Genomic DNA, 144179 nt, shown 5'->3' with positions numbered 1-144179 from the left:
CACATATATACATTAAAAAAAATATTTTTGAAGTAATGCATAGAATTCTCTCCATACAAATTTTCCCTTGTTTTTTAATATATTGAATATATTTAATTATCATTTTTTATGTGTGTATTTTAGTGTGTTTCATGTGAACATTTCTAACTGCCGTTTTATTTACCTTCTATTGCTCCTTACCGGTGCATGACATCACTATTGATCTTTGACCTGTACAGAGTTGGCGGTTTTTTTTCAGCTTTTTTGCATAGTCATCCTATTGTATTTTAGGTGTAAAATACACCTTGTGTAAAATTGTCTGTTTTATTATGGCCTGATGAAGACATCGGTTCGATGTCATAACGCGTATCCTTTATAATAAATTATTTCTTATTACCTTGCTGATCCTTAATTCAGTTTAGCAGCGCCGTTTTGTTGGTCGAATTTTGTTCACTTTTTTTCCTCCCAATAATCATGTCATGCTGAGAAACAAGTAATGTTTGTAGCCGTGATCTCAACTGATGGAGGTGAGAAGATAGGCCTGGAGAGGGGTCCACTTTACTTTTCGCATCAGTATCAGCTATTTTTGTATGTAGCTCTCTAATCTTAATAAACATGCCCCGCATGAAAGCCTTATGGGCATTCCACAAGACATGAGGATCCCGTACTGAGCCCATGTTATTGGAAGGAGAGATGTTCCATTGTTGCAGTCTTCCACCATGGACACAACAAGCGTAGCTCCCTTATGAGAAATTAGAAGAGTAGCCGGGAATCCCCATCTATATTTGATATTAAGATCCCTAAGGCTGGATTCACACGAGCAAGTCCCGGACCGAACACACTGCAGGGAGCCGGGCTCCTAGCATCATAGTTATGTACGACGCTAGGAGTCCCTGCCTCTCCGTGGAACTACTGTCCCGTACTGAAAACATGATTACAGTACGGGACAGTTGTCCGGCAGCGAGGCAGGGACTCCTAGCATCGTACATAACTATGATGATAGGAGCCCGGCTCCCTGAAGTGTGTTCGGTCCGGGACTTGCGGCCGAAATACGTTCCGTCCATTACGGACGGAACATGCTCGTGTGAATCAAGCCTTAAGGCTTTGGTAACCGGGAATAGATCTATATGAGCTTGCAATGTTGCTGCAGACAGATCCGTAAAAATAGAGATTGAGTTGAAAGGGACAGGAAAGCATCCGCATTTCCTGGATGGGAATATAACGTGTTCTTTTACGTGACAAAAATGCACCCGTACCAGAGAGTCTCTAGGCGATTTTTCAGGAGCTTGTTTTGATTTAGCAATCCTGTGGGCTCTATCAACAGTTAGTTCCATCCCTCTCTGAGCTGGACCTATCATCAGGTATAATTGTTTTATAAATTTAGGTAGGTCTGGCGGCAGTACGTCTTCCAGAATGCCTCTGATTTTGTTGTTGTTCCTCCGTGACCTATCCTCCGCATCCGTGAGTTTTCCGCCAACGTATGTGTTCTTCCTAGCACAGAATATGCATCTACCATCTTATTGTGAGTAGGCCTCCATTTTCCTCTCCAAGTGGTCTGTGCGATCTCCAATGGCATTGATATTAGTTTGTAGCTTATGGACCAGTGAGGCCATGCTGGTATTTAAGCCATTTTGAAGAACGACAAGCATGTCCTTTAGGGTATCCACAGTGATCGGGTCCACGGAAGAGGGCAGATTCTAGCTTTTCTACTGCCTGAGGCGAAAATTTAAATGGTGCCCCCCATCCGCAAAAAAATCATAAGAAATACAAGTAGCCAACCTCTATTGGATAATTCACACTTGTAAATTGAAACCAAAAAAATAAAACTATGTAAAAAAAACAAAAAAAAAAACAACTTCATACTGCTAACTTTTATTTTTTTGATAGGTTCCGCTCAACCGTTTGGACTAAGTCGTAGATTCGTTGGACTACTTCGATCTACGTTTTTTTTAAATAAAATGGTGAAAGAGGGTTGCATGAGGGAGTTTTTATTTCAATAAAAAATGTTTTCTTAGGTGTCTGTGTATTTTTTTATATTTTATTAGCGCCTTAGTAATGACAGTTGTCTAATTGACAGAGTTCAATTACTAAGGCAGGGCTTAGTGTTGGCAAGTAAAAAGGCCAGCACTACCCCACCACCCTTAGTACCCTGGTACCCATCGCCACCAGGGGTACCGTGAAGAGCCGAATACGATCCAGTACCCGACCATCTGAAGTGATAGTCGTGCACTGGGGCGGGCACAGGCTGGTATTATCAGGCTAGGAAGGGACAAAACCCGTGTGCCTTCCAACCCTGGTAATGCTAGGCTGCAGCTCTTTTATTGTATCTGGCGGGTTATGAAAAATGGGGGGGGGACCCAATGACGTGGGGCCCCCCATTTTTCATAAACAGCCAGATACAATAAAGCAGCCTGGTGGTGGTGGGTTCCAGGGTAATAATGGGGGGGGGGGGTAGTGCTAGCCTTTTTGCTCGTTAATGCTAAGCCCACAGGATGGGGGATACATGTGTGATCGCTGGCAGCGATGGGAAAAACAGGGGACCGAAAGTCCCCCGAAGTTTTCCATGACTAACCTCTGACTTCCGGCGTCTGCGCAGCTCAATAAAAATGAAAATAGCGCTGGTCACGCATGCGCACAAGCGCGACCGGCGCTCCATTCATTTCTACGGAGCTGCCGACACAGACCCCGGAAGTCCGAGGTTTGTGATGGAGAACTTCAGGGGACTTTCAGTCCCCCGTTCTCCCTATCAATGCCAGTGATCACACATGTATCCCTTATCCTGTGGATAGGGGATACATATCTTTTGTAGGAACAACCCCTTTAATTTCAGAGCGGGGAGATACCTCCCTGCTCTGCCATAGTGTTTAGTGGCGTCGCGCTGTAGTAGCCACAGTGGCAGCTAGCGGAGCCTCCGGCCGTTTTTATGTTCGCCCGGATATGTTATGATCTGTGTCTTTGTGTAACAGTGTTCTGGGTGTGTGTGTTCCGCCCGTGATGTGATTTCTGCTTGCGTGTGTGAGTTGGTGTGCGTGTATGTTTACCTTTGTCTTGCAGGCAATAACCCATGTATGGTGTGGATTATGGGGCATTCGTATGTGTACTGGGGTGCCATTCGGGAAGTTGTACGGCCGGACGGTCGACAGCTCCGGATTCCTCAGGGCACAGCGGTCCTTCATTGGATGGGTTTCCGTGGAATGACCTGGAGTCGGGTGTTGCCTGAGTTCCATAATTACGTGCTTTTAGATAGGGCCCCAGACGTGCTGGTACTGCATGTCGGGGGCAACGATTTGGGCTTACGCCCATTTCGGGAACTGGTGCGGGACATCAGGCATGACCTGCTTTGCTTGTGGTCATTACATCCCAAGCTGGTGACTGTTTGGTCGGAAATGGTCCCGAGGAAGAGTTGGCGTATCGCTGGCTCCGTTGAAAGGGTCAATAAGGCCAACAGGACTATATATGGCTTTGTAGCACGCAACGTTGTTGTTGCGATGCGACATTGAGACCTGGAGTCTGGGACAGGAACTTTTTGGAGGGAGGATGGAGTGCAACTGAATGATGTGGGAATGGATATGTGGAGTCTGGCTTTAATGGATGGAATTGAATGAGTGGTGGGTGTGTGGAGGAGCTCACAGGCTTGAGGCGGACAAGGCCTGTTTTGCTTTGGCGGGGGTCCTTGAAGTAGGTCGTAAAAAGTGGTGGGGGGAAAGCATCACGGGATGCACCCCCCAATTAGTTGGAAGACGGCTTATCAGGGTGTTACACCTTTTAAAGGCTGGGAAATATATGGTGGAGGTCATCTGCAAAAAGGTAATCGGTGCCCCCGAGCTGGGTTACGGCTGGGGGTAAGGTATTGGTGGGCAGATAACCAGTAAATAAAATATGGGTGGCTTCAAGGACTTGCCCCTGTCATTCTGTTTGTTAAAATGTTAATGTTATGACCCTTATAGGGTCGCGGTTTGTTATTTATTTATATGAATAATTCCTTGTTATTAAAATAATAAACGGCTGCTGTAGCCATTAAATTCCAACTCTGTTTCGGTGTCTGCTTTACTAAAAGGTAGGATGCATATAAGGGTTCACGACTCGACTTATTTGAGTCATGAAGACAGTGCTCAAAATGCTGCCCCCCCCCCCTTTACCCAGCAGCAAGGAAAATAACAGCTGAGAGACTGACACATGGAAAACCATAATGGTACACATGGGAAGTTTTGGCCGGTTTGTCCCTTTAACCCCTTCCCGCTATTGGGCGTTAAGGTACGCCCGGAAACCAAGTGAGTTCCCGCAGACGGGCGTACAGTTACACCCTGCAGATAAAGCGAGCACAGGAGCTGTGCGCGCTTTATCTTCAGCAGCTGTCAGCTGTTATACACAGCTGAGATGCCGCTGCAATGGCTGCGATGGCTGTTACCGCCGATTGCAGCCATTTAACCCCTTCAATGTGGCTGTCAATGACGTCTGCCGCATTGAAGTGGTTGACAGAGGGAGGGAGCTCCCTCTGTAACACCCGGGCCCCCCCACGATGGATCGCGGGTGGCGATTGTTGCTATGGCAACCAGGAAGCCGTTACTAGGCTTCCTGGTTGTCCAGGTACGGTAGCCTATTAGGTCCTGCCCTGCTAATATGCTAACTGTCACATGAAGAATGACAGTTGCGATGCACTGCACTACATAAGTACATACATAAGTAGTGCAGTGCATCGTAGCGGGGATCAGAAGACCAGATCTTCAAGTCCCCAGGTCAGTCTAACAGAAAAAGTAAAAAAAAAATGTGAAAGAAAAATAAATAAATAAAAGTTAATAAATAATAAATAAATAATAAAAACAACACTTGCCCTGTTTCCCTGATCGACTCCTTTATTATTAGAAAAAAATGAAAATATGAAAAAAAACTATAGGTATCGCCGCGTTCGGAACGGCTTGATCTATAAAAATATCACATTATTTTTACCGCACTGTGAACACCGTAAAAAATTTTAATAAAAAACAATGACAGCATTTTTTTTTTTGGTCATCTTGTCTCAAAAAAAATGTCATAAAAAGTGATCAAAAAGTTGCAAGCAAGGCAAAATGGTACCAATAGAAACTACAGTTCGTCACGCATAAAACAAGCCGTACCGCAGCGATATCAACGAAAAGATAAAAAAGTTATGGCTGTTAGAAAATGGCGACACTAAACCATGATTTTTTTAGAAAAGAGTATTTTTACTGTGGGAACGTAAAAAAACTATATAAATTTGTTGTCGCTGTAATCGTATCGCCCCGCAGAATAAAGTTAACATGTTGTTTATACTGCACGGTGAACACTGTAAAAAAAAACAAAAAAGAAACGTGCTGGAATGGCTGTTTTTTGGTTTCCTCATCTCCCAAAAAATTTAATAAATAGTGATAAAAAAATCGCATGTACCCCAAAATGGAACCAATAAAAATTACAGCTGGTTCCACAAAATTGCGCCCTCACATAGCTCCGTCACCGGAAAAATAACACGTTATGACTCTCAAAGCGCAATGATGCAAAATGATTCTAAATGACGGGCCAGACTCATTTTTAGGTCCAGTAGAATTTCACTAAATACCCCACATCATCATTTGCTGGACCCCACAGGTGGACCCTGTAGATGCAGCGGAGATGAGGAAACTTTAGGGCCTTGTGCGGCTTATAGGGCTAGTGAAGAAGTCAAATATAAGGCAACACTGGAGCGCAGATATTTTGTATAATACCCAATAAACCCGCCCTGTGTATAAAGGATTGGTTCAAAGCGTACCACACCAATCCATGGATTATTCATTCACCCCATTATTACATCATCCTATTATGTATGACCTGTTGCACTCCGCCCAGCTTATATATACCCTGATGTACTCCGCCCAGCTTACATATACCCTGATGTACTCCACCCAGCTTACATATACCCTGATGTACTCCGCCCAGCTTACATATACCCTGATGTACTCCGCCCAGCTTACATATACCCTGATGTACTCCGCACAGCTTACATATACCCTGATGTACTCCGCACAGCTTACATATACCCTGATGTACTCCGCCCAGCTTACATATACCCTGATGTACTCCGCACAGCTTACATATACCCTGATGTACCCCTCACATATTGCATATACCCTGATGTACTCCGCCCAGCTTACATATACCCTAATGTACTCCTCACATATTACATATACCCTGATGTACTCCGCCCAGATTACATATACCCTGATGTACTCCGCACAGCTTACATATAGCCTGATGTACCCACACATATTACATATATCCTGATGTACTCCACAGTTTACATATATCCTGATGTACTACGCACAGCTTACATATATCCTGATGTACTCCGCGCATATTACATATACCCTGATGTACTCCGCACAGCTTACATATATCCTGATTTACTCCTCACAGCTGTGACAACTTGGGGACCACTTAGCTCATGGGATCGCCATCTCCCGGGTGAGGTGGTTGGCACACATAGAAAGTTCACTCCAAAAAGGTTTAAACCAGCCGCAGCTAGCTTTATTGTCTTCACAACAGCAGTCAGTGGTACAACAATAAACATACAAAATAAACCCTAGGCCGTCCAGCCTCTAACTAACACATTCAGTGTCCCTCACTACGTGACACTGAGCCTTGTGCCCAGCACCTCAAAACCTTCACAGCTATACCTCACACGGTGGTGACTCTCACAGGCTAGCATGCCTGTCTTCCCCAGACTGAGAGCCCTGTGTGGACTGCACACACCTGATATAAAGAGCCGTCTCAGGTGGAGCCTAACTAGGCTCATCAGACAGCCCAAGCACCAGCAGAGAAAACCCTCTCTGCTGTACATGCTCCCTGGTTGCTTAAAACCTGAGTTTATGCACCGTCCAGTAGCTGCACTGCTACACAGCTTACATATGCCCTGATGTACTCCGCCCAGCTTACATATACCCTGATGTACTCCCCCCAGCTTACATATACCCTGATGTACTCCGCCCAGATTACATATACCCTGATGTACTCCGCCTAGCTCACATATGCCCCCACATTATAAGCTGAAATACCACTAATACACCAAGCAAAATCTGCGCTTCAAAAGTCAAATGGAAGTCCAACTGAGCCTGGCGGCGTACCCAAATGGCAATTTATGACCACATATGAGGTATTCTGGAGAACCTGCTTAACAATTTATGGGATGTGTGTCTACGGTGGTACAAGCTGGGCACAACACATTGGGCACTGAAATGGCATATCTGTGGAAAACAGCAATTTTCAATCTGCAACATCTATTGTTTACTCATTTTTGCAAAACACATGTGCGGTCAAAATGCTCACTACACCCCTAGATCAATTCTTTGTGGGATCTAGTTTCCAAAATGGGGTAATTTTTCGGGGGGTACCACTGTACTGGTACTATAGCTCAATGCAACATGGTGTCAAAAAACAAATCTTATAAAATCTCCACTCCAAATACTAAATGGCGCTCCTTCCCTTTAGAGCCTTGCTGTGTGTCCAAATAGCAGTTTATGACCACATGTGGGGTATTTCCCTACTCTGAAGAAGTTGCTTTACAAATGTTACGGTGCTTTTTCTCCTTTATTTGTTGAGAAAATGAAAAATGTTTAACTAATGCTGAGTCTTATTTGAAAATAATGTAATTTTTCATTTTCACTGCCCATTTCTAATAAAATATATGAGACACCTGTGGGGTCAAAATGCTCACTACACGCCTAGATGAATTCCTCAATAAGTGTAGTTTGCCAAATGGAGTCACCTTTGGGTAGTTTCCACTGTACTGGTACCCAAGGGGCTTTGCAAAAGCGACATGGCGCAGAAAAACCAATCCAGCAAAATCTGCTCTCCAAAAGCCAAATGGCGCTCCTTCCCTTCTGAGCCCTGATGTGTATTCATACAGTACTTTATTACCACATATGGGGTATTTCCGTACTCTGGAGAAGTTGCTTTACAAATTTTACGGTGATTTTTCTCCTTTATTTGATGAGAAAATGAAACTTTTTTACCTAAAGCTACGTCTTAGTGGAAAAAAATGCAATTTTTCATGTTTGCTGCCCAATTCTAATGAAATATATGAAACACCTGGCGGGTCAAAATGCTCACTACACCCCTAGTTGAATTCCTCTAGGGGTGTAGTTTCCCAAATGGAGTCACTTTTGGGGGGTTTCCACTGCTCTGGTACCTTGGGAGCTTTACAAATGAGACATGGTGCAGAGAAATCAAACGAGCAAAATCTGTACTTCAAAAGCTAAATGGCGTGCCTTCCCTTCTGAGTCCTGCCGCTTCCCCAAACAGCCGTTTATGACCACATGTTGGGTATTTCCGTACTCTGGAAAAGTTGCTTTACAAATGTTGGGGTGCTTTTCATCATTTATTTGTTGAAAAAAATAAAAATTTTGAGGTAAAGCTACATCTTATTGGAAAATAATGTAATTTTTCATTTTCACTGCCCAATTCTAATGAAATCTATGAAACACCTGTGGGGTCAAAATGCTCACTACACCCCTAGATAAATTCCTCAAGCGGTGTAGTTTCCAAAATGGGGTCTTTTTTGGGGTGTTTCCTTTTATTTTTTCATCACAAGACCTCTTCTAACCTGACATGGTGCCTGAAATATAATTTAAGAAAAGGAAGGCCCAAAAATCCTCTAGGTACTCCTTTGCTTCTGAGGCCGGTGTTTCAGTCCTGTAGCGCACTAGGGCCACATGTGGGATATTTCTAAAAACTGCACAATCAGGGCAATAAATATTCAGTTGTGTTTCTCTGGTAAAAACCTTCAGTATTACAGGAAAAATGGATTAAAATGGAATTTCCCTTCCTTTCCCTTTCCCTTTGCTTTAATTCCTGTGAAACGCATAAAGGGTTAAGAAACTTTCTAAATGCTGTTTTGAATACTTTAAGGGGTGCAGTTTTTAAAATGGGGTGATTTATGGGGGTTCCTAATTTATAAGGTCCTCAAAGCCACTTCAGAACTAAACTGGTCCCTAAAAAAATAGGCTTTTGAAATTTTCTTGAAAATTTGAGAAATTGCTGCTAAACTTATAAGCCTTGTAACGTCCTAGAAAAATAAAAGGATGTTCAAAAAATGATGCCGATCTAAAGTAGACATATGGGAAATGTTACCTAGTAACTATTTTGTGTGGTATAACTATCTGTCTTACAAGCAGATACATTTGAATTAAAAAAATGCTAATTTTTTGCAAATTTTCTCTAAATTTTGGTGTTTTTCACACAAAAATATTGAATATATTGACCAAATATTTTCACTAACTTAAAGTACAATATGTCACGAGAAAACAATCTCAGAATCGCTTGGATAGGTAAAAGCATTCCCAAGTTATTACCACATAAAGTAACACATGTCAGATTTAAAAAACGAGGCTGTGTCATTTGGTCCAAAAGTGGCTGCGTCTTTAAGGGGTTAATTAGAGCAACAGCACAAATCTTCCTCTTGTCCTGATCTTAGGCTGATAGCTTTTACCTACACTGTTACCTATACAAACGTATGAATAGCGAAGACCTTTTTTTTTTTCTGTTTTCAAAACCCCCATCCACATGTAGTTGAATAAAATCTGCACAGTCTTCAGGGTATGCTGCATATTTTTTAATTCACAACATTTCAAGTCTATCACGGATTTTCACCGTTGCAGATTTTTGCATTGAGAAGGGTGAGATCTGCAACAAAATCTGCAACATGTAAACAATGCTTGTTTCTATTATTTCACAAATAGAGGTTTTAAAAATGATAACACATTAAAACACAAAGTATATTTGAATCACTCAATTCCACAAGAAGCACAAGCTCACCAAAGAAGGGTCAGCGGGGGCAAACAAGCACAAGGCCCATGGTTCTGACATGTGGCGTAGGGGATGCCCTTTTCTGATTATTTGCTATGGGACCCCTCTTCTTTATGTACAACTCTATACTAAGTCAGCTATATAAGGGCCTGTTCACATCACCGTTCGCTTTCCATTCCGGGGTTCCGTCGGAGGTTTCCGTCGGTGAACCCCACAACGGAAAGTCAAACTGAAACGACCGCTTCCGTTTCCGTCACCATTGATATTAATGGTGACGGAAACATTGCTAATGGTTTCTGCTCATCACCGTTCCGGCAGGTTTCCGTTCTTCCGACGGAATCAATAGCGCAGTCGACTCCGCTATTGATTCCGTCGTTAAAATGGAAACCTGACGGAATGGTGACGATCGGAAACCATTAGCAATGTTTCCGTCACCATTAATATCAATGGTGACTGAAATGGAAGCTGTGGTTTCAGTTTGTTTTTCCGTTGCGGGGTTCCCCCGACGGAAACCTCCGACAGAACCCCGGTACAGAAAGCCAACGCTGATGTGATCAGGCCCTAACACGTGTACAGTAGCATCTGGTAAATAATCATATTAACTGTAAAACTATATATTATGTAACATTTACAGGCAGAAGCACAAAGCAGCAGGAATCTACACCCACTGCGATTCCTTAAAGTTTGGTTCCTGAGAACAATAGCTCATTATAATTGATTACTTGGGAACATTAAACAGGAAATTTCATTATTTTTTCAAGAAAACATGGAAAAGTTATTCTTCTAAAGTTAAATTTTTACCATTTATGTATTTATGTATCTGTGCCAAAACACTGCATCTGCAATAGAAAACACTAACTATTGCTAGTTATATTCTTGTATATGGGGGCAGTTTTGTAGTAGTTATATTCTTGTACATAGGGGGCAATATTATGTGGAAGATTTACCTTAAATTTTAATTTCCTGGAGTCCGTAGGCAGCACACTTAAGGGTTAAGATACTTCATCTGACCCGATAGAAGAGACATATTGCTCAGCAGTAATCAATTAAACAATTAGGAGGTCCCAGGTAGCCTTAAAGAGGCTCTGTCACCAGATTTTGCAACCCCTATCTGCTATTGCAGCAGATCGGCGCTGCAATGTAGATTACAGTAACGTTTTTATTTTTAAAAAACGAGCATTTTTGGCCAAGTTATGACCATTTTCGTATTTATGCAAATGAGGCTTGCAAAAGTACAACTGGGCGTGTTGAAAAGTAAAAGTACAAGTGGGCGTGTATTATGTGCGTACATCGGGGCGTGTTTACTACTTTTACTAGCTGGGCGCTCTGATGAGAAGTATCATCCACTTCTCTTCACAACGCCCAGCTTCTGGCAGTGCAGATCTGTGACGTCACTCACAGGTCCTGCATCGTGTCGGCACCAGAGGCTACAGTTGATTCTGCAAAACCACAAAAAAAAGGCCATACTCACTAGGTAGGTGGGTGGGTGAAAACCCGTTCCCATCAGGACGCAGACGGGTCAAAGAATGCTGCAGAAGGTGTGTGCATTAAATAGTGATATCCCCTCCCACTAGTCTTGAGGGGAGTGGCGGACTAAGTGCTCAAAGGTGTGCGATAAATGAGTGTTAGTGTAGTGCTAGGGTGTGAATGGATGGTAAAAAATAAATATGTATGTATGAAAGTGTCAGAACTGTGTAATAATGTAATAAAAATAAATAAAATAAATGTGATGAATAGGGGTCAGTGCTGTGGTTTTCACCCACCCACCTACCTAGTGAGTATGGCCTTTTTTTTGTGGTTTTGATATTTATGTCCCATTTTTTCTGTTTGTGTTTTTAAATTAGGAACGAAAAGTTCTGGTTAGGGACTCGCAAGGCACTGGGGACCCTTGACGTTGGGTTGCGAGCTTTGCGTATTTTGGCCAAAATAACAACTAATACCCCATGTTTCATGGATATTTCTTACTACGTATACTACACTTTTTTTCAGGACGCAGCCGGGTCTTATATGCTGGGAGGGCATGATGTGCTGGCGTTTGGTTTGGAATGCAGAGCAGCCCGCTTTAGCTAACACTAGCGGCGTTACAAATAGGCTGTTATTCGGCAAGATACGCCATGCCTGACGACCAGCACATTATCCCTCCACGTATTACACATAGTACTGACACCCCATGTACTATTCACAGCACTGACCCCTATTCATCACATTTATTTTATTTATTTTTATTACATTATTACACAGTTCTGACACTTTCATACATACATATTTATTTTTTACCATCCATTCACACCCTAGCACTACACTAACACTCATTTATCGCACACCTTTGAGCACTTAGTCCGCCACTCCCCTCAAGACTAGTGGGAGGGGCTATCACTATTTAATGCACACACCTTCTGCAGCATTCTTTGACCCGTCTGCGTCCTGATGGGAACGGGTTTTCACCCACCCACCTACCTAGTGAGTATGGCCTTTTTTTTGTGGTTTTGATATTTATGTCCCATTTTTTCTGTTTGAGTTGATTCTGCAGCAGCATCAGCGTTTGCAGGTAAGTAGCTATATCGACTTACCTGCAAACGTCGATGCTGCTGCAGAATCATCTGTAGCCTCTGGTGTCGATGTGTCCTCGCTCGTCTGACACGATGCAGGACCTGTGAGTGACGACACAGCGTGATCTCTGGAGAACACGGCTGTGTCTGCACTTCCAGAAGCTGGGCGTTGTGAAGAGAAGTGGATGATACTTCTATGCACAACGCCCAGCTAGTAAAAGTAGTAAACACGCCCCGATGTACGCACATAATACACGCCCACTTGGACTTTTACTTTTAAACACGCCCAGTTGTACTTTTGCAAGCCTCATTTGTCTATGGCATATGGGAGCAGAACTTCCTTAATTTGGTATTCTTTGCGGTCGCCATGACGTCTACAGATGGTTTGCCAATCTTCCTGGTGATTTGAAGAAAGACATCCAGATTCAAGCTCCACTCTCCTGGGTGAATCCGTTTCCTGCTCAGCCAATCCGCTTTCCGATTCAACATTCCTCGAATGTGGACTGCGGAGACTGATCTCAGATTGTGTTCTGCCAACCGCGTGATCTGACTGCATTCCTTTTTGAGGGAATTGCTTCTGGTGCCCCCCTGCTTCTTTACATAAAACACTGCGGGGAGGTTGTCCGACTGAATTTGGACATCGTGACTATGGAGTACAGTCTGAAAGTGTAATAGGGCTAGTTTGATCACCCTGAGCTCTTTCATGTTGGATGAAAGGTAGCTGTCGTTTCTTTTGCACCCATGATGTTCCCACACGCGCACCCCAGCCTGAGCCTGAGGCATTCGTAGTAAGGAGTATCCGATGAACTGGTCTCAGAGACCTGCCTCGATCGAGATGGTAGGGTACCAGCCACCACTGGAGGTCTCGTCTCAATTCCGGAGACATTAACATTAGGGTGTCGAGAGACACTGTTCTCTTATCCCAACTTTTTAGTATGTTGGATTGTAACATTCGGATGTGTGCCCTTGCCCAGGGTACCGCCTCGATAGCAGATGTTAGAAGGACTAACACTCTTATGGCCTGACAGATGGAGCAGTGACTCAGTGATATTAGTTATTGAACTCCTTGATGGATAAAATATATCCCATCGCTGGACAATGTCAGCGCCATTTTCTGTGTGTCTACCATGAAACCTAAGTATTTCAACCTGGTGCATGGTGTTATGAGACTTTTGGAGGTTTATCATGAAACGCGAGATGAGCATGTCTAGAGTGACTTTTAAGTGCTGTGTAAGGATGTCTTCTGACGGGGCTCTCACCTGCGAATCGTCCAGGTAAGGACATACGAAGATCCCTTTCATGCGTAGTACTGCAGACAGTACCACCGCTACCTTCGTAAACACTCGGGGCGCTGATGTTTTCCCAAAGGGCAGGTAGGTGAACTGAAGATGTAAGACTTGATGATGAAGAAGAAATTTTCTGTGTTTCTTCAAGACCGGGATATGAAGGTATGCATCTTGCAGATCGATAGTGGCTAGAAAATCTCCTTCTTGGATAATATTTATGACCGATTGTATAGATTCGGTTTTGAACTTTTTCTTTACAAAAAATTGGTTCAGGTATATCAAATCTATCACTAACCACCACTTGTCTTCCTTTTTTGGAATGGCAAAGATAGGGGAGTACACTCCCCGACCCCGCTGATGATACAGGACTTCTTCCAATGCTCCCTTCCTTATGAAGTCTTGAATGAGACTGAGAACCACCGGATTTCTTCCTCTGTTTATACAGAATTTGTTTTTTGGAATGGTGTTTAGTTCCAACGAGTAGCCATTCTGGATGGTGGATCTGACCCAGGCGTCTGTGGACGTTTTTACCCATAGGTGAACAAACTTTCCTAGCCTTCCACCTACTGGACAGTCCTCTCTCTTGGCGTCATAAGTTAGGATATATTTGAAAGGGGGGTTTCTTCCTGAAGGGGGGTTACCCTCTTGCTTGCTTTGAACCTACGCTGCCGGCCACCCCCATGAAAATATTTTTGACCCTTAGGGGACCTTTTGGAACAGTTTTGAAAGGATTTAAATGGCGGCCTCTTTGGAGGGCGTGGGAAAGAAATCCCTCTTTAATCATTTATCAACTTAAGGATGTCTTCCAGCTGAGCGCCGAAGAGAGAAGAGGGATGAAATGGTAGGGAACAGAAATGATTCTTGGATGACACGTCCCCTGTCCATTGCTTGATCCAAAGGGTTCTACATGCCATATTAGAGAGAGCCAGGGATCTAGAAGAAAACTTCAAGACATCCAGCGGTTCGTCACACAAAAACTCTGCAGCTGCTTTCATGATAGGGGCCCAGTGTATTTTTTCTTTCTCTCTTAGGTTAGTACAGAGACAGTACCCTATCCTTCTAACAGAGGAAAAGATTATTCCAGGCTGCATACAGGGCTGCGCCTCTGACCCTCAGCCGCGAAAGTGTACCAAGATGGCGGTCAACGTCTTGGTACACGGCAACGGTGCACCTTACCTTATCCTGGTAACGGTAGCAGGGGAGGAGGACCCCCTGTTGGAGCATCCCCTGTTCGTCTAGGTCCGAGGTGGATTTCCGGACTGACCTCCCGCGCTCTCCCGCATGGATGGAGGCGGAAGTGATGTCATCATTGGCCCCGCCCCCGCATGTGATGCGCTGACGCATCTGGCTCATAATGCCGACGTCTCATTTAAACATGGCGCGTTCTGCCTCTGGACAGCCCTCTGCTTGCTAAGGTCAGTATGGCTGTTTACATTGATGGGTCCTGATGTGTCTTGATGCTGATGGCTATGCACATTTTCCTACCATGCATTTCTTTCTGCCTCTTCTCTAGATGTCTGCCAGAAGAGAAGGTAGGAAAATGACCCACAAATCCAGGCACAGGCTTTGCAGGGAATGCCTCCAGCCTCTGCCTGATGACACTGTGTTAGATCTGTGTATCCCATGCTCCACCCCAGTCGCCTCCCCTCCCAGGGAGGATTCTAGGGGATTCATGCAATGGTTCAGACAACAGTTATATGTAGTTTTTGAGGATATAAAATCATCACACCGTGCTAAAAAGGCCAGGCGCTCTTCCTCTCCACCTCCTCAATACCAGGAGGATTCCTCCTCAGCAGGAGGTTCAGATCCAGAGGTGGTCTCTGATACTCCAGATTCTGACGACCCTGAAGACTGTTATATCCTAAGTAAGGATAAGCTCCATGATCTCCTCAGAGCGGTGAAGGATACATTGGAGACGGGGGAAAGAGGTTGAGCATAAGCCTAAAAAGGACAGACTGTTCTATTTTCCCATTACCAAAGGGAAAAATTTTCCTAGCCATCCTGTCCCAATGGAAGGGATGAAACGGGATTGGGATGAGCCCGAGGCGGAAGACAGAACTGGGTTCTCGGTTCAAAAACCTCTACAGACTGGAAAAAACTGACTCCAAAGATTGGGAGAATATTCCAAAACTGGACTTGCCAGTGGTTAAAATGGCAAAGAAAGCCGTTTTTCCCCCCGATGAATCAGCCCTGCTGAAAGACCCCATGGATCGCAAGGGGGATTCCCTTTTGAAGAAGGTGTATACTTCAGCAGTGGGCTCGTGTAAAGCCTCCTTGTCTTCAGTACCGGTGGCTAGAGCACTCAGGGTCTGGCTAAGCCACCTGTCAAGGGATCTAGAAGATCTAGAAGATGGAGTCCCAAGGGCAGAAATTCTCCAGTCCCTCCCAGTAATGAAGTCCGCTTCGGAGTTCCTCTGTGACTCCCAGCTGGATAACATCAAGTATTCATCCAGGGCAGGGAAAAAGCAGAGAACAAATCCTGCGACGTACGGTGAGTAAAAGGAAATCCTGGTTTCCACTTTATTGAACAGTCCAATAGACATATAACACACCGGAGGGAGAACGCAATGTGGGTGGTCTATAAGGCAAGTAATGGAAGCCTACGCGTTTCGAATACAAATGGTATTCTTAGTCATGGCTGATATCGAATGCGGCCAGAAGGGCTCATTGGCTTAAGTTATGGTCTGAGGATAATCTCTCCAAAAATAATTTTTGTAGCCTCCCTTTTCAGTCAGAATCTCTGTTTGATCCCCAATTAACGAATATTTTGAATTCCTTAGGGGAAGGCAAAGGGGCTAGGTTTCCTGAACCTAAAAGGAAGGATACCAGGCGTTACTTTCGGGATCAGAGAAGAAAATCCCTGAAGTTCAAAAGAAGGTTTCCAGACCATCAGCACACGTTTAAAACGAAGCGGGAAAACCCTTCCTCCTTTCGGAAGAAAAAACCCGCTCAAAATCCAAACAGTTTATGATGCCCAGCCAATCCTACAAGTAGGAGCAAAGCTTTAGAGATTCTCCTCTCGGTGGTCGGTGACATCATCCGACGACTGTGTGACGGCAATCATCAGGAGAGGATACTCCTTGGAGTTCAGAACTCTCCCACCAGACCACTTTTTCCTCAACAGGCATCACAACCTGATAGTCCATCAGCTTCTGCAGGTCTTTCTTCCAGAAAGCTACAGCTACCTCATGGGCAGAAGTCGGGCATATCCCCCTGGACCAAATCTGCAGAGCGGCTACGTGGGCATCCGCATCAACCTTTGTCAAGCACTACAGGCTTGACTCACTGGCATCAGAAGGTTCTCTATTTGGCAAAAGAGTGCTTGAAATGGCGTCTGCTATCCCGCCCATATAGCTATTGCTTGGCAAGTCCCGTATGTGTTGTGCTGCCAAGGACGATCAGGAAAACGAAAATTTACTCACCAAAATTTTTATTTCCTGTAGTCCTTGGGCAGCACAAGCTTCCCCCCTGGCAGGACTTATGACTATTGTTTCGTAAAAATACGCTGGGGCCCGGTTTTCGGTACATACTTATAGGGGAAGTCCTTAATTGTTTATTTCTAATTAACCTGTCTCTGCTTGATTGTACCTAGGGGACTAAAATCCATATCTGTTGTGCTGCCTGCGGACTCCAGGAAATAAAAATTCCGGTGAGTACATTTTCGTTATTCTTGTACATAGGGGGCAGTATTATAATAGTTGTACATAGGGAGCAGTATTATAGTAGTTATATTCTTGTACATAGGGGGCAGTAATATAGTAGTTATATTCTTGTACATAGGAGGTAGTATTATAGTAGTTATATTCTTGTACATAGAAGCAGTATTATAGTAGTTATATTCTTGTATATAGGGGGCAGTATTATAGTAGTTATATTCTTGTACATAGGGAGCAGTATTATAGTAGTTATATTCTTGTACATAGGGGGCAGTATTATAGGAGTTATATTCTTGTATATAGGGGGCAGTATTATAGTAGTTATATTCTTGTACATAGAGGCAGTATTATGGTAGTTATATTCTTGTACTTAGGGGCAGTATTATAGTAGTTATATTCTTGTACATAGGGGGCAGTATTATAGTAGTTATATTCTTGTATATACGGATGTAGCCATATTTAACTTGACTCTGATAATTTGCTGCAGCGTGATATCACACAACAAGATAAGGGATCTAGCCATTGTTTATTTAATGCGTTAAAAGTCAAGGTAAAGACGGCTACATCTGTTGGAGGCAGTATTATAGTAGTTATATTCTTGTACATAGGAGCAGTATTATAGTAGTTATATTCTTGTATACAGGATGCAGTATTATAGTAGTTATATTCTTGTACATAGGGGGCAGAATTATAGTAGTTATATTCTTGTACATAGGGGGCAGTATTATAGTAGTACGATTCTTGTACATAGGGGGCAGTATTATAGTAGTAAGATTCTTTATATAGAGGCAGTATTATATTGGTTATGTTCTTGACAATAGGGAGCAGTATTTTAGTAGTTACATTCTTATATATATATAAGGGGCAGTATTATAGTAGTTACATTCTTATCTATAGAGGGCACTATTATAGTAGTTATATTTTTGTACATAGGGGGCAGCCGTCTGTGGTGCATTAGTCATGATCGAGCCCTATATGCACAATAGTGACCTTGTCATGTTGAGTATGCCATCTGTTTTGTAGGCAGCATGTTAGGGTTTATACCACCACATCAACTTATCACCTATCCACAGGACCGTTCGGGGTCCAAGTGGTGGGACCTCCAGCGGTCACAACACTTATCCTGTGGATAGGTGATAAGTTGATGTGGCGGGACAACCCCTTTAAACTCAGTATTAGCAGGGATTTAAATCAAGAAATTACAGGTTATATTTTCTCACAAAACTTGATATCAATCTGCTCAGCTCGTGCTACTCTATAACATGTTACTCGCAGGTCAGACATCATGTTCAATGATTATTTTTCTAAATATTGTCATTTATGTCATTATGACTCCACCTCTATTTACTTTGTATAAATATGTGAAACTTCCGTCAATATTTCGAAGAGGACATTGTGATTTGTGTGTGAATATGTGGTAAAGGTCTGGTCAATATTTTAGATATCCCTGGTTATGACTGGAACTCTATGATGATCTGTTCTGAAGTGCAATTCTACATGTGCTTCCAATATTTAAAGAAGGATCCGTCTTTTTGAAGGTTAAAAAAAAATATTTGAATTGCAATGTTGTATAACATTGCAATCTTATAATATCACATGTAATTTTAATAGAACCCTGTAGGGAATAATTTGATGCGACATCTAACAGCAATTTCAAGTAACCCTATAGCAATACATTAGCCGCAATCCCGCACTGCAATCTAACTCGATCACATTAATGTTACTTGTCAGGCTGTTTAGTTCCCATCCATGGTCTAAAGCTGTCTTCTTGCTTTCGGAGGATCTATGTGAACCTCAATAATAATAATAATAATAATAATAATAATGCATAAATAGTAATACCCTAATATATACATATTTTCAGGATCACTGTCTTTACAAGGAAAAGTGACCCCATAATAGACTCAGGGGTCTGGCGTGGCCATTCTCATGTCCAGACTTTGCCCTGTGACTCTGTCAACAGAATGCAGCTGCTGTTTATGGCATCCTGTATTCTGTCTACAAGAAGTAGACAGTCTGTTACAAAATTTCTAATGGGAAGAAATCGAAGCTGTGATTGCCGTGGTCGTTCAGCTTTTCCTATTGCACAGAACTTTGCAGAAGATGATGACTCAAGGAATTTTTAAAGGAGTAATGCTCTATAAATCTCAAGAACATTTCTGCCCCCTCAGCCTGTAGACTTCTTGCATTCTGCATCTCCCCTTGTGTGACAGTGACCAGGAGATCATTGTTGTTTGCTCCCTGCTCCTCCTCTCGTTGCGTGGAGTCCACTCTCCTGCTCCACCTCCCTGTTACTAGTTTCTAACCATCCCTAACAACACACAATACTCAGCCTTGCACTCACTGACACAAACACCCGCACAGACAACAGGGGAGCAGATCCCAAGAGAGGACCCCGGGCAGCATGGCAGCCACCTTCCCCCCAAAAATCAGCCCCATGCTGATGACACCTGAACCCCATTATATCCCAGGGTAAGTCCAACTCCAGAGCACAATGGGGCAGATTTGTTAATAATGGCTTAAAGATAGGTAGCCTAAAGTTAGAGGTATTAAGTTAAAGATGCGCCAAATTTATCAACGACTCTGTCTGATAGATTTTGGCACATGTTAGACTCCTTTCCCTCCTTTACACCACCTATTGCTTGGTATACTTTATACCAGTATTTAGCTCCACAAAACTGGCGAACGCCAGCGATAAATCTTGGGCACTTCACGACTCGTCTAATCTACGGCCATGTTAAGTATGAGACGACGTGGCTCGCATTTCGCAAATCAATATTTTTTTGGGCGCACGCATTAATAAATTTAGCCAACAAAATTTTCGCCAAGAAAATAGGCGCACAAAACTCCAGAACCGGGGCGCAAACTCAATAATAAATCTGCCCCAATTTACTCTCATATCCTTTTGATGCACTTATCAGACAGAGTGACATAGTGATATAGAAACTGTAATATACAAAGGATTTCTGGCTAAAAAAAAAAAAATCTTTCTAAATTCCAGACTGACTGACACGTTACCCTCACTGATACATTGGAGCAAACAAGAGAGACATTTGTGCTGCTGATATTTAGGATTGTCTAGACTGGATTCACTTGTGAGAAGTATTAGGGTATGTTCACACGGCGGGGGTCCGTAACGGCTGAAATTACGGGGATGTTTCAGCCTGAAAACATCCCCGTAATTTCAGCCGTAACGGCATGTGCAGGCGCTTGAACGCCGCGTCCATTACGGGCGTAATTAGCGCTGCTATTCATTGGAGTCAATGAATAACGGCTCTAATTACGGCCAAAGAAGTGACAGGTCACTTCTTTGACGCGGGCGTCTATTTACGCGCCGTCTTTTGACAGCGGCGCGTAAATATACGCCTCGTGTGAACAGACAAACGTCTGCCCATTGCTTTCAATGGGCAGATGTTTGTCAGCGCTATGGAGGCGCTATTTTCGGGCGTAATTCGGGTCAAAAACGCCCGATTTACGTCCGTAAATAGGCCGTGTGAACATACCCTTAGGGCACATTCACACGTGGCGGAATTACTGTTGAATTCTGCTATGGACAGTCCGCAGTGGAATTCTGCAGCAGCCGTTTTTTACATTGGTTTCTATACATTTTGAGGAAACTTAGGTCAGACGTTGCAGAAAATAACTGTGCGGAAATCGGGCTGCGGGGCAGAATTTTCCCTCCGCAGCATGCACAGTACATTGCGTAGAAGAAGCGGATTTTCACTGCGGATTTCAGCCTTTGCAATGTAAAAAACTGAAAACGTCTGAATTACCTGTCAAATATGCAAATGTTGGTGCAGATTCGTTGCGTAATTGCCCCGAATCTGCACCAACATTTTCAGCTGAAGAATACCTCCACATCTGAACATGGCCTTAGAGTTGTACAGGTTTCAGCCTCTGGATATAAACAAAACCAGTTCCATTCACTGACTGCAAGTAGAGATCTTGAAAATTGTAAGAAATTGGAACACAAAGTATATCAAGTATATGTAACGTTATCAAGGCGTCATAAATAGGCTTCTACCTGGCTATACACGTTGTGCCTCATGACGTACACACTATCCCTCCATGTTTCACTCACTTGCACCCCATTATCCATTTATTTCTATTGAGGCACTTCATTTATTACTGCCCCCTATATTTCACTTATAGTATTACACTTGCACACACACTATTCATTTATTATTTCTTACTACACATCCCATGCACCACACACCACTCCCCTCAAGACCATTGGGAGTGGCTATTATTATTTAAAGCACCTGCTCGCCCTTTCATCAGCATTTCTGGCCTGGCTGTGTCCATTTGTAAGTATGGCCTTTTTCGGTGTTTGTGTATTATGTGCGTACATCGGGGCGTGTTTACTACTTTTACTAGCTGGGCGTTGTGTATAGAAGTGTCATCCACTTCTCTTCACAACGCCCAGCTTCTGGCAGTGCAGACACAGCCGTGTTCTCCAGAGATCACGCTGTGACGTCACTCGCAGGTCCTGCATCGTGTCGGCACCAGAGGCTACAGATGATTCTGCAGCAGCATCGGCGTTTGCAGGTAAGTCGATGTAGCTACTTACCTGCAAATGCTGATGCTGCTGCAGAATCAACTGTAGCCTCTGGTGCCGACACGATGCAGGACCTGTGAGTGACGTCACAGATCTGCACTGCCAGAAGCTGGGCGTTCTGAAGAGAAGTGGATGATACTTCTCATCAGAAAGCCCAGCTAGTAAAAGTAGTAAACACGCCCCGATGTACGCACATAATACACGCCCAGTTGTACTTTTACTTTTCAACACGCCCAGTTGTACTTTTGCAAGCCTCATTTGCATAAATACGAAAATGGTCATAACTTGGCCAAAAATGCTCGTTTTTTAAAAATAAAAACGTTACTGTAATCTACATTGCAGCGCCGATCTGCTGCAATAGCAGATAGGGGCTGCAAAATCTGGTGACATAGCCTCTTTAAGTAGATAAAAACTTTCAACATAATACACGCACATAATACACGCCCAGTTGTACTTTTACTTTTCAACACGCCCAGTTGTACTTTTGCAAGCCTCATTTGCATAAATACGAAAATGGTCATAACTTGGCCAAAAATGCTCGTTTTTTAAAAATAAAAACGTTACTGTAATCTACATTGCAGCGCCGATCTGCTGCAATAACAGATAGGGGTTGCAAAATCTGGTGACAGAGCCTCTTTAAAGCCAGAAACCCCTTTAAAGTGGGTACTGTGGTACTTTTTTTTCATGCCATCCTGACCTCTGCTGTTCAGAATGCATTTTATCAGGAGATACAGATACATATTCAGGGCCGCGGTCACAGATTCAGTCAGATTTGAGGAAGGAGAATAGCGCTTCATGCAACGCGATTCATCCCATCAAAACTATGGACATCACGACTTAACCTGAAGGGCCCCATTATAAGTGAATATGGTCCGTCAGTCCCTGGTGATATTCGTTGTACAACAGATCCAGCATTACGATGAGTCTAATCCGGTGGGATACTTTGGGAGACATTACCACAATGTATCTAAGCCTGTGGAATACTCAGGGAATACTGTACCACATTTGTGATACTGAAGATCCATTCTGCTACAATGTTTCTAAGCCTATGTGATACCTAGAGTACTTTGTTGCAGTTTATATAAACGTATTCAATAGACAGGGACACTTACAAATGTATCTCAACTAATGCGATACCAGCCATGCCCTGCTCACCCACCCAAACCCCACCCATCCTTTAGCAAAGCAAATGCTTGGAAAAAGGGTAGTGTTGCTCATAGCAACCAATCAGATGATTAGAAATCCGAATAAGAGTCTGGTTACTATTGGTAATCACAACATGTTTTCCAGAAATGATAATCTATTCAATCATTTAAAGAGGAAACACAGTATAAAATCCTGAGATCTGGAAATCTTGGGCGTAGTCCTATGTGTACAGTAACATTGAGTGATTTATAGAAGACTGGTGGCCATTGCCTTCATTGGGTCACCACAGTCCAGAAATACTGGTGATAAATATCCCTATGTGTTTCCAGGCCTTTATGGACACCTGCAAGTGGCATACATACCATAGAGGCAGAACAGGCAATGCTATTGGGCCCCTGGTGCGGTGGTACTAAATTGCTTCCCCTGCTTGCTGTGACACTGTCATGGAGCCACTAGGTGGAGCTGACTGCAAACAGATGTATACAGATGGCATTGAGCTCAGTATTAGCAATCTAAATCCATGTGCGGTTAGCTCCTCCTAGTGGTGGCTATATGCAGCCAGAATTATGTCATTTATCAATCTCTGTACAACACTGCAGAATATGTTGGCACTATGTAATTGATAAGAAATAAAAAGGAATAAGTCCGAAAAATAGACATATTGGGAAATTACTCAGCTCAGAATTTTGGACCTTAAAACGGAATGATCGACAATAATTTTAGTAAAGACATTGACAGAGCTCTCCGTGGGGAGTGGGACCTAAATCTGAGTTTAGTCCAACAAATAGTATCACACATGCACATGGGCCCTGTATCTAAGCCTCTGTTCACATCACCGCAGCCCTTCTGTTGAGGGGTTCTGTCGGAGGTTTCCATCGGGTCAACCTCTCAATGGTGATGGAAACTTTGCTAATGGTTTCCGTTTGTCACCGTTGTTTTGGTGGAATCAATAGCGCAATCGACAATGCAAAACAACTGAATCCTGTCACAGCGGTGACAAACGGAAACCTTTAGCAACGTTTCCGTCACCATTGAGATCAATGGTGAGGGCAACGGAAGCTGAGGTTTCAGTTTGCCTTTCTGTTGAGGGGTTACCCGAAGGAACCCCTCATCGGAAGGGCAGCGGTGATGTGAATAGGCCCTTACTAAGGTGTGTTTTTTTACAGGTTCGGTAGTTGGACTACGTCAGATTCGAGGACTACTTCGATGACGGCTTTTTTATTCTCAATAAAATGGTTAATGAGGGTTGTGTGGGTTTTTTTATTTCAATAAATCAATTTTTTCTATGTCTTTGTATTTTTTTAAACTTTATAGCTACCGCCTTACTAATGGCCGCTGACTGATGGACAGCATCCATTACTAAGGCGGGGCTTAGTGTTAGTCGGTGCAGAGGCTAACACTAACCCCCATTATTACCCTAGTACCCACCGCCACCAGGGGTGCCAGGAAGAGCCGGGTACGATCCAGTACCTGACCATCTGTAGTGATGGCCAGGCACTGGGGCGGCCGCGGGCTGGTATTATTAGGCTGGGAAAGGCCAAAAACAGAGGCCCTTCCCACCCTGGTAATGCCAGACTGCTGCTGCTGCATTGTATCTAGTTGGTTATGAAAAATGGGGGGACCCCACGTCATTTAAAAAAAAAAGAAAAATTATAATTGGAAAGCACGACGTGGGGTTCCCCCATTTTTATAACCAGCCAGATACAACACAGCAGCAGCAGGCTAGCATTACCAGGGTGGGAAGGCCCACTGTTTTTGGGCTTTCCCAGCCTAATATTACAAGCCTGCGGCCGCCCCAGTGCTTCACCTACACTACAGATGGTCGGGTACTGGATCGTACCTGGCTCTTCCTGGTACCACAGGTGGCGGTGGGTACCGGGGTAATAATGGAGGTTAGTGTTAGCCTCTTCATGTCTAACATTAAGACCCGCCTTAGTAATGGGCGTTGTCAATCAGCCAGCGGCCATTACTAAGGTGGTAGTAATAAAATTTAAACAAATGCAAAGATCTAGATAAAATATTTTATTGAAATAAAAATCCCACATACAACCGTCGTTATCCATTTTATTGAGAATAAAAAAAACGCAGTTATCGAAGTAGTCCTCGAATCCGACGTAGCCCAACAACCGAACCTGTAAAAAAAACACAAACACACAAAAATAATTAGTAACACATAAAAAAGAAAAACAATTCTTACACTTACCTGAAGCCGCAATGTCAGCGAGCTGGGCCCTATATCTAGTCCTATCATTTGTGATACTGTCTGCTGAGCCACTGTATCTAAGCCTATCATGTGTGATACTGTCTGCTGAGCTACTGTATCTAATCCCATCATGTGTCATACTTATTGCTGACCCACTGTATATAATCCTATCATGTGTGATACTGTCTGCTGAGCCACTGTATCTAATACTATAATGTGTGATACTGTCTGCTGAGCCGCTGTATCTAATCCTATCATGTGTGATACTGTCTGCTGAGCCACTGTATCTAATCCTGTGATGTGTGATACTGTCTGCTGAGCCACTGTATCTAATCCTATCATGTGTGATACTGTCTACTCAGCCATTATCTAATCCTATCATGTGTGATATCGTCTGCTGAGCTACTGTATCTAATCCTATCATGTGTGATACTGTCTGCTGAGCCAAGTTTGAGTGGGGGGGGGGGGGGCTAGAAAAACCTTTGCATTGGGGCCCATGAGCCTTTAGCTACGCCCCTGGCTACTCAGCTCTATATTATACAATAATTGTCCTTTTCCTGCTGGTCGCTGGTTTCAGATGATGACAGACTTTAGTGCAGCGTACAGTAATTGATCTCTTTGTTACACTAAGTCTCAGCACTGGATACAATGACGACTACACAATGGTTTCCTCTCATCATTGTGTGTTGTTGCCTCTCATTGCTTCAGGCTCGTACCTTGTGTGTACGTATCTCCATGGCGGCAACTGGGCTTGGATACCACAGGGCCTGGGACACTAGAGACCTGTGACAACACAGCAGCACCATTAACCCCCTAGTGGCCTAAGTCATTTAATCAATTCTTCGCTGGATGCAAAACAATGCAAATAATTTAACCACTTTATGACCAGGATTCTGGGCTATTGCACTCTATAGGACTATGTGATATAATACATCTGTGTTGCAATGGAAATTTAAACTCATGCGACTACTGTTTTACAGCAGCGCAAATTTACCATTGACTTTTATGGGAAGAAAAATATATTGGGGCATATAGATCAAATCAAATGCACCAGAATGTATGTAAATAGCACCTTTTTAAAAAAAATAAAAAATAATTAGTCTTGTTTAACCCTTGTAAAATGTCTTTCCTATGGGGCTATTGACAAATGTGTCGCATTGTGTGAATTGCAAAGAATTAAAGTTGCACACAAAGCAGTTACTACCACCAACTATAAAGGGGGGTGAATACAAATTCCTGATTGAAACGTGCTGCACAAATGTATATAAATAAAGGTGGAATTTTAGTATTATTTGTATTAGTATTATTAATTGTAGTTATATTATTATCCCATATATTATTAAAGTCTCATATTGTTATGTACCAGCAGAGGGCGCTGTCAAGTAACAAAAATTCCCCTGTAGTTACCAACCATGACATTTTTTTTTCTTATTTACCTATAAATGAATATCACAAATTTGGCTGATTGGGGGGAGTGGGAACGATTTTCCCCAAACAAAACCTCATGAAACTTCAGATTATGTCTGTCAAGCTGCAGTGTTCCTGCTTGTTCAGCACTTTTTAAAGGGACTTAGTGAGTTTACAGACACAAAACAGGCAAATATTGGGTAAAAGATGGACAAAGGAATCAGGGTCAAATAAATAGACTGTTGCTGTAATGGATGTATATCTTGTAGACATGAAATCAGAGAAACCCATTTTCACCATTGAACCGATTAACAGTTTATCTATTGGCATAGACTACATAAGAAGTTGAATTACAGCCTGTATTATACTCTAGAGCTGCATTCACAATTCTGCATGATCCAAAGCTGAAATCTCCTAATTTTCCAAGCTTGTTCAGTGTCTCGTTAAAGTTTTCTCTAGTGATTTTCATTCTGGGATATGTCGTAAGAACATACATACCGGTCAAAAGTTTGGGGTCACCCAGACAATTTTGTGTTTTCCATGAAAACTCACACTTATATTTATCAAATGAGTTGCAAAATGACTAGAAAATATAGTCAAGACATTGACAAGGTTAGAAATAATGATTTTTATTTGAAATACTAATTTTCTCCTTCAAACTTTTCTTTCGTCCAAGAATGCTCCATTTGCAGCAATTACAGCATTGCAGACCTTTGGCATTCTAGCTGTTAATTTGCTGAGGTAATCGGGAGAAATTTCACCCCATGCTTCCAGAAGGCCCTCCCACAAGTTGGATTGGCTTGATGGGCACTTCTTGCGTACCATACGGTCATGCTGCTCCCACAACAGCTCTATGGGGTTGAGATCTGGTGACTGAGCTGGCCACTCCATTACAGATAGAATACCAGCTGCCTGCTTCTTCCATAAATAGTTCTTGCATAATTTGGAGGTGTGCTTTGGGTCATTGTCCTGTTGTAGGATGAAATTGGCTCCAATTAAGCGCTGTCCACAGGGTATGGCATGGCGTTGCCAAATGGAGTGATAGCCTTCCTTATTCAAAATCCCTTTTACCTTGTACAAATCTCCCACTTTACCAGCACCAAAGCAACCCCAGGACATCACATTACCTCCACCATGCTTGACAGATGGCGTCAGGCACTCTTCCAGCATCTTTTCAGTTGTTCTGCATCTCACAAATGTTCTTCTGTGTGATCCAAACACCTCAAACTTCAATTCGTCTGTCCATAACACTTTTTTCCAATCTTCAACTGTCCAATGTCTGTGTGCTTTTGCCCATATTAATCTTTTCCTTTGATTAGCCAGTCTCAGATATGGCTTTTTCTTATCGTTTTGCGGGTACTATTTAATGAAGCTGCCAGTTGAGGACCTGTGAGGCGTCTATTTCTCAAACTAGAGACTCTAATGTACTTGTCTTGTTGCTCAGTTGTGCAGCGGGGCCTCCCACTTCTCTTTCTACTCTGGTTAGAGCCTGTGTGTGCTGTCCTCTGAAGGGAGTAATACACACCGTTGTAGGAAATCTTCAGTTTCTTGGCAATTTCTCGCATGGAATAGCCTTCATTTCTAAGAACAAGAATAGACTGTCGAGTTTCACATGAAAGCTCTCTTTTTCTAGCCATTTTGAGAGTTTAATCGAACCCACAAATGTAATGCTCCAGATTCTCAACTAGCTCAAAGGAAGGTCAGTTTTATAGCTCCTCTAAACAGCAAAACTGTTTACAGCGGTGCTAACATAATTGCACAAGGGTTTTCAAGTGTTTTCTAATCATCCATTAGCCTTCTAACACAGTTAGCAAACACAACGTACCATTAGAACACTGGAGTGATGGTTGCTGGAAATGGGCCTCTATACACCTATGTAGATATTGCATTAAAAACCAGACGTTTGCAGCTAGAATAGTCATATAGCACATTAACAATGTATAGAGTGTATTTCTGATTAATTTAATGTTATCTTCATTGAAAAAAACTGTGTTTTTATTTCAAAAATAAGGAAATTTCTAAGTGACCCTAAATTTTTGAACGGTAGTGTACTTCATCTTAAGCACTTTTAAGTCATCTGAAAAGTAATACCAAACTGCCCATCTTCATTGTAGGGGTTTAGCTGAGCTATTTGGGATGTGTCGGGTGACAAGCTTGCTGACTGTTTCCAACGATAATTAGTAGAATTGTGAATTCTTCTATTGTAATATTTGTAACTGTAAATAATTGCTCAATAGTGAAAATTTGCTTTATTATAGTTCAATTATGTAATATTAAAGGTAAAAACTAGAGTTTCTCATCGTAGTTATTGATTAAGCAATCTGAAGAACTAAATGAGTTTGGGTGACTGTACAACCCCTCTCCAAGAACTAGGGGAGACCAGCGCTGTCGCCTTTTCTACTTCAGACAGTGTTGTAGCATATTGCGGGTAGGTAGTTTTATAATTTTTGCAGGAAATGGGAATGTTAGACTAGTACATATATATATGTGTCATATTTTTTTTACAAATGCAGTGTGAAGATAGAGGAGATATGCAAAAGATAAACTATATCCTTGCAGGACGTTTAATGTAATGTCTCCTTGTGTGTCTGTTTCAGGTATGGTGGCTTCTGTCCCCAATACAAGTATAACCTGGGTAAAACATACGGGAGTCTGACCGGCCAACTGTTGACCAGTCCTGATATCCGGCACTCAGGACAGCTGGTGCTCCAGTCCTGTCCATTCCCTCCTCCTCCTCGTAATACAGGTGCCCTGGGCATATCAAACAGGAGGAAACCATGTCTGGGAGACAAGAAACTCTCTTGGAGTATGATTCCAGGATATACCGGTAATGTGGCTCTGAGGGGCCAATGTGTTTTGCCTTTTTTTTGCTATATCTGTGTTTTAGCTGAATTCATTCATATCTTCATCCATGTACAAGTTCTTAACACCCATCAGAATTCCCTCTTTTGGAAGAATATGCTTTCATTTACATCGGAATCCCTCTTTTCTTGGACTTATTAATACATCTGTATTAATAAACTTACTTTATTGAGCCCAAAACAACATCTAAGGACCTATCAAGTGTAATATTTTATAATAGGACTGTCTATAAAGGCCCCTGAGCAAGACATTGTGTAGGGGCCATCAACCGTTTTCTTGGAAGGAGAGAAACCGAATAGCTAAAAAAAATAATCGACGTCAAAGTACAATACTGTGTCTAAATAATATTGTAATTATTGTTATATAATGTCCACATAAATGTGTTATACAGTGCTCATATAACAGTCCTGTGCCCAAATAATAGTACAGTGTCTAAATATCTCAGTATAGTGCTCAAATATCAGTTCAATATAATGCCCAAATAATGCCAACATATAGTGCTCAAATAGTACTGCCATATAGTGCCCTTATCACAGTACCATACAATGCCCAATTAAAAGTAATAAACAGTGACTAAATAATAACACCAAATAACAATGGCAATGACCAAATAGAATCATTATGTAGCACAGTGCCAAAATAATACTGTTGTATAATGCCCTCATAAAAATGCCATACAGTGCCCAATAACAGTACCATCCAGTAACTTTAACAAAAGTACCATACAATCCTTAAAGGGGTTTTCCTAAGTTCTGACAACTGATGATCTATCCACCGGATAGGTCATCAGTATATGACCGGTGCGAGTCCAACAGTCATATACTGATGACCTATCTAGTTCCCAAATAACAGTGCTATACAGTACCTTAATATTACTGCCCGCTGGGCCTCCTATAATACCAGAGTGATCTAGATCCGTTGTATGCTTCTACCCCCTTTCCTCTGTCTGATGGTTAAGGCATATGTTCCTTGACAGTCTCCATGTTTTATACGCTACTTTGGTATGGAGGTGTGGAGTATACATTGAAACTTCAGTTTTTTTCCCAAAATAGTATAAAATTATTTTATACATACTAGTTATTCTCAATGAATTAGAATATCATCAAAAAGTTTACTTATTTCAGTAATTCAATTCAAAAAGTGAAACTCATATATTCTATATATTCATTACACGCAGCGTGATCTATATCCAGCATTTTTTTCCTTTAATGTTGAGGATTATGGTAACAATTAATGAAAATCCAAAATTTAGTGTCTCAGAAAATTTTAATATAAGTCCAATTTCAAAAATGATTTTTAATGCCGAAATGTTGTCCTACTGAAAAGTATGTACCGTAAAGGCCCTCAATAATTCGTCAGGCTCCTTTTACATGAATTACTGCATCAATGCGGCGTGGCATGGAGGCGTTCAGCCTGTGGCACTGCTGAGGTGTTATCAATGCGGCGTGGCATGGAGGTGATCAACCTGTGCCACTGCGGAGGTGTTATGGAAGCCCAGGTTGCTTTGATAGTGGCCTTCAGCTCGTCTGCATTGTTGGGTCTGGTGTCCCTCATCTTCCTCTTGACAATACCCTATAGATTCTGTATGGGGTTTAGGCCAGGCGAGTTTGCTGGCCAATCAAGCACAGTGATACTGTGATTATTAAACCAGGTATTGGCACTTTTGGCAGTGTGGGCAGATGCCAAGTTCTGCTGGAAAATGAAATCCGCATCTTCATAAAGCTTGTCAGCAGAGGGAAGCATGAAGTGCTCTAAAATTTCCTGCTAGACGTTGCGCTGACTCTGGACTTGATATAACACAGTGGGCCAACACCAGCAGATGACATGGCCCCCAAACCATCATCGACTGTGGAAACTTCACACTGGACCGCAAGACACTTGGATTCACGCCTCTCCACTCTTCCTCCAGACTCTGGGACCTGGATTTCCAAATGAAATGCAAAATTTACATTAATCTGAACACAGGACTTTGGACACTGAGAAACAGACCATTCCTTTTAAAGGCTTAGGAAACCTTTGCAGGTGTTTTGTGTTGAACAGCTGATAAAGTGTGACACCATGAGTCTACAATCTTCAACTTTTACCCAATATTGTAAGGCCTCATTCACACGGCAGGGTTTCCCGGCCGGGTGCCGGCCGTTCATAAATCGGCCGGCACCCGGCTGCATTAGGAATGATAGACCCCTAATGGGGCTATTCACACGACCGATTTTTTGACGGCCGGAAAATCCGGCCGTCAAAAAATAGGACATGCTCTATCTTTGCCCGGGCACCCGGCCGCCCGGCTCCCATAGAAGTCTATGGGGCCGGGTATTACACGGCCATCACCGGAATGTGTTCCGAGTGATGGCCGGGTTTCCCGGGGCTTGCGCTCTATCTCCTCCTCCTCACAGCGCAGAGTGCATGTGAGGAGGAGGAGTTGATGCCATTCTGACGAATGGCATCGCTGTACACTGTGTTGCAGGGCCGGGGTGTACAGCAGGTGGAGGGAGCGCTGCGCTGGCTCCCTTCCCCTGCTTGTTAAAAGCACCCTGGCTCGGCGACACCTTCGATGGCGCCGCTAGTAGCAGCAGCTGCTGCTGCTGCGGCTGCTACTACTGCAGCGACGCCACTATAGCAGAGCAGGGAGGTATCTCCCCGCTCTGCTATGTGCTAGCCGCACTTTAGCTCCTTGAAGGAGCGGAATCCCCGTGTTTTCGGGGATTCCGCTCCTGGACAGAGCGCTTGATGTCTCTGTCCATATCTGGGCAGTGACATCAGGGGAAACTCCTGAAGCGGAATCCCCGAACACATGGGGATTCCCCTTCAGGAGCTGCCGCTGATGTCACTGTCCGGATCTGCCCGGCCCGGCACGGATGCATAACTTTATGCAAACCGGCCGGGCAAAATGGCCGATTTTACCGGCCGACACACGGGCTCGGGAACGACCCGGTCGTGTGAATCCCGCCTTATTCTCTGAGACATTAAATTTGGGGTTTTCATTAACGGTTAGCCAAAATCATCAACATTAAAAGAGAAAAAAACGCTGGAAATAAATCACTGTGTGTAATGAAGCTATATAATATATGAGTTTCACTTTTTGAATTGAATTACTGAAATAAATTAACTTTTTGATGATATTCTAATTCATGGACAAGGACTAGTTTAATTATCGGTGATCAATATTTAGAGGTCGGGAGGAGACCTAAAGTCAAGTAATACAATTATAGATAAACCCTCAGTACAGTGGTTTACCATCATCATGATTATCAGATATTTGCACAGTTTTTGCAATAGAGATGATATTCAGTGTATCAATATAAGAGCTCTTAAGATGGTTTTTCTTCTTGCCCCAGAGCTCTTCCATACTATTGTATGTGACCTCATATAGCGGGATACAATGCAAATTCCTTACTTGTCCCCCTTACTTGTCTTCTCAGGCTTCATCCCTAGAGCTCAGAAATTCTTTGCTAAAACATATGCAGAGACCACTCGGGACGCCCTGACTGACTTCCAAAAGGAGCAAAACCAGCAGCTGAGTCCGATTCAGGAGCAGGTACTGGTCAGCAAACTCCAGCGTTTCCAACAATTTGCTGCTCTGGGAGGTTATTATAGGTTCATATTAAAAACTATTTTAAAGTTTCTATATACAATGCATTTGGAAAGTCTTCAGACCCTTTCAATTTTTCCGCATTTTGTTATGTTGAGGCCCTCTGCTAAAACAAAAACAAGTTTTCCCCATCATTCTGCACTCTATGCCCCTTAACAACAAAGTGAAAACAGAATGTTCTTAATCTTTGCTAATTTATTGAAAAGGAAAAACGAAAATATTGCATTGACGTAAGTATTCAGACCCTTTACTTAGTACTTAGTTGAAGCACCTTTGGCAGTGATAACAGCCTCCAGTCTTCTTGGGTATGATGCCGCAATACTTGCACACCTGGATTGGGTATTTTCTGCCATTCTTCTCTGTAGATCCTCTCAAGCGCTTGTCATGTTGGATGGAGACCGGCGGTGGACAGACCTTTCCAGATCTCTCCAGAGATGTTCCATTGGCTTCAAGTCAGGGCTCTGGCTGGGCCACTCAAGGACATCCTAAGCCCCCCCTGTGTTGTCTTGGCTGTGTGTTTAGGGTCATTGTCTTGCTGGAAGATGAACCTTCGGCCCAGTCTGTGGTACAGAGCACTCTGGATCAGGCTTTCATTAAGAATATCTCTGCACTTTGCTTCATTCATCTTTCCCTTAACGCTGAATCTCCCTGTCCAAGCCGCTAAAAAACACCCCACAGCATGATGCTGCCACCACCACGCTTTACTGTAGGGATGGTAGTAGGCAGGTGATGAGCAAAGCCTGGTTTCCTCCTGACATGATGCTTACAATTGAGGGCAAAACGTTCAATCTTTCATCAGACCACAGAATCTCTTTTCTCACAGTCTGAGAGTCCTTTAGGTGCTTTTTTGCCAAATCCAGACGGGCTTTTATGTTATTTTACTGAGGAGAGGCTTCTTTCTGACCACCCTGCCATAAAGCCCAGATTGTTGGGGTGCTGCAGTGATGCTTGACCTTCTGGAAGTTTCTCCCATCAGCACACAGGATCTTTGGAGCTCAGCCATAGTGACCATTGGGTTCCTGGTCACCTATTACCAAAGTCCTTCTCCCCCAATTACTTAGTTTGGTGGGGTGGCCAGCTCTAGGAAGAGTCCTGGTTGTTCCAAACTTCTTCCATTTAAGAATTATGGAGGCCACTTTGCTCTTGGGAACTTTCAGTGCAGCAGATATTTTTTGTAACCTTCTCCAGATCTGTGCTTCCACACAATCCTGTCTCTGAGCTCTACAGGCAGTTCTTTCTTCCTCATGGTTTGGTTTTTTCTCTGATATGCATTGTCAGCTGTGAGACCTTATATGGATATGGGTGTGTCTTTCCAAATCATGTCCAATCAAATGAATTTACCACAGGTGGACCCCAATCAAGGTGTAGAAACATTTAAAAGATGATGTAGAGAAATGGGAGACCCCCAGAGCTAAATTTCAAGTGTCAGAGTAAAGGGTCTGAACACTTAAAGGAACAGTGTCATGGCAAATAATTTTTTTATATGTTAAAGATGTTAGTGCTGTAATAAAAACGTTTATATTCATTTGTGTGTTTGTGTTTTACTGTTTCTTATTTTTACACTTTTTCTTCCCTATGGGGGCTGCCATTTTTTGTTCCATTTCTGTGTGTGTCGATTAACGACACACACAGACATGGAGTACGGCAGCCACAGTCCCATAGGGACTGTGAACGGCTCCCGTCCCATTCACGTCCGTGTACGGCGTCTGTGTGGGAACTGCGCATGCGCCGCTCCCACACAGTCCTATTCGAAATTGGCGCCGTCCGGCGCCATTTTCCTGTGGACCGGAAGTCGCGGCCGGACTGTAATATTACTACTTCCGGTCGCGGCTTCCGGACTTGTGCACATGGAACAGCGGCAGCAAAGGGAGCGGACGGGCCGGAGGGAGCCGCGGCGGCAGGAGCAGGTAAGCGATTTCAATGTATGTTAGTGTTTGTGTGTGTTTACTACTGTATGTAAACCTACTACACTGTGGGTTACCTCAAAAAATGGCGACACACAGTGTAGGAGGTTAAACCTTTCAAACCCCTCGTTTATCCCGGCACTAGCCAGGATAAAGGAGGGGGGGATGCTGAGAGCTCACTAGAGCGAGAGCTTTTAACCCAATGTTGCAATGCTGCAATTTTGGGAACTAGCTCCATCTAGTGACCAAAAATGGGTAGTATTATAAATTTGAAAAAATTTATAATATTTCCTGACTCGCGAAAAAAATAAAAAAAATTTGAACAATGTTTAATCACCCACACACTAAATGTTTACATTTTAAAAAAAAAACATGTTTTTCGGGCGACACCATGCCTTTAAGTCCATGCAAAATTTGAGTTTTTCATTTTGAATAAATTTGCAACAATTTACAATATTTCCTTTTCACTTTGTCATTATGGGGTATTGAGTACAGAATGATGGGGAAAAACTTGGATTTTTTTTATTTTAGATCAAGGCCTCAACATAACAAAATGTGAAAATAGTGAAAGGGTCTGAAGACTTTACGAATGCATTGTATAATTAATCTTCAAAAAAGTTGAGTCAATTCACAGATATATTGCAATACTTATTTTGTACTGATCCTGAGTTCCAGTCTGTATTATGTTCCAGAGTTGTAGTAACAATTCTGCTGTTTATTAATGGAAACAGTCAGCAAGCTTGATATTAGACACACCTCTAACGGCTAAGCTGTGCTTCTTTAATGCAGTTAGTTTTTCCCATATAAGATGACTGTACAGAGCCTGGTGACGACACTCCCCACAATACAAATCATGAGTAATGCTCTATCCAGCCACTGAACCAGCAGGCGATGCAACGAATGTTTGCCTCCTACTAAAAGAAAGAAACAGCTGATGTGAGCATCATCTTATATCACACAGGACTGTTGTAATTTTCCCTAGATATTCTTTGCAGAATATGAAGTATTTAATCATCCTCAAGATTATTGATATTATAAGTCACCTGGTATCTATAAATAAAGGTTCTTGGCCTTCGTGTGAACACTCACGCTTTAATTCCGGACATTTCACCTCATACTTGCATGCTGTCTGTGATCTGTAGTGACAAATGTGTTTGTTTTTTTCTGATGGTTCGAACCCCTATTTCAGCTTATTACATCCAAGTATCGGACTCCACTCCCAGAACTATCTAAGGAACCAGCGCACTACGTCTCTCCCAATGCCTTCCAGATACAGGTCTCCCCATACTACATGGAGGATGAGGATCCCCACAAGTATTTTATCTCAGGTGATGTTTGTTTTTAATTCATGAATGCAACTCATAACAGTTTAAAGTATTTATTGAATAAATCTAATAAAAATAAAAATAAAAAAAGGTTCATTTTGCAGACGCAGGGATTATTAGCATGATATTGAGATAGGTATATATATATATATATATATATATATATATATATATATATATATATATATATATATATATATATACATACACACCTATCAGCCATAACATTAGATCCACTGACAGATGAAGTGAATATCACTGATTATCTAATTACAATGGGCCTGACAAGGGGTTCGATCAGGGGGCGTAGCTAAAGGCTCATGGGCCCTGGTGCAAGAATTCACCTTGGGCCCCCCTACCCCTCACAAACACCAGCAGACCCCTGCACGTGCCTATGCCCAGCCGCCTTGCCCAAGAGCCCCCACAGTATAATGCCCCCCATAGCTGCCCCACAGTATAATGCTCCCCATAGCTGCCCACACACAGTATAACGCCCCCCCATAGCTGCCTCCACAGTATAATGCTCCCCATAGCTTCTCCAAAACAGTATAATGCCCCATAGCTGCCCCCACAGTATAATGCTCCCATAGTTGCCCCCACACAGTATAATGCTCCCATAGCTGCCCCACACAGTATAATGCCCGATACAGTATAATGCCCCCCCCATAGCTGCCCCCACACAGTATAATGCCCCCATAGCTGCCCGATACAGTATAATGCCCTCATAACTTCCCCATACAGTAAAATTCCCCCCATAACTGCCCCCATACAGTATAATGCCCTTCTACACATTATAATGCCCCCCAAATGAGCTCCCCATACAGTATAATGCCCCCCATACAGTATAATGCCCCCATATCAGCCCCCCATACAGTATAATGACCCCCATATCATCTTCCCCTACAGTATAATGCCCCCATATAGTATAATTTCCCCCATATAAGCTCACCCATACAGTATAATGCCCCCCCATATCATCTCCCCATACAGTATAATGCCCACAACATATCAGCCCCCATACAGTATAATGCCCCCCATATCAGCCCCTACAATATAATGCCCCCATATGAGCTCCCCCATACAATGTAATGCCCCCATATAAGCTCCCCATACAGTATAATGCCCCCTGCCATATCAGCTCCCCATACAGTATAATGCCCCCCATATCAGCTCCCCATACAGTATAATGCCCCCCATATCAGCTCCCCTTACAGTATAATGCCCCCATATCAGCTCCCCATACAGTATAATGCCCCCCATATCAGCTCCCCTTACAGTATAATGCCCTCCCTATCAGCTTCCCATACAGTATAATGCCCCCATATCAGCTCCCCATACAGTAAAATGCCCCCATATCAGCCCCCATACAGTATAATGCACCCCATATGAGCTCCCCATACAGTATAATGCCCCCTGCCATATCAGCTCCCCATACAGTATAATGCCCCCCATATCAGCTTCCCATACAGTATAATGCCCCCATATCAGCTCCCCATACAGTATAATGCCCCCTGCCATATCAGCTCCCCATACAGTATAATGCCCCCCATATCAGCTCCCCATACAGTATAATGCCCCCCATATCAGCTCCCCTTACAGTATAATGCCCCCCATATCAGCTCCCCATACAGTATAATGCCCCCCATATCAGCTCCCCTTACAGTATAATGCCCTCCCTATCAGCTTCCCATACAGTATAATGCCCCGCCATATCAGCCCCCATACAGTATAATCCCCCCCATATCAGCTCCGCATACTGTATAATGCCCCCATATGTGCAGAATAGATAAATAATAAAATTACTTACCTATCCCCGTTCCCACGACGGGTGGTGGAGATCCTTCTCCCCCATTGGTCTGTGCTATGAGTGACTCGGTTCAGACTTTCGCGATGACGTCCCTACATCGCGCCTGTCTGTGTCGAGCCGCTCATGTCTCAAGGCACAGTGAATACTGGAGCAAGGAACCGTCAGCTCCTTGCTCCGGCATTGACTGGAACCCGGACCTTGGTGAGTGACTCGCGACCCCCCCCTGAGGTCATTACACGACCCCCAGGGTGTCGCGACCCACAGTTTGTAATGTATTGTATTGTGCAGTTTGCGGTGGAAAGAGGAGGAGGGGGGCTGTAATTTAACGGTCGCCCTCTCCTCTCTCCACCACAAACACAGATCGCACAGTAGAATACATTACGGGCCCCCTCTGCAGCTCGCCAGGAGTCTTCCAGGATCTTCTGCACCGACTCTTACACGCTGGCTGGAACGCCCCACACGTGACATCACGGTCACATGGTACACTGAGGGCCCCCCAAGCTTAGGGGCCCGGTCACAACTGCGACCCCTATAGCTACGCCACTGGGTTCTATATATTAGCAAGAATGGGAGAGGATGATGAAAAAGCGGCACTCACCCACGATGGTAAAAACTTATTTTAATGTGGCAAAGCAAGGGAGGGCAAAGCAGACGGCCAACAAGGTTACAGACTGTTTCGCGCTATGTAGCGCTTCTACAGACCTATAAACAATGATGTAAGTGGCGTACTTTAAATAGGCCGCCCTGCATCGTTAATCAAACAATGTAAACCAATAGAAATTACAGCAGGGGACAGTGCCCCTGAAACTACCTATCAGAAGAAGACCCAACCCTAACTGTCAAATGACTGTGCCGTGACGCGCATACGCAACAGCAGGATGATCATAGCGCATGCGCAACAACACTTCCGGACCGGCGCACCACAGCGAGGTGGGTAAGAATCAACTCTGGCATTTAAGCCAATGGATGCAAAGTAATTTGCATGCAGAGGAGGGAAACGAAAGACCAACGACAAGGCGGCATCCCCCGAAAATGTCAAATGTTGCCCCACTCCCCCATACGATAATCACAACATTGGGAAGGTAGTATTTCTCCCTGCAACACTATATAAGAAGAGCCAAATGGTAGGGTCACCTTTAATGGGAAAAGCCTATATCCTATTCACATGGAGTTCCTTATTAAAAGGCACAAGTCCAAATGTAAAATGTTAAATCTGCTCGTTCACAAAACGTTGCAGGGAGAGGAATATAGAAGGTAACAGTCATTATTATTACAATTCAACCTGTGTCAGAATATGTATGATAAAGTACCCAATAGGGCACAGTGTCACATATTGTAAGGACTTAAAAAACTGCGATGTCATTTTTATCATTCAATCCTGCTGGACCCAAGCACGGATAATCAAACTAGATTCTTTTCTCAAAAGGGTTCTATGACGATCGCCCCGGTTAATGGGGGAAAGGACTTGTTCTATTAAAACAGTAGGATCCCCATTATGCTCTTTTTGCACGTGTTCAATTAAACGTGGGGCTCCATTACCTGTTATGACTGAGTTGCAATGTTCCCTAAACCGCACATATAGACATCTGATGGTTTTTCCGATGTAGAAACGTCCACAAGGACAGAAGATAATATAAACTACATACTGTGTTTTACAATTAATAAATTGTTGAACCTTATGTAATAGGCCTCCAAAATGTAGGACTTTCGCCTGCAGATTGAATTTACAGTGATTACAATTACCACAACGATGGTTTCTTTTCGGGATTGATTTTTCTAGCCAATTAGTATTTTTTGGCTCTGAGAATCCACTCCTCCTATCCGCCTATTTATCTTTAATTGTTTGGCCCCTCCTAAAAGAGATGAGTTGTTTTTTTACCGCAATATCATTCAGAGCGGGGTCCTCCTCGATCAAGTGCCAATGTTTAAAGATAGCCTCCTTAAAGCGGCTCTGTCACCACATTATAAGTGCCCTATATTGTACATGATGTGATCGGCGCTGTAATGTAGATTACAGCAGTGTTTTTTTATTTAGAAAAACGATCATTTTTGACGGAGTTATGACCTATTTTAGCTTTATGCTAATGAGTTTCTCAATGGACAACTGGGCGTGTTTTACTATATAGCCAAGTGGGCGTTGTGAAGAGAAGTGTATGACGCTGACCAATCAGCGTCATACAGTTCTCTCCATTCATTTACTCTGCACATAGCGATATAGCTATATCACTATGTGCTGCCACATAAACACAGTATAACGTTACTGCAGTGTCCTGACAATGAATATACATTACCTCCAGCCAGGACGGGATGTGTATTCAGAATCCTGTCACTTCTGTAGCATCTCTGTGATATTTACAGCAAGGGAAGGGTAATCTCGCGAGATTACGATGTAACCTGTCATTTCAAACGAGATTACGTTTGCCTTGCTGTAAATATCACACAGACGATACAGAAGTGACAGGAGTCTGAATACACATCACGTCCTGGCTGGAGGTAATGTATATTCATTGTCAGGACACTGCAGTAATGTTATAGTGTGTTTATGTGACTGCACATAGTGATATAGCTATATCGCTATGTGATGTATAAATGAATGGAGAGAAGTGTATGACGCTGATTGGTCACTGATTGGTCAGCGTCATACACTTCTCTCCACAACGCCCACTTGGTCAAAAAGTAAAACACGCCCAGTTGTCCATTGAGAAAGTCATTAGAATAAATCTAATATAGGTCATAACTCCGTCAAAAATGATCGTTTTTCTAAATAAAAACACTGCTGTAATCTACATTACAGCGCCAATCACATTATGTACAAGATAGGCCAGTTATAATGTGGTGACAGAGCCTCTTTAATAGCTTGAGCCTGGGGATTATATTGATGGTAAAAGTGAATCTGCGCTCTCTATGGGAACTATTCATTTTCGTTGGATTTAGGTGGTCTTTTTATACCTTTTTTAATGCCTTATCTATGGCTTTATCGGTAAGGGGACCCGATTCTTCAAATCCATAGCCTGTTCTGGAAAGGTTTCCTCTGTGTCATTGATCCTTCTTAGACGTAAAAATTGCCCGTGGGATTTAGCTTTTTTTTACATGGTCTGGATGTAATAATGAATTTGTGGAGGTGGGTTTTCTGTATCCTTCAGTGTGAATACTACCTTTTTATTCTGACTTTTAAATACAAAAATTCAATCTCTGTCGAACTAATTTTGGCGGTGAACTTCATATTCATCCTATTAATACAATTTAAATGATCAACGAATTCAAGGAAACGTGCTTTTGAACCTGACCATACAATGAAAATATCGTCTACGAACCTTCGAAACATTTTTATATCTCTCAGAAACTGATTTTCATGTGTTATTAAGTACTGATCCTCAAACACTGCTAAGAAGATATTTGCAAAAGTACATGCCACTGGAGTACCCAAAGCGGTACCGTTATTTTGAATGTACCAATTATCATTACATTTAAATGCATTGTGTTTAAGGATGAAAACCAAGGCATCACATACAAAATCAATGAAATTATCGCTTCTTTTGGCATTGGCTAGGACTCGTCCCACTGTCTCAATGCCTACGTCATGGGGGATTCTTGCGTACAAGCTTTCTACATCTATTGATGCTAAGAGAAAGTTTTCTTCCCATGCGAAATCGCCAATTGCCTTTAAGAAATTATTCGTATCTTTAAGATATGATGGGATACTTCTTAGGGTCGGTCTTAACAGTCAATCAATCTATTTTGAGAGGGGCTCAGTTAAAGAGCCAACTCCTGAGACAATTGGGCGGCCCAGGGGGGTCCATTAGTGTCTTATGAATTTTCTGTAAAAAACACCATGTTGGTTTTTGAGGGAACAGAGGAAAGAGTCTATCAGCAATCTTGCGTGAAAGTATTCCTAGCTCAACATTGCGGAGTAGAGATTGTAGTTTTAAGGTTGAATCAAATTTTAACCTTGAATATGTACTGGGGTCTGACAATTGTCTCAACGCCTCCGACAGATAGTACTTTTTTGTCATGAGGACTGTACTGCCCCCTTTATCCACTTTTTTGAAAACCGTGTTTCATCCACCATCTTTTTCAATGAAATGAATGCTCTTTCTTCGTCTTTTGTGGGGATTGAGCTATCTCTGTGGATGATAAACGCGACATCATTTTTTACACGCTTACTAAAGTGATCCAGGCGACTACCAGGGATAAGAGGGGGAGAAAAGGTCGATTTGATCCTGCCTGTAAAGTTACAAGTGTTTACCAAATTTGAGGTGCTACAATTCATATCATCCTCTGATACTTCCGCCAACGCTAGCACACATTCCTTTTCAGACTCTGTGAAATTCTTACTGACACTAAAACCCAAAGGACCGACCTGGCAAGGAAGCTTACCATCTTTTTTCTCGATTAATCTGTTATCTGAGGAACATTCTAAAGTTTTACAAAGATTACGTTTTCTAACGCCTTTGAGTAGATCTACTTCAAATTCTACTACGTCAAAGCTTTCAACTAGACTGTAATTAAGACCTTTTTTGCGAAGATTGACACAGTCCTTATCCAAGTGAATTGTAGTCAAATTGACATTATTGCATGAACAGTCATTATCGATTGTATTCATTTCCTCCAGGTTACTTGCTTCCGTTTCGACCGTTTTTCCCCCCTCTTCTTTCCTTTACTCCATCTTCCTCGTCTAATATGTTTCTTAAAGGGACTTCAGTAGATCTTTGACTTCTGGCTGAATCGTCTGAGGCGCTTGAATCGGAGTCTGTAGTCCATGACTCAATATTTACGTTCTTTATTCCGGGAAAGCGGTTATTTTTCCGTTGTTGGCGTTTACTTCCCCAGTCGAAAATCTTTCCTGAATCAAAATCTTTTTTATCTCTCAGGAGCTTATCCTTTTTCCTCTCCTTTACTTCAGCTTGTATTGGTATCAACTTTTTCTCCATTTTTCTTTTTAGAAAATTCTGCATTTGTTGTTCTATTAGCCTTGTTTTATGCTCAACCTTTGCTTTACGCAATTTAGAAGTAATTTGTTCATATTGTTTTTCATTCCGTTTCAGGATAATTTTTAACAAATTCAGAGAGTGGATTAAATGTGCTTCTTTCCACTCTGTTTGGAAAGCATCGTCATCTTGATACAGCGATGCTTCCTTGAACGCTCTCAGTCCTCTAGTGGCTCGATTGCAATCAATATATGATTTCAAGGAATTAATAGTCCAAAACAGTCGTACCTCTTTTTCTGCCAGATGAAAAATTGTGTCATTGAGAGTTTTTGTACTGATTACTTGCAATTCCTCTTTTTGTTTACATTGCAAAAAAAAAAAAAAAGCCTCTGCGTGCTCCCTCCTAGCTTTTAATGCCATATTTTGGGAATCCCCTGAAATTTCCATTTGTATTTCTGAACTGGTACAGGTATTCTCTATAAAATAAAACAGTGTGATCAAACTCAAAGACAACAGTTCCAACGGATTGTTCAAAGAAAGAAAGGAGTAGGCACTACTAATGTGAAAGAAGTTCTTGAAGTTGATATTATGGAAGCAGGAAAAATGGACAAGTGTAAGGATCTGAGCGACTTTGACAAAGACCAAACTGTAATGTTTAGACGACTGGGTCAGAACATCTACAAAACAGCAGATCTTGTGGGGTGTTCCCAGCATGCAGCGGTTAGTACCTACCAAAAGTGGTCCAAGCAGGGACAATCGGTGAACTGGCAACAGGGTCATGGGCACCCAATGCTCATTGATGCGTGTGGGTGTGAAAGCTAGCCAGTCTGGTCCGATCCCACAGAAGAGCTACTGTAGCTCAAATTACTGAAAAGAGTAACTGCTGGCTATGATAGAAAGGTGTCCGAATACACACAGAGCATCACAGCTTGTTGTGTTTGGGGCAGTGCAGCCGCAGGCCGGTCAGAGAGTCCACGCTGACCCCTGTCCAACGCCACCTACAAAGGGCACATGAGCAATAGAACTGGACCATGAAGCGATGGAAGAAGGTGGCCTGGTTGTATGAATCATGTATTCTTCTATATCATGTGGACGGCTGGGTGCATGCGTGTTGCATACATTGGGAAGAAATGGCACCAGGATGCACTATGGGAAGAAGGCAAGCCGGCGGTGGCAGTGTGATGCTCAGGGCAATGCTTTGCTGGCATTCATGTGAATGTTACTTTGACATGTACCACCAACCTAAACATTGTTGCAGACCATGCACACCCCTATATGACAGCTGTATACCCAAATGGCAGAGTGCAGCAGGATAACACGCCCTGCCACCCTGCAAAAATTGTTCAGGAATGGCTTGAGGGACATGATAAAGTGTTCAATGGGATGACTTTACCTCCGAATTCTCCAGATCTCAATCTGATCGAGCATCTTTGGGATGCGCTGGAGAAACAAGTCCGATCCAATGGAGGCCGCACCTCACATCTTATGGGATTTATAGGATCTGCTGATAACATTTTGGTGCCAGATACCACAGGACACCTGCAGAGGTCTTGTGGAGTCCATGCCTCGATGGATCAGAGCTGTTTTGGCGCAGTGACTTATACAATATTAGGCAGGTGGTTTTAATGTTATGGCTGATCCGTGTATGTGTCTATTAGGGCTTATTCAGACGAACGGGATATACGTCCGTGCAACGCGCGTGATTTTCACGCGCGTCGCACGGACCTATATTAGTCTATGGGGCAGTGCAGACAGTTGCGTGATTTTTCCGCAGCGTAAGTCCGCTGCGAAAAAGTCACGACATGTCCGTTCTTTGGGCGTATTTTGCGCATCATGCACCCATTGAAGTCAATGGGTGCATGAAAATCACGCGCACCACACGGAAGCACTTCCGTGGGACGAGCGTGATTCGCGCAACAGCTGTGAAACGGATGAATGAAAACAGAAAAGCACCACGTGCTTTTCTGTTTATAAACATCCAAACGGAGTGTCATAATGATGGCGGCTGTGCGAAAATCACGCAGCTGCGCATTATACGGGGCTGCCACACGGAGCTGTTAAGTGCCTTTTGCGCGCGCAAAACGCGTTTTTTGCGCAGGCAAAACGCACACGCTCGTGTGAATCCGGCCTTAGAGGCATGAATCTGCTGAGCAATTCCTCTGTGTAAATAATAGAGCTACAATGGGCCTACTGTTTCTCCACTAGGGGGACCTCTGTGCTTTCTATTTAGAGGGGGTACATTTAAAATGGGTTTCAAAATGTGGACTGTGCCTTCACATTTTTTTAGGCATCTCATCCTGCCCACAACTAAATGTGACTACTCTTTATTTTGCGGTTGTCATAGCTTCTTGCTTTATAACAATGTATATATAATTATAATCGTAGCACTTTTATTCCTATACAAATCCCCAAATCGCCTGCATACATACAACATTAAATTATCAATTCTGGCTACCTTTCTGCTGCAACGAGGGCATTCGGTGTATAACCAGTATACAGCAGGCTCTTGAGCTCCCCCTAGTGGTAGCTGCAGGTAACCAGATTTTTACCATTTAACTATATGACTATACAGGGGATTTGGAGCTCTGACCGCTATATACATATATTATAAAATTTATCAGCACAGAATGTTGGACCTAAAAACTATATGGTGTCTACAAGTAGACATTCACATTATATTTTTAGCTTTTATTTCAGGCCTCTCAATAAGAATTCCCAGAAAACCAGATCATGAAGAATAAATTAATAATATTTTATTATACTCACCAAATTCTTTGGTTGTGAGCGGAGATTATTTTTAAAGATAAAGTATATTAGTCACTGGGGTTTACTGATGCATTGGATTATTTAGTAAATTCATCAAATTATTGTTATATTTCCTCACATGTGACATCTCCATTTCTTTCAGGTTACACCGGGTATGTGCCCCGCTCTCGTTTTCTTATTGGCACTGGCTATCCAATCACCACCAACAGAGCAATGACCGAGTTTTCTCAAATGACGCTGAAAAAAGGATCCAAAATAGGAGACCACCAGGAGCCACGGGAAGGGAATAGACACCAGTCCAACCAGAGTCACATCTACCTGGAGCAGCTGGGCTTATTGCCCCGCTATACGGGATATGTGCCAGGTTAGGAAGTTCTGAAAATGGCTTATATGGTTTAGGCTTCCTGTCAAGCTACAGGGTGTGAAAGGGCCAAGTGAGCCCATCTTCAACTTCCGTAAATCTTCCATTACAAACGCAAAAAAAAAAACAAAACCCAAAAAAAAAAACACAGTATATAAGGCGTAGTGCAGCTCTAAATGAGTAACCTGCAGATTTTGGGTCTCTTTCCTGCCCTCTGCTGGTTTCTGTAAATGCACGGCCTTCCTCCATGTCTGCTATGTGGACAGGCTCTTCTTGGACTGATGTAAGCTATGCTGTGCGCTCTGAGCTAATCACATCTCAAGAATGCTTCCATTCATTGACAGCAAGCACAAACCTCGAAATGGTGACATTTTTTTAAAACAAGGTATATCAGAAAACTGCATAACTTCTTATACAATAAATTATACATTTTACATATATTATTATACAATAACTAATCTGTATTTGCAGATTAACAATTTTAGGGAAATTTGCTTCTCTGGAACTGACTTCAGCAATGGTCATGTCGGCATTCACAATTTTGACAGCTTCTACTTCTTTTGTACATAGATTTGTAATATAATTAGATTACAATACCTGAGATAAAGGCTTCATCTCCCAGAATGCAACATAGTGGAGCATACCTATAGAAGATCTTACTCTGAAACCACAGTGTTTTTAATGTGGCTGGAGCAAGACATAGTGACTGGTGACTTTTTAACATCATGTGGATTTTAAGTAAAAGAAATTCTTTATAGTGTTTAGAGTTCCATTTTTCTGATACAGAGCTCCAAATCCCCAATGTAGACATAAAATGAAAAGATAACGTTCTAGATGCCTGCAGCCGCCACTAGAGGGAGCCTAGGAGCTTACTGCATGCACTCAATGTGTCAATAGTATGCGGTGATCAGCCATGCGCCCTCTAGTGGCGGCTGCAGGCAGACAGAATGTTAGAATCTATGGTTATACAGGGGATTTCAGTATCAGTTAAAAAAAACGATCTCTGACTGCTGCAAAGACATACTAACTACTTGGATTAAAAATACAAAATGATGTTCAAGTGTGGACTATCACTTTAAGACTAGTACAGGATATTTCATGTATTTCTGAGAGCATTAATAATTAACCCCTTCTGACTCTGTCCCAACCGTTCTGACAGGTTACAAGTTTCAGTACGGACACACCTATGGTCATCTTACCGAAAACGCACTTGGTCAGTCCACGCTGCAAAAACAAGTGGTGAATTAGGGAGCCAATCAAAGAACAAACAGCAACTGCACCCCCTGGTGGATGATTTCATAACCTGCAGACGCTCATATATGAAGAGTCTCATACATATCCTACATTACTGGCTGCACTGGTCTTCCATTGTTCAGCTGGGGTGAACACCGCAACATGGATAAGAACCAATGAAAAAATTACTGTTTGCCAAAGCCATAGGATGCAGATGACACAATCATTGATCGAAAGCACAAAAACATGGCGACAATCACAAGTTTACTTGTAATAAATGTGTGAGTGTGTGTGAACAAGTGTATGTATTTTTTCCTTCTTGCCCCCCCCCCCCCATTATATTCTCATGTTTGTCGTCTAGACTAGGGCTCCAGAGGTGTGATAAGGGACAATGTCAGGGCCAGGGAGAGCCCACACGAACTGAATAAACATATATTATGCCTGTCAAATGTATACAATGCAAAGTAGCTGTGGCCCTAAGTCTGAGGAGAAGAGCACGGTAACCCTCTGCAGCAGAGGCGTAGCTAGGTTCTCCAGACCCTGGGGCAAAGATTCAGATTGGCGCCCCCCCCCCCAACTTATTTCCCGACATCTCCTTCCCCCTCGCCATGTTTTCTTTCCCTACCAATCAATGAGATGTAATTTTTTGTTCACAATTTTTTTAATGTAACTCGAGTATAAAAGCATTTTTACATTTTACAAGCGATATAGTTCTATAATGTAATTAACATAAAAATAAATTAAAAGAAAATATATAAAAGAGGCCACACAGCCCCCTGTAGATAGAGCCACACACAGCACCTCTCTTGTAGATAGTGCCACACACAGCCCCCAGTAGATAGTGCCCCACACAGTCCCCCTTGTAAATAGTGCCACACAGCCCCCCTTGTAAATAGTGCCACATAGCCCCCCTTGCAAATAGGGCCACACAGCCCCCCTTGCAAATAGGGCCACACACATACCGCTGCCCCTTTGTAAATAGCGCCACACTCCCCCCCTTGTAAATAGTGCCACATTCCCCCGCTTGTACTTAGCGCCACACTGTGAACAGACCGGTGAGCAGTAGCCTACCGCTACCACTCTCCGCTCTGCCTGGTGTGACTTACCGGAGGAGCCGAGGAGGTCATTCGGCGCAGGCAGCGGCGGAGTTTCTTCTGACGAGGGTTGGTGACAGCCAGGGCCGGCCTTAGGTTGGATGGCGCCCTGTGCGGGACTCTCTATTGCCGCCCCCTACACAAACCAAAAATGAACCACATATATGGACACTCTGGAACATATATACTGTACATACATAAAGACAGATATTTAGACATACAGGCAAATATATATACACACATTCTGGAATATATACAAACAGGTAAATATATAGACGTACAAACACATATACACACACACACCGGCAGATAAATACACAGACAGGAACATATACAAATACATAAAAGGCACAAATATACAAGCACAAAGACACATTCACAAACAGACCCATATATACCCACACAGACACATATGTACACAGCACAGATAATGTAGTAGATGTTACCTGCAGTCCTATGTAACACCACAGATAACAGAGATAACTCTCTAAATACAGATAGTAGTGTTACCTGCAGTCCTATGTAACACCACAGATAACAGTGATAACTCTCTGAGTACAGATAATGTAGTAGCTGTTGCCTGCAGTCCTATGTAACACCACAGATAACACATTGTAGCAGAGCTGAGATTGTAATTTAGCACAATGTGTTATCTGTGGTGTTACATAGGACTGCAGGTAACACTACTATCTGTATTTAGAGAGTTATCACTGTGTTATCTGTGGTGTTACATAGGACTGCAGGTAACACTACTACATTATCTGTAATCAGAGCATTATCACTGTGTTATCTGTGGTGTTACATAGGACTGCAGGTAACACTACTACATTATCTGTACTCAGAGAGATATCACTGTGTTATCTGTGGTGTTACATAGGACTGCAGGTAACACTACTACATTATCTGTAATCAGAGCGTTATCACTGTGTTATCTGTGGTGTTACACAGGACTGCAGGTAACACTACTACATTATCTGTAATCAGAGAGTTATCACTGTGTTATCTGTGGTGTTACACAGGACTGCAGGTAACATCTACTACATTATCTGTACTGTGTAGCAGAGCTGAGATTGTAATTTAGCACACAGTACACATAATGTAGTAGATGGTTCCCTGCAGTCCTATGTAACACCACAGATAACACAGTGATAACTCTGAGTACAGATAATGTAGTAGATGTTACCTGCAGTCCTATGTAACCCACTGATAACACACAATGATAACTCTCTGAGTACAGATAATGTAGTAGTGTTACCTGCAGTCCTATGTAACACCACAGATAACACAGTGATTACTCCCGGAGTACAGATAATGTAGTAGGTGTAACCTGCAGTCCTATGTAACACCACAGATAACACAGTGATATCTCTCTGAGTACAGATAATGTAGTAGATGTTACCTGCAGTCCTATGTAACACCACAGATAACACAGTGATAACTCTCTGAGTACAGATAATGTAGTAGATGTTACCTGCAGTCCTATGTAACACCACAGATAACACAGTGATAACTCTCTGAGTTCAGATAATGTAGTAGATGTAAGAGACAAACACATGCAGAGACACAGAGAGACAGAGACAAACACATGCAGAGACACAGAGAGACAGAGACAAACACATGCAGAGACACAGAGAGACAGAGACAAACACATGCAGAGACACAGAGAGACAGAGACAAACACATGCAGAGACACAGAGAGACAGAGACAAACACATGCAGAGACACAGAGAGACAGAGACAAACACATGCAGAGACACACACACACAGACAGACAGAGACAGACACAGACAGACAGACAGACAGACAGACAGACACTGTAACATATACACATACAAACACAGAGACACACATTACACACTACACACACACTCATCATGTCTCCTTGCTGACAGGTCAGGACGGGCTGTGTGTGGGCGGAGCTTCCTCTCTGCTTCTCGGTGTGTGTGCAGAGCACAGAGTAGAGGCAGATGCTGGAAGGCTGCAGCACGGGAGTGGACCTGTCCCCTGACCTGAGTCATCTGACCTCATGTCACCGACGTGAGGTCAGGTGACTGGACTGGTCCACTCCCTGGCCGTTACAGACCCCAGTCAGAACGCCGTAATGTCCTGGCTCTTCCTAAGCTGCTGCAGGTGTCCGACATACGGGACGCCTGTCAGCAGCGATCAGCTGCTCTTCGGCGCCCCCCTTCCCTATCCTCCGGGTTGCGCCCGGGGCACGTGCCCCGCCTGCCCCCCCCCCTAGCTACGCCCCTGCTCTGCAGGACCATAGAGTTAAACTGTACAATTTGGTCTTCTGACAGCCGCCACCACCACTAGGTGGAGCTAAGCAACTCTAAAGACAGATTTATTATTCAGATCAATGAGAGCTGTATACATTTGCATACAGTTCACTCCCCCCTAGTGGTAGCTGCAGGCAGCCAGAATTTTCCCATGCAACTCTGTGGATGTATGAGGGGACGTAGAAAATTTGAAGCTCAGTATTAGACATAAGAAGCTCCTACCCCTATACATATATTTTATCAAATTAATCAGAAGAGAACTTTGGACTGATTTAGATTAATAACAAAATGCAATTGTATGTACACTTTAGGCTTCGTTCACATCTGTGTCGGGCCTCTGTTCATGGGTTCCATTGCAGCTTTCCATCAGGGGAACCCATGAACGGAACCCTGTCTGAAACAAACGGAAACCATAGGTTTCCGATTGCATCACCATTGATTTCAATGGTGATGGATCCAGTGCAAATGGTTTCCTTTTGTCACTGTTGTTTAAGGGTTACGTCGTTTTGATGGGAGTCAATACCGTAGTCGACTGCGCTATTCATTCTCTCAAAACGACAGTACCCTTACACAGCGGTTACAAACGGAAACCATTTGCATCGGATCGTCACTATTGAAATCAATGGTGATGCAAACGGAAACCCATGGGTTCCGTTCATGGGTTCCCCTGACGGAAAGCTCCGACAGAACCCATGAACAGAGCCCTGACGCAGATGTGAACGAAGCCTTAGTAATACTATCTTGAAGAGCCTCATGTATAAAAGCATATGCATAACTGATGGATAACTCCACCTAAAACCTCGGTTTCTTAATGAGTAATATTTAGTAATTATAAGTCATATATTCTTAAAGGAACAGTGTCACCACAATTTTTTTTTTAATATGTTAAAGATGTTAGTGCTTTATTAAAAACGTTTGGATTAATTTGTGTGTTTGTGTGTTACTTTTTCTTATTTTTACACTTTTTCTTCCCTATGGGGGCTGCCATTTTTTTTCCATTTCTGTATGTGTCGATTAACGACACATACAGACATGGAATACGGCAGCTCCAGTCCCATAGGGACTGTGAACGGGGCCCGTTCCATCCACTAACATGTACGCCGCTGTGTGGGAACGGCGCATGCGCCGCTCCCACACAGTTCAATTTGAAATGCGCGCCGTCCGGCGCCATTTTCCTGTGGACCGGAAATCGCGGCCGGACAGTAAGATTACTACTTCCGGTCGCGGCTTCCGGACTTGTGCACATGGAGCAGCGGCAGCAGACGGAGCGGATGGACCGGAGGGAGCGGCGGCGACTGGAGCAGGTAAGGGATTTCTATGTATGTTTGTGTTTCAGTGTGTTTACTACTGTATGTAAACCTTCTACACTGTGTGTTAGCTCAAAAAATGGTGACACACAGTGTAGGAGGTTAGACCGTTCAAACCCCTCGTTTCTCTCCCGGCACTAGCCAGGATAAAGGAGGGGGGATTCTGAGAGCTCACTAGAGCGAGGGCTTTTTACCTAATTTTGCAGCATAAAGCAATGTGGTTGCTTTACCACATGCAATGCTGCAATTTTGGGAATGGCTCCATCTAGTGACCAGCGCTGGGAAATATTATAAATTTGAATCCAATTTATAATATTTCCTGACTCGTGAAAAAAAAAAATAAATTAGAACAATGTTTAATCACATATACACTAATTGTTTAACCCCTTCCCTCTTTAGCCACTTTTGACCTTCCTGACCGAGCCTCATTTTTCAAATCTGACATGTGTCACTTTATGTGGTAATAACTCCGGAATGCTTTCACCTATCCAAGCGATTCTGAGATTGTTTTCTCGTGACACATTGGACTTTAAGTTACTGGCAAAATTTGCTCGATATGTTCAGTATTTAATTGTGAAAAACACCAAAATTTAGCGAAAAATTGCAAAAATTAGCATTTTTCTCAATTTAAATGTATCTGCTTGTAAGACAGGCAGTTATACCACCCAAAATTGTTGCTAATTAACATCCCCCATATGTCTACTTTAGATTGGCATCGTTTTTTGAACATCCTTTTATTTTTCTATGACCTCACAAGGCTTAGAACTTTAGCAGCAATTTCTCACATTTTCAAGAAAATTTCAAAAGGCTATTTTTACAGGGGCCAGTTCAGTTGTGAAGTGGCTTTGAGGGCCTTATATATTAGAAACCCCCAAAAAGTCACCCCATTTTAAAAACTTCACCCCTCAAAGTATTCAAACCAGCATTTAGAAAATGTCTTAACCCTTTACACATGTCACAGGAATTAAAGCAATGTAGAGGTGAATTTTACAAATTTCATATTTTTTTGCAGAAATAAATTTTTAGTACAATTTTTTTTATAACACAGAAGGTTTTACCACAGAAATGCAACTCAATATTTGTTGCCCAGTTTCTGCAGTTTTAGGAAATATCCCACATGTGGCCGTGGCGTGCTACTGGACTGAAGCATCGGCCTCAGAAGCAAAGGAGCACCTGGTGGATTTTGGGGCCTTATTTTTGTTAGAATAAATTTTAGGCACCATGTCAGGTTTGAAGGGCTCTTGCGGTGCCAAAACAGTCAAAATCCCCCAAAAGTGACCCCATCTGGGAAACTACACACCTCAAGGAAATTATCTAGGGGTACAGTGAGCATTTTGACCGCACAGCTTTTTTACAGAAATTATTAGAAGTAGGCCGTGAAAATTAAAATCAACATTTCTTCAGAGAAAATGTAGGTTTAGCGATTTTTTTTCTCATTTTCACAAAGACTAAAGGAGAAAAAGCACCGTAAAATTTGTAAAGCAATTTCTCCCGAGTAAAACAATACCCCACATGTGGTAATAACCGGTTGTTTGGAGACACGGCGAGGCTGAGAAGGGAAAGAGCGGTATTTGGCTTTTGGAGTTCAAGTTTAGCAGGAATGGTTTGTGGAGGCCATGTCACATTTACAAAGCCCCTGAGGGGACAAAACAGTGGAAACCCCCCACAGGTGACCCCATTTTGGAAACTACGCCCATTGAGGAAATTATCTAGGGGTATAGTGAGCGTTTTGACCCAACAGGTTTTTTGCATAAATTATTGGAAATAGGCCCTGAAAATGACAATCTAAATTTTTTCAAAGAAAATGTAGGTTTAGCTAATTTTTTCTCATTTCCACAAGGACTGAAGGAGAAAAAGCACCGTAAAATTTGTAAACCAATCTCTCCCGAGTAAAACAATGCCCCACATGTGGTAATAAACGGTTGTTTGGAGACACGGCAGGGCTGAGAAGGGAAAGAGCGCTATTTGGCTTTTGGAGCTCAAGTTTAGCAGGAATGGTTTGCGGAGGCCAGGTCACATTTACGAAGTCCCTGAGGAGACAAAACAGTGGAAACCCACCACAAGTGACCCCATTTTGGAGACTACACCCATTGAGGAAATTATCTAGAGGTATAGTGAGCTCTTTGACCCCACAGGTTTTTTGCAGAAATTATTGGAAGTAGGCCCTGAAAATAAAAATCAACATTTTTTCAAAGAAAATGTAGGTTTAGCTTATTTTTACTCATTTCCACAAGGACTGAAGGAGAAAAAGCACCACAAAATTTGTAAAGCAATTTCTCCCGAGTAAAACAATGCCCCACATGTGGTAATAAACGGCTGTTTGGAGACACGGCTTGGCTTAGAAGGGAAAGAGCGCTATTTGGCTTTTGGAGATCACATTGAGCAGGAATGGTTTGCGGCGGCCATGTCACATTTGCAAAGCCCCTGAGGGGAAAAAACAATGAAAACGCCCAAAAAGTGACACCATTTAGGAAACTACACCTCTTGAGGAATTCATCTAGGGGCGTAGTGAGCATTTTGACCCCACAGATGTTTCATAGAATTTATTAGAATTGGGCAGTGAAAATAAAAACAATCCTTTTTCTTCAATAAGACGTAGCTTTAGCGCAAATTTTTTCATTTTCGCAACAAATAAAGGAAAAAAAGAACCCAACATTTGTAAAGCAATTTCTACCGAGTACGGCAATACCCCATATGTGGTCATAAACTGCTGTTTGGGCACACGGCAGGGCTCAGAAGGGAAGGACCGCCATTTGGAGTGCAGATGTTTCTGGATTGGTTTCTGGGCGCCTGTGGGCCCAAAACAGTGGAAACCCCCCAGAAGTGACCCCATTTTGGAAACTACACCCCTCAATGCATTTACCTACGGGTGTAGTGAGCATGTTAACCCTGCAGGTGTTTTGTAGAAATTAGTGTGAACTCGATGTTGCAGAGTGAAAATGGGATTTTTTCCACAGATATGTGGACAATATGTGGTGCCCGGCTTGTGCCACCATAACGAGACAGCTCTCTAATTATTATGCTGGGTTTCCTGGTTTTAGAAACACCCTACATGTGGCCCTAATCTCTTGCCTGGACAGTCGACCAGGCTCAGGAGTGAAAGCGTACCATGTAAAATTGAGGCCTAATTTGGCGATTTACAAAGTATTGGTTCACAACTGCAGAGGCTCAGATGTGAAATAATAAAAATAAACCCCTGGGAAGTGACCCCACTATGGAAACTGCACCCCTCAAGGCATTTATTAAGGGGTGTAGTGAGGATTTTCACCCCACAGGTCTTTTCCATAAATGAATGCGCTGTGGATGGTGCAAATTAAAAATTTATATTTTTCCCTAGATATGCCATTCAGTGGCAAATATGTTGTGCCCAGCTTATCACGCTGGAGACACACACCCCAAAAATTGCTAAAAGGGTTCTCCCGGGTATGACGGTGCCATATATGTGGAAGGAAACTGCTGTTTGGGCACGCTGTAGGGTTCAGATGGGAGGAAATGGCATTTGGCTTTTGGAGCGTGGATTTTGCTTGGTAGTAGTTTTGTTTGGAGTCTTACTGGTGTTTCCGTTTATAATGTAGGGCATATGTAAGCGGGGCGGAGTATATAAGGGGCATAGTCAGGTAGTATAATAACGGGGTAAAAAAAAACAATAAAATAATCCATAGATGTGTGTTACGCTGTGAAGCAATCCTTTCCGCACAGGCCGGTGTCGCACTGATAAATGGTGTCATTTCTTATCCCCCTTTTGGTCCACACTCCGCACCTTTGTAGTTTGGGGAATTTTGCTAGGAAGTGTTGTCCTGGTATAATACGGGCACCGTCGCTTCCAGCGGGTATGTTTCGGCCCTCCCTTTCCTGGTTCCCTAATTTTAGGTCCTTGATAAATCGCCTCTTCAAACAGAAGAAATGTTCCCCTCCGGCACAACTGCATATTTTTTTATTTCCTGACTTATTGGAGCCATAACTAATTTTATTTTTCATAGACGTAGCGGTATGAGGGCTGGTTTGTTGCGGGACGAGCTGTAGTTATTATTGGTACCATTTTGGGGTACATGCGACTTTTTGATCACCTTTTATCCTATTTTTTGGGATGCCAGGTAAACAAAAAAACGCAATTCTGGCACAGCTTTTTTCGTTTTTTTTTTTATACAGCGCTCACCATGCGTTATAAACTACATGTTAACTTTATTCTGCGGGTCAGTACGATTCCGGCGATACCTAATTTATAGAACTTTTTTATGTTTTACAACTTTTTGCACAATAAAATTACTTTTGTAAAAAGAATGTATTTTTTCTGTCGCCAAGTTGTGAGAACCATAACTTTTTAATTTTTTTGTCGACGGAGGTGTATGAGGGCTTGTTTTTTGCGGGACGAGCTATAGTTTTTATAGGTACCATTTTTGGATATGTGCGACTTTTTGATCACTTTTTATTCTAATATTTGTAGGGCAAAGTGACCAAAAAACAAAAACTCTGGTAAAGTTTTTTACGTTTTTTTTTTACGCTGTTCACCGCGTGCAATAAATAATATAATATTTTGATACCTCCGGTCGTTACGGTCGTGGCGATACCAAATACATATGGTTTATTATTATTTTTCAATAATAAAGGACTTGATAAGAGTAAAAGGGGGATTGTGTTTTATTTGATTACTTGAAACTTTTACTGTTTTCAAACTTTTATTTTGTGCACTTTTTTTTACACTTTTTTTACACTTTTTCTCAAGTCCCACTAGGGGACTTGAAGTTCCAACGGTCAGATTTTCTTTTTCTAATACATTGCACTACCTATGTAGTGCAATGTATTAGATCTGTCAGTCATTCACTGACAGCAAGCCGATTAGGCTTCGCCTCCCGGCGGGGCCTAAATCGGCTTCCGTAATGGCAGAGCAGGAGACCATTGTGTCTCCTGTTGCCATAACAGCAGTCGCCAGTCCCGATTGCCTGTCAGGGCTGGCGATCTGCTAGTAACCGCTACGATGCAGCAATCGCTTTCGATTGCTGCATCGAAGGGGTTAATGGCAGGGATCGGAGCTAGCTCCGGTTCCTGCCGTTACAGGTGGATGTCAGCTGTACAGTACAGCTGACTTCCACCGCTGATGACGCCGGATCAGCTCCTGACCCGGCGCCATCTTGCCGGCAGCTACGGAAGCCGATCAGGCTCCGCCGCCGGGCGGATCTTGACCGGCTTCGGTGCTAGGCAGACCGGGAGGCCAGTATTAGGCCTCCGGTTGCCATTGCAGCCACCGGAACCCCGGCAATTTCATTACTGGGGTTCCGATGAGCTGCAAACACCTTAAGTGCAGTGATCGCGTTTGAGCGCTGCACTTAAGGGGTTAATGGCGGGGATCGAAGCTAATTTCGGTCCCCGCCGTTACAGCCGGATGTCAGCTGTAAGATACAGCTGAGATCCGGTGATGATGGCACCGGCTCAGCTTCTGAGCCGGTCCCAAACATTTGGTGTACATGTACGGCAAGATGCGGGAAGTCAGTACTTTCCATGACGTACATGTACGGCAAATGTCGGGAAGGGGTTAACTAAAAAAAAAAAAAAACATGTTTTGCTGGCAACACATTCCCTTTAAACTTTGCTAGCTACAGTAAAAACCTTTTTCCAACTTTTTAAAGTGGTGGGAGTTATCTTGTTCCAGATAAAAAAAAATATGATATATCTATAATGAATGCATACTCACATTTACCTCTTAGACCAGTGTGTGTGTCGTAGTGCATATATATAGACATACAGACATATATATATATACAGTGAAGGAAATAAGTATTTGATCCCCTACCAACCATTTAGGGTATGTGCACACACACTAATTACGTCCGTAATTGAAGGACGTATTTCGGCCGCTAGTCCAGGACCGAACACAGTGCAGGGAGCCGGCTCCTAGCATCATAGTTATGTACGATGCTAGGAGTCCCTGCCTCTCTGCAGGACAACTGTCCCGTACTGTAATCATGTTTTCAGTACGGGACAGCAGTTCCACGGAGTAGCAGGGACTCCTAGCATCGTACATAAGTATGATGCTAGGAGCCCGGCTCCCTGCACTGTGTTCGGTCCGGGACTTGCGGCCGAAATACGTCCGTCAATTACGGACGTAATTAGTGTGTGTGCACATACCCTAAGAGTTCAGCCTCCTCCAGACCAGTTACACGCTCCAAATCAACTTGGTGCCTGACAGCTGTCTTACATGGTCACCTGTATAAAAGACTCCTGTCCACAGACTCAATTAATCAGTCTGACTCTAACCTCTACAACATGGGCAAGACCAAAGAGCTTTCTAAGGATGTCAGGGACAAGATCATAGACCTGCACAAGGCTGGAATGGGCTACAAAACCATAAGTAAGACGCTGGGTGAGAAGGAGACAACTGTTGGTGCAATAGTAAGAAAATGGAAGACATACAAAATGACTGTCAATCAACATCGATCTGGGGCTCCATGCAAAATCTCACCTCGTGGGGTATCCTTGATCCTGAGGAAGGTGAGAGCTCAGCCGAAAACTACATGGGGGAACTTGTTAATGATCTCAAGGCAGCTGGGACCACAGTCACCAAGAAAACCATTGGTAACACATTACGCCGTAATGGATTAAAATCCTGCAGTGCCCGCAAGGTCCCCCTGCTCAAGAAGGCACATGTACAGGCCCGTCTGAAGTTTGCAAATGAACATCTGGATGGTTCTGAGAGTGATCGGGAGAAGGTGCTGTGGTCAGATGAGACTAAAATTGAGCTCTTTGGCATTAACTCAACTCGCCGTGTTTGGAGGAAGAGAAATGCTGCCTATGACCCAAAGAACACCGTCCCCACTGTCAAGCATGGAGGTGGAAACATTATGTTTTGGGGGTGTTTCTCTGCTAAGGGCACAGGACTACTTCACCGCATCAATGGAAGAATGGATGGAGCCATGTACCGTCAAATCCTGAGTGACAACCTCCTTCCCTCCACCAGGACATTAAAAATGGCTCGTGGCTGGGTATTCCAGCACGACAATTACCTGAAACATACAGCCAAGGCAACAAAGGAGTGGCCCAAAAAAAAGCACATTAAGGTCATGGAGTGGCCTAGCCAGTCTCCAGACCTTAATCCCATCGAAAACTTATGGAGGGTGCTGAAGATCCGAGTTGCCAAGCGACAGCCTCGAAATCTTAATGATTTACAGATGATCTGCAAAGAGGAGTGGGCCAAAATTCCATCTAACATGTGTGCAAACCTCATCATCAACTACAAAAAACGTCTGACTGCTGTGCTTGCCAACAAGGGTTTTGCCACCAAGTATTAAGTCTTGTTTGCCAAAGGGATCAAATACTTATTTCTCTGTGCACAATGCAAACAAATATATATAATTTTGACAATGTGATTTTCTGTTTTTTTTTAAATATAATCTATCTCTCACTGGTAATATTAACCTAGCCTAAAAATTCTAGACTGTTCATGTCTTTGACAGTGGGCAAACTTACAAAATCAGCAAGGGATCAAATACTTATTTCCTTCACTGTATATATATATATGTATATATATATATATATATATATATATAAAAATAAATAAAAACATGTATTTACTCACTTTAGGTTTAGGAAGACTAAGATCCATTGAGTTTTAGAAGTGCAAATATTGTTTACGCCAATATTATAGTAAGGACACACCCCTGCTTTGTGAAGTCCCGCCCCTTCCACAAAAAAGAATCATCACGTTGACATTTATATTCAGCACCTTTTTTTATTAATATGCGTCATAAATAAACAAACCAATAAATATACATATATATGGCATAAGATAGCAGGATGACAAGCGCAGATGTAACAGACGAGGGTTAGTTTCGGCATGAGCGGATGTACATATGCCAGTAGTTTTGCAAATTAACCCCATCCCTGACCCCTTGCAGAAAGTGGGCTCTCCCTCCCTAAAGGAGCAGCATAACAATGGGAAAAATATTTGGGACCAGCGTGGAAAGTTATCAGAAGGTCTGTAGAGAATATATGGGTTTATCTTCCAGTTCTACTTACCAGTATTGTGATTGGAGATTAGTCCTGTCATTTATCATTGCATTATTATTGTACGTGCATGCAAATATAGGCTCTTAGGTGCCTCCAAACTATGGCTGCCGAGTTAGTAAGGTGATTTCTTTGAGAAATGTGTTGATATTCTGCAAATATATTATAATAATATTCCTGATGACCATTGCTATGGAGTGCGCACATTACCACTACTTTCTACATGTCCCTCACTACAGCCTACAGCAGATGAATGGTGATCCTATAAGAGAGGAAAGATCAGGGTTTAATAAGCATAACTAATAATACTATTATAATGAATAACAATTATGGCTTTTGAAGACAAATAATAAACCAAAAAGTTCACTAAAAGCCATTATGGACATTCAGCTCAGGCCCTTGAGACCAATGCAAATGCTCATATTGAAAAGTTGGGGGTTCGTTCGTGTGAAAATATTTCATTTAGTTTTTAAGACAAAGAAATATCTCACATTGAAGTGTCACAACTTCTAGAGGCTGAGCAGAAAGTAGTGGTTCTGTGTGCTCTTGATTTTCAATGTCATCGTTCTCTGTAAGGCTGTTGCCATTTTTCCTAAGATTAGAGGAAAATTTGCCGAACCCAAATTTTATGAGCCAAAGAATGGGTTTCGAACAATCGAAATAGAAAATTTGGGAGAGATGTTATCAAGGTACAGAAACGTCCACTGTCACTACATTCAAAGTACATCATAAACTACCATCGATCCCCAAAAGTTGTACCAATTCTACTTCATTGTTCTACATTACCTCAATCATGTCAAAAATTGTCCTCTTGTCTTACAAAGAATTTCTATTGGGTATAGTCAGGGTAAGGAATATTTGTATTTTTCATATGTACACAATTTACCAAACAGGCATGATCAGATATAGAGGTCTCTATGTATAGTCAGATATGCAGAATATGACCAAAATATGACCAGAATATGAGCCAAAAACGCAACAGCCTTCAGATTTAGGGAAAACACACATTTCTCCTGTCTATATTGAACAGCACCAATAATGTGTCCAAGTCTATTATATTATATAGTATATAATAGCTACAACGTAAGGTCCCTTTACATTACGAGCACCGATTGACGATATAACAGGTCGATCAGCGTTAGTGTAAAAGCCCTTTTACACAGGCCGAAGCAAACTGTATGGGGACGAATGATCTTTAATAGGACCGTTTGGTCCCCGTACAGTTTGCATATTGTCGGCAGCACATCCCCTGCTTACGCTGGGAGATGTGCTGCCGACAACGATTATTTTTTAAGGCTGCATAAAAGATGCGATAGGTCGACAAACGGCATTCTTACGTACGCTTGTTCGGGCCTTTAACCTCATGACGGTGTACAAGTATTACCTAGATGGTGATATTAGACTTGACATTAATCAACATCATATTAGTATTTTATCTTATTTTACGAGTACCCCTCTATGGTGTAAACCCCCATTAATTTATCGGTCCAATAGCTTCCTACAGCTGACCATAGACATTAGATGGTTATGCCCTATTTGGATCCGTTTCGGCAGAATTGGATGATAGTTTTACTTCCTCGGGTCCACAGTACAACCCCCAGTGGCGCATTACAGGATGAAATAATGACTGAGTGAGTTGGATGAGTTTGACCAATCGCTATTATTTACCCTGATATAAACCAATGCCCGAGTGGTCTGTGACATCTGTCATCTGTCATCTAGAGTGCTCATATTAGCAACCCTGAATGCAAAATATTAAATTTCATGGGCACTGAGCTGGAAGAGCCCCATAGCAATATAGAAATGGGGTTCTCTGTTTTTCGTGACCTTTGTCAGCCTCCAGGCAAACATGGCCGCCTTTCCCCAAGAGCCTCCTTGGCCTTCTGTAAGGTACCAGCATCACTGATCTGCACATGGAGTAGGGGGCTGTTTGTGTTGGGCCCGTGGGAGTGTTTGAGTCGGTTTCTATGGTTTGCCACTTTTTTATGACTCTCTGATCTCCAACAACCATGTACTGCTACCATGCTGGATTTAATATATTGAGATTTTCCAGTCAAATATGAATAAATTAGCAGACCTGAACAACCTTAAGAAAACTAACAAGGTCAATAATTCGTTTTCCCTCTATTAGAAGTGTCTATTACCTGACACCCTGAGAGAGTCCAATGCCCATATCCACTAATCCCGGCTTTATCAAACCAAACTGCAGATCCTTTCATTTATACACATGACGGATACATCAAGGATATCAGCAGCCCAGACTTACTCAATAATGTACAACAGTGCCCCCCCCCTCCCGTATACAATGACGAAAATCATCGAGTTTAGAGGATTAACAGTGCAAGCAACCAGCACACACACTGCCTGCCATACCTATATATACAGTTTCGTACATACAAGCAATACCCAGATACTCTACAACAACTGGGTCAATTATCACTCCATATCCAGTAGTATAAATATTAATCCGGCGCAGTATTACAGCACAAAGCGTGTTTACGTTGATGAGGGCGCCTGGTTGAACTCTCCCTATATCACTCAGGGGCAACTAGACACTATGACTGAATTGTAAGCTCTTGGGATCCGAGGGAAAAAAATAAATGAAATGAAGAAAGTGCAGAAATAAGTAAAGCGCCCATTAGAATAGGGATATATATTACGCTACCAATAAATATTAATGATGTCACTGTAGATTTTTTCTCATCAATTGTAAAGGATTGTTTGCTGCTCATTTACTAACTGTACAAGGGGATGAGCCATTACAACCTTTGACCATCGTCTATGTATCCAAAATTTGCATCCAAATCAGCAATACCCATACAAACCCCCCCAGTTTCCAATTCAATACTGGGATAACCCATGTAACCACCAATGAGGGCTTGTGCCACGATATGTAATGACATCACGATGAACTATTAATATAATAATGACATATACACTTGTAAAGCGAAAGAGCGCCATCTAGCATGATTATATCATGGTGTTATCAGCATGTTATGTCATTGCCCTTCTGATGCCACTTTTCCCTTATGTCTTAAAATTCTCTCCACACCTAACCCTATTGCTGTTCCCTCATGCGTTAGGAGCCCACCTCAGGTCAAGGAACGCTCTAAAAGCCATATTGCTACATGACGGCTACATGGACCTACGCAAGCATAAAAGCCGGAGTTCAGGTGCCACTACTTCAATGCCTATTGTTACACCACTGTTCTCTTTTTTGTTGGGGGTCCCTAAGTATAGGGGCCCATGTGCAATTGCATCCTCTAAAACTTTTATTGTAACACCTATCTCTCATTCAACTTAGGCCAGACTGAATTCCAAGCCATCCATTTTTCTTTGTATTTCCAATAATCCTTCAAGCTTATATTAAGCCAATTTTCTGCAAACTTTGAGGTCATTTCAAGCCTTGAAATAACATCTTATGGTTCCAGGAATCTCCTCTTGAGCTTCTCTTTTACATATACAATCTTCTTCTTCCTCTCAGCCCTCTATATTATTACAAGGACACAAGCTGATGTAATATAAGCAGCAAAACTGTGCTTCCAGTAACCAAGTAGAGTGTTAGCTTTTGGGGTCAGACATTGTAGGATTTGTTTTCTGGTGTTCTCCATGCTTAAGCTATCCTAAGAAAAAATTTATTCTAGAGCCTTTGATATTTAAGTGCTAGTTACAGAGGAATAGCGGGAAAATGCAGAACCGTAGAAGTTTCGTTGCCGGTAATGTCTGGCAATATGTAAGCATCGGGGAAAGTCACAGTATATTCTAAGATGTCTGCATGCACAGCTCACGTCAATATCACGGCTAGCACGTGTGCACGTTGGATTGGGCGCAGGAAGAAAGAATACTGTATTAATGTGTCATCTCCCACCACACTTGTCCAATCATAATGCTCCAATTTCCTCCCAGAGGTCAATAGAGACACCATTAAATAACTCCATTCAGCAGAAGAACCACAGAGATCTTGGCGCGTTCCTCATGCCACTGTCAGAATGAGCCCTGTCGTCGAATGTCTTGTGCACAATGTGTCTCATGAATGTTATGAGTCTAATCGATTGGGCTGAGGAACAAATTTCAGGGGCATCAGAGGGTTCCGGCTTCGCAGGCCGCACCGTAGCTGGTCTGAATGCGCTTCATATACATAGCTGATGTCATTCTGTTTGGGTTCTGGGTGGTGACATGAAGACCTGGCTTGTCTAGAGGATAAAGAGTATAAAAAATGCATTAATGAGAGCTGCAGCCATAGTCAGCCATTTTGAATCCTATGAGTAACTGTCTTTGGTCACCCAGTCACTTAGCATACCATCATAAAAACACAATCTGCACTCAGTTCCTATTTCTCCCCTCTGATATTTTTGTGGATATTACTTTCATAGTCACACCTTGTGCCTTCTGTGTGCTTGGATTAGCGGAAGAGTTGGGCCACTAGAAACAAACACCCACATGACAACCCTCGTGCCCTGGGGAACAGAAAACCAAACTCCTCCATTTAGATTTCCATTCAATTCACTGGAAGGAGTAGCAGCTAGGCAGGAAACAGCTATAATAATTTGAATAATAATTCTATAATAAATGTGCTCCTAGTTATCGCTGTATGTTATGTGTGGCGTTACATAGGACTGATTATCTGTACTCAGAGAGTTATTGCTGTCAGTTTTCTGTGCGGTCGGTACACAGGATTGATTATTTGTACTCAGAAAGTTATCGCTGTGTGTTATCTGTGCCGTTACATAGGACTGATTATCTGTAATTAGAAAGTTATCACCGTGTGTTATATGTGGTGTTACATAGGACTGCAGGTAAGCCTGTTACTTGTTGTCAGATCATTATTACAGTGAACTAACAAAGTAGCCCCAAAGTGTTAAATGACAAATTCAGCTCTGCTACATCTGAATGTCCTATTACATATCCAAAATGATGTATAAAGTAGATGAATGGTTGAGTAAGGCTACGGCCACAAGACTACCTTAACCGCGACACAGGTCAGTCGTCCAAATATCGCTGTGTAGCTCTGCAGTAATGCAAGTGAATGTGGCGGCGTTGCGCCTTAAAAGTTGCCGCGCCTTAACAGTTGCAAGATTTCTTGCAACGGTCACAGTAACCTGCGAGTCGCAACGTGGCCACATTCACTTACATTACTGCGATGTACGCAGTGCTACACAGCAATATTTGGACGTGCGACCTATGCCGCGTCCCAGGTCGCCATGTAACCCTAGCCTAACTGAACATATATTTATACATATAAATTGTGAATGCTTGCAGGTGTAGTTTTGGCCTTAAAAATAGTTTCAAATAAAATAAAAAGTCCTATCTGTATGAGGAAAGACAAGAAATGACTACGCAGGTAGAGTCCTCCTCCGTGATAGACGGGTAGAAGGATCGATTATGACGGAAACATAGACAAATGTGCATCTGTCTGCTGTGATTTCGGGATGGCTGACGTGATTTGTACACAAATGCTGTCTACGAGATTTCAACCCGGCTGTAAAATAACTGCAAACTGAGGCAGACGAGGCTTATAATGAGTCATAACATGAATATCACAGTGATGCCGGCAATAACCGGGACTGAAAATACAAGTGTTATCTTCCTGCTATTCAGTCCATATACTGTGAATTCACTGAGGTACGAAATATTAATATCATCATATAAAGAAAGCTTGATCAATGTATAACGAAAGTTTATGACAATGTTAGGATTTCAGCTTGCCGTAAGTGAATAGAAACATTCTTGTTTACATTCCTAATAAATGACCTAATACAAGTTGCAGCTGAAGTTAAATGACAGTTGTATTCATTCTAGGAAATCTTCCAGACTAGCACCTCTTATACCTACACATTGTAACAAACCCCCAGCTGTGAGAATTATTAAGTCACAAAGAGTTTTCAGCCCCTCTGGATATAAACAAGTATGTTTCTATTAACCGACAGCAAGCAGAGATCTTGAAAATGGTGGAGAATGGAAACAAGTATATTGGCAAGCTGCAGAACTTTTAATTGTACAATGATTAGTCTTTATTTACAGTTATTTACAGAAAACCAGGACTTAAAGGGAAAATCCAGCCAAAAATGACCTTCATAGATATGTCAGGAGGCCTCATTGGTGGTCCTTGAGCTCCGATCACCACAAATTTCTAGACTGAATCTATACCCATTCCCTTTAGAATGACTGAATCGTTTAGACTCTTTTAGATATATCAGATCACTTTTGGGTGGATTTACCCTTAAAATATCTGAAAATGAATGTGGGTCACGCTCCTGACTTTTGACTCACCCCGTATAATATGGTTTATGGTTATTGCGAATATAACAATGTAGAAAGAAAACCTGATGGACAACTTACTGAGGGTTCTGGGAAGATGGGGACACAGATGCGGCTCCTCTTTCTGCCGCCATGCTTTCCTTCTCAGAGGACGCCTCCCCCCAGATTCCCGCGCTCACCGTCTGAGCCACCATCTGGAATACGGATTTATCGAGGCTCAGCCAGCCCGAGGGCAGCCTGCGGCAGAGACAGAACCAGCAACATCAAGGGTTATGAAACATTTATGGTAAGACAAGGGCAAAAGAAAACAAATCATGATACAAAATGGACAAAGAGTCTGTATGAAATATCCATAGGTGCTAAAAAATAGGTGAATATTTCTATGGTGAAGTATCTTGTCCATTAATGCAGAAATCAATGCACAGGAAAAACCCCCATTCAGTTGCATGGTATGATTTTTTAGCCGCAGAAATTTCAGCAACATATCTGCCATGTGTGAATATACTCTTACCTAACCCTGACCTCTGTTAATGACGGTGCCACTTTCTATTGCAGCGCTGACTGGCTGAATGTTTTTTGGCTCGCTACGGTTCAAGAACCTCAATCATGGAAACATAGAAGCAGATGCTGAAACACATTTTATAGACTGTCATCTCTCTCCTTATTATCCTGACTGCACCTTCAAAATGAACAGCGGTTGTAATCTCAAGACAATACCGTGTTTTCTGAGGGCTCAGACCTGGTGATGCCACCGACGCTGACCCTGAATTGCTTCCGAGTTGTAACGCCTCTAGAATTACCTCTAAAATTGTGGAAGCCACATAGAGTAGTTTCTGCTATAGCAGTGCGCCCAGAATACAACATATTGCGGTACATTGACCAATGGGCTGTCCACACGTAACGGAAATGCTGCAGAAATTCCCTTGAAAGTAGCAGACAATCCGCTGCGGCAAAAACACACCATTACTGCGGGTTTTTTTACTGCAGAAAATGTGGCGTATTTTGCGGCGTTTTTCACAATGCTGGGAGATGGTGACATCTCAGAAAAACGCAGCAATTCAGTCCAGTTTCCGCAGCAGGAATTGACGTGCTGCAGTACGAAAAATACGCACCGTATGTCAATTTCTGCTCTGAATTTTTACACAGGGTCTGAATGAGATTTGTTACATCCCACTTTGATGCTACTGTATTCTGCTGCGTATTTTCCACCCGCAATTCCGGATGGAAAATATGCAGCAATTCCGCTACGTGTGGACGAGACCTTAGACAGAATAAACTTAGTCCAGGCAGTTTGAAGATGCACCAAATTTATCAAAGTGGCGCAAATGTATGGAAAATTTGGTGCATTTTGTTAGACATGCTGGACACTTTTCTCTTCCTTAGGCCTCATTTACACGAGCGTGTGCGTTTTGCGCACGCAAAAAAACGCAGCGTTTTGCGTGCGCAAAAGGCACTTGACAGCTCCGTGTGTCATCAGTGTATGATGCGCGGCTGCGTGATTTTCGCGCAGCCGCCATAATAGAGATGAGGCTAGTCTACGTCAGTCACTGTCCATGGTGCTGAAAGAGTTAACTGATCGGCAGTAACTCTTTCAGCACCCTCTACAGTGCATTCCGATCACCATATCGAGTAACCTGTTTAAAAAAAAAGAGGTTCGTACTTACCGAGAACTTCCCGGCCGTTGCCTTGGTGACGCGTGCTTGGTGACGCGTCCTTGGTGACGCGCCTCTCTTGACATCTGGCCCCACCTCCCTGGATGACGCGGCAGTCCATGTGACCGCTGCAGCCTGTGCTTGGCTTGTGATTGGCTGCAGCTGTCACTTGGACTGAATTGTCATCCCGGGAGGTCAGACTGGAGGAAGAAGCCGGGAGTTATCGTTAAGTCAGAACTTTTTTTTTTTACACGTTCACGTATATTGGGATCGGAAGTCACTGTCCAGGGTGCTGAACCAGTTTAACTCTTTCAGCACCCTGGACAGTGACTGTCTCCTGCCGGGTTCGGTCAAAACGAGTTCGGCCGAACCCGGTGAAGTTCGGTTCGGTCATCGCTAAGACACTCCGTTCGGATGTTTGTAAACAGAAAAGTACATGGTGCTTTTCTGTTTACATTCAGTTTGACAGCTCTTGCGCGAATCACGCAGTTCGCACGGAAGTGCTTCCGTGCGACCTTCGTGGTTTTCACGCACCCATTGACTTCAATGGGTGCGTGATGCGCGAGAAACGCACGATTATAGAACATGTCGTGAGTTTTACGCAACGCACTCGCGCTGCGCAAAATTCACGCATTGTCTGCACTGCCCCATAGAGTAATATAGGTGCGTACGACACGCGTGAAAAGCACGCGCGTTGCACGCGCGTATATTACGCTCGTGTAAATGAGGCCTTATACCAACTGTTGGTTGGCTTAGTTTTTGCTGGGCGCACTTTGGTGCATATTGGAGCATATTAAGCCATGCTTAGCTACTGGAAATACGACATTAATATTCCTATATACAGTCCATTTTTGTAAAAAAAAAAGGCTTGAAACTCCCAGAAAAGCTATCAATAGAACCAAATCGAGACGAAATGGGAGCATGACAACCATGGATATAAAAAATAATATAATATACTTTATTTAACAGAACAAAAGACAAGTGAAAAACATACAGTGAGTTATAAAAAGATGCGATCAACAAAAATATACAGACAACGCTTCAACGAATCCAAAGATGACTGCCTATTGCTCGCAATAAATGAATGTTAAGATGTTGACTGAACTTGTTTAGAGGTGTATCATTTTGTCTCGATTTGGTTCTAAAAATACGACATGCTGACATTTCCGGGAAGCTTTGCCCCTTTTCTAAGTGTTTAGTGAAGTGCAAATATCTGTTCTTAAATTATTCTAAAATAAAATGCGCCAAAACTTGTGAATTTTTTACACATTCTAGATGCAGACAAAGTAGTAAAACTGCCCCATTGTCTCTGCCACGGTGCTGCACTCATCTCTATTCCAGCCGATCAGCAGCCACCCAAAATGTACAGTATCTCTTTCTATGCCCATCTTTGCAGGCAGAGATCAGCACTGGCAAATTCTCTTAGGCAAAAACTATTTATGATTCATGCCGTCTATCAGGTCAGATGTGTGGCATACCAGGACAGCATCAGTAATCCAGCACTGTCTCACTGGATCCTAAACATTTACTATAAAGTTGGGGAGTCAGGAGCCAGAAAAAGGAGGCCTTCGAGCCACATGTGGCTCTCAGCTGTATATGTACAGTGCCGGGTGTAAAACGGACACCTACCAGAATGCAAATCACCAGAGCACAGGGTTAGGATGAGGAGTATACATTCAGAACTGGGGGGTATAGGGAAATAAGTAGTAAGCATTATAAATAAGAAAGCTATGGCTGGGTGGGGGAACGGAGTATAGGGTGAAATTAAGAAAATGGAGGGTGATCGGCACATTTTGAAGCCCTTGCCTTGGGCACTAAAGGAGCTTGTCTCGCCCTTTCCTGAGCAAGCTTTGCGCAAACACTGAACAAGCAGGGAATACTGAGATTCCAACTTCGAGGATTTCCCTAGATGTTTGCCATGGTCTTCTTGTTCTCAGCTCAAAAAACTGTGATGCTATGGGGTAGAACTTGAGATAATGAGGCACAGTCTACTTAACAGCCCCTGTAGTGTGAGGCTTCTCAGGTGCCATCCAAAAGCTAAATTGTAAACTTTGTAAAATGATGTCATAGCAGGCCGGCATGACCGATTGTATAAATGAATCATTTCTATAGTATCCAGTTAAAACCTTAGAGTCTATTGGTCTTACCTGTTGGTCTGCTTCCCTTCACTCATAGTCCTTCTTGACCCAAATAAGTGCCCCCATTTCCTGGCAGGGCTGCTCTGTACATTCTCATTAGCCGCACCTTGCTCTTGCGCACTTGGCTGAATGGTCTTTTGTGAGTCCCCCTGCTCTTTTTCCTGCCCATGTTTAAGTTCATTGAGCACAGACTCGGGAGGACTGCCCATCCATGACTTGCGATTATCCTTTTTTGGGTCATCTCCCATCTCTTTCTTACAACGTTTGTCTACCAACATCCCTTCCACACAAGGACAGGCCTCTGCTCCATCTATAACACCTTCTCTGGGTGGTGGCACTTTTTTGGGTGTCCCACCATTTCCAGGTCTTCTCCTATCTTGGCGTGTAAACCTGGCTGTATCTGCAGAGTTCTCAATATACACCTGGGAGCTCTGCATTAGTTGGTACCACCACCCGGCCTGCTTGTCCCGCTTCACCTCCATTGTAGTCTCTTTCTTGTGCTCTTCATCAAGTTCCACAGCTGTAGCACCTTCACCTGTCGGCCTCTCATTACTGATCAACTCTTCTGAAGATGTCTTCTCAAGAGATTTCTTCTCTTGGATGGACTGCTCTTCCTCATCGCGGCTTCTCATGAGCTGTATGGTAGAGTGAACGGACTGCATGAGGTCCTGCTTCACGCGGAGCATCTCCTTTTTCTGCTGCTGTTCTCGGCTCATCTGAACTAAGTGGTGCTCAAACAGAAGGTCCAAGTCAAACGGTAAAAGGGACAGAGGTTGGAGAAGGAGAAGAAGTTCTTCAAATAGAGGTTGACAAACTCCATGGGCCACCGACAAGAAGCCAACAGGGTCATAGTGAGCCCAGATGATATCTGAAGGACAGAAGAAGAAACATACATGATTCCAGAGCATTTCCTCCTAAAATAAAATGATCTGTAAATATAAGCCCATTAGTTGTCTTCTGGTGTAAAGACATTACCCTGAGTTGGACCCTTACAAGGGTTGCTGTCATTGGATGGAAACATCCCTGTTTACATTCAGAGGCTTGAATGATTCCCAACCTAGTTCTGTTCTCGGTGCTGAATAAGTGTAGATAAGATCAATCAGTCATTAATCCAAGACAGGAGAAAGATTTGTGCTACCTTGAGATTGCCTAGATCCAGGGAGCACAACCTTTTCTGATGCGAGGGCCACATTGTAATACTGTACCATTCCTAAGGGCCGCAATAAAACGTAAAGGGGTATTTCCATCTGAGACATTTATGGCATATCAACAGAATATGTCAAAAATATCTGATAAATGAAAGTTTCACTTATCTCCCAGCTTTATGGCAGAAAAGAGGAGACGAGGTGCCCACACATGCACTCACGGGGTACTTGAATGGATTTTACAAGACATGCATTGATATCTATGATCGAATGACGGCACTCTGTTTTCTGCATCAGTAGGACGTGGCTGTCTTTTGACAGCTGTGTCTTTCTCAAACATCAGGACACAAACAACCATGTCAGTGTCCTGATGGTTGGTGGCCACGCACTATGACATCATCGGCCACATTCGACCCATCTGCAGGTTGTACACTGCTGGCCCAGACTACCCTTTAACAAACCCATTGTGTTAGTGGGACTATTTTAGAAAAGGTTTTTAGTCTTTGAATATAAACAGTGGATGTTTCCAACCACTGATAGCAAGCAGAGATCCTGAAAATGGTGAGGAATTGAAACGCAAAGCATATTAGAAAGTCGATTAATATTTTATAATACAATAATTAATTTTAATAAGAATGGACGACCCCTTTAAACTGAAAATGATGTTCTAGAAGTAAGGAACAACCAGACCTATAGTACGTACCTTCATGGTTATACAGGTGGTTGAACCAGAACTCAAGGGAACGGATGCTGAGGAAAAAATAAAATATTTTATGAATGGAAAGCGTACTACAGGTCTAATGACTATGGATGTTATTTATTTAATATTTACAGCAGAACTACGGACTCACTTTAGAAGACCGAAGATGAAGGCGTTGAAGCGCAGGTTGTGATTGGACAGCTCGCCATACTGGTTCACTTTCTGGCATAGAGTGTGCAGCAGTTTGGTGGAAGGACCTGAATCGAAGGATAAGTGACTGGTTATAGTCCGATACAATGTATTTGCTTGGATTAATATTTAACTATAAGGTTTAAGTAGTTCATATATTTCATTTTAAAAATGTGATGTTAACAACTTTTGAAGAGTTTCTCCACCGAAATGTATTTTTAGAAAAATCGGATTAATATTACAGGTCGAGATGTAAACTTGCATTTTCTGATAGCAGGTCAGCTGCTTTTCACTTTTTCTGCTGTTGGCACATGGACCATCCAACTTTGAACTGAAAAACTGTCCTGTCTGACAGTGTGGTTGCTAGGGATACACTGCCTAACAACGACATTCTTTTCAATGGATTGTCCGGCAGCCCTTCCCTAGCAACTAGTCTTTCTGAGATGACTCAGATTTTCAGCAGAGTTGCCACTCAATGGAGGGCAGAAACTGGGCAAGGAGGCTTGGCAGGTCTTATACCAAATCTTTCTCTATATATTACTGATGCATAAACAATATTTTTTTTATAAAACTTTAGTTTAAGTGGAGAATTTCTTTCAATCATCAATTTGCACAAGCTCTTGAATGTGCAAATACATCAGTCCTAGAAGGGCAGCCAGACTCTACTTTGTCCTATGATTTTGGGATCCCAACACATCTTGCCCAGCAAGAAGACCCTCGTTGCAATGTTCACTGCTATCCATCCCCATCGTCACAAGTCTCCACCAGAAAAACTCCAGATCATCACTTGTGCTGCAAACACTGGCACTTGGATTCATCCGTACAACCTTAGTGCATCAAGCAATACAACTACTCAGCATCTTGTGTTTTTTGTGGGGGTTGAAGGCTTGTATGCGCACTAAGGGGCTTACGTAGCAGCTGCATCTCCCGGGTCCTTTCTTTATTGCCTCTTTTGGCAAGGACACCAGTGGGCAGGGGCTTAGCTAGGGTGGCCAGGGAGGACATGTGCCCAGGGCACAACTTTGAGGTAGGGAGGAGGGTGCTGCAGAGCAGTTGTACCAAACAGCTGATTCCTGCTGACAGGTGCCCTGTATGCCGGGCGGCTGCAGCACGATCAGCGTTAGGAAGAGGCAGGAGGCCTTGCAGCGGCGTTCTGACTGGGGTCGGTGCCGGCCCGGGAGTGGACCAGTCCAGTCACCTGAAATCCCGTCAGTGACATGAGGTCAGATGTCTCAGGTCAGATGACTGGACTGCTCCACTCCCGGGCCGGCAGTCAGAACGCCGCCACAAGACCTCCTGCCTACTCCGAACGGTGAGTCACGTCAGGCAGAGCGGAGAGTGGTAGCGGTAGGCTACCGCTATTGCTCCCCGCTTTTGAGGCAGTGTGGCCCTAAGTACAAGGGGAAGGGCGGTTCAGTGCCACTAAGCACAAGGGGGGGGGCAGGGGGTTGTGTGGCACTAAGTACAAGGGGGAGGGGTTGTGTGGCACTAAGTACAAGGGTGGAGGGTCGTCGTGTGAAACTAAGCACAAGGGGGGGAGGGGTTGTGTGGCACTAAGTACAAGGGGAGAGGGGTTGCGTGGCACTAAGTACAAGGGGGAGGGGAGTCGTGTGGCACTAAGTACAAGGGGAGGGGGGTGGTGTGGCTCTAAGCACAGGGGGGGACGGGGGTTGTGTGACACTAAGTACAAGAGGGGAGCGGTTGTGTAGCACTAAGTACAGGAGGGGAGAGGGGTTGTGTGGCACGAAGTACAAGGGGGAGGGGTTGTGTGGCACTAAGTACAAAGGGGTGTGTGGCACTAAATACAAGCGGGGCTGTGCACAATACATATCTACATGGGGGGGCTGTGTGTGGCACTATCTAAAATCTACAAAAGGGGGCTGTGTGTGGCACTATCTAAAGGGGGCTGTGTGTGGCGCTATCTACAGTGGGGGCTGTGTGTGATGCTATCTACAAGGGGTGTGTGGCACTATTTACGGGGGTTCTGTATGGAGCTATCTACAGGGGGGCTGTGTGTGGCGCGAAGTACAAGGAGAGGCTGTGTGTGGCGCTATCTACAAGGGGTGTATGTGGTAATATCTACAGGGGGGCTGTGTGTGGCACTATCTACAAGGGGGCTGTGTGTGGCGCTATCAACAGGGTGGGCTGTGTGTGTGGCGCTATCTACAGCGTGCTGTGTGTGACGCTATCTACAGGGGGCTGTGTGGCGCTATGTACAAGGGGGCTGTGTATGGCACTATCTACAGGGGGGGCTGTGTATGGCACTATCTACAGGGGGGGCTGTGTCTGGCACTATCTACACGGGGGCTATCTACAGGGGGGGCTGTGTCTGCCACTATCTACAAGGGGGCTGTGTGTGGCGCTATGTACAAGGGGGCTGTGTATGGCACTATCTACAGGGGGGGCTGTGTCTGGCACTATCTACACGGGGGCTATCTACAGTCGGGGCTGTGTCTGCCACTATCTACAAGCGGGCTGTGTGTGGCGCTATAAACAGGGGGGGCTGTGTCTGGCGCAGTAACATTAAAAAAATTCTGAAAAAAAAATTACAACTCATTGATTGGTAGAGAAAGCAAACCTGGCGAGGGGGAAAGAGATGTCGGGACTGAAGTTAGGGGGGGGGGGGGGGGCACCAATCTGATTCTTTGCCCCGGGTGCTGGAGAACATAGCTACGCCTCTGCCAGTGGGCCTCTCAGTCATAGGGACCTGGTCACTTTTGCAATGACCACCACCCATATGGCTAGATAGTGGGTCAGTGGTGACAATACCTAGTTGTGTTGATGCCTCCACCACGGTCCAGGGCATGTTTCTTCTCTGTCCAATGATAACATCTAAGACACAGGGCTTCAACCCATCACTCAGGATGTCCCTCATGGCTGGGCACAGGTATTTCAAGATCAAATGTCCAATGTTGGGGCTCACAGAGCTGTTCCCCAGTTTTGCCTGAGGAAAATACAGAGAATTTTTTTTTTATTATATGAATATTTTGTGAAAAGAATTTTGTAAAAATTAAAGAAAAATCCTCAATGACCTAAAAGTCTTGAAGTTATCCTCTGATATTTATCACTAGGGAGATTTAGGCCATGTTCACACGGATTTTGCGTGGCGGGGCCACCAGCAGGAAGATTCCTCCAAAAATCGAGCAGGACGCTTTTTTTTCCCTCTAGCTTACAAAATCAGCTAGCGGGAAAATGAAGTGTCCTACTCCCATTGAAATGAATGGCAGGTGGAATTTAGCGGCGGAATTTAGCCGCCATAAAGATTCCACCGTGTGAACAGGGCCTTACCATTCAGGAGTCTGGAAAGTTGAGTGCCAACTGTAATAGTAACAGAACTGTAAGGTTGTGTTTACATTCTGTGGACAGGCTGCAGAATTGCTGCGTATTTTCAGTGCGGATGCACTAAAAATACATAGCAATTTACAGTACAATACATGCGGATGGGGTTTGAAAACCCCCATTCACATGTAATGGAAAATATAATATTCTAATCTGCAGCATGTAAATTTTGGTGCAGATTTTCGCAGCGGACTTCACTCTTTGCCATTCGTAGGGTGAAATCCTCACAGAAATCTGCATGTATTTGCTTTTAAATCCGTGACAGAAAAAGTCTGCAGCATATGGGCCCAGAAAAAGGGGCAAATCTGTGGTAAAAATTCGCAACAAATTTGCAATTAATGGATCAATCATACCTGGCAATCGAGAACTATCTGCGATATTGGATTTTCAAGAACTGTAACCCTTAAATTACCTGCGGTTTGTGGACATGTGCAGTGATCGCTAGGCCTATAGATGACACTTAGTCAATATCATCACAGAGTCATCCTACAACTGGTGATTGGCTACGCTAAATATAATAACATGGATTCCCCTCATTAATAATGTTCATCCTCAGGAAACGTTGTCTGTAATTTATTGAGTTATTTTTTCTGCACCTTCCCAGCTGCCCATTGTCATCTTCTTATGGCTGATAAATATTCTAATATGAAACAATTCTTATAGAGAGCAGATTGTCATTAGAGGGTGTTTCCCCCATAGAGAAAAATCTAAACAGCTAATTGTAATGTAATCCCAATTATATAAATTGATATCAATGTCATATGCCCAGCACTAGGGGGCAGTACAAAAATCATAAGTGATGCATAAAATTAACCAATTATGTCATCAGCGATTGAAATTACCCATGACCCAGTTACCTTATGTGTCCCCATGACAAAACTTATAGTGCCTCTGCTCTGGCAACTCAGTGTTATCATAGGGACATAGGGACATAGGACTTCTTTCTTGCCTGTGCTAAATAAATGGAAGCAGATTGTGATTGGTTGATACAAGGCCCAGCTTCTCTACGAGGACATTGAAATTGTCAGAGGGCAGGTGCTGGAAGTTTTGTCACAGGCATAAATGAAAAAAGGGGCTACTGGGAGTTCTCCGGTGTTTTTCGATATACAACAAGTATAGTAAATATGTATTTCTGCTTGCATCAATTTTTTGGATGATCAGATTTTAGTCCTGTCTGACCTTGACTCCTGGGTCCCGGCTTGTTCCAAAGTGAGCCACGACCAGGTCTACTGCCGTATTTACAGCCTTCACCAGCCCTGGGGAGAAAGTGCAAAATAGTGAGGGATTAGTTCATGGAAAAATAGAATGATTTATCACTTATTGTGTAGTGGTAGCAGTTTTTTAAGAATTTACTACGTTACTGAGGCACGAGACATAAGGATGTCGCTATTTCAAAGCAAACGGAAAACCTGTATAATTTATTGGGGGTTTGTATCTTATACAAGGGCATCTGAATCGTAGCGGCAGCCCATGATGCTGTTATGGGGACCCTGGAGAGAGGGGACCCATTCCTGGTTAGATTTGTCCCCATTTTAATGAGTGGCAAGAAACTGCATAGGGATGTGGTCTACACCAGTGCGGTGATGCTCGCATACAAGGAAGGGGAAAATGTATTTGAGTCATGAAATTGGGATTTGGGCACCAGGACCCCCTGTCCCAGGTGGTTGGATTGTGATGGTGTCAAGCAGCACCTGAAAGTGGCCCTAATTTTTATCTTTGCTATGGCGGCTCCCTGTACACAACTGATCTTACCCCTCTTCTGCAAAAGATCTATGGACACAGATTCAACACTGCTGTCAGGGGAAAGACAGAACTCCGCTGGGGGGCGCTCCGTCACTGAGAAGTAGTCTGGGAAGAAGTCACTGGAGATCAGAGCTGAAGGTTTTCCTGTAGTGGGAAAAGTCATAGATAAATTATGACGGAGAAGTACAAAAATACGATGAGATAAGATGTCAGCGCAGAGAACGGCTGATATGAAAGTCGATGAATTCATTAAAAGTGACAGATAATAATAATGTGTGAAAGAGGGAAACGTGGGAAATAATGCGACATCAACATAACAGACATCTCCTCAATCTATGACACTTTCTGCCCGCATATTGTTCAGTGTTTGATGTCCTCTTCTAAATCCATTCACCCATGCTGTATACTAGATTTCATTCATTCCTATTGCTAGCTGCATATATTACATAATTCCCTAATTCCACGATCTCTTTCTGAAAACTGTTTATTCTAAATCGGTCTCATGCCACATAAATTCTGAATTCATTAATTTGTTTATTAATTAATAGAAACCTTGCTGTATATTCGTTTTTATTTCTTGGTTTTAAACTCTCTTCATTTCATTCAGTTTTATGTCCATCGCTAATGAACTTATTCATTCATTGCTTAGTTGATTATTCAGTCATTCGTTCAATCATTCCCTCATTCATTACTACAACTTTCCCTATGCATATACTTATAATTTATACACTGTTGATCCAGAGGAAGGCAAACACCCCTATGAGACTGTTATCAATTGTATATTATTTACTCATTATTCATAGATTTCTCTTTCTCTGTGTTCATTCATTCATTCACTTCTACATCCATCTCTCTACATATAATTCATTAACTTCTTGAACCCTCAGTCTACATATCAATTATTCATTTCTAGATCTTGTGCTGATTACCATTGTATTGTTTGTTTTTTTCCTCGATCCCTTTTTCTGTATATTGATCATGCACTAGCCGATTCCCTTCTGTTAAACATGTATTCATGTCTAAATCCTTCACTGTTTATCGTTCATTTGTTTATCCATTTCAAAATCCTTCCCGCACTATTTTACATACTTATTCCTAGATCCCTCGGTGCATATTAACCATTCATTCCTTCATTCATTGTTATGAAATCTAACCTCTGAATTTTATGAATTAATTCCTAGGTTCCACTCATTTTCATCCATCCATTCAGTCAGCATGTTATTTATTCATTTATCCTTCCTTCCCTCCTTCTTTCTTCATTCCATCCTTCCTTCCCTCCAATCATCCATCCATCCCTTTCTACATTCCATCCATCTTCCCTTCCTCCTTCCATCCATTCCTACATTCCATCCTTCTTTCCTTCCCTCCCTCCTTCCATCCAACCATTCCTACATTCCATCCTTCTTTCCTTCCCTCCCTCCTTCCATCCATTCCTACATTCTAACCTTCTTTCCTTCCCTCCCTCCCTACATTCCATCCTTCTTTCCTTCCCTCCCTTCTTCCATCCATTCCTACATTCTATCCTTCTTTCCTTCCCTCCCTCCCTCCCTCCCTCCATCCATCCCTTCCTACATTTCATCCTTCTATTATTCCTTCCATCCATTCCTACATTCTATCCTTCTTTCCTTCCCTCCCTCCTTCCATCCATTCCTACATTCTATCCTTCCCTCCCTCCCACCTTCCATCCACCCTTCCCTTCCTACATTCGATCCTTCTTTCCTTCCATCCCTCCCTTCCTATATTCCATTCTTCCTTACTTCATTTTCAGATTCCTCTCTTTGCGTCTCTATCCATATATTATTCGTTTGCCAGTCTAATACCATCCATTTCCCCTCCCCCTTACTCATGTAGATCATTATCATTGTCTTCGCACCGTGGAGGCGTGAGTGTAAATGATTTCCGTTGATACTGCTAGGAAAGTCGAAGAAAAGGTTCCTTCTCACTGTCTTCGTTTCCTGCCTTCTGTCCAGACTCCCGGACAGTCCTGGCAGCCCATGAACTCGGTCGAGGCACAATGGGTTCCGGCGCCTATACTCCCTCCACTTCAGTGCTTGAGGGGACAGGTGATTGGCTATACAGTGGTCGCAGACAATAAGAGCAAAGAATGAGGGAAGAGAGAAGGAAAGAAGTGACCGAAGTTAGTGAAGAGACAGAGGTCAAGTGAAAAGAGCCGCAAACAAATCCAAGAGCCCATCTCCAAGTGTTGTTAGTGATAGCAATAGAGGAAAATCAATATCTGGGTGGACAGATGGGCCATGCAAGCGAGAACTTGTATCTTCTATGGGGTCCATGGGTGGGAACATCCCCTACCCAGGTACTGTAGTGTTGGAAAACAAGAGGCCCAAGGGTCAAGCCGACCTTGTCTCCTACAAGGTATGGGAAGGAGGATGTCCTAGGATGTTCTTGTGGACCAACATTTGGAGAGGGCTCCAAGTTGATATCTACTAGGAGGGATGCTCCCCATTTATATACATCCATGTGTGTCTAAATCAAATTGTAGCCTTAAAGAACCATGCCTGCCCTATGAAGTGCTCTTTCCGTGTCATGCAGCTCAGGTGGATTGCTGAAGAAATAGACAACATGCAACGTAGGGAGAAAACTAAATAATAAGTCTCCTTAATCCAACGCTGCTCTCTGTTTACCATCCTACATGACAATGTTTGGTCCATGAGACAAACCGGGTAAACTGAGAGTAGCGAGGGACCAAGGGACCGGTGGCCAGGAAAGAATTCAAAATCAGTACGGAATAATCCCAAATTATATTAAAAAGTTTTTTTTTAACTTTTTGAGGTCAAGGAACTGGTTTCTTTTTGTAATAACCTATAAAACTCCTATATTATACCCCAGAGCTGCATTCACAAGTCTGCAGGCTTAAGAGCTGAAATCACTAGAGCTTTCTACCACACCACTAATACCACCATATATAATCATAGCCTTACGTATTCATACATTCAGCAGACTTTTCAGCTATACTTATTGATTTGCCAAGTTGTTCTGGGACTTCATATAACTAGAATATACTTACTAACCATTTATTGCTTATACTACATAGCCTCTTTTTAACCCCTCTATGCCCTTCTGGATCAATGAATTATGTTATGTTCCCACTAACATCATGGCTTCTATTTATAACTGAAGCCATGACCATGTGCCAGATCTGTCATGTGATCAAACAGTGACTGACGGACCAGATTGACCTTCTCACGAGCTTTCCGCCATTTTAACGGCAAGAATAGCGCTGCATGCTTCAGTGTTCTTGCCTTCAAAAGGGATGAAGCCCCGAAACAGCAGTGTGAACAGAGTCAATTCTGCAACTTTTGTACTTCTGCATGGAAAAATATATTTTTTCAACATCTTACTGAGTCAGGTTAAAATTATAGTTTGCATGTGAAAACTCCCCATGACAACACTTCCTGCTTAGAAAAATAAAAGAAAAGGATCGGTTGAGGTGGGAACTGGTAGTTTTCATACCATTAACGGGTCTTGATATCATGATATTTTCAGGGATTTGTTTGGCCTTGTCTTCTTCATTTCGGCCAGGCTGGTTGACCTCGTGGAGAACCGTGTTCAGCAGTGGTAGAGCATTAATGGGTGGAAGTCCATGCTTAGACACTTGTGCACTTGGTTCCTTCAGTGGTTCTCTATTGACTATTGGCTTTGGGGCCTCTATCTTGGGAGACCCATCATATTTCTTACTTGGTTCGGCAGCTCCAGGTAATGTGGTCCCTCGGACCTGTGTGGCTCTTAAAGGCAGAAGATTGGCTGATATTGGACAGGAGCGACTTCTAGGAGGTTGGTTCTCCTTGGCTTTTTCTGGAGACGGAGAGCTGGAGGAACCAGAGCCCATACTTTGAAAGAAAATGGCATTACTCCGGATTGGAGAATAACTGCCCAGTGGAGATGGCCGAGTCGTTTCTGGTGCTTGCTTTGCAATCTGATCATCTCTGGTAGTTGTCAGATCCAGTGAAAGTTTTCCAGGCACATTAATCCTTTTACTGTGGCCACCATTGACCTCCATCTGCCCAACCAGAGTGCCCGGTGCTGACGACTGTGATTCTGACACATTATGTTGACTGGACGACCGGTTGCTGGACAGTCCGTACAGTTGGGATAGACTGGAGGTGAAGTGACTGTGCAGCGGGCGAGTTTTAGGCTTGCTAAAATGATGCTGGAAAACAAATGGTTGTATGGGTAAAGTTGTCGGACGTTGATCTTTGCTGTAGCGGAACACCGGTTTGGCTTCTGAGCCCATACCTACGTGACGACAAGAGACAACACAGTCCATTAGATCATGTGATCATATAATAATATTACATATAGCTTGGAATTTATGCTGATAAAGACCTACAGTGCCACCTGTTCTTTATTATACTTTATACCTGTGTCTGGAACCTCAGGACATGATGGGACTTTTACAACAGTATGTAGAACACTGCTTTATGTTATACTTTATGGATCTTTTTCAGCAGACCCCATAGATCGCAGTCACAGATGCAGCATTATTAATGATTATGGTTTATCATGTTTTCACATTTCTATTCGACATATATCTTCACTTCTATCGGTTTTCTCCCACAGTTTCATGCATAGCACTGCAGAACTTCATTATCTAAATGGGAACTATAGCTCTGTTTACTCCTGAGTTTTTATGAACAGAATGCTAGAACCACAGTAAAGACTGACACAAACATAGCAAAGCAGTAGAACAGAGTGAGCAGTTTAAATGTAACTTATGACTGCATAACAATATGTACTAATAGGTTATTTAGGATCTGTTAATGATGACCAATACTGGTTATCACCCATCTGTTACCTGCGTATACAGAAATGTGTGACTAGAAAATGTAAAGGCTTTACACAAATGGATGACTCAGGGACTTTAGATTTTAAATGTCTTTAAGTGCCCATTATGCCTATCCTAATTCTCACCCCCCACTACATCTGGTACCTGGGCTCTTAGCTGTCTGGAAAGAACTAGAAAGGACAAAAAGCATTATTATGAGCAATTACGGATCAGATACATAGAATCACCCACCTCCCGAATGAAGAGTCTGGGGACATTTGATTTTCCAGTTGCTTTGGTGCCATTATATAATATATATCTATGAAGTAATATCTACCTCATCTCTTTCGACTACTGAACCAGTGTATCTAAGCTTATAATGTGTGGTACGTCTACTGGTCCAATGTTTCTAAAGGTCCACATACACATTAGATTAATGACGATCGAACCAGACGATTTAGGCAGGATCGGCCTACAGTCTAATGTGTATGGGGGCCAACCGACATTGTTTGTCGGGTGAAAGAATGACCGAGCAATTTCAAATACCGAACCTTTTTTTCTAAGGGGAGATAAGCTGCCGCCAAATGCGTCTGGCAGCGGCTTATTCCCCCTAGTCCTTGAAAACACATGCATGTTTGCTGGACCCGAGCGTGTATGTGTAGGGGAGTTGTTAGGAATATCTGTCGGATATGATTATACGGGCGACGGCTATTTATGGCCACCGTTAGACTATCATGTTTGATACTATCTTCTGAGCTGTTCTTTCTACGCCTATAATGTGAAATGCTCTAATAAGCTGGTGTACCCAAACCTAGCATGTGTGATACTGTGCTGCTTATTTGGTCTATTTAAGCCTCCCATGTATGATACTGTCTGCTAAACCGGTGTATCTAAGCTTTCCATGTATAATATTGGCTGCTAAACCTTTGTAACTAAACCTCCCATGTATAATATTGCCTGCTAAGCCTGCGTATCTAAGCCTCCCATGTATAACATTGCCTGCTAAGCTGGTGTATCTAAACCTCCCTTGTATAATATTGCCTGCTAAGCTGGTGTATCTAAACCTCCCATCTATAATATTGCCTGCTAAGCCTGTGTATCTAAGCCTCCAATGTATAATATTGTCTGCTGAGCTGGTGTATCTAAGCCTCCCATGTATAATATTGCCTGCTAAGTCGGTGTATCTAAGTCTTTCATCCGTAATACTGTCTGCTAAGCTGCTGTATCTAAGTCTATCCTGCATTAAACTCTCTGCAGAGTCAGTGTATCTAAGCCTAGCATGTGTGATACTGTCTGCTGAACTGGTGTATCTAGTCCTATCATGTGTGATACAGTCTGCCGAGCCAGTGTATCTCAGCCTATCATGTGCGATACTGTCTGCTAAGCTGCTGTATCTAAGTCTATCCTGCATGATACTGTCTGCTGAGCCGGTGTATCTAAACCTCCCATGTATAATATTGCCTGCTAAGCCAGTGTATCTAAGCCTCCCATGTATAATATTGCCTGCTGAGCTGGTGTATCTAAGCCTCCCATGTATAATATTGCCTGCTAAGCCGGTGTCTGTAAATCTTTCATCTGTAATACTGTCTGCTAAGCTGCTGTATCTAAGTCTATCCTGCATTAAACTCTCTGCTGAGCCAGTGTATCTAAGCCTATCATGTGTGATACTGTCTGCGAAGCGGCTGTATCTAAGCCTATCATGTGTGATACTGTCTGCTGAGCCAGTGTATCTAAGCCTATCATGTGTGGTACTGTCTGCTAAGCGAATGTATCTAAGCCTATCATGTGTGATACGGTCTACTGTGTCGGGGTTATTGCAGTCTCGTAGAACGACACAACCCGACATTCAAGGTCATATAATGGAACTGAATTTCATTCTAATATCTACTGTATGGAAGGTGTATTTGTGAAGTAATAGTTATGTATCCGTCAGGCAGTAATACATTTCTATCATATAATGAAATATCAGCAGAGTTATTTTTTCTCCAGGGAAATGGCCTTGTAGTTGTGTTATTTAAATATTCATTATTTTCCCTTACGGTGAACACAAGGCCTAATACTTAATCCGATGCCTTCGTCCTGACTATACATGCTGCTCATAATAAGGCCACATCAGTAAGCAAAGCAGGTTCTGCCGCTGTGTTGTGTTGGCACCAACCCAAATTCCTCAGTTCACCCAAAAACAAAATCAGTATTCAGAAACCGCAATGATTTCCAGAGAACTTCGCAAGACTTTTCTCAGCAGCGCAGTAACGAGTGGTCCGCAGGGATTCGCCGATGTTAAACCACATTATACGGTCATTTGTTAAGTTCTGTTTATTAACCAGTACTAGCACAAGGTCTATGATCAACGCGAGGTATAAACTATAATATCGACCATTGATGGTTTACATATTAGTCATGTAGATCAGATTCGAAAATGAGCTATTTTACAATATTCACAAACATGCAGTATTATACTGTATACCTGAATAATATGATCGCTGATTATGAAAATGATCTCTAGGAAATTAGGTCAAAGGAAATCTACTGTACACTAGACTGCCTCTTCAGACTGCACAGACTTGTTTAGGCTTCTCCCACAAGGCAACAGGAAGTATGAGAAGACTGAAGAAGAATTCATGCAGTATTGAAAAGGAAAAACAGGCAAGACGAGAGGGAAAATATGCAGGATCGATAACATTTTTAGTTCTGTGCTGAGCTTAGGGGACACATTGTATCACAAATGGGAATATGGTTTAGATAATATCCCATAATCTGACATGTCTTTGTGCTACTGTGTGGATTCTGTCAATCTGATGCAGGTAAATCGACTTCATAATTTAGACCAAAACTGTGGTAGGAAATGGGAAGTAAAGAAGAATTTTAAGAGTCCTAGAGTGCTACACATCATGGGGTGCAAGTTGAAAATTATTGCAGTCTCTGGAGACATCTTGCCATGTATGTCCCAATAGTGAAGACATCAGAACACTAGTCGGAACGGGGCAAATTAACCTTTGTATGACCAGATTTAGCTTCTCAACGTAATTAATGGGCCAGAAATAAACTTACCAATAATTTACTTAAAAAGTATAAAACTGAGCCAATGGAAGCAGGTCATGTGTTTTTGGCTAAAGTTATTTGCATAATGTCTCCTATTTAAATGTCCAGCAGCTGAGATCCAAATCTATGCGGAGTGCAGTATATATACAAGACACCCTATACGATCTATACTGTATAATGACTGTTATTACCGCCAACACCTTTAGTTTTGTCTCTAAGAAATATATATCATTCTTAACAACTATTTACACCTAAAACGCATTCATTATAGATAAAAGAATCAATTTGCCAACTTTTACCATTTTGAAAGACAAGTTATTAGATTAGCCAAATTACCAAATTTCTCAGACTAATGGTTTATAAACAAATGAAAAATACTCAAATCGCTTTACTCACTGTGAATCAAAACGGCTTAAAAAAAAACCTTTCATACAGTGATCTAGTAATACTGCCATACGGCAGCCAAATATTACCTCCATACACTAACAAGAAAATACCACCATATAATGCCCAATACCACCATGCAGTGGCCAAATAATACCACCATACATTGGCCAAATAATACCGCCATACAGTGGTCAAATAATACCGCAATACCATAGTCAAGTACCTACATAAAGTAACAAAAAAATATTGCCATCTATTGTACAAATGATACTACCATACAGTAACCAAGAATACCACCATATAGTAATTCAATGTTACCCTCTCACATAGCCCCCAGCTAATACTGCCATAGAGTTCCAAAATAATACCGCCATGCAGTGCTCATACAACAGTGCCATATAATATTCAACAGTGCCATATAAATTGGCCAAAATTACAAATATATGGCTGTATACAATACATATACATGATGCATTATGTCATGTCAACTATCCTAAAATTCCAGGTACTCACCCAAAAAATATTTCCCTAGATTCCCGTATAAGAGGGGTCAATCCCATATATTGCTGGTTTATGCCCCATGCATTTTTCATCCGTAATTACAGACCCATTCCTTTCTATCGGCCACGGACATCTTTCAGTATTTTTACCAATGAGTGTCCGTGCTGAAAAAATTATAGAACCTGTCCTATTCTTGTCTGTAATTATGGCACGGACTCTCTCACGGATGTGCCTCCGTAAACCGCCTGTATTTACGGAAGCGTTTCTATGCAACATGTTGGTGACATCATTTGAGCCTCCCTCTTTTTTTACGGATCTGTATATACAGATCAAATACGGATGCAATACAGATCGTATTTACGGACACCCTTCCGTATACACGAATAAGTTACGCATGACTACGGATCCGTATTTACGGATAGATGAAAATACGGTCGTGCGCATCGGGCCTTAGTAAAAATACCACAGGGCTGGATGGAAGTGAAAACATTTAGTGTAAGCTCAGGGCTGGGTGTCCCCGGACACTAATGTTACTCAGTTACCAGCAATTGTCATTAAGCAAACCACACGGCCCAACACATGGAGCGTCTATACCGTCCATGAGGGAATGGATCGCACATAGAGGGATAAGTATAAAACAGACACAGCCGGTGCAATCTTCTACGTCTTATTAGATACATTCCACGTGTAAAAACATTCTATATAATACAAAGCATATTTATAAAAGGAAAACAAGGGCCTAAATCTCAGAGTACTCAAATTTATTATAGAAACGTTATCAAAATTTGCCACCCATAAGCAGGGCCGTATTTCTAACAAGATGAAGAAATAAAACAAAAAAGCAGTTGCAATGTTCTGGTCTCGGCGCCTGCCCTGTGGATTAAGAAATGGAGCTTGTTACATTACATATATAATTTATTCCGTGACTACGCATTTCAGGACCGAACTAGTCCCTTTGTCAGTATAAACAGGGAGGGCTCGCTCTATACAAGAAAACATTCTAAATTGAAGTTGGGCATACTGATCCTAAAATGTCCCGCTGGCGTGGATGTGAGTTATCCTACCTATACGTATAAGTATTTATAACAAGGCACAAGAAGGCATATGCCTAGGGCGGCAGGAAGGTGGGGACGGCACTTTACAAAGAAATCTATTATTAAAGGGAGTCTGTCACCAGAAATGTACCTATCAAACTAGCAACAGAGTAATATAGTGTAGGCTCATCTGAATGGAACGTTATTTTCGGCGCCTCGTTTGCAGAGAAAATAATTTTATTCAATATATGCAAATGAGCAAATTTGGAGCAACGAGGGTGTCACCTTTGCTCCAAACTGCTCGACCTTCTATCCCCAGTCCATCGCTTCTTTCATTGATTGACAGGGGCCAGGCAGACTACACCCGGAAGAGACAAACCTTGGCATTGCAGAGCAGAAGAGGGTGTAGTCTGACGTCATCGGCATATGCGCAGTACTACCGACTAGACCAGGGAAACGTCAAGGGTGTACTGCACATTCACCGATTATGAAGCAGACCTGTGCACGCATTCAGGAGACTACGGGGTCAGGCGTGAACTAGGCTATTACACTTCGTGGCCCCTGTCAAATCGGTGAAAGGAGGGAGGGACTGGGGAAAGAAGACAGCATTTTGCTCATTTGCATATATTGAATAAAGTGATTTTCTCTGCAAAGGAGCCACCCATATGAATAAGGAAAGTAACGTTACATTCAGGTGAGCCTACACTATATCACGGTTTCTAGTTGGATAGGTACATTCAAGATGACAGACTCCCTTTAAGTGCTGCTGCCGGATAATTGATTGAAAATCCAGCAGCGACAGGAGGATGGGGCGGACTGGGCCTTGGCATACAAGTGTCATATAGATGGATGTTTGAGCGGGACTGCTGCACATCGGCTATGCTAAACCAATGAGGGGCAGCTGAGTTTTAAAGCAGCCACCCAGCATTCCCACTTGGTGAGTAGATCACCCGACAGCAGCTATTTTTAAATACAGCAGCAGGTGTCCAATCCAATAACATTAAAACCACTGACAGATGAAGTGAATAACTGTAACGTCTATGGCCGCGACCCGTCGTTCTGACTTACCCACCGATGGCCGCGGCCATGGACACGCGAGTTCCCTGCAGCGTCTTCCTCCTGTGAGAAGCCGGCACTCACTTCCTGGATCTGAGACGGTCTCGCGCACAATTGCAGGAAATCTGCAATCAAGTCCAGAGTGCTGCTGGACTATAAAAAGGGATCTGCCCTCTTTATCAGTGCCTGAGCGTTGTTGTGTACCTAAAGTTTGTCTTGAAAATGGTCTCCTAGTGTTTTCCAGTTCCCAGTATTACCCGTTCCTGCTGCCCGTACCCTGTGCTACCGTGCCACTGTACCGTCTAGAGTCGAAGTCAAGTTGTGTCTTCCGCTGCATCTACTGCGTCACATCCTGCCGGGTGTCCGTCTACTGCCGGAGCCTTATCTTCAGCCTGAATCACCGTTATTGTCTGCATTGGCTCAGGTACCCTTTCTGGACTATAGACTTTATACTGTACCTGTGTAATGATGGGGGTAGGGAAACAGACAAGTGAGCCCTAATCTACCCGCCACTCAGTCCCTGCCTACTTGCAACGACCCGCCCTAGGCGACGGGGTACAACTGGGCGACGGTCCCTACGCTCAATAAGTGCACGACAGACAAACAGACAAGGGTACACAGAAGCAAAGGGAAATGGGGCAGTTGCCCATGGCAACACCGAGAACAACAAGAGTGGTGAACGAGCCGAGTCAAACCAGGAGTGTACGAGCAACAAAACGCAGAGCAGGAGAGTAGTGAACAAGCCGAGTCAAACCAGGAGTGTACGAGGTACCAAACGCAGAGCAGGAGAGTAGTCAGTAAGCCAGGGTCATATGAAGCAGGGTCAAATAGTTCAAGAAGCTGCAGCAGGGCCAGGAAACCAACAGAGAAGAATCACAAGCAAGGAGGAACAGGAAAGGCAGGTATAAATAGACAGAGGGCGGGAGCTAGCTCCGTCTGGCCAGGCTGTGATAGGCTCTCCCACTCCTAAGCCAACCATCCTGAGTGGTGGAAGATGGAGTCAGTCTCACAGACATAGAAGCAGGTGCAGACTGATTACCTATGGGCGTATACACAGAAGCTGTGCCTGGCAGATCCTTAACAGTACCCCCCCTTTTATGAGGGGCCACCGGACCCTTACTAGATGGACCTGGTTTATTTGGGAAACGAAGGTGGAACCTCCTGACCAATACCCCAGCGTGAACATCCCGGGCGGGTACCCAAGTCCTCTCCTCCAGCCCGTATCCTCTCCAATGGACCAGGTACTGGAGGGAGCCTTGGACCATCTTGCTGTCCACAATCTTGGCCACCTCGAATTCTACCCATTCAGGGGTGAGAACGGGGACAGGAGGTTTCCTCGAGGGAGCCAAGGACGGGGAGCAGCGTTTAAGGAGGGAGGCATGAAACACGTCGTGTACTCGAAAAGATGGGGGCAACTCCAGTCGGAAGGAGACAGGATTGAGGACTTCAATGACCTTGTACGGCCCAATAAACCGGGGAGCAAACTTCTTGGACGGGACTTTAAGGCGCAAGTTCTTTGACGATAGCCACACCAGATCCCCGACCACAAACAAGGGGTTAGCAGAACGTCTTCTATCTGCCTGAGTCTTTTGTATGCTCTGGGACGCCTCTAGGTTCTTCTGAACCTGGGCCCAGACTGTGCACAGTTGCCGATGAACGACCGCTACCTCGGGATTGTTGGAACTACCAGGTGAAACGGAGGAGAACCGTGGATTAAATCCAAAATTACAGAAAAAGGGGGAGACCCCTGACGAGTTACTGACCCGGTTATTAAGGGAAAATTCGGCGAGGGGAATGAAGGAGACCCAATCATATTGACAGTCAGAGATAAAACACCTTAAATATTGTTCTAGAGACTGATTAGTCCTCTCAGTTTGGCCATTAGTTTCAGGATGGAAGGCAGAGGAGAAGGACAGATCAATCTCCAACTTTTTACAGAAGGCTCTCCAAAACAAAGAAACAAATTGTACCCCTCTGTCAGAAACAATATTGACAGGGACCCCATGGAGACGCAGGATGTGTTTGACAAACAAGGTAGCTAACGTCTTAGCATTGGGTAGTTTCTTGAGGGGCACAAAGTGGCACATCTTACTGAAGCGGTCTACTACAACCCACACCACCGACTTGCCTTGAGATGGAGGCAAATCGGTGATAAAATCCATGGAGATATGGGTCCAAGGTCTCTGGGGAATGGGCAAAGAACGTAGTAAGCCCGCTGGTCGGGACCTGGGAGTCTTGGACCTAGCACAAACCTCACAAGCGGCGACGTAGGCCTTAACGTCTTTAGGCAACCCAGGTCACCAATAGTTTCTGGCAATGAGGTGCTTGGTACCCAGGATGCCTGGATGACCAGATAGTGCAGAGTCATGATTTTCCCTAAGTACCCTTAGCCGGAATTGCAGGGGAACAAACAGCTGGTTCTCAGGAAGGTTCCCGGGAGCTGAACCTTGATCAGCAGCAATATCAGAGACTAAATCAGAATCAATAGAGGAAATGATTATACCTGGAGGCAAAATACAAGCAGGATCTTCCTCCGAAGGAGGGCTGGCCATGAAACTACGCGACAGTGCATCAGCCTTAATATTTTTAGACCGAGCCCTATAGGTAACCAAAAAGTTGAATCTGGTAAAAAATAACGCCCATCGAGCTTGTCTCGGGTTTAGCCTCCGGGCAGATTCTAGGAAAACCAGATTCTTGTGGTCGGTAAGGACCGTTACCTGGTGCCTAGCCCCCTCCAGGAAGTGGCGCCACTCTTCAAATGCCCATTTAATGGCTAAGAGTTCGCGGTTGCCAATATCATAGTTACACTCAGTGGTCGAAAACTTACCTAAGAAGTAGGCACAGGGACGGAGATGGGTGAGGGAACTGGTACCCTGGGACAAGACAGCCCCCACTCCCACCTCGGACGCGTCAACCTCCACGACAAATGGCTCCATTTGGTTGGGCTGAACCAGCACCGGGGCCGAGATAAAGCACTTCTTAAGGACCTCAAAAGCCTGGACAACCTCAGGAGGCCAGTGGAGGAGATCAGCACCTTTGCGAGTGAGGTCCGTAAGAGGCTTAGCGATGACCGAGAAGTTAGCAATAAATCTCCTGTAATAATTAGCGAACCCCAAGAAGCACTGTAACGCCTTCAGGGAGGCAGGTTGGACCCATTCCGCCACAGCCTGGACCTTGGCGGGGTCCATGCGGAATTCATGAGGAGTGAGGATTTGACCCAAAAATGGTATCTCCTGCACCCCAAACACACATTTTTCGGTCTTCGCAAACAGTTTGTTTTCCAGAAGGACCTGGAGCACCTTCCTGACATGCTCAATGTGGGAGGACCAGTCCTTGGAAAACACAAGTATGTCATCAAGGTACACTACAAGAAATACCCCCAGGTAATCTCTTAAAATCCCATTTATGAAATTCTGGAAGACCGCGGGAGCATTACACAACCCAAAGGGCATGGCGAGGTATTCTAAATGACCTTCGGGCATGTTAAACGCAGTCTTCCACTCATCCCCCTCTTTGATGCGGATAAGGTTATACGCCCCCCGTAGATCAAACTTAGAGAACCATTGGGCCCCCTGAACCTGATTAAAGAGATCAGGAATCAAAGGAAGGGGATACTGGTTCCTTACAGTGACCTTATTCAAGTTACGGTAGTCAATGCATGGCCTAAGACCACCATCCTTCTTCCCTACGAAGAAGAAGCCAGCACCTACCGGAGAAGTAGAGGGGCGAATGTAACCCTTGGCCAGGCATTCCTGGATATGCTCTCTCATGGCTTCACGTTCGGGACAAGAGAGATTAAATATCCTACCCATAGGGAGCTTAGCTCCTGGTACCAAATCGATGGCGCAATCGTATTCTCTATGAGGAGGTAACACCTCGGAGGCCTCCTTAGAGAAAACATCAGCGAAGTCCTGAACAAACTCAGGTAGCGTGTTCACCTCCTTAGGGGGAGAAATAGAATTAACAGAAAAACATGACGTCAAGCATTCATTACCCCATTTGGTAAGCTCCCCAGTATTCCAGTCAAACGTGGGATTATGCAACTGCAACCAGGGAAGGCCTAAAACCAAATCGGACGATAATCCCTGCATCAACAGTACAGAGCACTGCTCCAAATGCATGGAGCCAACAAGGAGTTCAAAAACAGGGGTATGCTGTGTAAAATAACCATTAGCAAGAGGAGTGGAGTCGATACCCACTACCGGGACAGGTTTAGGCAAATCAAACAAAGGCATAGCTAGAGACACAGCAAATTCCACAGACATGATATTAGCAGAAGACCCTGAATCCACGAAGGCACTGCTGGTAGCAGACCTACCACCAAAAGAGACCTGAAAGGGAAGCAAGATTTTATTACGTTTCATATTTACGGGAAATACCTGTGCGCCCAAGTGACCTCTCCGATGATCACTTAGGCGCGGAAGTTTTCCGGCTGCTTATTCTTACGCCTAGGATAGGTGTTCACTTGATGCTTGTCATCCCCACAATAGAAGCAGAGACCATTCTTCCTGCGGAACTCTCTACGTTGTTGGGGGGACACGGAGGCCCCGAGTTGCATAGGTACCTCCGAGTCTTCCGTGGAAGAGCGAAGCAACGGAACCTCGGGAGGCATCATGGGGGAGTCAGAGGAGAAAACACAAACACGTTCAAGTTGTCGTTCCCTGAGACGTCGGTCAAGTCGTACCGCTAAAGTCATAACCTGGTCTAGGGAGTCAGAAGAGGGATAGCTAACTAGCAGGTCTTTCAGGGCGTTCGACAGACCCAACCTAAACTGGCACCTTAAGGCAGGGTCATTCCACCGAGAAGCTACGCACCACTTCCTAAAGTCAGAACAATACTCCTCCACAGGTCTCTTACCCTGACGTAAGGTCACCAGCTGACTCTCGGCAAAGGCAGTCTTGTCAGTCTCGTCATAAATGAGTCCGAGAGCAGAAAAGAAAAGTTCAGGGGCGTCAGGGGCCAAGGAGAAGGCCCATTCTTGGGGCCCTTCCTGGAGCCGGGACATAATTATACCCACTCGCTGGCTCTCAGAACCTGAGGAGTGGGGCTTTAAGCGAAAATAGAGCCTACAACTTTTACCGAAAGGAGAAAAAAGTCTTCCGGTCCCCTGAGAACCGGTCAGGCAACTTGAGGTGGGGTTCAAGAGTTGAGGAGAGGGGCACTACCATGGTAGCATCAGGCTGGTTGACCCTCTGAGCCAGGGCCTGAACCTGTAGGGAGAGACCCTGCATTTGCTGAGCCAGGGTCTCAAGGGGGTCCATAGTAGTGTGAGGGACCAGGGTAGACTAGGTAAAGGGCTTGTGATTATGTAATGATGGGGGTAGGGAACCAGACAAGTGAGCCCTAATCTACCCGCCACTCAGTCCCTGCCTACTTGCAACGACCCGCCCTAGGAGACGGGGTACAACTGGGCGACGGTCCCTACGCTCAATAAGTGCACGACAGACAAACAGAGAAGGGTACACAGAAGCAAAGGGAAATGGGGCAGTTGCCCACGGCAACACCGAGAATAACAAGAGTGGTGAACGAGCCGAGTCAAACCAGGAGTGTACGAGCAACAAAACGCAGAGCATGAGAGTAGTGAACAAGCCGAGTCAAACCAGGAGTGTACGAGGTACCAAACGCAGAGCAGGAGAGTAGTCAGTAAGCCAGGGTCATATGAAGCAGGGTCAAATAGTTCAAGAAACTGCAGCAGGGCCAGGAAACCAACAGAGAAGAATCACAAGCAAGGAGGAACAGGAAAGGCAGGTATAAATAGACAGAGGGCGGGAGCTAGCTCCGTCTGGCCAGGCTATGATAGGCTCTCCCACTCCTAAGCCTGCCATCCTGAGTGGTGGAAGATGGAGTCAGTCTCACAGACATAGAAGCAGGTGCAGACTGATTACCTATGGGCGTATACACAGAAGCTGTGCCTGGCAGATCCTTAACAACCTGTTTGACCAGCTGCTATCCCACTACGCGGTACGGCCCAGTGGGTCCACACCCCGCGCCGTGACAATAACACTAATGATCTGGTTACAATGGCGCCTGACAAGGGGTGGGAAATGTTAGGCGGCAAGTGAACAGCCAGCTCTTGAAGTTGATAACAGGAAGCAGGAAAATGGGCAAGTGTAAGGATCTGAGCGACTTTGACAAGGGCTAAATTGCGATGACTGGGTCAGAGCATCTAGAATACGGCAGATCTTGTGTGGTGTTCCTGGCATGCAGTGGTTAGTACTGTGAAGGATGATTTATTTGCTTATATTCTCTGTATGAAATTACATTGTGAATTATCAAGCAGGAGGCCGAATTACTAAGATATGTATTATGTGAAAGTGATGATAATGTTTAAATGATTTAGTTTCGTGCAGCAGCCATCTTGTCTGGAGTTCCCATCTTGGTTCTTTTGTAGTGAATAGAAAAGTCATTGTTCCTTTAATACAAGTAATGTTGATTTCGTATGTTTTATCTTTGACCTTGGTTCCCATGCGAAGATGGACAGGGAGTGAGATGGGAGTGAGATGGGGGGATGGCAAGTATGCGTGGGGGAAGGTCTCCCCCCGTCTCCACGAGGACATTCTGTCCAAAAGAGAGATAAGAAACCTGTAAACATAATGTGTGAAGAATTATAATGATGTATTTTATTGTATGCTTTTTACTGAATAACAAATATTGTTACATTGTCTCTGATTGGTTTACCTCAAGCCTACACCCCTTCTGAATTTCAGTTTAACAGTTTGAGTTTGGTAATAAATCCTGAAGATGAGAATTTTGAACATTTCAGCGTGTCTGTGTGTTTTCTTCTCGTCTCTCGATATATATCGGTGAAATATCCTAATTAGGATTCTGACTAATGGAGTCTGGCCTTGAGAGTCTGTTGGGACTCGTATAAATTTCAGTCTAATATATTTTGAGCGATGGATTTCCACGACAGTAATGGTGCCGATAAAACCCAGGAAGATTGCACGTCTGATAAGCTGTCACTGGAGAGGTCTGGCTTTGCATCTGTGAATTACAAAAAAACCGCGGTAGGTAAGGAGCTTATTCTTACACCATTCACACATGTATTGCGTAAGCCTTGGAATCCAGCTGTCAGAACGTCACTTCTATGGACGAGACTCCTTAGTCAGTGGGTTGAAAGATGGATCCAAAAAGGTATGTTGAAGCTTTTTGTGTGATGAAGGATTGCAGGTGTGTACGTGATCTTAAACTGTTGATATGAAAGACATGAGAGAATTTTTGCCAGCAAATACATAGTTAACCAGGAAAAATTGTGAGAAGTGTTTGGAATGCAGTGACGTAGCGCATGGCAGAGAGAAGTCGTAACTCACATGTGCTGGACTGTGAGGAAAAAACAAAACTTCTGCTTGCTGCTTTGTTGTAGCGTCATTTGTTATTTAGTTGTGTAAAATTGTTGAGGATTAATAGTTGTTCTGTTACCCGTTTGTCTGGGATTATAGTTGGGAGGTACTGACTGGTATTGGCTCAGACCCATAGACAGTTGTGAGTAATATCATGTAGTACCACAGGGGCTTCAATGGTTAAGTCCTGATAATGTAGAATCCAGTGCAAGGAGAAGCAATTGTGTCTATATTGAATTTGCACTCAATACCATTACCCAGTGCAATAGGGAAAAACTTTGAATACTGTATTAGAAAATCATTTATATTTTCCTGGCTCATTGCCAAACAGTGATATTGTGTGTAAGGGTCCATAAACCAGTTGTATGCATTGCCAGACTGGCATAAGGTGGGAATCAGTACTGATTTCTAGCACATGATAATCCGGCATATACACTTTGATGTAAAATAACATCCAAGTAATTAAGTCTGTAGTAGTATAACATCAGACCGCTGGATTGAATACCGTTGTAATATAACATCCTGTATTCATTGAATGACCCTGACACTTATCCCAGGTGCCACCTGTGTCGTAGTAGTAATTACAGTGAAGAACATTGGTATTGGCTCAGACCCATAGCCCGTAAAGAAATTATCACCAACATAGATGACAGCCCCCTAAACTACAACCCACAGAGTGAACGGCTGAGCGGGGAGGATAATATATATATGTTACCAAATATAATTTGCATGTGAAACCATTGCAAAGTGCTAGAGGAAAGAGTTTGGGATATATGTTACATCATGGGCTCTATGAACTGAAAGACACACCCCGGCAGCAAGTGTTCTGCATAAGTGAAGTGTTACCAACTCCTGCTTGAATCAATGGAGTTTCATGAATGTCGATTGTGTTGAAGAATTTGCTCTTGTAATTGTTGATTGGCAGCATTTTGTCTGTTCTTGATGTTCAATCCAGTGAGGGATCAGAGGATCCTGCTGCTAGAATGTCTGGAGGAACGACTTTTGATATCGTATTGGTAAGACAGTCTAGGAGATAGACTGGTCTGAGATATCTGTCGGCAAACGTGGCCTGTTTGCCTGGAGGTGGGGGATTTACCGGAAATCACCCTACTGCTCTCCGACCATGGGGTCAGGAGGAAGTTGGACAAAGATGCTTTGGGGAACTGGTCCCTGCCAACATTAGAATGAGCAAAAGGAGCTGGGGCTTTAATTATAAAGTATGTGAAGGCAAAATAACACACTGAAAAAAAATAAATAAAAATTGTTGAAGAGGCTGGCAGCCGTAAGATGGATGTTTGCATGTGATAAAGACAATGGTTTGTGGAAAGTTGAGAAAGGGAGTGGAGTGGCAAGGACAAGGCATAAGTTAAAAGGACAAAGCAGGTGATTACAGGTGGTTACAAGTAAGATGATGTGTGATGTGTGCAATGTAACATGTGTGATGTGATGAGACATCTGTGTGATGTGTGTAATGTAACATGTGTGATGTGATGAGACATCTGTGTGATGTGTGAAATGTAACATGTGTGATGTGATGAGACATCTGTGTGATGTGTGTAATGTAACATGTCTGAAGTTTGAAACTAATGGCCACAATAAAAGCAGAACTATATTGTATGTTTCCTATTTTTAACAGCAGTAATGTCAAAAAATGTTAGTGTTTTGTGTATGGGGTTAAAATCAGTTCTACTTTTTTTTTCATTTTTTTATGGAACGTGTCTTATCTTCGCGCAGCGCAGTCGTCTGTAACTACACCAAGCGAGAAAAATATTACAGCCGGCTGGATCTGTTTGTAGAAAGATAAAAGCTATACTGCAGATTAATGTGTTATAATGTGATAAGATTTAATGTTGGAATGTTTTAATGTTAATTCAAATGTATTAAACTACAGATATTGTGAGACACGGGGTCTTGAACATGTATGTGCCCCCTCTGTTCCCTATTTTTATGTACAGCTTATTGGTTTGCAGTAATTAATATTACCAGATATATTATTTTCTGTGTTATTGAATAACTAATTACAATTGTCTTGTTTTTGTTTTCACACATGAGGCACGTGCTATGGTGCTGCCTAAATGTTATTTTTGAAAATGTGAGATGTTTTACAGGTAAATGGTTGCAGGTCATTTTAAAGATAACATTTATTTTTGTCAGGAGAAAGTAATCTTTTTTTTTGTTCCAGGCTGTTGTGTATTACAGGGGGTTAAACTAGTGCCACCCCGATAGAGTGTCTAATTTCATTATGTTGATATGTAGTTTTGAACCCTGCTACATTATTTTCGCAGAGTCCAAATAGGAGGGAATGTTGAAGGGACTGATCAGGTAGTTTTGTTTTGTGTTTTATTTTGTTTTGAATTAATGAATTTGGTTCTAGGAGATCTACAAAATGTGTATGAGTTTCAAGGCGTAACCCAGATTAAATGTGTATGAGCTTCAAGGAGTAACCCAGATTAAATGTGTATGACAGTAACTTATATTTTGAGGGTTTTATGTGTAGATGGTTCCAGATCCCCCTCCAGCCAATTTACACAGGAGGCAGAGGTGACGTCACTCACAGATGAGTCTTTACAGATTTAGATGGGGAGAAGGCAAAACAAAAAAAATTGTTTGAATATTGTTTATTTTATGCCAGATTTCAGTAACATATTTTGTTTGTTTTTGTATTAATCAGGTATTTACAGGACCTGGTGGGTGGGATTTACAAGTGTTCTGGATCATCAGATAAATGTGGAACAATAAAACTCCACCCTTTTGAAATGTTCTATCTATATGTGACATGGGTTTCCAATGTAAATTTGTAATGTAGACATACTTTATCATATACAGCATGTGTAGAACAGGATACGAGGCACAAGGTAAATTACCCAGAAACCACTCTCACCTTCTTGTTCATCTCAAGGAGCGGAGTTGGAGGTGCTCGCTGAGGCTGTAACCTGGCAGAAGGTAAGACGGCCGACATTTACACTGACTCTAGGTACGCTTTTGGCATCGCCCACAATTATGGGCCCATTGGTAGTAGGAACTTTATTGGATCATTGGGTAAGCCAATTGAGAGAGCAAGAGAAAACAGAACTGACAACAAGGGTATATGCAGCCAGGTGTCAGTAAATTGGCTTGTCCCTGGATACAATAATGCAAGCACTAGGTTTGTAGCAGCCTGCATGATGTGCACATGGCATGACATAGGTAAAACAGCAAAGGTACCTGTGAAAAGTGCAGCCCGTCCAGATTACCTGTCCCAGCGACTGCAGAACATACAACTACCCGAGGTAGAAGTGTATGACGCGGTGCTCGTGTGTGTAGACCTGTTCTCAGGGGGGGCTGAAGCCCGGCCTGTATTTTCCCCACTGCAGACGTTGTGTGTAAGGGACGGGGGAACAGTGTTCTCCCAAGTATTGACCTGATGTTTGTACAATAAGATATCAGCAGTTCTCCAGATGTTATTCCAAAGTTAGTTTGTTTAATAATTGTATTTAAGAAGTGTTGTGGGAATATTAAATACTGAAGTTAAGTTTTATGTAAAGTTCTGGATCAGCCTTAGCATTGGACTATTAGAGTCATGCGTCAGATAAAAGGTACAGAAGTGGAATATTCCCATTTGAAAATATTTTTAGTTATTTGTTTTTTGTCGTTGTTATTGTGAAAGGAAAATTCTGTGCAGTGTTTGTGTGTGTGTGTATATATATATATATATATATATATATATATATAAAAAGAAGAAAAATGAGTTTGCATGTATCACTTCTAGTTATTGCTCAATGTGAACGTTTGATGTAAAGATGTTATTTGTTAATGTTTTTCTTCAAATTAATTATTTGATTAAGATCAATTAATGTTTATACAATGAAAAAGTTTGTTCTCCACAGGAAGAGTCCAACTGGGAGCAGAAGGCGTGAGAACCAGATTCTAACAGAATGTGGACGGATAAGGGAACGTGAACCGGTAAGACCCAAGGCACTCTTGATGGCTTTTGCATTGATGGTGTATGACCTCACATAGGCCCCAAGACTGCAAGGATCGATTTGGTGAGATCTAATTGGTATGTCCCAGGCTTTACAGCTGTTGCTGCTAAATTCTGTTAGAGCTGTTTGATTTGCCTACAGAACAGTCCTGGCAGACCGGTGCCAACCTTATCATACCCGCCTCCCACGAAGAGAACAGACCTTGAGAGGCCTCCCCATGCAATACAAATTAGAGTAAGGAAAATTGGTTTGCGACATTTGTCAGATAAACATGTTGAATCTGTGTATATTTTGGTGAGCTGGAAATGTTCCAGGCAATCAGATCAGATCAAGGTACAAATCCTGCTGGAAAGCGTGACACTAAGTGCAAATGAAATGTACCCAATAATTACACATCTTCTAGGTGCCCTGTCCATTGGAACAGAGAAGTTTTTCTTATATAAAAGGTGTTTGTTTGATTTAGTTTAAGGGCCTGACATTGTTACGTAGATGTTATCACCAGATTAGTAACAATTGACAAGGGTTGGGGTCCTCGAGCAAGTGACAGTAAACATGAACTAAAAGATTTTTAATACGATGAACTCCATTACTGAGGTGCGGCAGGAGCAGCCGGAGCCAGTACAACGCGTTTGTCATGAACTGACGGCAGTGTCACAATTCCAAGCAGCCGCCCAGACAAGTAAGAAGACAGATGAGCGGAGGGTTTGTGGGGTCACAATAACACCCCACTAATCCGCCTACGTGGGATCTCACACCAGGCTCACAGCATGAGGTGTTGTGTACAGCCCGGTGACGTAAACTAAAAGAGACGGTGTCTGACAGATGAAAAGGACCAAATCAAGTCGTGATGACATCAGCAAAATTCCAAGTAAAGACCAAAGACCTGAGTGAATCCGTCAGCAGTATCAAGTGTTTTAATCAGAAGACAGGAGAAGAGGACGGTGATGTACATGACTTGTCGATACACTGGTGGGACCCCATACCCTAACCGGACATTGGTGATGGCATCATATTAGTTGTGGCCCTATTGATATATTGTTTGAGTTTCATAATCATAATATATAATTTCTGTAATTTAATATGAGAAAAAGGGAGGTTTGTGAAGGATGATTTATTTGCTTATATTCTCTGTATGAAATTACATTGTGAATTATCAAGCAGGAGGCCGAATTACTAAGATATGTATTATGTGAAAGTGATGATAATGTATAAATGATTTAGTTTCGTGCAGCAGCCATCTTGTCTGGAGTTCCCATCTTGGTTCTTTTGTAGTGAATAGAAAAGTCATTGTTCCTTTAATACAAGTAATGTTGATTTCGTATGTTTTATCTTTGACCTTGGTTCCCATGCGAAGATGGACAGGGAGTGAGATGGGAGTGAGATGGGGGGATGGCAAGTATGCGTGAGGGAAGGTCTCCCCCCATCTCCACGAGGACATTCTGTCCAAAAGAGAGATAAGAAACCTGTAAACATAATGTGTGAAGAATTATAATGATGTATCTGGGATGTATTTTATTGTATGCTTTTTACTGAATAACAAATATTGTTACATTGTCTCTGATTGGTTTACCTCAAGCCGACACCCCTTCTGAATTTCAGTTTAACAGTTTGAGTCTGGTAATAAATCCTGCAGATGAGAATTTTGAACATTTCAGCGTGTCTGTGTGTTTTCTTCTCGTCTCTCGATATATATCGGTGAAATATCCTAATTAGGATTCTGACTAATGGAGTCTGGCCTTGAGAGTCTGTTGGGACTCGTATAAATTTCAGTCTAATATATTTTGAGCGATGGATTTCCACGACAGTACCTACCAAAAGTAATCCAAGAAAAGACAACTGATAAACCGGTGACACGGTCATTGGCGCCCAATGTGTCGCTAATGCTCCTGCGAGTGAAGGCTTGCCTGTTTGATCCCACAGAAGAGCTACTGTAGCGCAAATGACTGACAAAGTTACTGCTGGCTAAAGTAGAAAAGTGTCAGTACACACAGAGCATCACAGCTTGCTGCATTTGAGGCTGTGAAGCTGCAGACCGGTCCATACTGACCCCTGTCTACTGCCGAAAGCCCCCCTCGTTTACCTGGGTAAGACATGGCACCAGGATGCACTACGGGAAGTAGACAAGCCGGCTGAGCCAGTGTGATGCTCTGGGCATTGTTCTGCTGGCAAATATTGGGTTCTGGCATTCATGTGGATGTTACTATGACAAAAACCACCTACAGACAAAGTACACAAAGGGGCATGTTCCACTGTCTTAGTCTGTCAGCACTGATTGGACATCATCGGTCTTTGTAGGGACACCCACCTAACAGGTAACACCCAGTTGTCAATTTATTCATAAATTTCTAGGAGGAATAACAGAGGAATTGCACAACATAGAGTTGAAAAAAAACTTCAATCCAGCGCTGAGTTTAAAAGGAAAAATCTTTCCCTTTATTGAAAAAACAGTTAGGGTATGTTCACACGCTTAGCAAAAAATGTCTGAAAAAACAGAGCTGCTCCCGATTGTCAACCGTTTTTTTTAGCAACCCGCGTTTTTGGCAGCGTTTTTTTACGGGCGTTTTAGGAGCTGTTTTTCTATAGTCATTGAAAAATGGCTCCAAAAACGGACACGTAAAAAAACGGCCCGTCGGAACAGAACGCCATTTTTCCCAAAGGGTATGTTCACACGGCAGTGTCCGTAACGGCTGAAATTACGGTGCTGTTTTCAGGAGAAAACAGCACCGTAATTTCAGCCGTAAAGGCATGTGCAGGCGTCTTTCGCTGCGTCCATTACGGACGTAAATGGAGCTGTTTTTCCATGGAGCCAATGGAAAACGGCTCCATTTACGTCTAAAGAAGTGACAGGCACTTCTTTGACGCGGGCGTCTTTTTTACGCCCCACCTTTTGACAGCGGGGCGTAAAAAAAATGACCGTCTGCACAGAACATCGTAAGACCCATTCAAATGAATGGGCAGATGTTTGCCGACGCTTTGGAGCCGTTATTTCGGACGTAAATCGGGGCAAAAACGCCCGAATTACGTCCGTAAATAGTGTGTGTGTGTGTGTGTGTGTGAACATACCCTAAAACTTACACAAGCACAGAGGGGTGGATGCACAAAGCTCTGTGCATCCACCCCTCTGTGCTTGTGTAAGTTTTAAAAGTTTTTTCAATAAAGTGGAAGATTTTTCCTTTTAAACTCAGCACTGGATTGAAATTTTTCTTCCTTTGCATCATGATTTAACTCGAGGATCCGTGCGCAATCCGGGATCAATACGCCAAGACTGGTAAGCTGGAGAAAAACTTTCTATTTTCTCACAACATAGAGTTCATGTCAGGAGTGGTGACAGGTGCTCTTTAAAGGATCTGCTGCTAACGTCTTGGTGCCAGATACCACAGGAACCCTCCAGAGGTCTTGTGGAGTCAATGTCAAGGGGTCAGAGCTGTTTTGGTGTCACGAAAGAGATCTACACAATATTAGGCAGGCGGTTTTAATGCCATGGCTGTTCGGTATATACCTCAATCTCAATGCAGGTTTTTTTTTCGCTTAAACAATATGTAAAACACTATTGCCTACACGTAAAAAAAAGTATGTTTATGTCTATCTATCTATATGTATGTGTGTATGTATATGTCTATTGATATATGTCTGAGTCTATATGAATATATATGTATATGTCTGAGTCTATATGAATGTATGTGTGTAAGTAGATGTCAGGGTCTATATGAATGTATATGTCTATGTATGTGTGTCTGTCAATGTATTTCCCTGTGTACGAATTTGTGTGTGTGTGTGTGTGTGTGTGTGTGTGTGTGTGTGTGTAGAGCTGCAAATATACATATGCTTACTCACGTACATAAACATACAATAGTCATTACTTCAGTATGTATATACTAGTATATATGTGTGTCAGGCAGTGGTGCACGTGTTACAATGTGTCACGGCTACAGGCATGTGTCAGATCAGATGAGCCGGGCGGGGGGTAGGTATTTAATAAAACATGTCTGCCCGGGGTGTGTCTCCTCCTCAGTAATGACACAGGCAGCTGTCCGCATTGTCTATTTTTACATGGGACTTCTGGAATGTGCCAGTCACTGCATTACTCTTGTTGTCTATGACCAGTAAAAGCCTCTCACCACACGACAAATGCACTGAGAGCAGACATGGCCTCCAGTATCCGTCACATATATTCTATCTATAGGATGCAGGCGCTGAACTAACAAAAGATTCTGGATCATGAATAGTTTTTATAGTTTATTTTTCCTAGACGTTACCGCCTGCCAAGGAAGACGCAGTCACCAGGATAATAACCTGTCTTGTTTCCATGATAAACCATATTTCCATGTCGCTCGCTGGGTTAATATCTGACTATCTGTTTATTCTTAAAGAAAAAGAACCACCAGAAGAAAAGGCCTATTATGAGAAGAGCCTATGACAACACTTTCTCTTCTGGACAGTTCGGTGTTATCATAGGCTTCATAACAACCGGTCAGAATCCAACATTCTCCTCCATTTCTCTAGCACAATGAAAAGGTATATTTGGTTGTCACAAAGCTATAAGAACGCTCAAATACAAAATGAAGGGGCAAGAGTAGTTGTCATAGGGACATAAATCTGTAATTATAACCACTCAGCACAGAATCTTTTTGAATTGCCTTTTTGCATGATCTTAGCGCAGTCTCTGTTTGAGGGAGAGAATCCTAATCATTTCTTGATATATTTAGCATCCTTCCCCCTCTGCACCACCGGTTGTTACTCCATAAAGCAGAACAGATATCATCCATACTGGACAATCTTAACCAAGTGCAGATCATGCTGTGTGATTTTGAACTCGAAGTAGAACAACTCTTAAAATATGTCCTCACAATATATATTTATTTTGTATTCAGAACCGTCATAGGGACATTGGTTGGATCCAAATCCCCATATACATGAATGTGCGCACAAATTACACTAGTCAAGTCATCGATTAGGTTGAGAGCATTAGCCTGGATAAAAATTTGGATCCATATAACATTCCTACGACAATACTAAATTGCCAGTGCATAGAACAGGAAGTGTTGTCGTGGGGAAATGGAGCAGTGGCGCTGCAAGTATCTGTATGAGAATTTATTAACCGTAAAGTGCAGTTAAGGGAAACAAAATACACACACGTGGACAAAATTACCAAGTTGTAAATACCTGCAAAATATCACATGAAATCAGCGCAAAACTGATGTGGTTATCTCTTTACTATTATTCCAATGGAAACAAACTCTGCCACAATGCATAAAGTCATCACTAATACTGATATAAAGTAGTTATATTCTTGTACATAGGGGGAGGTATTATAGTAGTTATATTCTTGTACATAGGGGGCAGTATTATAGTAGTTATAGTCTTGTACATAGGGGGCCATATTATAGTAGTTATATTCTTGTACATAGGGGGCAGTATTATAGTAGTTATATTCTTGTACATAGGGGTTGTATTATAGAAGTTATATTCTTGTACATGGGAGGCAGTATTATAGTAGTTATATTCTTGTACATAGGAGGCAGTATTATAGTAGTTATAGTCTTGTACATAGGGGGCCATATTATAGTAGTTATATTCTTGTACATAGGGGGCAGTATTATAGTAGTTATATTCTTGTACATAGGGGTTGTATTATAGAAGTTATATTCTTGTACATGGGAGGCAGTATTATAGTAGTTATATTCTTGTACATAGGGGGCAGTATTATAGTAGTTATAGTCTTGTACATAGGGGGCCATATTATAGTAGTTATATTCTTGTACATAGGAGGCAGTATTATAGTAGTTATATTCTTGTACATAGGGGTAGTATTATAGTAGTTATATTATTGTACATAGGAGGCAGTATTATAGTAGTTATATTATTGTACATAGGGGCAGTGTTATAGTAGTTATATTCTTGTACATAGGGCAGTATTATAGTAGTAATATTCTTGTACATAGGGGCAGTATTATAGTAGTTATATTCTTGTATATAGTGGCAATATTATAGTAGTTATATTCTTGTACATATGGGGCAGTATTATAGTAGTTATATTCTTGTACATAGGGGGAGGTATTATAGTAGTTATATTCTTGTACATAGGAGGCGGTATTATAGTAGTTATATTATTGTACATAGGAGGCAGTATTATAGTAGTTATAGTCTTGTACATAGGGGGCCATATTATAGTAGTTATATTATTGTACATAGGAGGCAGTATTATAGTAGTTATATTATTGTACATAGGGGCAGTGTTATAGTAGTTATATTATTGTACATAGGGGCAGTATTATAGTAGTTATATTCTTGTACATAGGGGTAGTATTATAGTAGTTATATTCTTGTACATAGGGGGCAGTATTATAGTAGTTATATTCTTGTACATAGGGGGCGGTATTATAGTAGTTATATTCTTGTACATAGGGGGCAGTATTATAGTAGTTATATTATTGTACATAGGAGGCAGTATTATAGTAGTTATATTCTTGTACATAGGAGGCAGTATTATAGTAGTTATATTATTGTACATAGGGCAGTATTATAGTAGTTATATTCTTGTATATAGGGAGCAGTATTATAGTAGTTATATTGTATATAGGGGCAGTATTATAGTAGTTATATTCTTGTACATAGGGCAGTATTATAGTAGTAATATTCTTGTACATAGGGGCAGTATTATAGTAGTTATATTCTTGTATATAGTGGCAATATTATAGTAGTTATATTCTTGTACATATGGGGCAGTATTATAGTAGTTATATTCTTGTACATAGGAGGCGGTATTATAGTAGTTATATTATTGTACATAGGAGGCAGTATTATAGCAGTTATAGTCTTGTACATAGGGGGCCATATTATAGTAGTTATATTCTTGTACATAGGGGGCAGTATTATAGTAGTTATATTCTTGTACATAGGGGTTGTATTATAGAAGTTATATTCTTGTACATGGGAGGTAGTATTATAGTAGTTATATTCTTGTACATAGGAGGCAGTATTATAGTAGTTATAGTCTTGTACATAGGGGGCCATATTATAGTAGTTATATTCTTGTACATAGGGGGCAGTATTATAGTAGTTATATTCTTGTACATAGGGGTTGTATTATAGAAGTTATATTCTTGTACATGGGAGGCAGTATTATAGTAGTTATATTCTTGTACATAGGGGGCAGTATTATAGTAGTTATAGTCTTGTACATAGGGGGCCATATTATAGTAGTTATATTCTTGTACATAGGGGGCAGTATTATAGTAGTTATATTCTTGTACATAGGGGTTGTATTATAGAAGTTATATTCTTGTACATGGGAGGCAGTATTATAGTAGTTATATTCTTGTACATAGTAGGCAGTATTATAGTAGTTATATTCTTGTACATAGGGGTAGTATTATAGTAGTTATATTATTGTACATAGGAGGCAGTATTATAGTAGTTATATTATTGTACATAGGGGCAGTGTTATAGTAGTTATATTATTGTACATAGGGCAGTATTATAGTAGTAATATTCTTGTACATAGGGGCAGTATTATAGTAGTTATATTCTTGTATATAGTGGCAATATTATAGTAGTTATATTCTTGTACATATGGGGCAGTATTATAGTAGTTATATTCTTGTACATAGGGGGAGGTATTATAGTAGTTATATTCTTGTACATAGGAGGCGGTATTATAGTAGTTATATATTATTGTACATAGGAGGCAGTATTATAGTAGTTATAGTCTTGTACATAGGGGGCCATATTATAGTAGTTATATTATTGTACATAGGAGGCAGTATTATAGTAGTTATATTATTGTACATAGGGGCAGTGTTATAGTAGTTATATTATTGTACATAGGGGCAGTATTATAGTAGTTATATTCTTGTACATAGGGGTAGTATTATAGTAGTTATATTCTTGTACATAGGGGGCAGTATTATAGTAGTTATATTCTTGTACATAGGGGGCGGTATTATAGTAGTTATATTCTTGTACATAGGGGGCAGTATTATAGTAGTTATATTATTGTACATAGGAGGCAGTATTATAGTAGTTATATTCTTGTACATAGGGGTAGTATTAGAGTGGTTATATTATTGTACATAGGAGGCAGTATTATAGTAGTAATATTCTTGTACATAGGAGGCAGTATTATAGTAGTTATATTCTTGTACATAGGAGGCAGTATTATAGTAGTTATATTATTGTACATAGGGCAGTATTATAGTAGTTATATTCTTGTATATAGGGAGCAGTATTATAGTAGTTATATTGTATATAGGGGCAGTATTATAGTAGTTATATTCTTGTACATAGGGCAGTATTATAGTAGTAATATTCTTGTACATAGGGGCAGTATTATAGTAGTTATATTCTTGTATATAGTGGCAATATTATAGTAGTTATATTCTTGTACATATGGGGCAGTATTATAGTAGTTATATTCTTGTACATAGGAGGCAGTATTATAGTAGTTATAGTCTTGTACATAGGGGGCCATATTATAGTAGTTATATTCTTGTACATAGGGGGCAGTATTATAGTAGTTATATTCTTGTACATAGGGGGTTGTATTATAGAAGTTATATTCTTGTACATGGGAGGCAGTATTATAGTAGTTATATTCTTGTACATAGGAGGCAGTATTAGGCTATGTTCACACGGGGTATTTTGCCGAGTTTTTTGACGCGGAAACCGCGTCGCAAAACTCGGCAAAAACGGCCCGAGAACACCTCCCATTGATTTCAATGGGAGGCGTCGGCGTCTTTTTCCCGCGAGCAGTAAAACTGCCTCGCGGGAAAAAGAAGCGACATGCCCTATCTTCGGGCGCTTTTGCCTCTGACCTCCCATTGACTTCAATGGGAGGCAGGAGAAAGGGTATTTCTCGCTGTTTTATGCCCGCGGCGCTCGATGGCCGCGGGCGAAAAACGGCGCGATAATCGCCGCGAAAATCGGCGTGCAGGGAGAGGAATATCTGCCTCAAAGTTCCAAACAGAATTTTGAGGCAGATATTCCTCCCCCAAAATACTCCGTGTGAACATAGCCTTATAGTAGTTATATTCTTGTACATAGGGGTAGTATTATAGTAGTTATATTATTGTACATAGGAGGCAGTATTATAGTAGTTATATTATTGTACATAGGGGCAGTATTATAGTAGCTATATTCTTGTACATAGGGGTAGTATTATAGTAGTTATATTCTTGTACATAGGGGGCAGTATTATAGTAGTTATATTCTTGTACATAGGGGGCGGTATTATAGTAGTTATATTCTTGTACATAGGGGGCGGTATTATAGTAGTTATATTATTGTACATAGGAGGCAGTATTATAGTAGTTATATTCTTGTACATAGGGGTAGTATTATAGTGGTTATATTCTTGTACATAGGAGGCAGTATTATAGTAGTTATATTCTTGTACATAGGAGGCAGTATTATAGTAGTTATATTCTTGTACATAGGGGAGGTTTAAAGTAGTTATATTCTTGTACATAGGGGTAGTATTATAGTAGTTATATTATTGTACATAGGAGGCAGTATTATAGTAGTTATATTATTGTACATAGGGGCAGTATTATAGTAGTTATATTATTGTACATAGGGGCAGTGTTATAGTAGTTATATTCTTGTACATAGGGGTAGTATTATAGTAGTTATATTCTTGTACATAGGGGGCAGTATTATAGTAGTTATATTCTTGTACATAGGGGGCGGTATTATAGTAGTTATATTCTTGTACATAGGGGGCGGTATTATAGTAGTTATATTATTGTACATAGGAGGCAGTATTATAGTAGTTATATTCTTGTACATAGGGGTAGTATTATAGTGGTTATATTATTGTACATAGGAGGCAGTATTATAGTAGTTATATTCTTGTACATAGGAGGCAGTATTATAGTAGTTATATTCTTGTACATAGGAGGCAGTATTATAGTAGTTATATTCTTGTACATAGGAGGCAGTATTATAGTAGTTATATTCTTGTACATAGGGGAGGTTTAAAGTAGTTATATTCTTGTACATAGGAGGCAGTATTATAGTAGTTATATTATTATACATAGGGCAGTATTATAGTAGTTATATTCTTGTATATAGGGAGCAGTATTATAGTAGTTATATTGTATATAGGGGCAGTATTATAGTAGTTATATTCTTGTACATAGGGCAGTATTATAGTAGTAATATTCTTGTACATAGGGGCAGTATTATAGTAGTTATATTCTTGTATATAGTGGCAATATTATAGTAGTTATATTCTTGTACATATGGGGCAGTATTATAGTAGTTATATTCTTGTACATAGGAGGCGGTATTATAGTAGTTATATTATTGTACATAGGAGGCAGTATTATAGTAGTTATATTCTTGTACATAGGGGCAGTATTATAGTAGTTATATTCTTGTACATAGGAGGCAGTATTATAGTAGTAATATTCTTGTACATAGGGGGCAGTATTATAGTAGTTATATTCTTGTACATAGGAGGCAGTATTATAGTAGTTATATTCTTGTATATAGTGGCAATATTATAGTAGTTATATTCTTGTACATATGGGGCAGTATTATAGTAGTAATATTCTTGTACATAGGGGGCAGTATTATAGTAGTTATATTCTTGTACATAGGAGGCAGTATTATAGTAGTAATATTCCTGTACATAGGGGGCAGTATTATAGTAGTTATATTCTTGTACAGTAGAAGACAAGGACGAGGTGGATCCAGCGTTGCTGTAAATAAAACGGAACTTGTTCCAAGTTTAATAGAGATGGTTTAAAAATCAGGATCAATCTGAATGATGTCCTGAGGTGCTTAGGAGAGATGTGAGGGAAATTGAAAGAGCCTACGCGTTTCAAACGCTTCCTGCGTTCTTAATCATCCAGCCATGATTAAGAACGCAGGAAGCGTTTGAAACGCGTAGGCTCTTTCAATTTCCCTCACATCTCTCCTAAGCACCTCAGGACATCATTCAGATTGATCCTGATTTTTAAACCATCTCTATTAAACTTGGAACAAGTTCCGTTTTATTTACAGCAACGCTGGATCCACCTCGTCCTTGTCTTCTACTGAACATATATCGCGTGCCGACGCGAGGATCCGTGCGGTGACTCAAAGTGCAAAATCCACACACAAAAGGTGAGCTGGAGGTTTCGTCTCCCCCTCTTTTTTCTTATATTCTTGTACATAGGGGGCAGTATTATAGTAGTCATATTCTTGTACATAGGGGGAGGTATTATAGTAGTTATATTCTTGTACATAGGGGGCAGTATTATAGTAGTTATATTCTTGTACATAGGAGGCAGTATTATAGTAGTTATATTCTTGTACACAGGGGGAGGTATTATAGTAGTTATATTATTATACATATGGGGCAGTATTATAGTAGTTATATTCTTGTACATAGGGGTAGTATTATAGTGGTTATATTATTGAACATAGGAGGCAGTATTATAGTAGTAATATTCTTGTACATAGGAGGCAGTATTATAGTAGTTATATTCTTGTACATAGGAGGCAGTATTATAGTAGTTATATTCTCGTACATAGGGGAGGTTTATAGTAGTTATATTCTTGTACATAGGAGGCAGTATTATAGTAGTTATATTATTGTACATAGGGCAGTATTATAGTAGTAATATTCTTGTACATAGGAGGCGGTATTATAGTAGTTATATTCTTGTATATAGTGGTAATATTATAGTAGTTATATTCTTGTACATATGGGGCAGTATTATAGTAGTTATATTCTTGTACATAGGAGGCGGTATTATAGTAGTTATATTATGGTACATAGGAGGCAGTATTATAGTAGTTATAGTCTTGTACATAGGGGCCATATTATAGTACTTATATTCTTGTACATAGGGGGCAGTATTATAGTAGTTATATTCTTGTACATATGGGGTTGTATTATAGAAGTTATATTCTTGTACATGGGAGGCAGTATTATAGTAGTTATATTCTTGTACATAGGAGGCAGTATTATAGTAGTTATATTCTTGTACATAGGGGTAGTATTATAGTAGTTATATTATTGTACATAGGAGGCAGTATTATAGTAGTTATATTCATGTACATAGGGAGCAGTATTATAGTAGTTATATTCTTGTACATAGGAGGTAGTATTATAGTAGTTATATGCTTGTACATAGGGGGCAGTATTATAGTAGTTATATTCTTGTACATAGGGGGCAGTATTATAGTAGTTATATTCTTGTACATAGGGGTAGTATTATAGTAGTTATATTCCTGTACATATGGAGCAGTATTATAGTAGTTATATTCTTGTACATAGGAGGCAGTATTATAGTAGTTATATTCTTGTACATAGGGGCAGTATTATAGTAGTTATATTCTTGTACATAGGAGGCACTATTATAGTAGTTATATTCTTGTACATAGGGGTAGTATTATAGTAGTTATATTCCTGTACATATGGAGCAGTATTATAGTAGTTATATTCTTGTACATAGGAGGCAGTATTATAGTAGTTATATTCTTGTACATAGGGGCAGTATTATAGTAGTTATATTCTTGTACATAGGGGGCAGTATTATAGTAGTTATATTCTTGTACATAGGGGCCATATTATAGTAGTTATATTCTTGTACATAGGGGGCAGTATTATAGTAGTTATATTCTTGTACATAGGGGGTTGTATTATAGAAGTTATATTCTTGTACATGGGAGGCAGTATTATAGTAGTTATATTCTTGTACATAGGAGGCAGTATTATAGTAGTTATATTCTTGTACATAGGGGGCAGTATTATAGTAGTTATATTCTTGTACATAGGAGGCAGTATTATAGTAGTTATATTCTTGTACACAGGGGGAGGTATTATAGTAGTTATATTATTATACATATGGGGCAGTATTATAGTAGTTATATTCTTGTACATAGGAGGCACTATTATAGTAGTTATATTCTTGTACATAGGGGGCAGTATTATAGTAGTCATATTCTTGTACATAGGGGGCAGTATTATAGTAGTTATATTCTTGTATATAGGAGGTAGTATTATAGTAGTTATATTCTTGTACATAGGGGCAGTATTATAGTAGTTATAGTCTTGTACATAGGGAGCAGTATAAGGCTGGGTTCACACGAGCACATTAACGTCCGTAATGGACGGACGTATTTCGGCCGGAAGTCCCGGACCGAACTCTGTGCAGGGAGCCGGGCTCCTAGCATCGTAGTTATGTACGACGCTAGGAGTCCCTGCCTCTCCATGGAACTACTGTCCCGTACTGAAAACATGATTACAGTACGGGACAGTTGTCCTGCAGAGAGGCAGGGACTCCTAGCATCGTACATAACTATGATGCTAGGAGCCCGGCTCCCTGCACCGAGTTCGGTCCGGGACTTCCGTCCGAAATACGTCCGTCCATTACGGACGTTAATGTGCTCGTGTGAACCCAGCCTTATAGTAGTTATATTCTTGTACATAGGAGCAGTATTATAGTAGTTATATTCTTGTACATAGGAGGCAGTATTATAGTAGTTATATTCTTTTACATAGGAGGCAGTATTATAGTAGTTATATTCTTGTACATAGGGGGCAGTATTATAGTAGTTATATTCTTGTATATAGGAGACAGTATTATAGTAGTTATATTCTTGTACATAGGAGGCGATTTTTATTAGTAAAAAACAAACAAATATAACATTCCATCAAAATTCCAAAGCAAATGATCATTTAACAGAACTCATACATGACGATGAAAAATAAACTAGAAAATAACTTTAACTTAATAAGAGTCCATTGCTGTTAAAAAGGAAGGAGGGAGAAAAAACGAACAACAAGTTTGCATTATACAGAGAACTAGCATTATTCCATATATACATTCCTCCATAATGCAGTGTTTTTCTCATTTTTCCTAATTTCTAGGGATTTGATCCACCTTAGTTCTGACATGATCAGGTTCACGGCTGACATATGGTGAAATGGCTCGTTATAAATGGACATTCTGGTTCCTGTATGCCACTGGTAATATTTGAATACATTAATTATCAGATACAGGGTCCCCCGGTCAATGTTATTTACATTAGCTGGTACTCCATAAATAATTTCTGGGTATTTTAAAGACTGTAGTCTTGGGATTTTTAACTTGCAGGATATTTCTTGCCATATATTTTGTCCTCCCCAGCACTCGGTTATAAAATGCTCCATTGTCTCCTCCTGTTGACAACCCAAGGGACACTTCCGATCTGACACACTCAAATATTTTAGATTCCCTTTAACATAAAGTTTCCCATGCAGTGACAGCCATGCAATGTCAAAAAGTTTACCCGGGAGTCTCGCTCCATTGAGAAACCTCAGACTCTCCTGTAAGGTTGCTGTTGTGCAATCTTCAAGTGCCGGCTGTACAGAAAAGAAAGTCCTACATACGGTGAAATATAGATCTCTCCTGGTCTTACTCTCAATATAGGACTTGTCTATTCCCCATCTCCTCAGACATCTAAGACCATAATCCAGATACTGGGGAAGGAAGTCTCGTGTCAATCGCCCCCTTTTGAGACTGCCGCCCCGTATCCAAGACTCTGCAAAAGGCAAAATCCAATCCCTGATACTGTTTACCCACAGGGCACTGTTATTTCCGTCCAGGTTGCCAAAATTTGTTTTAAGAAACAAGGAGTCCAAGAAAACCCTTGGATTCAACATACCCAACCCACCCTCTCTCCTCTGTAGGCAAGTAATCCCTCTTTTTACTGGGTTCAACCTGTTCCCCCCAAAAAGTTGGAAGAACAGGCTAAAGAGCCTAGCGGAGAAAGATTCTGGCAAAGGAAAAATGACAGAAACATACAAGAAGACGGGGACCAGGTAAGTCTTCAACATTTTAACCCTCTCACTATAGGTCAGCCTCCAATTTCTCCATCGCTGAACCTTTGTATTTCCGGCTTCCAATTTCTGCTCCCAATTTAGTTTGGCATTATCATCCCTCCCAAATTTAATTCCCAGAATCTTAATATCGGTGGAGGCTTTCGCAAATTGTGGCAGATCAAAGTCTGGATCACCGTGTAATACCCAGAAAGCTTCACTCTTCTCAAGGTTGACCAGAGACCCAGAGGCCTCAGAGTAGCTTCTGATGGCTGCAGACAACATCTGCACCTCACTAGGCTCAGATATCACTACCGTCACATCATCCGCGTAGGCGACAACACTCAGGGGTGAGCAAAGCGGGATCGGTACGCCTCGAAAATCACACTGCTGCAGTAACTGCAGAAATGGGTCTATGGCAAAAACAGAGTGGACTCAACGGGCAACCCTGTCTCACCCCCGCCTCAACCCCGAAATTGTCGCCCTGCCAGCCATTGATCAAAGGAAAGCTCTCTGCCTCACAATACAAAGTTTTCAACCAATCAATAAATTGTCCCGGAACACCGTACTTTAACAAAGTGGCCCATAGATAATCATGATCTACTCTGTCGAAGGCTTTAGCCTGGTCTAGAGCAACAACATATCTCCCACACCCAAGAGCTTTACATCTCTCAAACATTTCCCTGATGGAGATAACGGCCCCAGAGATGTTCCGCTCTTTTACTGTGCCGAACTGGGAGCCTGCCAACAGTGCTGGGGACAGACAGACCAATCTAGAAAACAGAATTTTTTGCCAAAATCTTTCTGTCAACATTCAAGAGGGCAATTGGCCTCCAGTTCTTGATGTCACCAGGGTCTTTACCCTTGGACAGCAAAATCAACGAAGACACTCTCATGGAGGAAGGCATCAGGTGGTTTTCTAGGCAGCTTTTGTACACATTCACCAGAATTGGTGCTAAAAGGTTTTTAAATTTCTTATAAAATTCGGCTGTTATACCGTCCGGACCTGGTGCCTTCTTTTGATGCAAGTTGTTGATGGCCTCAATAACTTCCTCCACTGTCAATTCTGCTGTCAAGGGTGAAAAATCCACATTAGCAGTATCAGGGCTTGGAGTTGCCCTCAAGAATTGAGTCATTTTCTCTTTATCCAATATCTTTTTCTGAAACAAGACAGAATAGTAGGATTTCACCACACCCAGAATGCCCTCCCGAGATTCCTGAAGAACACCCTGGGAATCCACCAGACCTGTGACCACTCTGTTTTTTACCTGGTCTTGGCAACTTTCAAACGGATCAGGCTTCCCTAAACGCCCATAATCCCTCTCCAGAAGCAGGGACGTGTACCTACTATACTGATACTGCTTGATCTCAGATTTCAGCCGATCAATCTTTGCTCTGTCATCCTAAGGGTATGTTCACACGGCCAAATTTCAGACGTATACGAGGCGTATTATGCCTCGTTTTACGTCTGAAAATACGGCTCCAATACGTCGGCAAACATCTGGCCATTCATTTGAATGGGTTTGCCGACGTACTGTGCAGACGACCTGTTATTTACGCGTCGTCGTTTGACAGCTGTCAAACGACGACCCGTAAAAATACAGCCTCGTCAAAAGAAGTGCAGGACACTTCTTTCAGACGTTTTTGGTGCTGTTTTCTCATAGACTCCAATGAAAACAGCTCCAAAAACGAGTTGGTAAAAAAATGAGTTGGTAAAAATGCGAGTTGGTAAAAAACGTCTGAAAAGCAGGGTCTGTTTTCCCTTGAAAACAGCTCTGGATTTTCAGACGTTTTGGTTGACTACGTGTGAACATAGCCTTATGCTCTGAATAAAGTGACTCTAGTTCTCTACGCAGCTTCAGATACTGGCTGTACTTACTCCTGCCTCTAATAATGGACAGTCTCTTTAAGAGCGATGCAATGTCCTTCTTGACATCCTCCCACCAGTCAGCAGCACCATCATAAAAATCTACTCTCTCTAATTGACTTTGCAAAAGGGAGACAACACAACTCTGCACATGACTATCGTCCAAGAGACTAGAGTTAAGTTTCCATAGCCCCCTACCAATATCTGGCCTTTTAGTGGCTCCTAAGCAGAAACACAGCGCCATATGGTCTGAATAAGGGACCACTTTTTCACTTATCCCAGTAACCATCTCTGTAGCGTTGACAAAAGCCAAATCGATCCTACTGTTCCTGTCCGCACAACAATATGTGAATTTTGGCTTCCTACCACCCTGTGTGAAGACATCACTCAAGCCTGCCTGTAAGATCATTTTATTTAGGACATTCGAGTCCCTGGTCACTGCTCTGCCAGAGGATCTGTCACCTGCTGTCCTCGTGACATTGAAATCCCCAGCCATCACCACAGGAACAGAGGTAAAGACATATGGTTCCACATCATTAAAAAGCTGGACCCTGTCAGTCACTGTCTGTGGGCCATAGATATTAATGAGTCGGAGCCTTCTACCGTGGATTGTAACTTCTAGAACCAGACACCGTCCCATACACACCTCCGTTAACCTATGTACAGTCACATCATTGGTGTTAAACAGTATAGCGACCCCGGCATAAGGCTCCACAGCCAGTGACCAGAAAGAAGGACCGGACCTCCACTCTCTCTCCACCTCACGTATAAGCCCTATTGTGGTTAAACGAGTCTCTTGCAAGAAGATGACATCTGCATCCAGATATCGGAGATGATCATAGACTGTAAACCTCGTCTTCCTCACTTTAATACTGTTTACATTCCTGGAAGCAACTTTTAAGGAAAACCCGGCCATCAGAGCACAACACAAAAAGAAAAGCAAATAAATGACCCCATCATAATAACTAAGAATTGGGGTCACTCTGCCGACCACATGTTTCCATATCTAATGGTCCTGGGGTTTCTACAGTGCAAGGTTTCTTTTTTATTAGGGGATGGTCCCTTGCGTCTTCTTTGTATTCACCATCTATTTTTAATAACTCTCGTTCAAAATCCCCATCTGACTCTGACAGGACACTGAATCTATTAGATATGACCATTACTTCTGCTCTGTTCCCTTTCTTCCTGCCTCTTTCCTCCTCTCCCTCAGGCTTACGAGAGGACGGGTCTTTTTTTTCCCTCTTATTCTGCATACCCCTCTTTTCCTCAGATGGTAATGCAGAAGAAGAGGCTCCCGGTGGCTGGTCCCGAGGGACAACTTCCATGGTCTCCTGTGTACTGTCCGACTGCTGGTGTTCTGGACCTGGATGACCTGACTCCTGCTGGACCTCCTGTCTGGTCATTATTGACCCCGACATTAGAGCCTCCTCCTCTACAGCGTCCGTCTCAGTAATAAACTCCTCAACAGGAATCTGTTTACAGATATTGTGCCAGGCGTCAGGACAGTCCCTGTGCGGGTGACCTACCCTCCCACACAGATTACATCGGACATTCTGACAGTTGGCACTTAGATGGCCAACTTCACCGCACAGGTTACATTTTACCACGGTGTGACCGGTCTTACCACACTTGAAGCACTTTCTGGGTTGACCAGGATAAAAGCAAACACCCTTTTCTCTCCCAATGAAAAAGGAATTGGGTAAATGTAAAGTCACGTTGTTATGCTGGCGCAGTTTTACCAGAACCCTACACCCTCCAGTCCAGATACCATCAGCGTCTCTGTTCTTGGTCAGGTCAGACACCAGGTCACAGTGCCGCCTGAGCCAGACCACAATATCCTGGGGAGGAACAGCTTCATTCCAAAAGATGATGTTGACACCAACGGTATCTGGCTTGGACACTGGAATAAAGCTAAATTTGTCCCAACCGGTTTTGTCCCTGAACTTGGAAAAATGTGCCCAGGATCTATTAAAGTCAGGCGTAAGCTTAAAGCTGACATCGTAGCCCTGTCTGTCTGGTAGATTTATTACTGCCAAGATATTTGCTGGCACAAAACCCATCTGGTGACACAGAAGTTCTCGGACCACAAACCTCCTATCTGTGAGGTCCTCCTTGGCGCCCTTGTGCTTGAACCTCACCACATTCCTCCTTTTAAAGGCCTGGCCTGTATAGCTAGCGCCAGAGGTAAAAGATGGAGCACCGTGGCTCCAGGCATTTCTGGGAGGAGGCTGGCGGGTCTCACTGTCCTGACTTATAGGGCGAGTGTCTGCTCTAGAGGGGGTCTGTCACACCCTGTGTACTTACAATTAGAGGGGGGAAATCAAGCACATTATTCTGAACATCTTCTGACCCATCAACGTCTATGTCATCATCAGATAAACCTACATCATACACAAGCCGTGCGTTCGTTCCCTCCAACCACCAACTATTCAGGTACATTCCCACTCTCCCCAGTCTGTGCCCCAGCAGTACAGCTCTGCTGTGTCAGCACATCACCCTGACACATGGATGAACGTCCACTGTCCTGCTGCTGTGCTGAGCATCCTGGGACTTGTGGTGCATGTGCTGGTATCTGACTTCCATGCCCCTGTTCAGACACAGCTGCAGATTTTTGCTGTTTTTCTTTCTCCTCTTTCTGTGCGTCCCCTTCTAGAAATGAGAACCTTGCAGGTTGCAGCACTAGTCTGGTCTCTGGCCGGGGATCATCTGGGAAAATATCTGACCCTGAGTCCGCCTCAGAGAATCTGAACTCTGGATCCAAGTTCTGTCTGTCGGTCATAGTAGAAAATCGTTCCTTGTTTTTATAGGATTCTGCAAGTGGCCCCATCCTCTCCAGGACACCGTCCATCTCCCCCACCACTTGTGCGAGTTGCATCCCGAGTGAGTAAAGCTGAGCAGCATATATGGCTTCATTCTTAGGATTGGCGTTCTTCAGTTTATATACACAGTCAATTTGTATTTGCAGCATTTGTTTTTGGCTCTGTAACTCTCCCATCCTCTTCACCAGAGCAGGGATTTCCTCCGCCAGTTGCAGCTCAGGCGCACGCTCTGTCTCTTTAGACTGTGGGCTCTGCTGGTGCAGGGTCTCAGGCTGTCTGAATGCCGCTGACCCCTACAGATTAACATTCCCAGCTCCACTGGTCTCACACCCTGCTGGATCACACTCTCCAAGGCTTGTAACAGTTGTAGAAACACCTTGAGTATTTCTTGCAGGTTTTGCCTCCACAGACTTTTCAATGTTTTTACTGCTGCTAGACCTTGTGCGGCCTGAGCACGCCATGCTGGTCACCCATTCACTCTGCTGCAATGTCAGTCTCTCTAGGGATGTTCTCTGCTGTGTGGTTGCTGGAGGGGTGAGCTGCACCCCAGGTGCCTGTAATGTGCTCTGCCCCCCCAGTGCTTCACTCTCACAAGTACTTTTTACTGCTGCAACATTTGCTTTACTCACTTTACATTCTCCATCTTCCTTCCTTGTGCCGCTGGTGCTTCCATTCTGAGTGTTACACTGCTCAACATTCACTTTGGGACTTGTATCCACATTAGAAAGAGCCTGGGAGTTTTCTCCCTGTAGAGGCCTGGAAGCCTGGGCCTTGAGTGGGGAGAGTCCCCGCCCGGGGTGGCCCCGCCCTGGGCTATCTCCAGACATGAGGAGAGCTACAGACACACAACCTCACAGCAAGGAGGCAGTATTATAGTAGTTATATTCTTGTACATAGGAGGCAGCATTATAGTAGTTATATTCTTGTATATAGGAGGCAGTATTATAGTAGTTATATTCTTGTACATAGGGGCAGTATTATAGTAGTTATATTCTTGTACATAGGGGGCTGTATTATAGTAGTTATATACTTGTACATAGGGGCAGTATTATAGTAGTTATATTCTTGTATATAGGAGGCAGTATTATAGTAGTTATATTCTTGTACATAGGGGCAGTATTATAGTAGTTATATTCTTGTACATAGGGGGTAGTATTATAGTAGTTATATTCTTGTACATAGGGGGCAGTATTATATTAGTTATATTCTTGTACATATGGGCAGTATTATAGTAGTTATATTCTTGTACATAGGAGGCAGTATTATAGTAGTTATATTCTTGTACATAGGAGGCAGTATTATAGTAGTTATATTCTTGTACATAGGGGGCAGTATTATAGTAGTTATATTCTTGTATATAGGAGGCAGTATTATAGTAGTTATATTCTTTTACATAGGGGCAGTATTATAGTAGTTATATTCTTGTACATAGGGGGCAGTATTATAGTAGTTATATTCTTGTATATAGGGGCAGTATTATAGTAGTTATATTCTTGTACATAGGAGGCAGTATTATAGTAGTTATATTCTTGTACATAGGGGGCAGTATTATAGTAGTTATATTCTTGTATATAGAGGCAGTGTTATAGTAGTTAAATTCTTGTACATAGGAGGCAGTATTATAGTAGTTATATTCTTGTACATAGGGGGCAGTATTATAGTAGTTATATTCTTGTATATATGGGCAGTATTATAGTAGTTATATTCTTGTACATATGTGGCAGTATTATAGTAGTTATATTCTTGTATATAGGGGCAGTATTATAGTAGTTATATTCTTGTACATAGGAGGCAGTATTATAGTAGTTATATTCTTGTACATAGGGGCAGTATTATAGTAGTTATATTCTCGTATATAGGGGGTAGTATTATAGTAGTTATATTCTTGTACATATGTGGCAGTACTATTGTCGTTTTATTCCAGTGCAAAGGGGCAGTATAGAAGTTGGTTCTAGAATATCTGTCTCCTCTTTTCCCGCAGTCCTCTTGGCAGCTCATATAAAGACTATTACTCAGTGGTGGTTGACACTGTGGACAGGATAAAGCTCCTCCCAGACTATGATATCTGATCTCTATCCTGAGACATGATTGGGTGTAGACATTCAAGATTACAAATATCTAACAAAACGCATTTTTAAAATTTCTAATATAAGGAAAAGAGTTCCTCGTTGACTGTATATAGATAGCAGACATTGTCCAGCTTCACCATACCAAAAGAACTAGAAAACACGTTTCAGATCCTAGAACAGCTAGGTAGCTTTATTTACCAAAACATTGTGATGTTTCAACCCTGATATGGGTCTTTTTCAAGCAAATTGAATTGAATTACTTTAGAAAGACCCATATCCGGTTCGAAACGTCAAAATGTTTTGGTAAATTAAGCTACCTAGCTGTTCTAGGATCTGAAACGAGTGCAGCGCTTTTTTTATTTTCTTTAGGAATGAATGCTGCATCAGTGACATCACTTTAATAATGACTGGAATTGCTCTTCATTGTCAGAACATTTCTAATGACCACAAGACTAGAAATGATGAAATACTAAGATTTTCTGATTTGCTAATCAAAGTACAACCCCATATCTCTACTTACCGTCTCCTTTTACTCTTGGGTCTCTTTGGAGGAAGTTAAGCACGGAACCTCCAGCATCCAGGGCATTGCACTTCAAGGTTTGATCAATACTGGCTTCGGTAGTTGCACATGTTTGGTTGGTACTAGATGTGGCCTTTGAAGTTGTGGCTTTAGTATCCACATTGTCACTTGAGCAACCCTCACAAGTACGACTCATGCAGTGCAAAAAAGACATGGGAGGAAGGCTGTGACTGCGAAATTCTCCATGTTCATAAGTTCTACCACCATCCTGATGATACTCTGGAATGGGAGAGAACTCCAGCGATGAATCCCCACTTGATCTTAATGGAGGGCTGGATCCATTTTTTTTTCTACTTTTGGCTAATTCCATAAATGATGTAACCCTCTTTGGAGATGAGCCTTCCGTAGGTACTATTTGACCTTCACTTAATTTGACAGGACAACTCATCATACGCTCCAGAGACCCTAGTCGACTGGAAGGACTCTTGTCCAAGCTGCGATCATAACTACGAGACCGTTGTCTACCTGTATTAAAGTTTGGTGGTGACACATTGACATACACTTGCCCCTCGATTGTGTCTGACTTGGATCTTTCTATGAGGGGTTTGGGATCATTTGTGTCTGAACTGGTCTGTGGCTTTTGGAAAAGGAAATACTCTGTTGGCTGCACTGGGCTCCCCTTAGTATGGTCATCTGAGCAACTAGTAATTGAAGAACCTGCAGGGCTGGGAGAAGATTGAGATGATAAGTCACACGTAACCAATTTATAATAATTCTGGGTAGCCACCACAAGCCTTGCCTGGCTTTGAAAACAAGAAGTTAGATCTGAACTCTCTCCATTACATGGTACTGAGTCACAGTTAAGATGGTATGAGTTACAGTTGGCATCCAGCTCAGGAGAAGATGAGTAATGGTGGCAACCACAAAGATTTCTTGAAGCTTCTTGAACATGTGATTCACAAGACATCTTGGATTCTGTGGGTGAACTCTGCAGGTCAAGGTAGAAAGCTCCTGTGTCTGGATGACTGCAAAATGAAGAGTCACATGAGAGACTTCCAGAATTTAGATTGGACCTAGGTTGTCCATTCATCTTGTTATACAAGGTACTGAAGTTAACAAGAATCCCGTCTGAGCTATTGCAGGAGGAGTCGCTCACATAGCTCACCTGCTGGTCCATTTCTGACTGGCTTGAGGCACTATAGCACCTGCAGTGCCTCAGTGATTCGGAACCGTTACAGGTGCACTCTCTGCTTTCGAGTAAATCCTGGTTTCCTAAATCTGAGCTTTGATTCCAATCCAGAGTAAAGCTAGGACCACCATGATTAATCCAAGACTGGTCCTCAATCAATGATGACCCTGGGTTGCCATTTGTACCCTTGTGCAAATCATCGGGTGAAGTTTTCTCTTCTTGCCCATCCACAAGTCCAGACCTTCCTGTCAACATCCATGGCTTCACAACAGGTGGAATATCGTGGAGGTGGAATGGGGGCAAGGATATATCTTGAAATTGAAATCCTGTTTTTGGTCCACCTAAATTGTTATGGAGATGGAAAGACTTTCCCCCCTCAATTCCACTTGACGTGTTATTTTCATCTTCATCATTTGGAAGGAATGGGTTATGTCGCTTTCTAGTGATTGGTCCCTGCCAATCTTCTTCCTTTTTGTTCCCTCTTTCTTTCACCGATTGTTCAGAAGTTTGGATTAAACTGCTGTAGACCAATGAGTCTGCCTGTGATAGGTCCCGTTCTGGTAGAGACGTAGTTCTAGTAATTCCAAGGTCATTCTTACCATATGAATGGGATCTGTTGGAGGTTGAGCAGCATTGCCTATCTGGTACTTGGCAGTGCACCAATGGAATATGATGCACTATTAAGGTTTCTCCAGCTAGCTTGGGTGAGCTATCCATAATCAGGCTGGTCTCCTTTTAGGACATTGGGTACTCTCACCGATTGGAGGTTGGAGAAAGGTTGTACATATTAAATGTGAAGACACCTGGAAGAAGAAAAGGAATAAATGGAAAATTACTAATCATCGTCTCAAGAGATGCCATTCTCAATTCAAATTTGTATAATATGGCTCTACTTCACAACATTATGGTTCCTTTATCATCTACAGAACAAAAATGTTTTAAAAATGAAATATCAACTACTGAAAAATTGCAAACTAATGATTTAATATCTGAATACATCAAAATAACATATGGAGGACAAGATATTGCATCCAACCTTAAACACACTAAATCATCTGAATACTAGTATAGGCTCTGTAACCCATCAAATTCGACAAGGTGGATTGGAAACGGTCTTTCTTTTTGTATATATATTAAGAGTGTGTGTGCGTGCGCGTGTGCGTGCGCGTGTGCGTGTGTGGGACCAGCCGACCATCTAATGTGTATGGGGGTGTCCCACTCTCTGTCTTAACGGCAGATGTTGAGGGAAAGAAGAATCAGACTGTTTGAGTTCAACAGGCCCAATCCTTTTATTCTCAGGGAGATGAGCCTCTGCCAGACACCTCTCCCCATTGACAGCACATGCACGCTTTGCCAGATGGAACATGCATGGGTATAGCGTTGTCGGAATGAATAGTTGTCGGGTAAACAGCTTGCTCGGCTGACAGCTATTTAAAGTATATTAACGAAGTGTAATGTGATCCAAACTAAATACATAGACAAAAAAGTCCCCACTGAATGTCAATGCATGTTTTCGAGGACATTTAATTGGGAAACCCATAACGATTGTACACCACCCTTTGGGGTACCAAAACAATTGTATGTCTACCTATAAAGCCCCAGAATGATGAAACACTGACTGAAGACCCAGACAAGAGCATACGGACACCTGTGATAAACAATCACACCCAGATATATAATATATACTATCAAACATACCATCTAACATACATCAATGGAAAATGACTGACCAGGGCACAAAAACAATCAGCCAGTGTTCTACAAATGTTAGTCACTGAAGTGTGGTTTTATACTGTCGTCTGTCTTGAGAAGACTCACATTGCATCCCGTCAAAAATTCCTCAACCCCTAAATGTCAAAACTTACAATAGTTCATTTCTCAAGAAACTGCATAACACCATAATAACACAACCTACAATATCTGAAATCAGTTTTACCACTGCATAACGACCGCAAATGCTCACAAGTTTTAATATAAGTAACTCACCCATGTTGGGGCGAGATCCCGGCTGCTCGTGTGGAAACAAACTGAAACACTCAGCCAAGAATAGATCATGACAACAGCAAACAAGTATTTTCTGTCCAGTTGAACTGAATAGGAGGGATCTAGGAGAAGATCCTACAACACGAGACCAAGACTAGTAGATACACCCAGCTCAGCTTATGACCAAGACAGAGGTAGGAGGAGACCCCACAGTCCAAACTCGGCTGAGCTACTGGCCAAAATAAGAAAGGCGTCATGAGTTTAAAGAGGCTCTGTCACCAGATTTTGCAACCCCTATCTGCTATTGCAGCAGATAGGCGCTGCAATGTAGATTACAGTAACGTTTTTATTTTAAAAAAACGAGCATTTTTGGCCAAGTTATGACCGTTTTTGTAGTTATGCAAATGAGGCTTGCAAAAGTCCAAGTGGGTGTGTTTAAAAGTAAAAGTAAGATCGACTTACCTGCAAACGCTGATGCTGCTGCAGAATCAACTGTAGCCTCTGGTGCCGATGTGGCCGTCACGATGCAGGACCTGTGAGTGACGTCACAGATCTGCACTGTCAGAAGCTGGGCGTTCTGAAGAGAAGAGGATGTTACTTCTCTTCAGAGCGCCCAGCTAGTAAAAGTATTAAAAACGCCCCGATGTGCGCACATAATACACGCCCACTTGGACTTTTACTTTTAAACACACCCACTTGGACTTTTGCAAGCCTCATTTGCATAACTACAAAAACGGTCATAACTTGGCCAAAAATGCTCGTTTTTTTAAAATAAAAACGTTACTGTAATCTACATTGCAGCGCCTATCTGCTGACAGAGCCTCTTTAAGAGACAAAACAGATACAGTCAATTCAACTACTGACTACGAGGAAATGAGAAGACCTCACAGCCATATTTCAAGATATACTCAACTGAGCCAATGACCAGGGCAAAGAGTGGAGACCAAAATAATCACAAGCTAAACATATCCTGAACTCATTGGTTGATGAAGATAGTCATGGTGGATTAAAGCCCTATTCCAAGTTTTAATATGGAGCCCCATGGTTACTTGTTATGACCCTGAGGATACAACTACCAGAGCTATTGACAATGAGGAAGATAACAGCAGACCCAAAACCAATTGGCCAGAGAAGATAAGGGGTCAGGAAAAGTACTGTAGATAAATCCACCTGGTCTACTGACTAGAACAGAGACAAAAGCCTGGAGGCCAGACCAGTAGACCTGGAGGCCGGAACTGTATATATATATAAAAAGACCCCCATAGTAAGCGATCAAGGTTTTTAGGGACATTAAACTGACCTAGTGACCTGAAGGAATATAGTAGGAGAAGCCAACGCTGAGGGACCAGGGCAAGTAGATACAATCATCCGGTTTTTCTGACCAGGACAAAGACTACATCCCCAAAGCCAGATGAGAGTGCTGCATATCCGAAAGGACAATGAGAGTGAGGGACCTGAAATAAGGGACAAAGAATGATCGACAAACCCAACTGAGTTACTGACTCAAGAGAACAAAACACTCTTCTGAGAGCTTCTGACTGGAAGTAGCATACACTAGAGTACCAGGGCAATAGATAAACCCAACTGAGCTAGTGAGCAGGATGGTGGAAGGTTCAGGCCACAAAGGTGGGTGACCATGGCAAATAGATAAACCCACCTGAGCTAATGACCAGGACATCTCTTCATAAGAACATGAAGACTATTTCAAGCATAGAGGAGCATCAAAGAGGAGCAGATGAAGTAGTGAGGTTGCATAGTAGGAAATTAGTTAAGTGACGGGCCAAAAATCTGACACAATAGATACCTGTCAGGCTGTCTATTATATAATACATGTAAACATATGAGCCATGACATGACTCATTACAGCAGGTTTAATCATCCGTACAGCTATTCTTATACTCCGGTTAGATGACTTATAGCTTATCAATTATTGTAAAACCAATGAATGGGCAAGTGTTCAGAAAACTCTGATAGTTATCCCATTAATAGTTCAACAAAGTACTGTGCACTGCAGACACTGAACAAGCAGGGAATGCTGAAAGATCTCAACTCTGAATTTTAGACCGAGAATGTGGTTGTTACTTTTTACTCTCCCTCCCAGGCCGTAACCTGAGTGGGGGAGCAGCATGAACTAAAATATTCCACTAACTATTGTTCATATCAGGGTACTGGGGTGGGACAACATTTTTGCATGGAGAAAACATATTTATGGCTACACTCCAGACGAACGTCTCACATTTATCTCCAATGTGAACAAATATAATTTTTTTTAAGTCAATAACAGACTGAACAATTGAGAGAACTATTGAATTGAAGCAATTAATTTAATGGATTTTTCCATTTATTGAATGTGGGTTCATTGTGTACGGTGTCTCCACCAATAAATAAACCTCTCCAGAGCCCTGTATCTATTGGATTGTCAGACAAATGTCCCATACAGAAAATGTTATATAATCACATATTCAGACGAAGTAACAAACTTTTCTGCTAGTTCTTAACATGTCAACCTACCATGACGTACATTTACGTCATGACGGGTGGGGAGTAGTATGGAGCGGGCTCAGCAGATGAGCCCGCTCCATAAGCAGTAGGTGTTTGCTGTGTATTATAGCGGACACTTTGTTCCAACTTAGATGCTGTGGTCAATAGTGACCGAGGCATCTAAGCCATTAGAGGAAAGCCCTCTGTCATTCCATTGGGCCCCCGCCACGCTATCACAGGGTGCCGATGCGTTGTCCTGTCAGTTGGCAGCCTCATGTCAGTCAGGGTTTAGTAGGGGATCTTTCTATAGGTATTGCAGTGTATTTTTTTGCGTATTTTTATGGTAATAAAAGTAATTTATTTTAGAAAGATAAAAGTTTTCTTTATGATAAAACAAAATAAGACTGGATAAAACAAAGTTTTAACATGTGACGCGTTTCAACCTAGGACCTAGGTCTTTATCAGGCATAATAAAGTGGAGAGGTTTCTGTCGTGCTCAAATACTAATTTCCCAGTTCATTTAGACTGTGTGAAGTGCTATAGGTCCAAGTTCATAGGGGAGTGGTCTATTCCCTTAATCATATAACGCACAGTTTTAGGAAATTTCCTAAGGGAGCTGAGAAGGATAAGGCCCTGTTCACACATTTTCTTTGACACGTTTTTTTACGTGGAAACCGCGATGGAAAACGTGCCAAAAAACAGCTGCAAGCAGCGTGCAGGCAGATCAATATCTGCCTCAAATTCCGGACAGAATTTGGAGGCAGAATTTTCTGCCTGCAAATAACTCCGTGTGAACAGGGCCTAAGTGTTTTACTTTGAGAGCTGGTATTTTTGTTTTAATACAATTCATTCTGTTGTTATTTTTGTTTTTTATTTATTTTTAATTTTTTGTTATTTATTTTTTATTTTATATTTATTATTTATTATCAGTTCTTCTCTACATTTCCTATTGGTTGTCATTTATTATTTGGACCCCCTGTTCGAAAGAATGGTTCTCAATTCGATGGCCACTACTTTTAACACTTTCTTCGCATTTGTACTTCTAAAAGTGTTCCCGTAACTATGACTACGGGGCTCTATGTGCTGATTGGCCAACCAGGGGAAGGTTTTTCTGTTGTTTATGACTACGGAGGCTCTGAGTGATGATGTTTTTTTCCATTTCACTTCACAAAATAATTTGTAGATGTTTTTTAGTACATTAAATGGTACATTACATGGTGCCATTAAAAAAACACACACCTGCTCCGTGTCATTTCTTAGGTTCAATTTCACGTAAGATACTACACAGGTCCGCTCCATTACAATGATCTCCAAGTGATGATTACCAACAGGGCCAGCCTTATGGTGTGCGACCTGTACAACTGCACAGGGCGCTGCACTTTTGCGGCATGAAGGCACCTGTCCTAACATGCCTTCAGTTCCTCTCTTGCTCCCTGCCAGTTTATGAATGTCTCCCACTGTTCCTATAATCTCTGCTCCTGTCCACACACATAGAGAACAGGAGAGGCAGAAAAAACATCTACTCCAAGTGAGGAGAGGCTCCGCCCATAACCCCACCCCTGCTAAAAATAAAAAAAAACGTTACCTGTGTAGTCGTAGAGGAGGTAAGTGCTTACTGTAGAAGTTGTGTGTTGTTTATGTATATATGCATGTACCTATAGGTGTGTGTATATGTGCCTATATATATATATATTTATATATGCTGTATATACCTATGGGCGTGTATATTTGTGCCTATGTGATGTATATAGTGTATGCACATATGGGTGTGTATATGGGTGAGTATATATGAGGCTATATGATGTATATACCTATGGGGTGTGTGTGTGTGTGTGTGTGTGTGTATGTGTGTGCATATATATATATATATATATATATATGTGTGTGTGTGTGCCCATGTGATGTATATAATGTATGTACCTATAGGTGAGTATATGTGTCCATGTGTAAATATATGTGCCTAAGTGTGTGTATGTGTGCCTATGTGTTGCATATATGTGACTGTATATGTGTGTATATATCTACCTATGTGATGTGTATATAGGCCTGTTTTATATATACGTGCCTATATGTGTATAAATGGGCCCATGTGATGTATATATGTTCCTTTATGTTTTTATATCTGCCTCTATGTGTATATATGTGCCGCTATGTGTATAAACGTGCGTCTATGTGTAAATATGTGCCTGCATTGTATATATGTGCCTATGATTATATATGTGCCTCTGTTGTATACATGTGCTTATGTGTTGTATGTATGGGCCTCTATGTGTATATAGGTGCCTGTGTGTCTGTATATGTTACGGTGTACATATATATATATATATATATATAAAATAAGATAAGAAAAACAGTAAAGCAGCACAGCGACAGCAGTGGGTGCAGGCCTCCTAGGTTGAGGCTAGGAACCCTTTGTAAATGTAATCCAAAAAAAATAAAGAGGCAGCACTCCAAGGAAATTGGTGAAAAAAAGTGATGTGTTTATTCACCCCAGGCAGGCAACACCTTGAGGGCTTGACAAAGATCCCATAGAGACGGATCAAAACGTTGCCTGCCTGGGGAGAATAAACACACCACTTTTTTTCACCAATTTCCTTGGAGTGCTGCCTCTTTATATTTTTTTAATTATTATTTTTGGGATTATATCTATATATATATATATATATATATATATATATATATAAAAGTGTGTGTGTGTCACTGCATGTGTATATATGTGCCTAAGTATGTATATATGTGTCTGTACATAAGAGCTTATGTGTTGTATATGTACCTGCGTGTGTGTCTGTGTGCTATAAATATATATGTGCATGTGTGTATATATGTGCCTATGTGATGCATATATGTGCCTGTGTGTGTGTGTGTGTGTGTGTGTGTGTGTGTGTGTGTGTATATATATATATATATATACATATGAATATATGACTGTATATCTATATATATATATATATATATATATATATATACTTTACATGCCAATGTGATGTATATATTTGCTTGTTTGTTGCATATATGTGCCTGTGTGTATATAGTGTTACATATTTTCCTGTGTATATAGTTATATATGTGCCAGTGTGTATATATTGTTATATATGTACCTGTGTGTATAAAGTGTTATATATGTGCCTGTGTGTATATAGTGTTATATGCCTGTGTATTCAGATGTGCTATTTATTTGTGGTTTAGTCAGTTTTTATTCTGATTTCCACAACATATTTCAAATAACTTTTCAAATAGTGCATAAGAAAATGCAACAAAATCAGAAAAAAATTGCAGATGTGAATACACCCTAAAATTGTTGAGAGGGCAACAACAAAGAATCTCTCACAGGACGCCATCAATCCTAAGGCCAACCCTGCTTACCAATATACCTCGTCAGAACAGATTTTGTTTCTTTGGATTTAAGTTTTTAAGAGCCACTCTATTTTATTTGAAGTATTAAGTTGCTTGAGGGTCTTCTTTTTGTGCATCTCTCTTATTGAGTCTTTTATGATGTTCTTTATTATTTTAGTCTCATGATCACATGTGCACTTAGACTTGTTGGGAATTTTGAGATATTCCTTGTAGGTAATGTAATGTGAAATATTGTACTTTATGTGAGCTACCGAGAGAAGTGGGGGAATGGAAGTGACAAATTTTCTTAGTGTAATTCTGGCAAAGACAATTGGTTGTCACAGCTTTTTCTGTAATATAATATTGCCCCTATATAAATATAGCTACTCTAATACAGCTCCTATGTACAAGAATATAACTACTATAATACTGTCCTCTATGTACAAGACTATAACTACTATAATACTGCTCCCTATGTACAAAAATATAACTACTATAATACTTCCTCCTATGTACAGGAATATAACTACTATAATACTGCCTCCTATGTACAAGTATATAACTACTATAATACTGCTCCCTATGTACAAGTATATAACTACTATAATACTGCTTCCTATGTACAAGAATATAACTACTATAATACTGTCCTCTATGTACAAGACTATAACTACTATAATACTGCCCCCTATGTACAAGAATATAACTACTATAATACTTCCTCCTATGTACAGGAATATAACTACTATAATACTGCCTCCTATGTACAAGTATATAACTACTATAATACTGCTCCCTATGTACAAGTATATAACTACTATAATACTGCCCCTATGTACAAGAATATAACTACTATAATACTGCCCCCTATGTACAAGAATATAACTACTATAATACTTCCTCCTATGTACAGGAATATAACTACTATAATACTGCCTCCTATGTACAAGTATATAACTACTATAATACTGCTCCCTATGTACAAGTATATAACTACTATAATACTGCTCCTATGTACAAGTATATAACTACTATAATACTGCCCCTATGTACAAGAATATAACTACTATAATACTTCCTCCTATGTACAGGAATATAACTACTATAATACTCTCCCCTACGTACAAGAACATAACTACTATAATACTGCCCCCTGTGTACAAGAATATAACTACTATAATACTGCCTCCTATGTACAGGAATATAACTACTATAATACTGCCCCCTATGTACATGAATATAACTACTATAATACTGCCTCCTATGTACAAGAAAAAAACTATGACAATACTGCCCCCTATGTACAAGAATATAACTACTATAAAACTGCCCCTATGTACAGAATATAACTACTATAATACTGTCTCCTATGTACAGGAATATAACTACTATAATACTGCCCCCTATGTACAAGAATATAACTACTATAATACTGCCCCCTATATACAAGAATATAACTACTATAATACTGCCTCCTATGTATAAGAATATAACTACTATAATACTGTCCCCTACGTACAAGAACATAACTACTATAATACTGCCCCCTATGTACAAGAATATAACTACTATAATAGTGCCTCCTATGTACAGGAATATAACTACTATAATACTGCCCCCTACGTACAAGAATATAACTACTATAATACTGCCCCCTACGTACAAGAATATAACTACTATAATACTGCCCCCTACGTACAAGAATATAACTACTATAATACTGCCCCCTATGTACAAGTATATAACTACTATAATACTGCCTCCTATGTACAAGAATAAAACTATTACAATACTGCCCCCTATGTTCAAGAATATAACTACTATAATACTGTCCTCTATGTACAAGAATATAACTACTATAATACTGCCCCCTATGTACAAGAATATAACTACTATAATACTGCCTCCTATGTACAAGAATAAAACTATTATAATACTTCCCCTATGTACAAGAATATAACTACTATAATACTGCGTCCTATGTACAAGAATATAACTACTATAATACTGTCTCCTATGTACAGGAATATAACTACTATAATACTGCCCCCTATGTACAAGAATATAACTACTATAATACTGCCTCCTATGTACAAGAATAAAACTATTATAATACTTCCCCTATGTACAAGAATATAACTACTATAATACTGCGTCCTATGTACAAGAATATAACTACTATAATACTGCGTCCTATGTACAAGAATATAACTACTATAATACTGTCTCCTATGTACAAGAATATAACTACTATAATACTGCCACATATGTACAAGAATATAACTACTATAATACTGCCTCCTATGTACATGAATATAACTACTATAATACTGCCCCTATATACAAGAATATAACCACTATAATTCTTCCATCTATGTACAAGAATATAACTACTATAATACTACCCCTATATACAAGAATATAACTACTATAATACTGCCCCTATATACAAAACTATAACCACTATAATACTGCTCCCTATGTACAAGAATATAACTACTATAATACTGCCCCTATATACAAGAATATAACTACTATAATACTGCTCCTATGTACAAGAATATAACTACCATAATACTGCCCCCTATGTACAAGAATATAACTACTATAATACTGCTCCTATGTATAAGAATATAACTACTATAATACTGCCCCCTATGTACAAGAATATAACTACTATAATACTGCCTCCTATGTACAAGAATATAATGACTATAATACTGCCTCCTATGTACAAGAATATAACGACTATAATACTGCCTCCTATGTACAAGAATATAACTACTATAATACTGCCTCCTATGTACAAGAATATAACTACTATAATACTACCTCCTATGTACAAGAATATAACTACTATAATACTGCCTCCTATGTACAAGAATATAACGACTATAATACTGCCTCCTATGAACAAGAATATAACTACTATAATACTGCATCCTATGTACAAGTATATAACTACTATAATACTGCCCCCTATGTACAAGAATATAACTACTATAATACTGCCTCCTATGTACAAGAATATAACTACTATAATACTGCCTCCTATGTACAAGAATATAACTACTATAATACTGCTGTCTATGTACAAGAATATAACTACTATAATACTGCCCCTATATACAAGAATATAACTACTATAATACTGCCCCCTCTGGACAAGAATATAACTACTATAATACTGCCCCCTGTGTACAAGAATATAACTACTATAATACTGCTCTTATATACAAGAATATAACTACTATAATACTGCTCCTATGTACAAGAATATATATACTATAATACTGTCCCCTATATACAAGAATATAACTACTATAATACTGCTCCTATGTACAAGAATATAACTACTATAATACTGACCCTTGAGAAAGCTACAAGCGAAACGCGCGTCGGGGCGCACTTCCATACTCTGGGTCACAAGATTCTCCTTAAATTATGGGTAAGTGCATTTACTGGATCAATAGGGACACTTGCTATTTTCTTAGGAACACTAGTTTCCTTAGGCAAACGGTCTAACGGTCTGGTCTGCTGTACTTCTTGCATTTGCATCTTATTTTTTATAGATGTACCCTGTATAGGAGCAATTTCGATTATCACCATAAACTGTATACTTTGATGTGATTTAATTATTTTGTTTAATATTGACATTTGTGACCTAGTCAAGGACTCAATTTTTCGATTCTCTGTTCTTTGTAATTTTGTGTATTTATTATTAATAAAGATATGTAATTTTTTCACATGTGGATATATACGGACTCTCTTTCTCTGGTTTATTATAATACTGACCCTATATACAAGACTATAACTACTATAATACTGCCTCTATGTATAAGAATATAACTACTATAATACTGCCTCCTATGTACAAGAATATAACTACTATAATACTGCCTCTATGTATAAGAATATAACTACTATAATACTGCCTCTATGTATAAGAATATAACTACTATAATACTGCCTGAGTGTGATATATACATATGTCTATATATAATACAGTAATCTACAGATGGAAATTTTGAGACTCATGCAAGTTCCTCACAAATTATGTCATCAACACTGCCAGTAATATCATCCAGTATATACAGTATGGTATGTCTAGAACATTCCACTGTTTTGTCTGCTGAGGAACTATATTTACCATACAGGGATTCTTCTTAAACAGATGAAGGTCACATTAAAACTACCATTGTCCAGCACCCACTAATGCAGAAGAGCCGCTAGTCTGGCAAGTGTCCAAATGCAGGAGCTGAATTACAGGTCTCATGAAATAAGTTATGTAGCGAGCGTGCTGCAGTCTCTAAAAGTTTTCACTGCTATTTTTACTTGCTTTTCATCTTTTCTCTTCGTAGCCTAAAACAAAATCCTGTTGATACATCACAACTCTCCACAAGCAGGCGAGCTGCTGATGATGGATCTTATTATGGCTTTATTTTTATTCCAATTATGGATTGCTTAAATATCCAGCTTATTATCACATGAAAATCTGCTATTCATGAAAACAGGAAGACACCATAACATGCTCAAAAGTACTAAATGGAGCAGATGAAAACTCCAGACCAACCAACAGCAGCTTGCTGACGGTTTCCAGTATGGGGAAAATGGGAAACACCAAGGTAATTAACATATATGACAAGGTTTCTGAATTTTCCTTGTGCTGACTATGTAGCTGGCGTCAATAAAGGTAAAGCGTCACTTTAGAGTGCTTAGCAGTTTTCTATTTTTCATAAGTGTGGGTTATATTACTCATAGCGTTTATAGTGAGAGTGTTATGACTGCATTACTATTTGGCCCAGTTTTGCACACATTTTACTGGTGCAAGATCCCAATATCTAGGGGCCACATTAGAGGTCCAGTAATAAGATACTCATCTCTTGAGTCATCCAGGGTGGAGTAAAGCGATAATCATCATCCCATGCACAAGAACTGAAATATTAATAAGATACATGAGCTGCGATGATCATGTGACTGTGCGATAACAACAGGACTATCGCTGCCTAATAAATACAGGCAATACGGGGACATATAGAGTTAATTTAAAGAGGAACAGTGAGAGAAAACAACTTTACACTGTGGCGTCACTGACCATGAAACCCGAACCATGCTTCCCTTGGGAGAAGACACAATATACACATATCTAATATATGTATACAGCCAAGGACGGTAGCATCCTCAATGTCTATATGCAAACCCTGAGATACCACAGCGTGAGAGAGGTAGAGAAAGATGAACATTAGACAGACAGATGGATGGATATAGCACATATGGGCCTCTGTATAAGCGCAGGATCCTCACGGTATATACACTAGTAACATCCTATATACACACTCAGCAGATAGGGGACTGTGCGTATATACGATGTACAGTGTGATGTATACAGTGAAGCGCAGGTTCCTCGCCGTATATACACTAGTAACATCCTATATACACTAGTAACATCCTATATACACACTCTGCAGATACGGGCCTGAGCGTATATACAATGTACCGTGTGATGTATACAGTGAAGCGGAGGATCCTCACCGTATATACACTAGTAACATCCTATATACACACTCAGCAGATACGGGACTGCGTATATACTATGTACAGTGTAATGTATACAGTGAAGCGCAGGTTCCTCGCCGTATATACACTAGTAACATCCTATATACACTAGTAACATCCTATATACACACTCTGCAGATACGGGCCTGAGCGTATATACAATGTACCGTGTGATGTATACAGTGAAGCGGAGGATCCTCACCGTATATACACTAGTAACATCCTATATACACACTCAGCAGATACGGGACTGTGCGTATATACGATGTACAGTGTAATGTATACAGTGAAGCGCAGGATCCTCGCCGTACATACACTAGTAACATCCTATATACACACTCTGCGGGCCTGTGTGTATATACGATGTACAGTGTAATGTATACAGTGAAGCGCAGGATCCTCGCCGTATATACACAAGTAACATCCTATATACACACTCTGAAGATAGGGGCCTGTGTGTATATACGATGTACAGTGTAATGTATACAGTGAAGCGCAGGATCCTCACCGTATATACACTAGTAACATCCTATATACACACTCAGCAGATAGGGGCCTGTGTGTATATACGATGTACAGTGTGTTGTATACAGTGAAGCGCAGAATCCTCGCCGTATATACACAAGTAACATCCTATATACACTAGTAACATCCTATATATACACTCTGCGGGCCTGTGCGTATATACGATGTACAGTGTGATGTATACAGTGAAGCGCAGGATCCTCGCCGTATATACACTAGTAACATCCTATATATACACTCTGCGGGCCTGTGCGTATATACGATGTACAGTGTGATGTATACAGTGAAGCGCAGGATCCTCACCGTATATACACTAGTAACATCCTATATACACACTCTGCAGATAGGGGCCTGTGTGTATATACGATGTACAGTGTGTTGTATACAGTGAAGCGCAGGATCCTCACCGTATATACACTAGTAACATCCTATATACACACTCTGCAGATAGGGGCCTGTGTGTATATACGATGTACAGTGTGATGTATACAGTGAAGCGCAGGATCCTCGCCGTATATACACAAGTAACATCCTATATACACTAGTAACATCCTATATATACACTCTGCGGGCCTGTGCGTATATACGATGTACAGTGTGTTGTATACAGTGAAGCGCAGGATCCTCACCGTATATACACTAGTAACATCCTATATACACACTCAGCAGATAGGGGCCTGTGTGTATATACGATGTACAGTGTGATGTATACAGTGAAGCGCAGGATCCTCGCCGTATATACACAAGTAACATCCTATATACACTAGTAACATCCTATATATACACTCTGCGGGCCTGTGCGTATATACGATGTACAGTGTGATGTATACAGTGAAGCGCAGGATCCTCGCCGTATATACACTAGTAACATTCTATATATACACTCTGCGGGCCTGTGTGTATATACGATGTACAGTGTGATGTATACAGTGAAGCGCAGGATCCTCACTGTATAAACACTAGTAACATCCTATATACACACTCAGCAGATAGGGGCCTGTGTGTATATACGATGTACAGTGTAATGTATACAGTGAAGCGCAGGATCCTCACCGTATATACACTAGTAACATCCTATATACACACTCTGCAGATAGGGGCCTGTGTGTATATACGATGTACAGTGTGATGTATACAGTGAAGCGCAGGATCCTCACCGTATATACACTAGTAACATCCTATATACACACTCAGCAGATAGGGGCCTGTGTGTATATACGATGTACAGTGTGTTGTATACAGTGAAGCGCAGGATCCTCGCCGTATATACACAAGTAACATCCTATATACACTAGTAACATCCTATATATACACTCTGCGGGCCTGTGCGTATATACGATGTACAGTGTGATGTATACAGTGAAGCGCAGGATCCTCACCGTATATACACTAGTAACATCCTATATACACACTCAGCAGATACGGGACTGTGCGTATATACGATGTACAGTGTAATGTATACAGTGAAGCGCAGGATCCTCACCGTATATACACTAGTAACATCCTATATACACACTCTGCAGATAGGGGCCTGTGTGTATATACGATGTACAGTGTGATGTATACAGTGAAGCGCAGGATCCTCGCCGTATATACACAAGTAACATCCTATATACACTAGTAACATCCTATATATACACTCTGCGGGCCTGTGCGTATATACGATGTACAGTGTGTTGTATACAGTGAAGCGCAGGATCCTCACCGTATATACACTAGTAACATCCTATATACACACTCAGCAGATAGGGGCCTGTGTGTATATACGATGTACAGTGTGATGTATACAGTGAAGCGCAGGATCCTCGCCGTATATACACAAGTAACATCCTATATACACTAGTAACATCCTATATATACACTCTGCGGGCCTGTGCGTATATACGATGTACAGTGTGATGTATACAGTGAAGCGCAGGATCCTCGCCGTATATACACTAGTAACATCCTATATATACACTCTGCGGGCCTGAGCGTATATACGATGTACAGTGTGATGTATACAGTGAAGCGCAGGATCCTCACCGTATATACACTAGTAACATCCTATATACACACTCTGCGGGCCTGAGCGTATATACGATGTACCGTGTGATGTATACAGTGAAGAGCAGGATCCTCGCCGTATAGACAATGACAACACAAACAGCAGCCCAGATGAGCTCTGCAGACCGAGGCATTCCATATATACAGCGGTATACAGAGGTATACACGTATATATGTGCAGTACACGATGCTGACACACAGTCACACACACATTGCCGGCGCAGATCCATTTTGCTGCTGCACAAGGTGACACGGAGCCGGCGGTGTCGCACATAGTCGCACACACAATGGAGACAGACACACACCCAGCGCGGCCCTGACAGAGCCCATTGTGAGGATGACAGCTCGCAGCCCACCAGACCTTCAGCACTCACCCGGCCCACAGCTCTGCTCTTCCTAACATGGCTCCTTGTGTGTAAGCATCACATTCCTGGCCGCGTTCACACCATCACAGCCCTGCCAGTGCAGCTGGACTGACGTCAGCACTGCCTCTGCCCAGAGAGCGGCACCACTCACTGTGGGTCCAGGCAGAGAGGAGGGAGAAGCTGCAAGGTGGCAGGGGATGAACAGGCACAGGATAGGCGGAGGAGGATGGAGGATGGAGGGTGGGAAGAGCAGGCTGGATTAACCCCTTCCTTGACAGCTCTGCATGCCCATTTAATACCCACCCAACACCACCTCTTGCATAAGGACCATCCAATGCCAGCTGCTATTTATAAATTGTATTCTTTATAATTAGGGACCTAAAAAGCGGATAATATAACAATCACGATGACTGTGAAGGGAGTGTAAAATACTGCCAGGGGGCAATGGCAGCTCACTGAGGGGGAAGGGATCAATAATAGGAGGGGGACAGATACACTCTGCGGCTGACACGCTCTACTCTTATGTAATTGGCTGTTTTCAATCATTGTTGGTGCATTATGCATGGGCCTAGGAGCTGACACTCTAACTTCATCACATAATGGACTTAGATACACCGGCTCAGCAGACACTATCACACAATGGACTTAGATACACCGGCTCAGCAGAGACTATCACATAATGGACTTAGATACACCGGCTCAGCAGACACTATCACATAATGGACTTAGATACATCGGCTCAGCGGACACTATCACATAATGGACTTAGATACACCGGCTCAGCAGACACTATCACATAATGGACTTAGATACATCGGCTCAGCGGACACTATCACATAATGGACTTAGATACACCGGCTCAGCAGACACTATCACATAATGGACTTAGATACACCGGCTCAGCAGACACTATCACATAATGGACTTAGATACATCGGCTCAGCGGACACTATCACATAATGGACTTAGATACACCGGCTCAGCAGACACTATCACATAATGGGCTTAGATACACCGGCTCAGCAGACACTATCACATAATGGACTTAGATACATCGGCTCAGCAGACACTATCACATATTGGACTTAGATACACCGGCTCAGCAGACACGATCACATAATGGACTTAGATACACCGGCTCAGCAGACACTATCACATAATGGACTTAGATACACCAGTTCAGCAGGCGGTATCCCTCATGATAGAACCTGCTCCGTAAAGTGTCAGCTTCAGAGCACCCAATTACTTATGCCACCAACCGAACTGCCCAAAAATTGGTGCCCACCATTTTGCTAAGTCTGATCATTAACATGAAGAATTGCTGACCCGCTGTCATTATGGGCAGGGTGCCAAAAATTATGACCCATGGTGCCCTGGAGAAAGGCTGCAAACATGGCAAACTAAGATTTTGTTTAATCAGAACTGCTCCTCATACTCGTGTCATTTTACAGAAGTTGTACTGTGCATCTGTCTGGATATTCAGAAGAGCAAATGTTCTAGTCCTAGAAGTCTTACTGTGCAGTAATAATCTGACCAGATACTGAGAATGATACCTGACAAGTAAAGCAAGAGAAGTGGTACTGTGCAGCTATCAATAAGAAGTAGCACTGTGCAGTTATCAATAAGAAGTGGCACTGTGCAGTTATCAATAAGAAGTAGTACTGTGCAGTTATCAATAAGAAGTAGTACTGTGCAGCTATCAATAAGAAGTGGCACTGTGCAGCTATCAATAAGAAGTAGCACTGTGCAGTTATCAATAAGAAGTGGCACTGTGCAGCTATCAATAAGAAGTGGCACTGTGCAGCTATCAATAAGAAGTAGCACTGTGCAGATATCAATAAGAAGTGGTACTGTGCAGCTATCAATAAGAAGTGGTACTGTGCAGCTATCAATAAGAAGTGGTACTTTGTAGTTATCAATAAGAAGTAGTACTGTGCAGCTATCAATAAGAAGTGGTACTTTGTAGTTATCAATAAGAAGTGGTACTGTGCAGCTATCAATAAGAAGTGGTACTGTGCAGCTATCAATAAGAAGTGGTACTGTGCAGCTATCAATAAGAAGTGGCACTGTGCAGTTATCAATAAGAAGTAGTACTGTGCAGTTATCAATAAGAAGTGGTACTGTGCAGCTATCAATAAGAAGTGGTACTGTGCAGCTATCAATAAGAAGTGGTACTGTGCAGTTATCAATAAGAAGTAGCACTGTGCAGTTATCAATAAGAAGTGGTACTGTGCAGCTATCAATAAGAAGTGGTACTGTGCAGCTATCAATAAGAAGTGGTACTGTGCAGTTATCAATAAGAAGTAGCACTGTGCAGTTATCAATAAGAAGTGGTACTGTGCAGCTATCAATAAGAAGTGGCACTGTGCAGCTATCAATAAGAAGTGGTACTGTGCAGCTATCAATAAGAAGTGGTACTGTGCTGCTATCAATAAGAGGTACTGTGCAGCTATCAATAAGAAGTAGTACTGTGCAGTTATCAATAAGAAGTAGCACTGTGCAGTTATCAATAAGAAGTAGCACTGTGCAGCTATCAATAAGAAGTAGTACTGTGCAGTTATCAATAAGAAGTGGTACTGTGCAGCTATCAATAAGAAGTAGTACTGTGCAGCTATCAATAAGAGGTACTGTGCAGCTATCAATAAGAAGTAGTACTGTGCAGTTATCAATAAGAAGTAGCACTGTGCAGTTGTCAATAAGAAGTAGTACTGTGCAGCTATCAATAAGAAGTAGCACTGTGCAGTTATCAATAAGAAGTAGCACTGTGCAGTTATCAATAAGAAGTGGTACTGTGCAGCTATCAATAAGAGGTACTGTGCAGCTATCAATAAGAAGTAGTACTGTGCAGTTATCAATAAGAAGTAGCACTGTGCAGTTATCAATAAGAAGTAGCACTGTGCAGCTATCAATAAGAAGTAGTACTGTGCAGTTATCAATAAGAAGTGGTACTGTGCAGCTATCAATAAGAAGTAGTACTGTGCAGCTATCAATAAGAGGTACTGTGCAGCTATCAATAAGAAGTAGTACTGTGCAGTTATCAATAAGAAGTGGCACAGTGCAGCTATCAATAAGAAGTAGTACTGTGCAGCTATCAATAAGTAGTAGTACTGTGTGGTTATCAATAAGAAGTAGTACTATGCAGCTATCAATAAGAAGTGGCACTGTGCAGCTATCAATAAGAAGTGGTACTGTGCAGCTATCAATAAGAAGTGGTACTGTGCAGCTATCAATAAGAAGTGGCACTGTGCAGCTATCAATAAGAAGTGGTACTGTGCAGCTATCAATAAGAAGTGGTACTGTGCAGCTATCAATAAGAGGTACTGTGCAGCTATCAATAAGAAGTAGTACTGTGCAGTTATCAATAAGAAGTAGCACTGTGCAGTTATCAATAAAAAGTAGCACTGTGCAGCTATCAATAAGAAGTAGTACTGTGCAGTTATCAATAAGAAGTGGTACTGTGCAGCTATCAATAAGAAGTAGTACTGTGCAGCTATCAATAAGAGGTACTGTGCAGCTATCAATAAGAAGTAGTACTGTGCAGTTATCAATAAGAAGTAGCACTGTGCAGTTATCAATAAGAAGTAGTACTGTGCAGCTATCAATAAGAAGTAGCACTGTGCAGTTATCAATAAGAAGTAGCACTGTGCAGTTATCAATAAGAAGTGGTACTGTGCAGCTATCAATAAGAGGTACTGTGCAGCTATCAATAAGAAGTAGTACTGTGCAGTTATCAATAAGAAGTAGCACTGTGCAGTTATCAATAAGAAGTAGCACTGTGCAGCTATCAATAAGAAGTAGTACTGTGCAGTTATCAATAAGAAGTGGTACTGTGCAGCTATCAATAAGAAGTAGTACTGTGCAGCTATCAATAAGAGGTACTGTGCAGCTATCAATAAGAAGTAGTACTGTGCAGTTATCAATAAGAAGTAGCACTGTGCAGTTATCAATAAGAAGTAGTACTGTGCAGCTATCAATAAGAGGTACTGTGCAGCTATCAATAAGAAGTAGTACTGTGCAGTTATCAATAAGAAGTAGCACTGTGCAGTTATCAATAAGAAGTAGCACTGTGCAGTTATCAATAAGAAGTAGCACTGTGCAGTTATCAATAAGAAGTGGTACTGTGCAGTTATCAATAAGAAGTGGCACTGTGCAGTTATCAATAAGAAGTAGTACTGTGCAGTTATCAATAAGAAGTAGTACTGTGCAGCTATCAATAAGAAGTGGCACTGTGCAGCTATCAATAAGAAGTAGCACTGTGCAGTTATCAATAAGAAGTGGCACTGTGCAGCTATCAATAAGAAGTGGCACTGTGCAGCTATCAATAAGAAGTAGCACTGTGCAGTTATCAATAAGAAGTGGTACTGTGCAGCTATCAATAAGAAGTGGTACTTTGTAGTTATCAATAAGAAGTAGTACTGTGCAGCTATCAATAAGAAGTGGTACTTTGTAGTTATCAATAAGAAGTGGTACTGTGCAGCTATCAATAAGAAGTGGTACTGTGCAGCTATCAATAAGAAGTGGTACTGTGCAGTTATCAATAAGAAGTAGCACTGTGCAGTTATCAATAAGAAGTGGTACTGTGCAGCTATCAATAAGAAGTGGTACTGTGCAGCTATCAATAAGAAGTGGCACTGTGCAGTTATCAATAAGAAGTAGTACTGTGCAGTTATCAATAAGAAGTGGTACTGTGCAGCTATCAATAAGAAGTGGTACTGTGCAGCTATCAATAAGAAGTGGTACTGTGCAGTTATCAATAAGAAGTAGCACTGTGCAGTTATCAATAAGAAGTAGTACTGTGCAGTTATCAATAAGAAGTGGCACTGTGCAGTTATCAATAAGAAGTGGTACTGTGCAGCTATTAATAAGAAGTAGCACTGTGCAGTTATCAATAAGAAGTAGCACTGTGCAGTTATCAATAAGAAGTGGTACTGTGCAGCTATCAATAAGAAGTGGCACTGTGCAGCTATCAATAAGAAGTGGTACTGTGCAGCTATCAATAAGAAGTGGTACTGTGCTGCTATCAATAAGAGGTACTGTGCAGCTATCAATAAGAAGTAGTACTGTGCAGTTATCAATAAGAAGTAGCACTGTGCAGTTATCAATAAGAAGTAGCACTGTGCAGCTATCAATAAGAAGTAGTACTGTGCAGTTATCAATAAGAAGTGGTACTGTGCAGCTATCAATAAGAAGTAGTACTGTGCAGCTATCAATAAGAGGTACTGTGCAGCTATCAATAAGAAGTAGTACTGTGCAGTTATCAATAAGAAGTAGCACTGTGCAGTTGTCAATAAGAAGTAGTACTGTGCAGCTATCAATAAGAAGTAGCACTGTGCA

At 42.0% G+C, this 144179-nt stretch overlaps 2 protein-coding genes across 3 annotated transcripts; one reads left to right on the top strand and one right to left on the bottom strand.

Annotated features, from left to right (window-relative positions):
• Positions 1 to 19586: 19586 nt before the first annotated feature.
• CIMIP2B (ciliary microtubule inner protein 2B) lies at positions 19587 to 48904 on the top strand. Its single transcript, XM_075854944.1, has 6 exons — positions 19587 to 19734; positions 29174 to 29403; positions 32858 to 32973; positions 36121 to 36259; positions 45900 to 46121; positions 47278 to 48904. Exons 1-6 carry the CDS (start codon positions 19667 to 19669, stop codon positions 47364 to 47366), a joined length of 864 nt encoding a protein of 287 aa, XP_075711059.1. The 5' UTR covers positions 19587 to 19666; the 3' UTR covers positions 47367 to 48904.
• A 10830-nt stretch (positions 48905 to 59734) lies between these two features.
• RUSC2 (RUN and SH3 domain containing 2) lies at positions 59735 to 139042 on the bottom strand. 2 transcript variants are annotated; one of them, XM_075840129.1, is made up of 12 exons: positions 138855 to 139042; positions 121368 to 123359; positions 80665 to 81447; positions 79067 to 79264; positions 77203 to 77337; positions 76630 to 76706; positions 74881 to 75055; positions 72074 to 72179; positions 71926 to 71972; positions 70087 to 70945; positions 66369 to 66524; positions 59735 to 64222 (listed from the first exon to the last, which is right to left on the bottom strand). In XM_075840129.1, exons 2-12 carry the CDS (start codon positions 123271 to 123273, stop codon positions 64066 to 64068), a joined length of 4599 nt encoding a protein of 1532 aa, XP_075696244.1. In that variant the 5' UTR covers positions 123274 to 123359; positions 138855 to 139042; the 3' UTR covers positions 59735 to 64065. The 2 variants fall into 2 exon arrangements, with proteins under 2 accessions (XP_075696244.1, XP_075696254.1); XM_075840139.1 differs by lacking the exon at positions 79067 to 79264.
• Positions 139043 to 144179: the final 5137 nt, after the last annotated feature.

The sequence above is a fragment of the Rhinoderma darwinii genome, chromosome 1, assembly GCF_050947455.1.
Source record: "Rhinoderma darwinii isolate aRhiDar2 chromosome 1, aRhiDar2.hap1, whole genome shotgun sequence".
NCBI classification, from domain to species: domain Eukaryota; kingdom Metazoa; phylum Chordata; class Amphibia; order Anura; family Rhinodermatidae; genus Rhinoderma; species Rhinoderma darwinii.
This window is presented reverse-complemented; position numbering and strand designations above follow the sequence as displayed.

Bases quoted from the DNA above. Each gene is read 5' to 3' on its own strand.
- CIMIP2B (XM_075854944.1), top strand. From the start codon at position 19,667: ATGGCAGCCACCTTCCCCCCAAAAATCAGCCCCATGCTGATGACACCT. The intron at 32,974-36,120 runs GTACTGGTCAGC...CCCCTATTTCAG, and splicing joins TGAGTCCGATTCAGGAGCAG to CTTATTACATCCAAGTATCG. The intron at 46,122-47,277 runs GTTAGGAAGTTC...CCGTTCTGACAG, and splicing joins CTATACGGGATATGTGCCAG to GTTACAAGTTTCAGTACGGA.
- RUSC2 (XM_075840129.1), bottom strand. From the start codon at position 123,273: ATGGATAGCTCACCCAAGCTAGCTGGAGAAACCTTAATAGTGCATCAT. The intron at 81,448-121,367 runs GTAAGTAGAGAT...GTCGTCACGTAG, and splicing joins CCCAAGAGTAAAAGGAGACG to GTATGGGCTCAGAAGCCAAA. The intron at 72,180-74,880 runs GTATTGTCACCA...CCTTCGATTCAG, and splicing joins GGAGGCATCAACACAACTAG to GTCCTTCCACCAAACTGCTG.